General features: G+C 41.7%; 9 protein-coding genes across 14 annotated transcripts; 6 read left to right on the forward strand and 3 right to left on the reverse strand.

Moving 5' to 3' along the window:
* The first annotated feature begins 202 nt into the window (after positions 1 to 202).
* Positions 203 to 7063, forward strand: nipsnap1 (nipsnap homolog 1 (C. elegans)). The gene is made up of 10 exons (XM_029510485.1): positions 203 to 380; positions 1949 to 2076; positions 2718 to 2763; positions 3163 to 3257; positions 3561 to 3631; positions 3728 to 3868; positions 4690 to 4721; positions 4858 to 4952; positions 5364 to 5447; positions 6507 to 7063. Exons 1-10 carry the CDS (start codon positions 322 to 324, stop codon positions 6569 to 6571), a joined length of 816 nt encoding a protein of 271 aa, XP_029366345.1. The 5' UTR covers positions 203 to 321; the 3' UTR covers positions 6572 to 7063.
* Positions 7064 to 9106: 2043 nt separating this feature from the next.
* castor1 (cytosolic arginine sensor for mTORC1 subunit 1) lies at positions 9107 to 26683 on the forward strand. 3 transcript variants are annotated; one of them, XM_029510425.1, is made up of 9 exons: positions 9107 to 9377; positions 14171 to 14241; positions 17677 to 17870; positions 18739 to 18894; positions 20080 to 20195; positions 20711 to 20827; positions 22111 to 22193; positions 22360 to 22454; positions 25872 to 26683. In XM_029510425.1, exons 1-9 carry the CDS (start codon positions 9265 to 9267, stop codon positions 25941 to 25943), a joined length of 1017 nt encoding a protein of 338 aa, XP_029366285.1. In that variant the 5' UTR covers positions 9107 to 9264; the 3' UTR covers positions 25944 to 26683. The 3 variants fall into 3 exon arrangements, with proteins under 3 accessions (XP_029366285.1, XP_029366284.1, XP_029366286.1); XM_029510424.1 differs by having other exon boundaries at positions 18739 to 18874; positions 20072 to 20195; XM_029510426.1 differs by lacking the exon at positions 9107 to 9377 and adding an exon at positions 12285 to 12364 and having other exon boundaries at positions 18739 to 18874; positions 20072 to 20195.
* Positions 26684 to 28835: 2152 nt separating this feature from the next.
* Positions 28836 to 33762, forward strand: LOC115048479 (uncharacterized). Its single transcript, XM_029509944.1, has 3 exons — positions 28836 to 29158; positions 32429 to 32571; positions 33286 to 33762. The coding sequence occupies exons 2-3, from the start codon at positions 32440 to 32442 to the stop codon at positions 33760 to 33762; spliced, it is 609 nt and encodes a 202-aa protein (XP_029365804.1). The 5' UTR covers positions 28836 to 29158; positions 32429 to 32439.
* A 992-nt stretch (positions 33763 to 34754) lies between these two features.
* Positions 34755 to 38081, reverse strand: spring1 (SREBF pathway regulator in golgi 1). 2 transcript variants are annotated; one of them, XM_029511447.1, is made up of 5 exons: positions 37392 to 38081; positions 36300 to 36456; positions 36067 to 36218; positions 35664 to 35777; positions 34755 to 35289 (listed from the first exon to the last, which is right to left on the reverse strand). In XM_029511447.1, exons 1-5 carry the CDS (start codon positions 37485 to 37487, stop codon positions 35206 to 35208), a joined length of 603 nt encoding a protein of 200 aa, XP_029367307.1. In that variant the 5' UTR covers positions 37488 to 38081; the 3' UTR covers positions 34755 to 35205. The 2 variants fall into 2 exon arrangements, with proteins under 2 accessions (XP_029367307.1, XP_029367308.1); XM_029511448.1 differs by lacking the exons at positions 36067 to 36218; positions 36300 to 36456.
* Positions 38082 to 38144: 63 nt separating this feature from the next.
* Positions 38145 to 47517, forward strand: rnft2 (ring finger protein, transmembrane 2). The gene is made up of 10 exons (XM_029511446.1): positions 38145 to 38246; positions 38350 to 38427; positions 39317 to 39834; positions 39920 to 39996; positions 40294 to 40394; positions 40730 to 40883; positions 44272 to 44421; positions 45795 to 45860; positions 45944 to 46045; positions 46527 to 47517. The coding sequence occupies exons 2-10, from the start codon at positions 38381 to 38383 to the stop codon at positions 46659 to 46661; spliced, it is 1350 nt and encodes a 449-aa protein (XP_029367306.1). The 5' UTR covers positions 38145 to 38246; positions 38350 to 38380; the 3' UTR covers positions 46662 to 47517.
* A 2524-nt stretch (positions 47518 to 50041) lies between these two features.
* fbxw8 (F-box and WD repeat domain containing 8) lies at positions 50042 to 67318 on the forward strand. The gene is made up of 11 exons (XM_029510563.1): positions 50042 to 50618; positions 50712 to 50816; positions 51314 to 51478; positions 51618 to 51706; positions 53437 to 53594; positions 53711 to 53907; positions 54532 to 54750; positions 60889 to 61016; positions 64643 to 64816; positions 65007 to 65123; positions 65637 to 67318. The coding sequence occupies exons 1-11, from the start codon at positions 50157 to 50159 to the stop codon at positions 65800 to 65802; spliced, it is 1980 nt and encodes a 659-aa protein (XP_029366423.1). The 5' UTR covers positions 50042 to 50156; the 3' UTR covers positions 65803 to 67318.
* Positions 66101 to 72414, reverse strand: tesca (tescalcin a). Its single transcript, XM_029510564.1, has 8 exons — positions 72258 to 72414; positions 71137 to 71206; positions 70638 to 70718; positions 69348 to 69487; positions 68385 to 68446; positions 67041 to 67148; positions 66911 to 66958; positions 66101 to 66814 (listed from the first exon to the last, which is right to left on the reverse strand). Exons 1-8 carry the CDS (start codon positions 72316 to 72318, stop codon positions 66722 to 66724), a joined length of 663 nt encoding a protein of 220 aa, XP_029366424.1. The 5' UTR covers positions 72319 to 72414; the 3' UTR covers positions 66101 to 66721.
* A 271-nt stretch (positions 72415 to 72685) lies between these two features.
* Positions 72686 to 78584, reverse strand: fbxo21 (F-box protein 21). 2 transcript variants are annotated; one of them, XM_029510868.1, is made up of 12 exons: positions 78361 to 78584; positions 77626 to 77761; positions 77327 to 77421; positions 77030 to 77151; positions 76687 to 76833; positions 76298 to 76434; positions 76080 to 76216; positions 75308 to 75487; positions 74958 to 75090; positions 74537 to 74727; positions 74298 to 74455; positions 72686 to 73575 (listed from the first exon to the last, which is right to left on the reverse strand). In XM_029510868.1, exons 1-12 carry the CDS (start codon positions 78582 to 78584, stop codon positions 73334 to 73336), a joined length of 1902 nt encoding a protein of 633 aa, XP_029366728.1. In that variant the 3' UTR covers positions 72686 to 73333. The 2 variants fall into 2 exon arrangements, with proteins under 2 accessions (XP_029366728.1, XP_029366727.1); XM_029510867.1 differs by having other exon boundaries at positions 77327 to 77436.
* Positions 78585 to 79835: 1251 nt separating this feature from the next.
* On the forward strand, positions 79836 to 104547 carry nf2a (NF2, moesin-ezrin-radixin like (MERLIN) tumor suppressor a). 2 transcript variants are annotated; one of them, XM_029510539.1, is made up of 16 exons: positions 79836 to 79984; positions 81225 to 81350; positions 81437 to 81559; positions 83933 to 84016; positions 90891 to 90959; positions 91136 to 91218; positions 93525 to 93600; positions 94113 to 94247; positions 94346 to 94420; positions 94561 to 94674; positions 94813 to 94935; positions 95305 to 95522; positions 96681 to 96809; positions 98781 to 98876; positions 99870 to 100029; positions 104117 to 104547. In XM_029510539.1, exons 1-16 carry the CDS (start codon positions 79871 to 79873, stop codon positions 104165 to 104167), a joined length of 1776 nt encoding a protein of 591 aa, XP_029366399.1. In that variant the 5' UTR covers positions 79836 to 79870; the 3' UTR covers positions 104168 to 104547. The 2 variants fall into 2 exon arrangements, with proteins under 2 accessions (XP_029366399.1, XP_029366398.1); XM_029510538.1 differs by having other exon boundaries at positions 96681 to 96786; positions 98758 to 98876.
* Positions 104548 to 115518: the final 10971 nt, after the last annotated feature.

Below are 115518 nucleotides of genomic sequence, written 5' to 3' on the forward strand. Positions count from 1 at the left end.
ATAAAACAAAATTAAACTAAAATAAATCTTGTCTTTTCATCACTTTTACTGTTTGCAAATATCTCATGAATGTGCTCAACAACGCTCAGCTAATCGGGTCTGATCGATTGTGCGCATCGATTACGCGCATCGATTATGCGCACTGCGTCACTGAGTCACGCGCGTGTTCGTTTTTTTTTTTTTAAACATTTGGCGGACTAAAACGTTACACACTTTTGTCGGCCAATAATGACACAAAAACAACACCAGACAGAGAGGTAAACATTAACCAGGGCGGTGTGTTTACGTGTCAGGAGGACGTTTTCCACTCGGCAGTCCAACATGGCGACGACCAAAGGACAGATGTTGTACAGGTACACTCACCTGCAGCACGCGACCAGGTAATTCAATTATTATTATTATTCTTTAAAGCATTTATTAAAACGTTTGAATACCCGGAAGTGAGGGCTTAAAAACTAAATCCTATTCTAAACAATTTAGAAAACTATCTTCGGTTTAAAGTTATCGACAAAACCTAATAAAAATATATATATTTAAAAAGCAAAACGTTTTTTTTTTTACATTTGTATCACTATTTAAAGGTGACGTCACGCTAAGCAGATTTTGAACCGTCTTTTTTTTTTTTTTTTTTAGCATTTTGTGAGATAAACGCGACTCGTTTATTGATTTAATTAAGTATATTCATTTGCTGTAATTGTATCCTTTAGAGATGGAAGCACCATTGGTCATGGTGCACATAGTGGTACAATGGTACTCACTGTACCATTATGTGAGAAAACAAGATCATTGCTAACAGAAAAAAAAGGGGCCCTGCTGGAATCACTTGGCAGGGCCTCTGAACTTTGACCTGTAAGACTACACAAAATGCACTTTCACCATTGTTAAAGATTTATCTTTGTCTCTTCATTGTGTGCATTTCCTCAGAGACTGACATGTTCAAATACAACTTTAAAAATAACCTTTTTGCCGCCCCCCCCTTCCTTTTTAAACTTAGTTATTTTTGGGAGAGTGTCATGGGAAATTCATTTCTAATTATAGTTCCCAATTAAAGCCATTGGCCCATGGGGTTATTAAGAGAGACTTCCCACTGACCTTGAAAGTTTGTGGATTTTTAGAATAATAAAATGAAGGCTTAGAGGGTGTTTGTGAATTAACAGACGATCTTGAAAAGTCCTACACAGAAGTAAATACACGCGCCGTCCATCTCCCTAATCCATAAGTGGGCATAAACCAGCAGTTCTCCTTGGGCCGTTCTTGGTTCAACTCCTGAAACGGAGGACGATGTTGACAAAGATGCAGTTTAGAATTGATCAGTTGCGATAATAAAAGTCAGTGAAACGGCCTTTGGATTTCTTATAGTTCTTATAGTTGTTTTTTGTTTTTTTTTTTTCCCCCTTTCAATCTAAAGTTTCACTGACATTTTCAAAAGACTCTTTTTTTATGTTTATATGTGCATATATTTATATATATATATATATATATATATATATATAACCATAGTCCTCTTTATCTAAATGTGCAGTTTGGTTCAACCTGCTCTCCTTGAAATTGATTTCCACTACAAGATTTGAATAGATTATTAAATAAATAAGTTTGTTCATATTCGGATTGCCTGCTCAGATAGTTCATATGAGAGAGAGTTATTTCTGCCTCTTAGATTGTAACAATTGTTCATAAAGTGGAATGATGTTACCCTTTTTATTCACTCCAGAGTGGGTGAAAAGAAGTTGTATGCCAAAGACACAAGCTACAGCATTCAGCCCACTCGCTCATACAGTATGCATGTTTTTAATATCAAAGCATATTTGCATGATTATCTTTTAGCCCATAAGTCACGCACATCTTCATGTTCCTTTTAAATTCTTCTTTTTTATATAAACAACTCCTGTGTTCTATAATGTTGTTTGGAGCCTTTGTGAAACTTTTCTTTTATCTTCTCTCTGTGTAGGAGGTTTACAGAGAGCAGTGACAAAGGCTGGTTTCGTTCCTTGTTTGTGCACAAAGTCGATGCGAGGAAAGATGCACACTCCAACCTGCTGTCAAAGAAAGAGACCAGCAACCTGTACAAAATTCAGTGTACGCACAAGACCTTTCACACACTAAAAAATGCGCTGGTATTCCTCTACACATGGGATTGCACAAAGAAACCTGACGCGGTTACATCATATTGCATTGAAATGGATGCTGTTTTCGAACCTCTAGTGTTTGTTAAGAATCTGTCTCTGCAGAAAAGAGCTAAATAAATCATGTTAATTAAATTCAGTCCGCACCGGCCTCGGTGACCTCGGAGAAATCTGAAAGGACAGAACAGGACTGTGTACCAAGTTATTTCTTAGACATGCATCTCATTCCGGCTGCAGCAAATATATGGGGATAGTATGATGTCTCATCCAAACCTCTGTCTGTGGTGATAACTGTGACTGTCTCTTGTAAAGAAATCTCTCATGCTTCCTGGGCTTTGATCTTTTTTTGTGGAGGCCATCGCACCATGCAAGGTTTTCAATTTGACCACTCTTATCAGCCGTAGCCTACAACCTATTGAAAGGGAATCATCTTTAGATATATATATATATATATAAAAGTCTTTGCTGAATCAGAGTGTGAAATTACTTTGTAAAAAATTTGATTGTTGCTTGTATTTAAAGAAAAGAAAAAGAAAAAAATTACATCGATTTCTGAAAAGCTTTATTTTATTTTACTTTTTTTTTTTTTTTTAGTTCACAACGTCAAACCAGAGTGCCTGGAAGCTTACAACAGTCTAGAGTAAGTATGGTCCCCTCTACACAAGAGATTGCTTTCTGTCAATAGACCATGTCATCAGGTGGACTGATAAATTAAGATATTTTTGAGGATTAGCTAATTAGATTTACTTGATGATGCAGGTTCAGGGTTTCCTCCATTAAAAGGATCATTTTTATTCTGTTGCAATAATAATAATAATAATAATCCTTCAGAATCATAAAATTAATTTAGCGTAAAAATTAGGTAATAGGTATAATTCTTTGGGGCATAATAGCAATTTGGATAATTGTGGACTTTATGCTCTCTGACTGCCCTCTAGTTGGTCATTATGGTGAAGTGACAGCATATCGTAACTGCATGCACATTCAGGCAGTCTGTGCTTGATTTTTATTTATTTATTTTCTTTCTTTCTGACAACAGGGCTGAGGTACAAAAGCGACTCCACCAGGACCAGGACTACCCGTGTGAAGTGGTTGGAAGCTGGAATACCTGGTACGGGGAACAGGATCAGGCCGGTAAGCAGCAGTGCAGCAGTGAACAGAAAGCATGGCACAGCCCCCCCCCCCCCTTCTGTTGATCAGATTCACTGTGTGATATATGAGCGGCTACAGTTTGGCAGAGCATCACAGAAGAATGTACAGACACTACGAAATGACTCACCGCCAAAACACCTCTCTTCTACATATGATGGTTTACTGTGCATTATATACAGTAGAGTGCCTTCGAAGCCACAACAAAGTGACTGGATGAGTTGGATCTGTGGGTGGCCTCGGTCCTTACACGGTGCTACAGTGACATCTGCTGTTCTGTTTCCGCAGTCCATCTATGGCGATACAGAGGAGGATACCCAGCATTGACCGAGTGTTTGAAGAAGTTGAACGATAACCAGGTAGTTATGCAGCAAAAAAAAAAAAAAAAAAACTAACTAACTAAATTTCTTTGTGCAGTCCTTAGTTTCATTGAAAAAATTTTCATCTCTCTTTAGGAATATTTAGCTTTTCGGAGAGAGAGAGCAAAAATGTTGATTTCAAGGCGAAACCAGCTCCTTCTGGAGTTCAGTTTTTGGAATGAACCCTTGCCCAGACCAGGACCAAACCTTTATGAAATGCGCACCTACTGCCTCAAGGTATGAATCTTTCATAGACATTTAAAAATTCCTTTACTTCTGTGTGTGTGTGTGTGTGTGTGCACGTCTTATATTCATTTTATTTTCAATTGTTTATCCATCAGGGTCGTGGGCTGTGTGCTTATATAGCCATATACAATATAAATATAGGTGTGTATTTACTCCACTTAGCTGTGTAATGTGCCTTATAGCATTTTGTATTGCATGGCAGCTTCCAATCAGACTGTGGGAACGATACTCGATACTGCACATTCAGCAGCCAGTATTGTGAAGAGTGTGAGTGAGTTCCGGGCTCATCTTTGCTTTTACAGTAGCTCGGATTTCTGGACATCTATTTGGAGATTACGTGCAGAAAACAACTGTTTGTAGAGTTTCGATGTGTTTTGAATGAGTGCCAATACTGTTATCTCTGTTTACTGATTTTAGCCGGCCCCTTTGAAGACACCTAGTGTTATTTATAAACTCATATCTGCCTCGTTGGCTCTGACTAATGAGGTGACTGATACCATATTCATGAAAGTTACCATGAGTCATGATAAAATACCTGCGTTCCAGTTTACCCTGAATGTAAGCCACATGTTTACACATACTTGGCAGTGAAACTATTTCTGATTCTGATGTGAGACATAGACTTGCCTGGTTTGTTTTAAAATAGATTTGCCTAGAAATTTGTTGTCGGGCAAGTTTGACTGTCCTCGATTATATCTTTCACTGTTTAGGCTGCAAAGGGACTGTGATGTAGGAAGCTATGATGAGCCATGTCCCTGTTTTTAACTAGTTTTAAACCAGGTTAACGTTTTAACTCTTTGCATGTATTTCAGCCAGGAACCATGATCGAATGGGGAAACCACTGGTAAGGCTCAACGGGTTCAATTAAAACTTAAAAATTCAGCTACATCAGTTGTGTTAGCCTTTCCTGGTGTAGGCATTAGCTGCTAGAAGTGGTGGGATTGTTATTTCGCTCCTGAAAATAGGATGTCTTACGACAGGGCGAGGGCAATCAGATACAGGCAGAAGAACAACGAGGCCGTAGGCGGGTTCTTCTCCCAGATCGGTGACCTGTATGTGGTTCATCATTTGTGGGGTGAGTATATCCACGTGTGCTGAGTGCGTACTGATTTCGAAATAAAGTATGTTTAAAGCTTAATGTTGTCATCAAGCCAGGAGGAGTGTCCAACTAAACCAGTTGTGCTAATATTAGTGTGAACAGGAGAAATATGGAGGGTTGGCTATTTGCCGGATTGAATGCTGTGGGTACTAAATTTAAAAGGGAGAAGAAATGTGAGGTTCTTAGGTACAGAAAAGGTTTAAATATGAATAACCTTTAATTAGATAGTTCGATATTTAGAATTTGTGTCTTTGGCTCTGCCCTTTGAGATGAATTAAACCTATTAAACATAGTTTTACGTCTTCGGTGGTGGTAAGTAATTTACCAGCTAATGTGAAATCATCCACGCACAATGTGAGGGTGTTTGATGTCTTCTCTTGATTACAGCGTATGAAAGCCTCCAGTCACGGCAGGAGACGAGAAACGCTGCCTGGCTGAAGGAGGGATGGGATGTAAATGTGTATTATACAGGTAAGAGAGATTCACTGCACCTGGACAATTATTTCCAAGTAAAACTCAAAGCTATTATATGGCTCATTTAATTTGGCCATAAAATACAATACAAACCAGCAGACATACAGAGACAAAGAACAATGTTGGGCAGTCACATAGTTGGAGTAAAATTGTAGCTGGCAGTATGAAATTGTAAAGTCAGAAACAAACTTGCGTACTTTAATACAGTGAAGTACTTGTATATACTATTTTGCAATATTACAGTGGAGCACTTTCTGAGGTGCTGGATAGTATGATATATTTTTCAGAAAGCCGTAACCATTCAGAAGTTGAGACAGCAGCACGACAACATTCAGGGGATCGTAAAATGATTACCCCAAATTATTAAGAGTGACCAAAACCTTATAAAAAGTTGAAATGCCTGCAACTTTCATTTCACATTTTATCACATTTTTATCAAACCAACATTTGCTTCTGTGGAGAAGAGTCTTCACTTATTGTTGTGTAAGTGGACTGAAAGATGTGAAAGATGAAAATAGTTTCTAAAACATGACATAGGATCAAATTTAATCCAGAAATGTAAAGCAGGAGCAGCTTAGTATGACCCAACGAGGCGACCTGTATCCTTAAAAATAAAGTTTACTGACCTGCCATTCCTCGTGAAGCGCATTGAGAAACAGAGCAAACACAGCAAGAGAGTGAGCAGGTAAGAACAGGGATATGTATATTATACTTAGACAGGAAGGAGCCATCTTCTTACAATGTATATCCAGTGTGTGCTCATCATCAGATATAAGGTTAGTGAAATATATCTGCAGCACTAAAAAGATATAAGGATTGTAAAACGTGGTTCTTTTATTCTTATACTTTACTGTAAATGCACCGATCTATGTGAAACAATGAAATAAACCAGATACCTCGCTTGCATTGACAAAAGGCTTCACTGATCCCTTCTTAAAGAAGAACAGTTGGAAATTGGAGATCTTTTATGGAAATGTCCTGTCTGTCCATGTTTTTGTTTGTTTTTACAAAGTTGAACGTAAACTTTTGAATATGCTTCTCGTTTTGTGTCCTTAGTGCCGTTGATCAGAAGCATGGAGTCCAGGATAATGATTCCCACGTCAAGCTCACCATTACAATGAAACAACAGACAACTGAATGGTTAAACGGCTTCCATCTACCGCCAGAACAATACTGAACGAACCTTAGTCTTACTCTTTCTCTTTCTTTTTATCTTCTGAATAATCTGGGTGACTGCCAAGTATGAAGACAAAAACCCGATCTGAGTTTTATGTTTGTGCAGCAGCCAATCAGTCATAAGTGTTGGTGTGAATTTACTTTGAGGATCCTGAAATAGTTATGTTTTCAGAGGTCGAGGTCAAATATTTGGATGAAGGAATGACAAACTAAGCCAATCAAATATAAAATTGTACACAATATGCATAGCATGAATTTTGATAACAGACCCCGCCCTTGTTTTTCTCAGTGAAGTAATAACCTCCACCCAGTTTTTTATCCTTCCATTGTTATGATTGTATATGAATGAGATCACACTGAGCTTCACGTCTGTGACTGCCAAACACACGTCAATCAGCTTAAAAAAAAAAAAAAAAGAAGAAATAAAAATAACTCAATCATTAAAGTGCTTGACCCATTTCACTGATTAAAAAGTATACTAAGATGTGTGAAGGGCTAAACCAGCAGCATGTGTGTGTCCTCTGATATGAGGGAGTCAGCCATTTCAAAATAAGAGCAAAGAAATGAAAGAATACTTGATGCATTGGGCGTGTCTGTCATTTCAGAAGAAGAGAGAGCCTTTAAAAACATAGTGGGACATAAATGGATTGCAGTAACACTAAATAAACCTGGAATAATGACATTTAAAAACAAAAAGTAACAAGACCTCAGTTTGACTACGCCGACTTCTGAAAACTACATCTGCAATTTTAACACCCCCTTTCAAAAATATGGCTGATAATATTTTCTAAATGATCACACAAGACTGTTAGTAGTGAGGTGGGGCGCTCATGTTGGGTGATAAGGCCTGATCTGGCTCTTTATCCCCCCCACTCCCGCCTCGTGGTCTGTGCAGTCAAACTGTTCTACAACACACTTGTCAAACCATTGTTTGGTTTGTGGTCACCACATCCTGCCACACAGTTTGAACCACATTTGTTTGCATCAGTTTTCTGAGATTAGATGACTAAATAGGTGTTGTGTGCAGTAAAACAAACAATCCCACTAATACAGCTTGTGTGTTGTGTTGACTGTATTCCTGTCATGATATTGCTACTTTATTGCAATGTTTATATTTTATACTTCCATGCTGCTGTGAAAAAGGAAGGCTGACAAACAGAATTTCATTGTACAGGAATGTGAAATAAGATTAGACTGGACTAGATTCAACTTTCTTGTGCAGAAATGCAGTTAGTATCTAACCAGAGGTGCAAAGGCAGCAGTAGAATAATTTACATTAAATTCAGTTAAAGTGCTGAGTGGATTATGTTGTGCAGTAAACTGCTGGTGGCAATGCTGAAGGAAATGGTAATAATAATAATAATAAAAGAAATTTTGAGTGTCTCTCGGGGGGGTGGTCTGTGTGTCTGTCCACAGTAATATACAAACATAGTGAACAACAACAAATTTAACCCTGTGTGTGTACGTCTGATAAGGTACACACCACTGTAGCTGCAAACAGCCCAAAAAGTCCATGAAGTCTCTTTACAACTTAAAAAAATGTATTACAAAAGCAAATGAACAGAGAAGTATGTGGAAATTATTCCAAAACGAGGAGTAGATATTGAAAAGTAGATTTTTGCCTCATTTAATACAGCTCTACATGGGCACCATTAGTTGCACGAGGCACATCAAGACGGTGCTTGATGGGGTGCTTGATTTCTGGTCTCAATGGCATCAGTGATCTCCCGTTTTAGGTCAGTAATGTCCAGAGAAAAGTCCAGGGGAGTGATATCTGGTAAACGAGGAGAATCGGGCCATCCCTTTCAACGGTTAGGGCACTTACCACTACGTATTTCATCAACAGGGTACCTGAAATACACAAATGCAATGTGATGAAAAACTTTAATAATACCAATGAGTACATACACATCTGATTAAGATATCTCATCAATTGCCTTTTTTTTTTGTTGTTTTAAAGAGAATTTATGGACACCCTGTATAAAAGATATGAAGTAGCTAAAAACACTTCTGTCAACATTTGAAGGGAATCTGTAACTTTAAGTATGGGGAAGTAATACATTTTACACTGCCAGAAATTCCGTATTCCTTAGAGAAAAATACTTGAAACCATGTTTTCATTTTTAAGTATGACCATTTTTACTATATACTTTAAATACCAGCACAAGTGACAAATGGAAATAATTATAACAATGAAAAAGAAAGACTGTGCAGGGTCAAAATAAAAATAATAACGATAATAAATGGCTGCATTGAGGTTGCAGAGGAAAGACAGTAAATAATATTTTTTTAGTTCAGTTTAATTTAGTCTTATTTTGAAGGACCAAATCGGAAGTCACATTTCCTCTTCCGGCGAGCTGTCCGGAACTGCAGCTTTAAGACGGGTGGGGGGCGTGTCATGGGGGCGTGTCACGGGGGCGTGGGGGCTGGCCCTGTGGTTTGAATATACAGTAATTCAGCCGGAGTCGGATTGCTTCGGCTGCAGGACCTGGGGCTTTTATTTTGTCGGTAATGCTCACCATCCGGGGCCGCATTTAACATCTGAATGATATCACTGAGCTAAGAAGGCATCTGCACACACACACACACAGACACACACACAGACACACACACCGCACAGCTCTCAGCCGAGGAGAATATGGACTTGCACATATTGGACCACAGACTCCGGGTCATCAGCATATCCAAGAGCGGGCTGGTGAATTTCACACATCCCCTGATAAAGCTGATCTTCCTCCGGAACAGGACACGGTGAGGGAAAACAAAACACAACACAACACAACACAACACAAACAAACAAACAAACAAACCAACCTGATCTGTGTTTGTGTCATCGGTGTGAATCAGCCTTGGTAATCCAACACGGATGTTTGAGATAACCCACAGCGCCCCTTCATTCATCGGGTGGCCGAGCCTTTTATTTGTCTGTGCATGCCCTCTTCTGCCTCCATGAACGATTCGCTGCCTTGCATGCGACTTTCGGGAATTATATTCTTTCTTAAGATGAAGCTAAATATCATTTTCACAAAAAAAAAAAACAAAAACATACAGCATAATGAAGTTTTTAATTTTCTAATCGTCTTTGAATGCAGCTTCTGCTCACCACTGTCCAGACTTTTCAAACGGGATTGTGTTTTCTCCAGCCAGCCAGCCAGCCAGCCAGCCAGCACAGGCCTGACCCTTGACCTCCTCCGCCGGAGGGCCGACATCCAGTTTGCAAATTTTCCGGATCCCACGCTGGCACCGGTGCCAGTTTTCACTTAATCCCTGGATATCCTCTCATTGTTATGTAATTGTTTATCGCTCCGGCTGCCCCACATAAGCGTGGCTGGAGGGAGAAGAGCTGAATATCTGTCTTGAAGTTGGCCCCTGGCGGAGGCCAGCCAGCGGCTCAGCTACACCTCCAGGGTCAAGTTACCAAGACGGTGTAAACAAATGTCAGAGAAGATTTCCTTCCCCTGATCACATTAGCACCGTGTGATGTCTGAAATTCAGCTTTCATTCTCTCCCTGAAGGTGTTCCTCATAGCCCTTTCATGAGACGCCGGAATATCCCCCCCACCTGCATGGCAGGAGTGAAAAACTGTAAATCTGATTTATACCTCACGTTTTTCTGCCAAACGCTTTATTTCTTTCGTACCTAGCCGCTTCCAACATTTCTGTCAGAGTGTGTTAGGCAACACAAAAAGACCTGACATGTCCATTCTAGACGCACCGCGTCATGTTGACTTGCGCCTTCTTGTAAACTTGTGCGGTGAGTAAATCATTTGTCAGCGTGAATAATGCCCAGATGCACTGCAAAGCGTGGGCGTTTCTGAAGGTATAGGCCCCCGAAGCATGTCGAACATTTTCATTGACAAATAGAGTGAAGCGCAGAATTTAGCAGGAAAAAGCGTGCGGGCTGCACTTCCTTGACTGTTCTACAGCGAGTTGTTGTGAGTGCTTCTGAGCTATGTCATCATACTGTGGTGTGCATGTGCCTCGCTTCGTTTTTCCTGTTCTTTCTCTCTCTCTCTCTCTCTCTCTCTCTCTCTTTGGTCAAACTACTAGGAATGCAGAGTGGGGATCGGTGAAGAAAACTAAGCTCATGGCAACTCAAAACAATCCTGGAGCGGTTGGGCTTTTTTTTTTTTTTTTTTGGCCATCTCCCTTTTTCAGGCCTCTGCCATTCATTAGAGAACAACTCCCCATGCTAAGTGATTTAAAAGCAGTCCTGAGTGGCGTTCTAAGGAGGCAGTCGCCTCCAGGAGCCACAGTCAGACCTTAACTTGTTACTGGGCAGACTTTGCTTCAGCATCATCAAACGATGACACAAATCTGTGGTTCTGTAGATGGAAGTTTTACCAGGATCACCTTCGTCCTTTCCTAGAAATGAGAACCTCGATGACGCATCGCTGTTAATCTGTGAAAGTCAGCAGTGTTTGTGTCAAACGTCCTGATAGGTCAGGTCTTTTTTTATTATTATTATTAATATTATTATTATTATTAAGTTCAGCTCATGGCATAAGGCTCTGTGTTTATGAGTCTGAGAATTTATGTGTGTCTTTCAAAAAGTTTCTAAAGATTCTATTAAACAGCCGGCAACGTGAATGAAACAGCAGTTTGTTGTTGTTGTTGTTGATTGGAGTCTGTGGGTGTGGTAATAATTAAAGGCGGTATTAGCCCAGTGTGTGAGTGCTGCTGTACGATGGTTGCAGGCTACACACGGCCGTCCTTTCTTCTCTTTGGCGGCCTGCTAACGAGAGCCTGAGTTGAGCCAGAATCCCAGTAGGGAGTTTTCCACTTGTCTGCTTCAGTGATCTGACATGGTTGGGGCCCTCGCTCCCCCTTTTTATATACGCAACTACCACCCTCCCACCCTCCTCCCCCACCCTCTAATAACAAGCAAGGATTTGAAGAAAGAAAACTTCCCCATTGTTCTAATAAAAAAAAAGAAAGGGGGAGGGGGGGCATGACGAACAGTTTGTAGGAAGCTGTGAAGGTCTACTTGTCGATGGGCTCAAGGTTCGCCCCTCGTACTTCAACAACATGACTTTGCGCCGCTCTTATCATGTTTCCTCAGCTGGAGCATCAGTTGCACCCCACCACCACAAGCCCTCGCTGGCCTACCGCAGCTCTGCAGCCGCTTGTTGTTTTGTGCAGCTGGATCAAAGTCCAGCCTCTGGCCTGCTTCGTTTTCATCTTCCCCACTCGGCTGCTCCCTGGCTACCTGTTGCTTCCTCTGGTTATTTTCTACGTCCTGCTCTTCGTGTCCCTTCATGCTTCAATGGAAGGAGCCTGCTTTTCCAACTCATTTCCAGCCGGGATCGTCTTCAGCCTGTCACTAAACCGGTTTAGTTTTGTCTTCTGCAGCCTAATTAACTAACAATGATCAACAACAAGTTCCTACATTAGCAAAGCTGACGCTCAGAGATATTCACTGATTCTGATGAATTACACGATTGTATTGATTCTCCTGGCTGATGGAGACTTTTCACTCCTGCAGCAGGAGCTGCGAAGGCTCATCTTAAAAGACGGTTGTTCTGATTCCAGTTAAACGCTTCCTCAGACTGTGACAGCGACAAAGAGGATTTCGCTTAAAAGCAAAATGACATTTCCAGCATGCTCGTCACAAAATTGTGTTATCTGCACCTCACAAGCAGGAAGCCAAACAAGCGCGGCAGTGTCACAGATGGATTTCCATCAGGTCGCTTGGCGACACGCGACTAGCTGTGTAGTGGAGCTTTGGCCGACCTGCAGGTGCTGATGTAAGACTCGATCGTTTTCACTTACAGGATAGATGCTTGGCGTGCACTACCTGCAGGAAGCTGCGAGCTGAAGAAGGTGCAGGGTCAACAGGAAATGAGGGTGGGCGGTGGGGGGGTGTTTTAACACAATGGGCTTGCTAGCACAGCTGGTAGTTGGTGTTCCTCGCTCTCTTTGTCTCTCTGTGGCGTGATTGTCCCATCTCATGAGAGGGATTAGTTTTTGCTGAGTCAGGAGTTTAGCATTGGCACTACTGTAATAGCTTCAGCTGACAGATAAGCAGGGGAAGAGGAAGGTGCATCGCTGATGAGATATTTTAAGAAAACAGGAATATGTAGCACTTCCTTTTTTGGGTTAGGGTCAGGGCTATGTTGGCCATAGCATCCCCCTGACTTTCCTTTTGCTTCAGTTATGTTCAGTTATATTCATGTTGCTATATCTAAATAAAAAAAATTACCTTTTACATACGGAAGGTGTAAGTTTGGGTTTCATCAGAGAAGCAGAGATGTTTTCTGCTCTGAGACTTTGTTGGAAATAAGGAGAACTTCAAGGCCTAAAATAACTCCTCCCACCTTGAAGTCTTATATTTTTGCAAAGAGTCTTGACACTGGTAGGAAGTCCTGAGCTGGAGTGTATTGAATGTGGAGGGCGGTTACCTGACCCAGCCATCATGTTGTCCTTTTGACAGTTTTTTTTGTAATGTGCCCACATGTGTAATCAGGATAAACAGGCCAACCGTGACCATGGTAACAACGAAACAAACTCAGCGCTTCCTCTTGCAATTTATGCATCGGACTCGCATTGGTTTTTGGAATTTCTCCCACGTAGAAACCTGATTTCGAGTAGATTATCCTCAAAAACTCCAGTAATCCAAGAAATTGTGTGTTTTACTGCCCACTTCCTCCATCTACCAACTGTTTTTCCTCTTTCCCTCGTTGCACCCTGACAACATTTCACAAAGAAAACATTCAGTAGAACTGAACGCTGTGGCCAGAACCAAGCAACAGCCCTCTGAAAGCAAATGCTTTTGGCACCACACCTGATAAAGACACGTAATACCAAACTTGAGGAAAGAAGTGCCGTAAATTGTGTCAAAGAGTTCAAAGGTTCTGTTTTGTTGAGAGCAGTTTTAGGATTCCAAAACCAAAACTTTTATACTATCAAGTATTTTTTTTTTTTTTCTCAGTCGTAAATATTTAACCTCAGGGGGCTTTTAAAAATAGCAATCTTCTGTTTTCTTTTCAAATATCCATCCCATGTGGTTCCATTTGCAAAAGTATCATGCAAAGATAAGCTAATAGCAGAGCTTCCACCTCATACATCAGTGATTCTGGAGCACAGACGTTTCTGCAAGTTCTGAACTTGATTGTCACAGTAGATGCATAGAAAAGCAATCCCATTAATTCTGAACATCATCACATTTCGAATAATGAAGCTCAGACTTTTCTTAAATGCAGCAGATGGCAGCTGAAGAAGTGCAGGCATTTGGTGTGTTATCCACCATTTGCTGTAGACAAAGCGGTGATGCTGAGCTGCAGCCAGTGCTAATTGAGTCACAGCCAGTCCTGAACCATGTGCACTTTTTTTTTTCCCTTCTATATTTTGGAAAATCCCGTGCACTTAATTTAATTCCTGCTATCTGTCACTGTGAAGTTATGAACCTCCTTTTGTTGGCTGCAAATGAATAACGTTCTTCTGCTTGCTCACTCCCTCCCCGCTGCTCCTTACTGACCGCCTTCGTGTCTTTCTCAGCCTCTGACAGTACACCTCTCTTCATCTGTACGTCCTCTCCTCTTTCAGATGCAAGTTCTTCAGCCTGACAGAGACACCTGAGAACTACACAGTTGTCCTCGATGAGGAAGGATTCAAAGGTAAATTGCACTTTTGCACATCTTTGTCCTTCCACACTCAGACACCTCTATGAAGTAAGCATGATATCTAAATAACCACAGAACAAAGTTAAACAGGAACTAACAGTCAATGCTGCATTGATGACTCTGGCGGTATTGAACACCTTCTTCAGGGCGTCCTGGACTTAAATGGGGAAAAAAAAAATGGGCCAATTAGGCCACGGATAGCAGGTTAGCACGCTAACCTCATTGAGTTAACATTTCCATTTCCAAACCTGGATACTGCTCTCACAAGTACATTAAAAAGGTTTGATGCTGAAGTTGCTGTGAAAACACTTCCACTTGTGCTAGAAACACCTCTTCTGCGTTTCTGGAGGAGCTCTGTCTTATCTGAAAGTGATGTCATTGGATCTATCTCAGCACGGCATCACAGTCTTCATTTCCCAGCAAGAATGATCTAGAAGAGACACACTGGATTATGGGAACTATAGTGTCCAGCAGTTTGCATGCAGATAAAAAGGTGTATTGTGACGTACAATGCCAAACCGCTGGAGTGTTCTGTTTACTGTTTAACAAACACGTTTTTCTGGAATCTACGTGGAGATGAAAAGGGACACGGCATGTGGAGAGTCACACGGTTTGTTCGAACATTCAGCATCACATTTACTGTGAGTCGCTCCTCCAGGGCCCAACAACACACCGTGTGTAGTTCTGAATTAGGATACAACGTTCTGTTGTCTTATCACTCAAAGTTAACTTCCTTCCTTCCTTGTTCCTCCCGCAAACCTTACGTAGTAGGATGGGTGTCGACAACCATAAAATATAGGGAATAAACGAGGAAAAAAAAAAGTTAAATGGCGCGAGAGTAAAGAGCAGCTTTTCATGTTCTCTCAAATACAGGATGTAGGTTTGCTGTACTCCCAACTTTTATTTTCACCGGTGGGAAATTGTACATTTTGTCCTCTGAGGAAATGGAAATAAAGGATGGACGCGCTGCTGTCATCACACAGAGGGAGACGGTGGACAGTAAAACTGTCTGTGCTGCTTCTACGATTTATGACATACAGTCAGGTCGATTTCAGCTTCATCCATTCATTCCTCTTCTAAAGCTTATCCATTTCCAGGTTGCAGGGGGGGGGGGGGTCACGTTGAGTCACCCGGGACCAACAGACAGAGACAGACAGAGACCAACAACACTCAGACCTACAGACCTACGGACAGTTTAGAGTCACCAGAACATGCAGTCATGGCAAGATGCAAACTCTGCACAGAAAGGTCCCAGGCTGGGAAATGACCCCACTAACCAACAGCAACCAGCAGCGCTGACCGCTATGTCACCGTGCTGCATCCCAATTTCAGCTTTAATTCAAAAAAATATATATCGATTAAAAAGTTTGCATTGGAAATGAAGTTAAAGCAGCACCTATGGAGAAAAAATCTAGGTTACAGAATTTGTAGAGACTTGAGTGCATATTTACAGAAACATGGACAAACACACCTGAAGCTATTGTGCAAGCCAACACAGTTTTTTTTTTTTTTTTTTTTAGGTTGCCTGGGATGAGCTGGATTTGTGGGAAGAATTATTAAATTATCAGGGAATCGTTTCTCAGATGGGAACACTTGTTTCCATTTTTTTTCTGGATTTTGAATTTGGATAGATTATTAAAATATCTGTAAATCAAACCCTGTGTCAGCATTATGCCTCTAGACTGTGCTCTTGGGGAAAGACTGAGAAATATAACTTTCTGTGTACATCTTCTAGTCCCATCTAATCATCATCCAGCCGTTTTTGTCCTACACAGAGTGGTTGTTAAAGGCACAGATCGCCTCTGGCTGCTCTGTTTCTCTTTCTGTCCCCTCCGCTCTCCTTCTAACCGAGTGCCTATTTTAAGAGGTGAAAGCTGGTGTAGCAAAGCCACGAGAGGCTGTCTGAGATAAATTCTGCCAACCAGAGCAGCGGCCCTTTGAAGGGGAGTAAAGACAAAAAAGGAAATTTGGTTATGTTTGTGGTTAACTGAATGGTAATTGATGCCATCACTCATCTGAAGGAAAGTTTACCCTCCTGCTCCGTGCACAGAGGTTTGCTCCCTTTAAAAGTCTGATGTTCCATGAAGACCTAAATGTTAATTCAGAAGCTTTTATAAAAGGTTGGACTACACATCTAATGTCATTTTCCCAGAATCTCCTCTGTATCTGTCTATCGTCCAACTTCCTGTTTACTTCCTGCATGGACACCTGTTTCCCAGGTCGCTGCCTCAACGTAGGTCTTACTGGAGTATCCTGCCATTCCTTTTTTTTGGTGCTTCAGCCACATGGAAAGGGTTCACCCCTTTGAACTTTGACCTTACCACTTACCAGGAGCCGTGCTTCTGAGCACATCATTGCACTGGCGTGGGGGTCACGCCGAAGCCTCTCGTGGTGGTGGAGGTGGTGTTGGCCTCTCTTGAGCATAAATTGTGCTTTTTATTGCAGGGCGATATAAATAGCAGTTTTAGTTCTTCTGGGGAGGAAGGAGAGAGGAAGCGTGTGTACATTATGCTGAACAACAGGAAGCTGCCTTGCAGTGCGCACCTTCTGAATATAAAGATGCATCACAGACAATGTAAAGTGGCGATGAGTTGCAAATGAACGCTTCGTTGAAAAGGACACCCAGTCATGGATTTAAAAACAGTACATCTGCCACATCCCTGATGGTTTTTTTTTTGTTTTTTGTTTTTTTTATTGTAATGAATGACCATTTTACAGGATTTAATTTTCTAAAGTTACGGCACGTAGGAATTCACTTTCTTTATTTTTTTTTCAGAGCTCTGCCGGCTTGTTGGGTTTGGTAAATTTGCATATCATGTAAAGTTGAACCTGCTATCATGATTTCAGAGATTACGTCTCCTCAAGTATGCTGCTCTCTTCATGTTCTCACATGAGTTCGGTCCGGCCAAAAAAACAAACTCCTCCTCGTGGGAGTATTGTTTGTGGAGGCCTGGGTGGCTCCTACAGAGAAATATAGTATAAATATAATGAATATAAAGAAATAAAGTAAGTACTTTGGATGAGGTTCCAAAAAAACTATCTGAGTGATGTTTCATCAGACCAGTTAGATTTTCTGATTTTTTTTTTTTTTTTCAACCTCCAAGCCACCAATTTATTTTTGCACATATGCTGTCAAATGTAGGTCTTAGGATTAAAAAAGGTTTTCTCCGACTTCAGAAACGTCCCTGTAGAGCCACAAAAGACACGATGCTGCTATTTTTACAGGTCGCTCACAGATAAACTGTAAAGTGTGTAAAGAGTTGGGGTGCAGTGTGTCTCTTAAACAGCATCAATGAAAGTAGACAAATCCATTCTGTCGTGTTCTTCAGGCTGCAAATGTCCAACACTAACTGGGTATTAATATTCTACGTCTTTCTGCAGACTCACTGACCAACTCCCCCCCCCCCCACTCTCTCCTTTCCCACTCAGAGCTCCAGCCCTCTGAACACCTCCAGGTAGAAAACTCCATCTGGCTGCCGCTCAATGTGGTCTCCAACGGCAACGCCTCCAGCAGCTCACAGGCTGTCGGAGTCACCAAGATCGCCAAGTCGGTCATAGCCCCCCTGGCCCAGCAGCATGTCTCGGTCTTCATGCTCTCCACTTATCAGACTGACTTTATCCTGGTGAGACCCCTTTTTTACCTCGCTCTAAAGACATCTGCTGCGGTCAGAAGTTTACGTACAGCACACTCATCACAGGAATGAATGTCTTTTTATTTGTTTAGGATTTTCTCAAATTCACACAAGGTCAAAATTATACATACAGGCTCGAATATATACACGCATTCACCTAAATCTTTAAATAAGGTTGTAGCATTTCTTTTAGCTTGACAAGGCCAAGCCCTCTTTACATCTCCTTAGTGATCATGAGTGACTGCAGCTGGTAGGTTCTCTTTGCCAGCGTAAAAAGGATTTGTTTGACAGCACTGATTGGAATGACCAATAGTCAGAACAATGGGGAAAGTCCAAGGAACTCAGTGAAGATCTCGAAAGTCCAAAATAAATTCAAACTCTGTTTGTAAAAATCATCGAAGATGCACATTGCGTAATCATTCCACCCCGGAAAAAAACGGTTCTAATAAATCATTAAAAGCACAAATGAATATGACATTCATGCCCATGATGAGTGCGTGTAAAAACTCCTGAACTCTTATCTTGCAGAGCAGACGTTCACCCCCTGAGCTCAGTCTGACAAAAGACGCCACGCTGCCTGCGTTTTGTCCACTCACCAGTTTTGCAGTTAAGGAATTAATTCCAGACGGAGCTCAGCGCTATAAATAGTTGGTTGATGTATTACACGTGAAAGTGTCAAGTTGGCAAAAATGGATAACACCCAGACAGACGTCTTTGTCAGCAAGTATATTAATTGTCGATATGCTCAAACATTTGCTTAAAACGAGATGTCAACGGGCCCTGAAGTGACACAGTGCCATGTCCTAACTTTTTAAATATTTCCCTATCAGTGTTTACCTTTCACAATTATGTGATGTAGGTGAGGGAGAAAGACCTGTCTGTGGTCATCAGCAGTCTGGAGGAGGAGTTCAACATCTACAGGGAGGTGGGAGGAGAGTCTGTCCCCGTGCTCTGCCAGGATGTTTCCAGCTGCCTCCAGAAGAACGGCAAAGAAGGTAGAGGTCGCGGTCCTGTTGTCTCTAAATTCACTGACTGTCTGAGATCCTCCAGCACCACCCTCAGCTAAATCTACAGCGGAGTCATCACTAATCACACATATCCCACATAGCACGGAGTGAGGAACTGAAGGAAGAACTCCGGTAGAAGTATGGCGATATTATGTGTACAGTAAAAACATCGTTTCTGTTTCAAAGCTCAGCTCTGTAATATTAACAGATGCTTGGAGCTCAGCTAGATCTAAAACTCCTCAGGGAACCTTTAATGTTTCTAAAATCTACTCCCGTAAAATAGAATACTTTTTTTTTTTTTTTATGTTAGCTGGAATATTTAGTGTCAGGTCTTGATGTTACATTAACAAGTCTATAAAAATTGTGCTCATGAATGTGAGTGTGGCACAACAAAGGGATAAGTGATAAGTCAAGGACGCCCGTCCTATGGAACAGAGCCATGTTTGACTTAAACAAACATCCCAGTTTATGGTATTATATAACAAAACAATGCCAGCGCTCATGAGGTTTCAGCCACGAAGGAACCTTTGAACTTCACTGAATTACAGTATCCATTACAGGAAGCCTTCTTTTCATCACCACAAAGTACAGAACACGCTGCACAGCGTGTCCGCCCCGTCTCAGTCCTTCATATGTTTGGATCTGTGAGCTATCAGCTTGGGGTCGCAAATGTCAGGCCGGCTTAGAAACCTTTCACCCAGCCGTTATGTTTTCACGACGAAGCAGGCAGGTCATTGAGGGCAACACGGCGAAACATGACAAACTGGATGGATTTAACTGTACGACATACGTAATGAAGGCGCTGAAGAGAGGTGTCGAGAACGGGTTTGTTTGGGTGTGTGGCCGAATTCAATCAGTAATCAGTGAGCTAACGTGGCAGGAGATGCACTGATGTTTAAAACAAAAGAAAGATTGACTTGAAGGTGCGAGACGGGTGTTGTTCCAGTTTTGGGGTTTTGTTAACGCGTTTAAAGCAAAAACCAGACGTCTTCCATGAATTTGAGTACAGAATAGGCATTTTATTGTTTTTATTGCCTGTTTTTCTTATTTAGGGCGGAAATGCAGGAAATGTTAAAGGACTTCATCCAGGCAGTGGGCATTATAAAATATGAAAAAAAAAAAGTGTTTGATGGAAGAGAAAATTAGTTTTAAAGTTATAACCCAGCACTGTCCTTCTTCCTCCAGCCATCCAGCCCACTGTTCACCCGGTGCTGATCCCCCAAAACCAGTTCTGTGTCATGTCTCTGGACCCGGACACGCTGCCGTCCATCGCCACCACACTCATAGACGTGCTCTTCTATTCCAGCAGGTCAGACTACTGTGGTACCTGGGTGAAACACAAGGTGGCAGCACGTGATGCCCCTCAGCTCACCGGCTTGATGTTGCACATGAATCATTATCCATAAGATCATTCCTAATTACATCAGTTTAACTAGCTTCAAAGTGATTTTTGAGAATCATGCCAAACACAGATCTATAACAAAGAGGAGATTTGACCGCCGTCACGTAGACCTCAGGTGTGAAACTGAAATTCATTCAAGAATTTTCAATTGAAAATTGGAAAATGCTTGTGTGGGATTTTGACTTCACATCTTTATCACAACTATTTATAATATTATATGTACAGAAATATAGCGCACACAAGAGTGCAAAATATATAATAAAGAAATTTTATATTTTAATAATGTGAGTTTTGAAAAAAAAACATTGTGTCTTTATGCTATTGAAATAAATGACTGTTTAAATGTTATAATAATAAAAATGGCTTCATTCTCTATTAACTGAATGCTGCTGATCTGCTGAAACCTTTTTCCTCCTCCGCAGCCCTAAAGAGGATGCACAGTCGTCTCCTGGCCAGGACTTGGACTGCATCAAGTTCTTCTCCTTCTCCCTCATCGACGGCTACATCTCCCTGGTGATGGACACCGAGGCCCAGAGACAGTGAGCATTGAATTGTGTTTTATTGAAAACACTTTTCTCAGCGTTAGAACTGCTTTGATAAATGATCTCCAGGTTGACGGGCTGATGGAGGGAGAGCGGCCGTTGGCTCAAAAGAGCAGTGAAAGTCTCGTTCTGTGTCTGATTCACTGATGCATGTCAAGCACAGTTCAGCTCAGGGCTGATGCTGTTTCACAAGGAAAGTGCTCTGACTCTATTATGACGAAAGCCAATTTCAATGTCCCACCGTGAAAATATTAGATTATGACTAACAGTGAGATGGCAATTTTTTATTTTATTTTTTTTTTTAAACCAATAAGACTATCAAGCCATTAAGAAAGACGTAAACTGTCGTTGAAAATTGCACTTTCTCCACTCCAACACCTGAATTATACATTTAACAGTGTCTTCCTACATTTTATCAGTTTTATTTGGGTCTTTGGTTTGAGGCTGTTGTCTGTGTTGTCTGTATTTGTAAACTTTATCTGGCGGATGATATGTATTGATCCTGTAATCGCCTGGTCGCTTGACAAGACAAGTTTATTTATAGAAGACAATTCATACACAGAGTAATTCAATGTCCTTTACAGATACAGAATTACAAGAAGGCAGAGAGAATCATTACATTATATATAAAACATTAAATAATCGTGGAATGAATTAAAAGAAGCACAGATAAAATGCTGTCAGTTGTCATACGCACACCTAAATAGAGCTGCTTTCAGAGTTGAGGCCTGAAAGGCTGTTCCAGACTTTAGCAGCATAAAACTGGAATGCAGCCTCACCATGTTTAGTTCATGTCAGAGATGTACTTTGGTGCTCCACCATGAAGCAGAGCCGCTTTAAAGTCTATTTATTCTCTGAGCGACAGGAAGCCCGTGCAGAGACCTGAGCACTGGACTAATACGGTGGTCTTTCCTGGTTCTGGATGTACTGTTGGAGGTCTAACCTGCTGGAGATAAACGCATGGATTAGTCTCTCCAAGTCTGCTTTAGACACTCTTCCTTTGATTCCTGCAATGTATTTTAGATGATAAAACGCTGCTGATGTTACTGATTTAATGCGGCTGTCAAAGTTAATGTCTGAGTCTAAAATTAGGTTTCAGGGAGAGAGTCTCGAGGTGACTGATAACTCTTTTGTCAGACTTCAGTTTCGTCGGAGTTTAACTGGAGAAAATTGGTTTGCATCCACGCACTGATCTGTCGGCTCATGTTCACCTGCCGTCAGCGACGCGTAGATCTGAGTGTCATCAGGTCCACATCAATCCTCAATCTTTGTGTCTTTAGGTTTCCTGCTGACCTTCTCTTCACCAGCTCCTCCGGGGAGCTGTGGAGGATGGTGCGGATAGGGGGACACCCTCTGGGCTTTGGTAAGGCTTTTTAATAACACACTGTACAAACAGTTTAATTCCTCTGCACTGCCTGGCATTCGTTATCTTGCAGTGGGATTTTTTTCTGCTACAGTATGAAAGATGCTGGTGATCGTGAGACTGACTTTCAAATATTTAATTTCTTCTTTCACCTGTGTTTTTACAGACGAGTGTGGGATAGTTGCTCAGATATCTCAGCCTCTGGCCGAAAGTGACATCTCTGCCTATTATATAAGCACCTTCAGTTTTGATCACGCTCTGGTGAGTCCAGCATCTTTACAGCGCTGACACAAAAGTCTATGACACACTCAGCTGAGATATTTAAAGACTTAAGGCTGGGCTGCATTTCCTAATGTGGGAGATGGACACAGATAAATCATTATAAACAGAGTTCCTCGGAGGTTTACTCAGTGCCTTGAGGGAGGGGTTTACAAATCATTGTGAGGGCATTCTAATGTTGCGGCCCTGTCACCAAAACAGCAGAGCTGGTATAGATTTCAACTAGTGAGTCTTTGTGTGTCTGTGTGTCGTGGAAAAATGTAGTCATGGAGTCATCGAAAGCAGAGAAAACTGCTGAAGGGGCGATTTCGCGCACTTGAAAACGGGTGTGGGAAGAGGTTGTGTTACTATGATGGTGCCATTTTCTGTAAGACAAAAACTTTGTGTGTGTGCGTCCTGTGAGCACAGAGGAGCCAGCCAGTGGAAATTGTACGCACATTTGGAGAGACTGGCCCTGGTAAGCTGGATACCTCAAAATGTATTTGTACAAAAGCAACAATAGAATTGTGTCTAATACGTTAGGATCAGATAAAGCATTGCGTATATTTAAATAAATCACTCCTTGAATTTGATGTTCCAACAGAAAAACTAGTAAACTTAATGAGCTATTAATTTAAAGACTTCAGCATTTAAATATTTTTCTCAGGATCATTTTCAGTAATAAGACTTAAACCTTCGTAACCCTCTGCATAGCCACATGAAAGTGAGGCCAATAACCAATTTATTTGGGCGCCGAAACTCGACAGATCACAGTGGTGATTTTCTTTTCATATTCATTCTGTCAGCCTCGTCAGCATCCTTTGTTACCGCCATTATCTTGAAAATTACCAAGAAGAGTTTATCTTGGTCGATTGTTTCACTCTTACCCAGAAACTTATCTCAGCAACTGAACCAGAAATTTTCCACACATGTCACGATGAGCGATCGATGAATTCGTTTGAACCATCTTTGTGCCAATAGTCACCTCAAATGATCACTGATACTGTACCCAGGTTTCTTTAGAGATTGTTCTGCGGTCAGAGAGCGTTCTGTTCCTCACCTCCCCTGACATTCATGCTTTCACCTTTCACCTCGGTCCCATTTGAAGTTGCAGCCTCAGAGTCTGCACACTTTCAGTAGAAATTATTTTCCCATGACGCCATTTGAAAGGTGAAAGTATAAATCGCTGAAAAGGTCCTCTCCTTTTTGTTCAGACAGAATTGATAGACTCAAAACAGGAAGTGAAACTGTCAGTTTGACGTCGCAACATCGACGAACTACAGAATTTTACGTGCAATTTAAATTTATTTTTTTATTTTTTTTTTTTTAGTGACGTGCATTGTTGTCAGGGGTGGAACTTTTCACATAGACACGTGCGTATCTGTCCAAATCAGTTCCACACAGCTAAATTCTCCAAAGGCTGCTTCTAATTGTAAACATGAGAGACAGGAAACAGCTGAGCTGAATAAATCTGACATTTCAAGTTTCACTTTTTTTTTTTTTTTTTTTTTTTTTTTTTTTTTAGTAAATTCCCAAAATGCGTGCTGTTTATCATCATTATTTTAAGTACCGCAATGCAACTCTGTCGTGATTTGGCGCTATGTAAAGAAGTTAGATTTGATTTTAATTGGAATTGTTTTTATTTTAGCTGTTTTCAATATAGGGTAATGAGTGTCGATTGAGTAAGGGGAAATTTGCATTTAAATATTATCTGTTTATGTTGGGCTGCCACATGAGATTCCTGAATGCTCTGTATGCCTCTTTTTATTTAAAGACAGCTGTTCGGAATAAATACGTAGATAGATATTTAGATATACTTTCACTGACATTAGTCCCAAGCTGCTTCACAGTCAAAAGGGTTAGGACGTGTCTGTGTGAAGGCAGCTTGATGGAGGTAACTGATGTGTTTTGAGCCTGGATGTTCAGAGCTCTGAAGGAAAGAACCAAAGATGAACAGGAATGCGGTGCCAATGTGTTAAAATGGGTGTGATTTGTGACCATCTGCTGGATTTTGATTCAGAAATTTTGTTTAACACTTTAGTTAGTTAGCTAGCTAGTTAGTGTGAAGGGTTCCCCAAACAAATGGTGGTAAGAATGATGACTTATAAAAACAGTGAGTAGACGACTGATGATTTATTCTCCGAGCAGTCTCCAATAGCCATCATGAAATTCACATCTGTCTTTTCTGCCTCCTCTTGTCATGCAACCTTCCGGTCAGAGTCATTTTTACTTGTCTTATCTCACTGTTGGTCATGAGTTAAAATTGTCATTCTTTTCCGCCTGAAAGGATGTTTTTAATGCCATTAAAAGGAACCCTTCACTTTGGCCCTTGAACAAAAACAAAGATGAGCAAAAGTCACTTTCGTCACGGTTGTTGAATCTTTGGATGTTCCACCCGCCTTCAGCTTCCATCACTGAGCTTAATGAAACCACTCAGCGTTGCTAACAGCAGCGAATTCCATTGATGAATTTTAAAGCTGACGTCACAGTAAATTCCACACTTCTGGGAAAAGCTGTGTGGTCGATGCAGTCATCGAAGATTATCTCTGCCGTGCCAATTATTCAGGCCCAAGCGTGGAACTGCAGCTATGATATGCTACGACTACGTTATTTATTTTTTGGGCGTCAAAAATGGGATTTCATTCTGAACATCAAGTAGAAAGAGGAAGAATGAGAAGAGTGGGAATCATTCAGAAAGCTCACAGTGGTCACAATAACAGAAATAGTTGAGGACATTTCCCAGCAGCAGGACGGCGCTATGTCACTCGGACATGTGAACGGACACAAGATGATGGGAGTTCACTGTCTGCCTCATATCTCAGTGACTTCAACCATTTTGTCCTCGGTCATATCTTAGGCAAGTTCCTGCTGACACCAATGGATTTTAGGGAAACTTCTGAATGTGATGAAATGTATTCCATCAAACTGATTTGTTTCCTTTTATTTGAAGTTTTGTTCTAACCACTGATAAAATATAAATGTGGATGTAAGTGTGAAAAGAGAATGTATTCTGTATTTCGCTGGCCCCGGGGTTGGAGTTGGGGTTAGTTTTAAATGAGAATGGAGCTTTTTATTCAGTAGGCATTTTGGTGGCCTTCCTGATTGTACTCTGATCATTGAAATGTGCTTTCACGACCACAACAAGCTACCACAAATGAGGCTAACAGGTCCAAGTAAAGAAAAATTAAGAAGGACCCAAAATGTAATGTCCTCCTGAGGATGCAGAATCTGTTTAATGTGTTTTGAGTGTTTGGTGGGTTGCCGCTTCAGACAAAGATAACTTTTAAAGCCTTGATCGTGAATAAAAGTGTATTTGTGAGTTTTAGGCCAAAAACGCAAACATTCAGCTGGATGTGAGTGTTCCTCCATGTCTGCTGGGTCGTAGAAAACCTAATAACTGCTTTCATGTGTCTTTTTCAGGTCCCTGAGGAGGACATAGTGAGTGTGACAGACATGCTGCAGCATCAGAGAAAAGAACCGGCCACCAGCTAATGTCTGAAGCCCCCCTCCCCCTTGTTTCAGGACCAGCCGCTCCAGGTGCTTTGGTCCAGAGAGGCAGACCAGAAGGAAGGGAGGCTAACTCTGTGCCTAGACTAGCACTGCATTGCCAGCAGTATTAACTTCTCTGAAATGCCATGAACACCAGAAGCACTTCTTTGTGGTGTGCACATCCAGTTTGTCCGCGCGGCCTCCTGTCTTCACCTTTCCGAGGCAGGATGCACTGAGTCACAGGGGGCCCATGAAGCTTGCACATGCACATCAAAATCCACAACTACTCCTTAACACATACACAGTCAGACCAACAGACGTACACATTTGCACAAGTTCAAAAGCACAAAGCCAGACCTATAAACATGTATGATAGACTCTTTCTAAAAGAGGACCTGGGATCTCGTGGCGTGTGGCCAGACGTTGCGTCGTCAGATTATTTCGCTCCGTACAGCAGAGCATACTCGTGTGTTTCACCAATTTAGTCTTCCAGTGATGTTTGTATCATAACGACGTCTCTAAACAACTTTTAATCAAAGGCCATTTGCAAAAATTGCAATTTTTTATTTTGTTTTCTGCTTTTCCTTTTTCTTTTTCCTTCTTTTTTTTGTTGTGAAACTGAAAACGTGAAGCTTGAAATGTGAGGGAGTTCAGTTACTCTTGACCTTACTATTATTTTCCTTGCAAAAAAAAAAAAAACAACCTTAGAGTTCAAAATGGACAATAGCGGTCAGTTATTTTGTTTTAAGAAGAATGTGCAAGTAGTTCTAATACATCAAAACTACTACAAATTCAGCCAGTAGCGTAGATTTTGTGTTTCTTCTTCTTTTCATTATTATTATTTTTTTAATTGCTGACAGTTTTTTTTTTTTTTTTTTTGGTCAGCAATTCTTAACCAAGGTCAATAACACTACGTCTTACTTTTTTGTTATTTGCACATTAAACTTAGTTTAGCTAATATCACGTAGACATTTTCTTTGGTACAACTACATTTTGTACAATATGAAGTAAAAGTATTCAAATACATTTGTAATTTTTGTGCTGCTTCATTCAATAAAGAATATTGAAAATAACTATTTTTATGTTGACATCTTGCATGGAAAATTTTTTAAATTCTTCAAGCCTTAAAACACGGTCATATGTCTATGTCCGTGACTCAGATTATCATTAGCTGACAACTCCAATATGACATCAGGATGACAAGACAACGAGGAAGGAAGAAATGAGGCGACTGTTAAAAAGGCTTCTAGGGAACAGCCTGTGCTGTGGGCCTCTCGTACCTTTAAAGGAAAGACTTGGAGCCAGCACCTCCAAGGTGCGATGCCCTTTGTTGGTTTGAGTCTGTAGTTGGATGTAACAAACCTTTTTATAGGCCTAAAATATCCTCACTGCAGAAGCAACATAGTCCAGTTAAGTGGTTAAACTCAAAAACATTTTGATTTTTTAGCCCAATATGGCCGATAAGGTGAACGTCTGTACCGAAACTTTAGTGTTTTACTGCAGGATGGACATCCAGTCCTTGATGAAATTAGTTTTTTTTTTTTTTTACAAAATGTTGGGAAAAGAGAAATTTAGGTGAGATTGAAATGAGAAGTATATTGGAGTATCGTCGCAGTAAAATTAGATTTTTGTTTTCTAAGAAGGAGCACATGACGTTGAAGGAAAAGAGAACAGGACCCAGAACAGAACCGTGGGGTACCACAGTGGACCGAGCAGAAAGGTAAGAAAAGACCTGCAGTTTTGATTTTGACTTTGCAAATAAGAATGTATTTTTAAATTGAGCCTTTTATGTGTTTTTATAAATGCTATTTAAAAAAAAAAAAATCTAAATAAAAAAAAAAAGATTTTTTGAAATATTTTTTCCATCTAAAATTTTCGGAAATTTAAAAAAGCAATTACAACCCCTCGACAGGAGGTCTGCCACTTAATTTATTTCTTTATAAGGGAATTCTGTGCTGTGTTAAATTTTGCAAATATTTTGTCAGGTTTTTTTTTTCTTCTCATCTTTAATAGTGAGGTAAGTGCGTGAGAATCTTATCTGCGAGCGATAGAGAAGCTCATGAGAACCTACTGTCACGCCTCTCAGGATGAGAAAAGCAGCACAATGTCATAATATCAATGATGCACAAAAATGGCATCATGGAATTGTAATTCCTTTTATTTTGTGTGTGTGTTCATGTGTCAAAGTGGGTGTGTACAGATGACTGTGCACTTCAATATCTGTATAAATAGGACACTTAACAAGTGAGTAAGTATTAACGAGAGTTTTGCGAAGTTGCTGGGTTGTTTTTTTTGTTTTGTTGTTTATCAAAAAGTGCTGAACGCTTCTACTGCAGCTATGGTTTACAGACTCCGACTCCTGCACTGTGGTAAATATCTGTCAATATTTATTTTTAAAACGTAATAGCTAAGCTGTAATTTCATTAATTTAATAATACACCTAAGTATAAACCTGTTAGTTTCATTGTCAATTGCGCAGCACGCAATCAGCTTTTATTTTCAAGATACATTACGTTACTTGCAAACTTCTGTACAGATGCACATTACGATTTAATTAAATTTATTTTAATTTGAACTTGCCACCTTAAATATTTATATATTGGGATAGATGTTGACTTGGACTTACCTTATCAGAATAATTATTAATATCTTTGACAGTTTGAAAAAACAGAACATGTATTCTGATTTTGTGTTGTTTTTTTTGTTTTTTTTTTCAAATTACTTCTATTTTAATCATTTTCAGAGGTAAAAATATGTAGTAAGTCAGGGAAAATACAAAGTTGAGAGGAATATCTGAAAATTTGATGATCTGGTGTGGCAGAAATACAATTTTGGGTTTTCTATCTTGTCGTGAATTGCATAAGCAACCGCTCAGATTTGGTTTCTGGACCCCGTTGATCTGAAGTGCACTAAACTGTGTTTAAGCTACATTAATCGACTGGTATGCTGTCGAGGGCCTGCGACTGACAGTCACTGCAGTGAAGTCCCTCATCTTCTATTCAACCCAGATGTAAATAAAAATAGCTCACGGTTAATTTTGTCACTTGTGTCATCATATCCTCCTTCTTCTTTTCTCAGCGCTGGTCCTTGTGATTCTGGAAATCCATCAGAGCAAAGTGATTTCTGCTCCAATCCATGAAAACTGCGAAGTCTTACGCCGGACCGGGAATCTAACATTCTATCTGACAGGCCTAACAAGCTCCCTGTTGAATGAATATGTAAGTCCATCATACAATCATATCATATGTTGCATATTTTGCTGTAATAATGCCCAACACAGCGTTAAGGACATGTGACATGTTGCACATGTTATGAAGAATCCAGCAGTCGCAGTAACTATCACAGGAGGTAAAATGTGCATGGAGTGTGCACAGTGTGAATATGACACAGGAGGAGTGTTGTTTGATTCCCGTGTGAAATTAGACGTTTGTAATTGTAACTGTTTTCCCAAAGTGGTCAAATTATTTTAATCCAAATTCCGAACAGCTTCCGAAACCTAATCTAAAATCCCGCCTGTCATTATTAGTAACCATGGCAAAGGAACTGATTACGTCTGAGTCTCCATGTCCATTAGTGTGACCATGACAAGCAAGGTCCCAATAAAAAAAACCACAACAACAAACAAAACGCCTCTTTTTTTTTTTAGGTTAGAGGATTTGTTGTTTTATCTTGCCATATCTGGAATTTTTGCAGACAATTTCATTTTACAGATATCTCTGTTTAAACTCTGCTTCCTTTTGTTAACTGTAAATGTGAGATCATGCGGTTTCACTTCATCTATCAAGTAAAAAAAAAAAAAAAAAAACCAGAAAGACAGAAAGAAGGAAATTAGTTTAAAGCTGCACTAATCGTGAAAGTTTGAATTCTCTAGACTTCAGTCCTGGTTGATTTGGCAGTAATTGTGTTTACTGCAGAAACAGAAATGAAATACAACGGTAAACACTTGCCGAGCAGCTCCTTGATCAGAGATATAAGAGATACAGCAGAGCAGTTGGTGAATCTGTTCCCACTGCATGTTGTTTTATTGAAGGACTCGAGTCAATAACGGTTACGATCACAGTCCAATTTTCCTGCAGCACCCTGAGAGGTAGTTTTCCCAAAACCATCAAGCACAGAAGGAGTTGGCTCACCTGCTGCCTGAAATTCATTTCAAAGCTCATTTTGGTTTCAGGTTTTTCAAAAAAATGTCATGAGTTAGAAATGTAACTACATCAGATACAACATGCCGGCTGACGAACTTCAAACCTTTTTCTATGCTTAGTTAAATTTGCAGTTAAATTTCTCATCAGTTTACATTTATTTATTCCAAGAGTTCTTATAACTGATCATTTGCTGAAGCAAAATCTTTACCATCCCTTTCTTTCTTCCTTTCTTCCTTTCTCACAGATAAATTTTCACGGAAAAAGCCCAGAAAATATTCCAGACGATGTTCCTGGTTCCCAAATATCCGGAAATAATTTTTCTGAAAAGCTGCTGGACATTGTCACTAAAAACATGCTTTTTGATTTGCACATTTCAAAAGTAGAAAAATATCAGAAAAACGATTGGAAAGGCCCCGAAGTTATTCAGGAAATAATTTTGCAAGTGAAGGGAAGACTCTTACAACTTTCAAATCTCACTAAACTGATTCTCAAGAGCTCCTACCCTGAAATCCCTGACCAGCCGACGCCGGCTCCGCTGCAGCTCTCCCACGAACATTACTACAGCAAAAAGGTTTACGGCTGGGGGGTCATAAAGTCACTGAGCAGGTTTCTTCAAAACGTGGTGGAGGAACTTAAGAAGGCAGGATGTGATCAAAAGAGCTGAGCCAATTAAAGGGACATTTCACCAACTTACACATGAAGATCAGATTATATTTGCCTTGAGTTAATTTTATCCTGTAAAATTTTCTAAAAACAAGCAAACAAACAACATTTCTGATTCTTCGGATCAACTACATGTTGATTCAAAGGATCAGTGAGAAAACACAAAGGCTGCGTCCGTTTAGTTTCACATCTTTATCTTTATTTAACTATTTATTTATTCATCATCATTCTAAGTATTATTATTTCACTCAGGTATTAATCTTCTATTTATTCAATAATAATTTATTCCTTTGGAAAAAAAGAACAAAGTTGCCTCCTTTTATTTATTTCCTGTGAGTGTCTCAGTCGTCTGCTGTGTCAGTAGCAGTGAAAGCAGGTTTGCAACATTGACTGTTGTATAGTTGTGGGAGGAAACTTTTTCGTTGTAAATGATATTCAGTAAATGTTGGTGCACTCATGGGTGTGTATTTTTGCTCATGTTTAATTTTAATGTCACATTTATTAAGTAATATTAATATCAGTGTTTTGTATTAGACTTTTTTTTTTTAATATATGAATGTCGTTGTTGTCATTTTGCCTGTTTATACTGACATTTTGCATAGTTTTTAAATAGTTTAATCCCATAATGCCAATGCGCTTTATATGGGATGGTAGCAGTAAAATGTTTTTTGTATTGTAAATTCAAAGAGTTTTGTATTTACACATATTAAAGCAGAGGACCGACACCAACAACAAATGTGAAGACTGAAAAAGAAATGGAATATTTTTTATTTTCTAAAATGATAGGCACAAATGAACCTCAGTCTTTCTTTTATTTAACCTAAAATGTGCATTTTATACCTCATGAACCAATAAAGCAGTTCAAACTTAATATTCTGCATCATTTTGTTTTCAGTGCCTTTAAAAGTTAAAGTTTTTCATAAAAATCCTAAAAAAATAAAAAAAATAAATAAAGAAAGAAATCATAATGAAATCACATCACCAATGTAGAGTCAGAGAATGTAGGTTACTGGACTGAACTTGGCTGACATGACAGAGGATATTGTGGAGTTGGTTAATGTGGTTAGAGTTGCATCTACGCACAGGAAGTGTTGCGAGAGGGGGATCAGAGCTGTAATTAATCACACTAATGTCATTACAAAAGTGGGTGATGAACAGCTGACGTATATTTTAAGTTCATTTGTCAGAATTGAGACTTGGATGTGCATCAGTTGCAAGATTAGATGGCTGATTGTTGTGATGATTGGTTAAAGAGTGAAAGTCGACTTGCAAAAAGTGAATTAACAACTTGTTTTTAGGTCATGCAACGTAAATGAAAGTCTTCTCTGCAAAACAGAATCATCCCCCAAATCAAACATCTATAGGATCCTCTGCTCATTTCCTTTGCTGACTGAGCCTACCGTGCAGGGCGCTGACCTGTCAGAGAACCCAGCCTAGATTGGTTTGTTGGATATGGCAAAGTTAGCGATAGGGGAAGTTTATCTTGAGCAGTGAGTTGACACGCCCACCTCGAGATAAATAGGAATCATCTTCTGTGATGGAGGTGAGGTTACTTCAGTCACATTTGAAGTATCGCGCTGATTCAGGATGAAGACCACAGCAGGTACAGCGCGACGTGCGATTTCATGTCACAAGGTTTCCAAATTTTAATTCCAATTCATGATTGTGCACTTGGATTCGCAGGCTTTCTCAAAATGGTGTGTGCCTGGACGGTGATTCTGCTGCACAGCTTGGATACGAAGAAACAAGGAGCTGGAGCGTTGTGCAGGCCCAAAGAGCTCACGGCACTCACCAAAAGACTCGTGGAAAACTGCTTGACAAGTTTCGTAAGTGCTAACTCATCTTTAGTCAGGAGGTTTGCGTGTCATTAAAGTTTTCATTTTGAGCAGCGGGGCGAGGAGCCATATAAAGATTAGTTTCTATTCCAAAGAAAAGGGAAAGCATTATCTTTCATTTTTGTGTAAATATACAGAATGAGTCGCTGCTAATATGTCATATAAAATATTTTATTTATATTTAATGTAATGCAGTGCAAGCTGTTGTAGGTGCTGGGCCTGAAGTGAATTCGAAACACTTTGTGTTGTTGGATTAAGAGTTTAATTTGTTTCTTAAATCTATACAAATGTATCTCTAATAAAATCTATGTTGTGTTGATATGAATCTGACACATACAACTGAAGCGCCTCATATCTGTACATCAGTAAGTAATTACTCATATAATTGTGATTTATCATATAATTGGATGATTTGGTCTCACCTCTTATTTAAATATGAGACTAATATCAAAAGTGCTTCAGCATCATAGTCATGTATTTTATGCAACTGTTCTGTGCGTTCTGTTTTTCATTTCGTTGTATGTGACCAGCCTTGTCGTGTCTCCGTCCGTTCCTTTGTTGCGCTGAAACATTGACAAGCATAAATCTTTTTCTAAATCTGCAGAAACATTTATTGCGTGAGTGTAGAGTAGAGACAGGGACACGGTTGGAGGTTCATTTGTCAAACAAACTTTTCATTTTAAATTCACTGTTGTTGTCTTTCAGGATAAAGCCAATGGGAAGCACCTCGGGACCTGGTCCCCGGGTTTCCCAGAGATCCAGGTCCAACAGAACACCCCCCTCGTCCCCTCCAGGGTTCAGTGCAGCCTCCTCTTCATGGCTCAGGGCCTGCAGGAGGTCCTGGTAGACCAGAGGACCAACCTGAACCCCAATGACTTTTCACTGCATAAGGACCTGGAGAACACCATCACCCAAATCAACATGCTCTCAGAATGCCTGAGGCACATTCTAGGAGGGAAATGTTCCTCTAACCCCCCCCCTCCTGAAATGCCCACACTGCTGTTTGAGAGGAAGCAGTGGAGTCACACTCTGTTGCAAAAATCCAGGGAATATCTGAAATGGCTGCAGCACAACATTCAGGTCCAAAATCATACAAGGCCTCACACGACCAAAGTGACAAATAAGACAAAACACAAGGATATTGCGGTGAGATATTTCCAGGGGAGTGGACACCACCTGTAATTTGGCAAGTTATGATGCAGATTTTTCTGCCAGCCTGAGGTGGTTAACGCAGCTGAGCAAACCACTTTTAAAGTTTTAAAGTTGAATTTTTCGAAAAATAGATACAGTGACTTTTAGACATAACCAGCCTTGTTTCTGTGTTTCCCTGATTGGAAACTTTCATATTTGCTTTGTTGACATAAAAGTGGTATAAATCTTTTTCCGACTATAAATTGAAAATGTTTGTATCCCAAAATGTCCCACTGCTGTTAAAGGTATATAACCAAAAATGGCTTTTGTTCAATCAAGTGATATTTTGGAACAATGGATCCCGAGTGACGGTAATTAATCAACTTGCCAACCAGACAAATGAGAAGGGGCTCTAATATGTTTCCTAATTACGACAGTTTGTTTTCTCAGCCTTCACCATGATTAATTGTTTTGCTCCGGCCTTCTCTCCCTCGTGAGCGAGCGGCATTGCCTGAGGTAGGCTGAGAGACAGAGAGAGAGAGAGAGAGGCTGATAAGAGTCGCCTTCAGAGAGTTGGGAGATTGGACTCTGCAGCGAATTGTGAGGACAGATGGACAGTGCACAGAGAGGCAGATAAGTCCGTCAGTCGCCCATCAAAGCAGCGGCGCTGCAACGAAGATTAATGTGGGCCTCGTCCTCCTCAAATGAACTGATCAATTAACATTTTATTACATGTTTTAATGTGGCCATTGGTCTCCAGGGGCTCCAAATGAAACCTGGTATTTCACACTTTGACAATGAATGTCTATTTTCTGAGTGTTTTAAAAATACTTTTCTGTCAGCTACTCTGGTAAACAGCAATTGTTCCAAAATGTAATTCCTGTATTTTTTTTTTAGGACACACGAATGTTTTGAAAGTAATTTTCTCTTAATGTAATTTATTTCAGCTCATTTTGTCTTATGAAATAACACGGTTGTTTATTTTCTATACCAAGTCAAACTGTTTGTCTTGAGTAAAGTTCAAAACCGAAAACTCATTTATTTCACAGTCAACTTTATTAAATAGCTGTTACACATGCATGCAGTATACACAGATGTAATGACACATTCTCTGCCGTTTTCAAATATTCAACAAAACAGAAAAACAGCCGTTAACTTCTTTTAAAATGAAGCCGGGTTTATGATGTGAACTGATTTGAGGCGAATCCTGATGGAGGAGCTGCCTGCTAGGTAGACCTGATGATCATCACGGATGAATGAATGAAGCCTTCTATGCACTTATGAAGTGTAAATAATCAAATCACATATAACATTTGTACAATTTTTTTTTCGAGATCTGTCTTGGATATCGTCATTCTTTTCCCACTATAATGCAGAATTATCCAAGACAGAAGATCATATTTATTAGACAGCACCCTTAGGTGTCCAGCCGGGACGCTTTCTTGGCCCACTGGTGATCCAGTTCATCCTGAACCTGAGAGGAGATTAAAACTCTCATACAGGAAGTAGCTCTGGAGGACTCTCCCCGTAACAGTACTTTGCCTGAGGGTTTCGGTAGGTGTTCTCATGTTGAACACTCTGCGTGAGAGGGAGACCAAAAAAAAAAAAAAAAGTTAATACATTTTCTAATAACACAAATGTAGATTTTGCTGCAGGCGTATTGTAAAAACCTTTAACATTCAGGAAATTCATGAGATAACTGAATAATCAGTCATACTGATTTATCGAAGGTTGTAATTTCTCTTTGAACATCGTTCTGAAAAATACCCAGATGAATGTAGCACAAGCAAAATGGTGACTTTAAGTCAAAGGGTAAGGTTGGGTTTGTGGTTGTTTATCCATGAACTGAACATCAGTTCTCAGTTATGAAATAATGGTTAGCTCTTAGAGTCAGTCTGTATGACTAATCTTTCTGTGGATCATTTTTTAACTCTTCTCATATCAAAACGTACTTGTGAAGAAGTTCTACACTTGGCCAGGCACAACTCAAAGTGATCCTCCACAGCTGTGAAGAGATTCTGGAAACCTTCAGCTGCACGATTCAGGAAACGCTCGAGGAGAAGTTGCTGAGGAAGATAAGCGAGAGAGCACTGGTTAAACATTTGAGTGTAGATTTCAGTCTTTTCAATCAGTTTATTTTCCCCTCCCTGATGTGGTTGCTGCTATGTATAGACTGCAATATCAAGATTAAACTTTGGGCCCCATGGTATCTAGATCCTTGAGCTTTTCCATCTTTTATTAAAGCACATTCATTTTGCAGCCTTGCAAGTTGCAACGAGTTAACAAGGTTGGTCTTTTGTGACCGCAGCAATAACCCCAAACCCGTTAAAGTCCTTGATGTGACAGATCACATACCTTATCAGGCTGGAGGCAACAAGATACGCAATACTCATAGATGTTACAGCAGCCATTGGCCAGGCAGCTTTTACAAATATACTGTCTGGTGCTGGGAGCGTAGACGTTACAGCAGCCATTAACAAGCAAGTCCTTTCTCTCACAGACATAACCTGTAAAACATTAAGCACATACGTTCATTAAACTACATTTTTTTCTGTCACAGTTTGGTGACTAACAGTTGCGTTACTCACCTAGTTCATCTGTGAGCAGTGTCTTGCCCTGGATAGAGTTTCTGCACTGAGTAATCTGTCGACTGCTGTTGCCGAGGTTGAAACGGACTTTCCAGGGGATACGATGGTCTGAATCTTTAGCCTCTAAGAGTGTGCGGTCCCTTATGGTCCTTTCCTCCTGCAAATTCAAACAGGAGGCCATGATGAGTCATCTAACGTTGACTTAAAGTTCACAAAAGAGTCGTTCATTGAAAGTGAGAGCATCCAATAGGCCAAAAAGCTGTGTAAAAATATTTCTGATTACCAAAGTACCATTAAAATTCCCCAATATTTGTAGTACTAAAACTGTATTTCTCATGTTATTTTCAGATCTGCGAATGTTTCTCAAACTTTTTGTAATTTTTGGAGATCGTGCTGATTATGGTGAATGAGAGACAAACTGTAAAAATCTCCACATAAATTAGATCTGACTAAAACGTTTTCATTATATACGCTAATTATTTGGGGTTTCAATGGTTGTCTTAGTAAATGTATAAACATTAAAAAGACTGCAGACAATATTTCTATAAAAAAACAAAACAAACTTATTTCTATTGCACTTTTTTATATCTGTGTGAAGAAACTTCTTCATTTGTCAGGTGATTTCTTTAATGGGCCAAAGCAGACGTTCCTGCCTGGTTAGATGATCAAATGTTTCTTATTGCACTGACTGTGCAAAGGTTTTTAAGATGATTTAGATATTTATTCATCAGAGGGATGTCTAATAAGACATAGACCACACAGCTTTCTACACTGCGTAAGGAAAATGTGCTTTTAAGAGGCAAATGGGGGCCACACTTTATATTGACTCGCTTTGCTTTTATGAATACATTTAGTTTTAAACCGTGCTATTTTTGTTCACCACGCTAACTTTGACATCTTAAAACATTTGCAGAATAATCATCCATCTCGGTTTGCTTCTGCCTCTTAATGTAATCCCACAATGACCACATGACAAAACCTTTTGCAACACTGTGCTGAAGAGAGCTCTCTTTTGGTGCAAGCACTGCCAAAGATGTTATCCGGATAGCCCGGCCCTGGGTAGTGCAGAAGGCGTGGTGGGAGTCTGTGTACCTGTTTGAGTGTGCTGGTGAGAAAGTAGATGAGAGACAGTCCGAAGACAACACCCAGCACCCAGCGCCTTCTCAGTAGCCGCCGCAGCACCATCATAGCATGGCTTTCTTGCGAGGATGCCGGGGGTGACAGTGACAGTGACAGTCCGAACCATCAAACCTCCACAGGCAGGGGATCGACTGTCCTCTCAGGTTTTAATGCCTGCAGCTATGCCTGACTTCACTTAGAGCAAAAAACACTACAAACATCGAAGCAAGTCCGCCTTCGTAAACCGACACTAGCTAGCTTTACCGGGCAGCAAATACAATAAACAAGACGTTTTAACGCTAACTTTAGCTACTTAACTAACCCATGTTGCAGGCTGGGTAGGACACAAAATTAACAAAAGCTGCAAAAACAACCAAATGTCTCAAAACGGTGAAGTAACGGGAACACAAGCCGACATAATGAAAGCCTGCTTTGTTAGCCTGCTAGCTAGCTGTCGTTAGCATTAGCTCTATGTCTCCTGATATTCTAATAAAGACCTGCGGGAAATAAAAACACCAAACGGTGGAGTGTCCGTTTCCTTTTTCCTGGTATTACTCGTTTCTGACGGCGATTGAGTCAAAGAGGCGACAACTGTTGTGTTTATCCAGCAAAAATCTGACATCCACCATCATCAAAACATCTTCCCAACATGGAAGTTGGTCAACGGGAAGGCGGACGCTGATTGGTCGACAGGCGCCCCTCCCCACGGGTGACGTAACACCGGAAGTTTTGTGGAGCCGTCCGCAGGCAGCATCCTCAGCAGCTTGGCTAACCTTCCTGCTAACCATGAAAACAAGAGCTGGGGGGCAATCTGCTGAACTGATTCAGGTAAATATGTCCACATCTTATTTATTTATTTATTTTTTAAATATAAATAATAATGATAATGACGATGATGAACACAGCCGGTGATGCTGGTTTGCATTTGCAGGGCTGGATCATGTGGTGATGAGCGTTGTGCCATGCAGAGGAGACACAGCAGCAACACGGATGGCATGCCCTCTGAAAGGTGGGCTGCTTTTGCAAGCCCCCTTTAATTTGTGCAATGCCTTTCTTCATCATCAAGCCAAATCCACACGATCCACCTGTCCTCCTGCGTTCACTGTATGGGCCCCTTTTCAAAGGCCTGCTAGTTCATTTCAAAGCAAATTCAAATTATGAAGCTGGAAATTTCTTTCAGCCTTTTTACAGCGGTTGTTTGTATCGAAAAAAGTTCGTGATCCCACAGATGGTCCCAAGAAATGATCATAATAAATCATTTATTGCTAATCTGTGCCTGATAGGATTCCTGCTTGGGGAAACTCAAATTCTGTGGTTAGAAACTCCCTTTCTTAATGAAAAGTTAGAAATATATCAACATGCAAGAAGTTTCCTAGGTCACTCAGAGTTCATTATTAAAATGTGTGCAGTGCCGGTTTCAGGTTCACATCGTTCCTATTGCTATTCCTATTGCAAACTCATTTTGATGTCACAAACAATGCTCACACTTGCAGAGGTTCAGTTCTGAAACTCAGCTTTTCGGTGTGCAAAGAGAAACTTCAAAGAGGACACAAACAAGCACGTAGGCCAAACATCTAAGAGATGTTACAATGATGAAAGACATTTCTAAAAATTTTATCTTTTCATCATCTAGTTATTCTACCAATCTGCAATGTAAGTTTTGCAGGATCATGCATTTATTGATTAAATTGCATTGAACTTGACAGAAGACATTTTAGTGCCAGTTCTTAACAGAAGTCATTCCAAGACACTCCAACCAGAGTGAGTCGGATTGACCTTGCTGGTTTTCTTGCAGCTGAATGGGAGGAAATTCCTCCAATCATCTTCCAGGCTAATAATTTATTTATTTATTTATTCATTTGGTTTGTTTTGCGTCCACCATTTTATTCTCAACCCAGGAGCCGAAGCCAAACACTGGGATCAGAGAGCAGCCTGGATGAGGGTGGCGTGTTCGACTGCCTGAAGCCCGACTCACCTGCTTCACCCCAGCAAATCTTCTCCGGCCTGGTGGGTGTCCCGTCTGGCTCTGTCTCCTCTGCCCAATTCCAGGCAGCTGGTTTAGTTCTGGGCTCTCCCCCTGAGGTTTTTATCCAGATGACCACATCATCCAGGGAAGAAGGCGGCCCCCATCGCTCAGAGGGCAGCCCTTTTCTCCCTCGGCCGCCCCCGCACCACCATCACCACCACCATCACCACTTCCACCACCAGCCCCTACAGCACAGGACCTCCTCTCTGCTCCAGCAGGCCACCACGGCAGCTGGCTCAGAGCGGCATGGATCCAGGGAGGAGGCCCAGGAAGAACCGTCCACGCCGGCCCCAGCCCTGTCTGAGCTGAAGGCAGTTGTCACCTGGCTGCAGAGGGGTTTCCCCTTCATCCTCATCCTGCTGGCTAAAGTTTGCTTTCAGCACAAGCTAGGTACGCTGACATGTGGAATAATACTGCTGCCATCTGTAACCAGGACCACACACCTTAACAATGTAACACGTTCTCTCTTCGGCAGGGATCGCTGTGTGTGTGGGGATGGCCAGCACATTTGCCTACGCCAACTCCACTTTTAGGCACCAAGTGTCATTACGGGTAAAAAAAAAAAAAAAAAAAAAAGCAAAACTGCAGTGTCTTTTAAAAGAGAATAGCAACAGCTGGTATTTTAAAATGTTGACTTCAAACAGCCCTGAAACCAACACACTTAATCTCAGATGAAATTGGAATTTTCACACAGCCCAACATGAAAGTAGGAATGGGCGGTATGACAAATCAATTTGAGATTTTTGAGAAAAGTTTTATTTACAATAGCGCAGCACAGTGTAGCATTACATTGTAAAGCTGGATTTAATGAAAATTGTTGTCAAGTGCAAATGTCCTTTTTGTTGCCAGGAAGAACGCTCCGTTTTGGTTGCTCTTTGGATCTTAATGTTCCTCACAGGGAATATTGTCTATATCTACTACACATTTAGTCACGAGGAGCTGCACAACAGGTAGAGTACAAGCAGGTATTACTGCAGTAGCTTTGTGTTTGTTTGCCTGTCATCTTCAGTTTGGGACTCACTCTGGATTTAGATAGCTCCCATTCGTTTTGTGTTCTGTAAGCCATTTTGTTTTTTACTTCCATTTCCTTTTAGGGAGTGTTCCTGTTCATGTCTGATCTTGTCCTGTGAGTATTTTGTGTTTATCTCGTTATTTTTGTTGCCTGAGTTTTTCTTGCGTTACATTAAACATTTGCGTTCCGTATCATCCCACCACCCTGAGTGAAAACACCAATCATCCCTAAACTGAGTCATCCTCATCTTCCTTTTTCTTTTCCATCCTCTAGCCTCATCTTTGCCAAGCCCAACCTCAACAGCTTTGACTTCTTCGATCTGATCTGGGTGGTGGGCATCACTGACTTTGTCCTGAAATACTTCACCATCGGCCTGAAATGCTTTGTCCTCTTTTTGCCAAAAATTCTCCTGGCCTTCAAATCCAGGGTAAGAAATCTACATTCATCCTTCTGATCACTTGACAGAAACTGGGACATTTCCGTATTAGTTATGACTTATATTTATTTTAGAGCTCAGAATTTACTCTCCACCGCCTAAGTGCTCTGCTTTATGACCTTTGCACTGATGTCATCATACAGTTACAGTATAACAGGGTGGTTCTAGCAATATAAAGGAATGAATTTAGTCAATTAATTCTTTAACTTCCTCATAATAAATAGCACAAATCACAAAAGGTCCCTGTTTGGGGTTTTCACACAACTCTCTGTATTTTGAACAGTTTCTTCTGATTTTTGCCTTTGGATTTTGACTTTTTTTTTTTTTTTTTTTTTTTTTTAATTTATTTATTTATTTATGTATTTTTTTAGTGTCCATATGGTTATAGGCTGTAACCATATGGACATACTGAGCCCTGAGATGGAGGCTGCTGATTCGATCCTGACCAGGCAGACCAATTACTGTCAGCATCTAACCCCTACGCTCTTATATACAGTGTATATATACATATGTAAAGAAATATAATGCCCCCCTCCCACCCCCAAATGAAATGAAACTAACTTTCAATTTATTGCTAACTATTTGTACATGCCTGCAACTTTTTATTCTGTCAGTTAATGTAATTCTTAGACCAAATTTAAACCTTGGTTAAAAATATGTTCGTGGTATCTGTGCAGAGTTTGATGTTTTTCCTCTTAACTCACTATAAGAAGGGCCTTCTCCCTGGTTTTAAAATTGCACAAGTGTGTATCCTAACTTTTAGTCTCTAGAATGAATAACACGCCCACAGATCCTAAAGTTCCCATAATCCAGTTTTGCCTGATAAATGTTCATGCCTTTCGAAGTCCGGTTTTTACCAGCTGAGTATTTCTCATTGCCGGTAAGATGATTGTAATGAGGAACATACTACAGGGTTGTTTGTCCATAACATGAGACAGGCAGTGGCCGAGTCACAGGAAGTTCACAGACTAAGTTCTTAAATGTTTGTTCTTAAATTTAGAAGAAGAAAAAAAAGGAAAGAAAAGGGGAAATTTGCTAAACTATGATGAAATACTCCACTGAGTGAAGAAAGTGCTAAAGGGTCACAGTGTGAATCTGTTTTGTATTCATAAGGTTTTTAATGGTCCTCCTTAGGTGAGCCTGTGTGTGTGGGTGTCTGCGTTCATTGTTCTGGCCTGAGGCAACGGAATATGTCGGCAAACACACACACACACACACACACACACCCCTCCATTTCTCTCTCTCTCTCTCCCACACACACAGGCTTTGATTTCCATACAGGTGCAGCTCACACTCCTGACGTGTGTGTTTGTCCGTTGGATGGGTGGAGGAGGAGAGGGGTTGCAAAGTATTAGGATTAAATTTTCCACTGATAAACAGACTTACAGGCCTATCAGAACCACAGCAGCCAGCAACTGAGCTCATTTGCCCTCAAGGGGGTTGCCAGGGTGAGGTCATCCCTCCCTGGAGCTGGACCATTACCTGTAGCCTCCGCTCACACACACGCACACAGATATACTACAGATGGTACACATGTTGAGTTTTCGGGGATCAAACACTGTATCATCGCTGCCTTTGACTAGTTAATAGAAGAGAGGAGGGGTCGCAGTTGACCCTGAACTCCTCCTGTCTGTTTCCGTATTGCATCCAGTCACAGCAGCACTAATGATGCAGCACAGTGGCAGGAAGCACCGATGGCTCAGGTTCATATTTATCGTTTGTGTTTCAATCGCATGAATTATGCGTGTGTGAGTATTCATTGTTGAATTATTGACTTCCCTGCATATTTATTCTGTTGGCCTCTGGTTTTCTGGAGCTGAGGGAAAGGCTTCAAGGGGATCACACAAGTCAGAAAGTGCAATTAGCAATACTTTTCACTGATTTAATCTTCATCTTTTTGAATATTGACTGAATATTTTTAAAAGCTATATCCTAAAACAAAAACTGTCCAGATAATTGACTTTATCTTCAGATCTTCTTACTTTGTCCCAGCAAAGTCTGAAGTCAGACAGTAAGACTCAGTTTTGATAAGCATGAGGATGTGGATGTGCAACAGTTTGTCTGATAAGTTATTTGGAATTTACTCAGCTCTGTCTCGGTGCCATCTTAACCCCTTTGGGACTTTTCCTAAACATAAAAAAAGCCTAAAGCAGTCACCGTATTGCTCACAGCTTTAATGCCAACGCACTTTCAGTTCCTGATGATATCTCACAGCTGTTCATATAAACTTCTTCTGAATGCAATATAATATGATTGTTTAATCACTAAAGGGACATTTTCACATTTAAACAGATTCTTTGGAACAACATAAAAGAAAGGACGGGTATCAATGCAGCATATAAAAACTGAATTACATCATCCATTCAATCCCAAAGTAAATAAACTACAGGAATCTTACCGATAATAATGTAAAGTTGTGTTATTCCTATCTGTTTCACCGTGCAGCTGTGGATGGGATAAAGACATCAGATAAAGTAACAAAGGCAAATAAGGAGGAAACTACTAAAACAGCCCCCAGTCAAACCCCTTGGACTGGGTCCAAACTTTAGATTTGACAGTTTTTGCGTGGGCATGATGGGCACTGTGGGATACGGGGCTGAGGGGACAATAAGGAAGATGAATTAGCTGCTAGCAGAGGTCCTCCTCGCCTACCAACCTGTCTGCTTGTGGCTCTTTACCGGCAGTCATCAATCTTTGTCAGCCACCATTCAGGAAATCATTTTGCAGGGCAGGGATGCCACGGGGGCTGTCGGGGGAATCGAGTTTGCCTTCATTTTAGTCTCCTCTTGTTTTTTCACCGTCCCAAATCACTTAATTCACTTTGTGGCACTTTGACTTGGTGAGAAGTTCATTGCTTCTCTGGGACCGTGGATGGGAGAAGAGGTCCTTTTAAAAGTGGCGAGCAAGCCCCCGTAGGGCCGGGCTTAATGTGGGCACTGGGTAGCAGGTGGAGGGAGCTGCTGCCAGTTTCCCTTGCAGAGTGGGGAAATTGCCTGTACTGCTGTGAAACTGTAGAGCTCTGGACGACGGCCATGTTTAGGCTGGAGGCGTGCTGTTTTAAGCTTTTAATACCACACTGCTCTTGACTAGATAGAAGAGTGCCCTGAAGCTGTTCAGCTCTTTCTGCTGTTTGGACACTTCTGGACATTACAGTTTTGCACACAGCATATTGTCTCCATTTAGTATAATTTGTACTCAGTCAGTTGAAACTTGGGTTAACACATTTAAAGGTATCTTAATGGAAAAGACAGCAAAATACTAAGTTTGCACTTTTTGCAAAACTGCCATCCGCAGCACAGATGAAGTTTGATTAAAGTGTCAAAAGAGGCCTCAGTGGATGCTGTAGTTTTTAATGTTGTGTGTGTGTGTGTGTCTCCAGGGCAAGTTCTACCTGCTGATTGAGGACCTGAGTCAGCTGTTTAGGGCCCTGGTGCCCATCCAGCTGTGGTACAAGTACATAATGGGAGAAGACCCCTCGAACAGTTACTTCCTCGGAGCGACGCTCATCATCATCTACAGCCTCTGCAAGGTAATCACGGCATTGTTGCAAAAATATCAATATTTTTTTTTAAAGCTAACATTCTTATCCGCAGCAGTTTCCTGGTGACTCAGATCTATGCTGCGAGAGACGTTGCAGGAAACCATTAATGAGGTTTGCAAAGGTCAAAGACTGAATTCTGTAATGAAAGTAGGTGATCAAAAATTAAGTTTGTTTCCCAAACTTGCTGTTGCAAGTTTAAATACGTAACTCTTGTTATTCTTGTGTAGCCAGAAGGAGTTCAGCATCAAACTTTGTCCCTTTACTCGCCCAGAGCTGCATCAAGCAACACCTGAGTTAACTCTATCTCTCTCTCTCCATCAGTTTTTTTTCCCCCCACTGAAGTTAGCATGCTAACCCAGCTAGTCCGATCCCATCTCATCACTTTCTAACAGTGACTCAATACTGAACAGCTCAAAGGGCATTTTAAAACCTCCTGTATGCACAGCATTGGTCGGCGCAAGATTGAAGCCACGTTCCAGGCAGGAAAGAAATGCAGCCCAGATCCTAAACACAGCAGATCTCAGGCTGTCAGATGGGTGGCAATACAAAAAAATTTGGAAATGATAAATCACCAGGGATGGGGTCGGCTGGCCAGAAACCCCCTTAGATGACAGGAGAGTCAGATACTGAACAGTTACATTAACTTTAACTGGAAGATGTATTGGGAAAAAAAAAAAAAAAAACATCCTGAAAACAATGAGTCAGTTTCAGATGATCATAGCGGAAGCTGAAATAGTGAGACTCTGAGGAACTGAATGAATCCATGAGTTGACATACTTGTCATCCGTTCTGCAGCAGCGTGTTGACAACTGAAGAGTTTACTTCTAATAGACTGGTGATTCACTGGATGTTGTTGATGATGGACGTGTTCAGTTGAGTTGGCTGAACTGTTTCCTGGGTGTGCGTTCTGAGGTGTAGCACATCTGTTTTTTCCCCGATCAGGCCACATTAGTGGTGTGTCAATATTAGAGTACACCAGTCAGGGATTGACTCACTGTTATCTTTCTGTTGTGTCACAATGGGAAACAGTTGATAAAGTTCATGGATACATTTGTAGTTGCTTTAGCCCAAAAAAAAAAAAAAAAAATCAGTAAAGCTATTTGGATCTGCACTTTGGGTAAGGGTAGAATATCTTAGCAATCATTTTATGCAGTACAGAAGTTAAACTGGTAGCTGTAAAAATATATGTTGTTGCTGCAGCCTTTCATAATAATATATATATATATATATATATATATATGCAGTCAGAATCTATCACCAAATGTCTTCAACAAGGATTTAGAAGATCTATAAGCAGGGCTTCGCTTAGCTGCCAGCTCCACCCTCTTCTCCTAAAATCTTTATGCTTGCTTCTTTTGCAGTCCTTTGACCTCTGTGGACGTGTGTCAGCCATATGTAAGGCTTTCGCCGTGCTTTGCAGCTCCCAGGTCAGTTTCAGACTAATTTTACACGCACACAGTGACAAATTTTGCACCAAGAGAGCTGTTAAAGCTATCAACCGTCCCTCCAGAGTTACGGCGTGAGGGCCGGCAGTCAGCAGTGCAGCGAGGCGGGAGACATCTGTGCTATTTGTCAGGCTGACTTCAGAGATCCCGTAGCCCTTCTCTGTCAGGTAAGGACTCAGTAAACTTTTAGAAACTGGGCCAAAGACTCTCATTTTACTGTCCTCTTTGGTGAACCTCTGACCACTGAAGGGTGTGGCTGGGCTGGGTTGGGTTGGACAGAAGAATGATGTTTCAACCACTTTACGGTGATGTCAGGATGAACTGACACACCCTGAAAGACGTATCAGTGTCCCTGCGGCAAGGTGAGACGTTAATCCAGTGGAAAGGTGTTAAGTTACTCCTCAGGTATAAAAGCAAAAGAAACCACCATCAGTTTCCTTAAGTTCACTTGGTATACTCTCGTTGTTATCATTTTAGAAATACGACCCTTCAAGGAGGTCAGAGGTTTTAAAAAAATGCTCGTAGATTCTCTGTCGTGTTCCTATTCGCTAATTTCAGTGAATTCATAACGACAGATCTCTGGCCACGTTTTTCTGCTTCTGTGTGGAGCAAATGAAACATGTGAACAAACACCATGTTCTCCTGCAGCATGTGTTCTGCGAGGAGTGTCTGTGCTCGTGGTTCGACCGGGAGAGAACGTGCCCGCTGTGCCGCTCAACTGTCATCGAGACCCTGCGATGCTGGAAGGACGGCACCACCTCGGCTCACTTCCAGATCTATTAGCCAGCGACGCTGTATAGCGCGTGCACCTGCAGAGACACATCCGCCACGTAACGCAAGTTTAGGCAACGGTGTCTCATATTTTTCTGCTTATCTTAGTGCTGTCATTCTTCCATCAAGGTTTAAACATAATTACTGTAACACACAATGTGTACTGTAGGGGTTTTTAATTTTAGAGGCATTTGAGAGACCAGAATAATCATTATTTCCAGAGCAGACAAAGGGAGCATCACAAGAATGTGCTGCTAGGGGCCACAAATATAAACATCAAGCTGCTCTATTGTTTCATTTTTTGTGGCAACAATAATATTGATTTTGTTTTATTTTTGGCTAAATAGTGGAAGAACTTAACATTTTCTCTGTATTCTGTATGAATGTGTCATTTAATGTAAAGTGTCTCTATTACTTCTCTGCTGAATTTTAAAATTCACATTTAGTATCTTTTGTTTTTAATGGTCTTCAGTTTAAAATCAACCTTTTAACAAAAAGAAGTCCACAATGAGTGACAAGTAGGAAATTCGTACAAACATTTGTTCTGTCTAGGTAAAAAAAAACAAAAAAAGTCCTTGATTAGCAAGCAATTAAGTATTGTACATATGAATTTAAAATGTTGCACAAGTTTTTGTCATCTTGTCTGGGTGAAAGTTTATAGTGTCGTCTGGGCCCCATAATAAACACATTTTGCATAATAGTATCAAAGTGTAGCGCTGATGATGACATTATTTTCATGTACCTCAAATTTCCTAAGTTTGACATGTTGTTGATATGAATCATTTCCTTTTAGAGTGATTTGTTGTTGGGTTGCATAATGCGGAGTAATATTCAGCTTTTGAATTAAAGCACTTTATCACAGAATGAATTTTAGAAAGAACTTTTTATTATTATTATTGTTATTATTATTATTATTATTATTATTATTATTATTATTTTAACTGCTAAAAATCCATACGAAATATTTAGGAAGTATAAATAGCACACACTTTATAAAAGACAGTTTCAGTAATTCTCACAGTACAACATTATATCAGAGAAAGCTTATTTCCATAAATCACAGACAGCATTAACAGCTTAGCTCTCTATGCACAGGTCCTGTATCTTGTACATGATGAAAAGCCACGTAACACTGCCCCCAACAGATAATGCAAAAGCACAGGAGAATGTGTAAACATCTAAACACCGTAGAAAACATCGATTTTAAAAAAACACATTCATCCTCTCATTATTTACATGTTTGTTCTTACAGAATAGCTTATGTTTAAAAAAAAAAAAAAAAAAAGTACAGTGCATTATGAAGCTTGGGTCTATTTCAGTGCATTTTTTTTGTTTGTCTGTTTGTTCTTATTTTTATTTTTTGCATCGTTGCACCAATTGTGGTCTAGTTACATATGCAGGTCTAATCAGCTTGTCATTGATGCACTCACACTGCTGGAGGTGAACATTCAGAGCCGTCCTATTAGTTAGCTTTCCCCTCCACTCTCTACCAGGGGAGGATTACATCACTGTTTTGAAACTGGGATGACAGAATCGGAGAGTCACGCAGGGGGCAGGACGGGCTGCACTGCGGGGCTGCTGGGCTTCAGTGTCAGCTCCTTATCAGACTCCTGTAAGGCGCCCACCTTATGCCTGAGTTAACTCAGGGAATTTATTCAGACAGACCCTGAAAAACACATTTAAACCCCTATTCTTCTTCTTCCTCCTCCTGCACCGCATCCTCCGCCTCTCCTGCATCCCTTTAGTGCAAATGATGTGAGCCCGATCCTCATGCTGGGCCCTAAACGCACCATCTGTATATAACATATAAAACATGGGGCTTAATTGACATAAAAAGCAGCCGTAAGGCAAACATTTAGAGTCTTATTCCTAAATCTGTAAGCGAATGCACCGACTGATGTTCATGTGTTTACTGAGCATTTTGCATCGTAAACATAGTTACAAAAAAAAAAAATGCTTTCCACCGGGAAGAAACTTAACACAACAAACACACAAACAACAACTGACAAACTAGCCCAACGATATGAATATGGCACATATGAAGATATATGATGCTGAAACAAACGAGTGGAGGATGAAAAGTTCAACAAGCTTAAAATCGAATCAAAGTCCAGTTTGGCTGAGCTGTGTGTGCAGAATTAACACGTTTTTGTTTACACTTTATTTTATATTTTCAAGTTACCACATGTCACATGTTTTTCAAAGACCACATCAACACCTTTAGTTCAAGTTATTCAAAAGAAAAAGTGTAATATTATGGTGTTTTTTTTTTCTTTTAATGACTCCGAAGCTGAAACTTTTTTGAGGATAAAAATAACTTTTTATTTTTTGTTCTGAATTTACACACCAGCCTTTTGAGACAAAAACAAACTAACACTTCACAGATTCTGATTGAGTTTTATTTTAATTGGCGTCCGGAGGTGACGGTGTGATAAACACACACACACACACACACACACAAACAAACATCATGACGTCTCTCATTAACTCACCTGTTGCTCGTGTCGCCGCCTCGCGCCTTACAGATGTCGCCTCGCGCCGAACAGCACGAGCGCGGTGAGGTCGAAGGCGGCGCGCAGGAAGCTCTTCAGGTGGCCCAGGCCGGCCGGGCTGCCGCCGCCGCCTCCTCCTCCACCTCCTCTGCGGTCCGTCTCCCCGGCCGTCCAGCCCTTCTCCAGCTGGTCCCCGATCCTCCGCAGGCGCGACGCGAGCAGCTGAGCCACCGAGCAGGGCGACGGCCCCCGGGCGCCGCAGGTGGAGTCGCCCGGCCGGAGCAGAGGCTGGTCCACCGGCAGCCAGCACATCTTCTCTGACGGAACGAGCTCTCTGCTTTCTTTAAAGTCCTGGAAATAAACGACCCTCCTTCTCCGATCTCATCAAACCTCAACTGGGTTCGTATTCACCCCCACCTCCCCTTCTCCTTACTGTATTATTCATTACAGTGTCACATGATGTGGGGGTTTACATCATCTTTTTCCCAAAAGAGAGATGCAATGGTTAACTCTTGAATCTCTCCTGTCTGGTTTGATCTTTTGTTACTTGTTTTGTTCAGGGACATTGTGTTCTCATTTCTTACTTTTTCAAGGTGTGTTTTCAAAAATGTGTTTTTATTTTTTATTATTATTGTTATTAATACTACTATTATTGGTCGAATATACCCTTAACCTTCCCGCCTGCAGGAAATGTGAAATATTTATTTATATTTTTAATTATGCTCACAGCAGGTTGCCATCTGTGGCCACACAAACACCGCCCCCCCACCACCCATAATTATTACGTCTATAATAAAACTGCGGAATTCAAAACTGGCGGAACCTTTATACTGATGCTCATTGTTCCCAATCGGACTATTTATGCAGAGGCACACAGGCTTGTTTTGCTCCGGAGACGCGCCTCAGCTTCCCTTACACGGTCTCTGTTACCTACAAAGTCCGAAAACATCGTTGTTTGTCTGTCTGAAGTTGTTTATTATTAATTTTTCTTTTGCACCGACGATGTTTGTGAAATATGGCCGAGGATGACCTTGATGCGTTCAGGGAGCGTTGGAAACAAGAGTTAACGAGTAAAAAAGAGGAGAAGCCGCTTGTGCGCGCTCCCTCCACACCCTGCGGCGTCGCAGGTCTGTCAGGCCGGGCAGACTCCAAAAAGAGATATTTTTATAACTTAAAAAAGCCAATCAGTCCACCGAAACCAGAGGAGGCCGGTTGCACCGAGGAGGAAGGGCGTGCAGGTGGAGCAGGAGGAGAAGCTGCAGCAGAGTCAGAGGATCAGCCTCAGTATGTGTCCATTGCACGCAGCTTGCTGGATGGGAGGACCAGCCCCCTGCTGGACCGGATCCAGGAGGAGAGAACCAGGAGGAAGAGGCAATACCACAACAGGACCAATGTCTGCAGTGCATCCCTGCAGCAGCAGCCTGAAAGAAAGGTCAAGAGACACCAGGAGCTGGTGGATCAGCTCATTCAGGATCTGGTAATGGAGATGATTAAAAATAATGATGGATGATGGTTGACCGGAAGCAGCGCAGCGTGTGATGCCTGCTCTGATTTTGTATTTATTTTGCAGAATGAAGTCAACGACATTCCCTTCTTTGACATCGCGTTACCGTACGAGTTAGCCCTGAAGATCTTCCAGTACCTGGATCGTGCTGAGCTGGGTCGTTGTGCACAGGTAAGCTGCTATCGGAACAAGATTTAAGTATCTGCGGAGGGCAGGAACCATCCTCTCAGCCATGTTCCCCTTATTTTGTGTGTAAGTATTCGGACGAAAGGGTTGCGTCACCACAGATGTTCATATCAGTGCCCCTTTGCACCAGATTCAGTACAAATCTCAAGATAAATAAAGTCCACATTCTTTCTTCTGTCAGATTTATACTTTTTTTCCCTTCTGTGTTGTGCACAGTTATTCCATCATCTATAATTCAGAGAACAACAACATGCTGACACCTTATTTCGCTCTAAGGGGGTTACAAATCAAATAAGATTTTTCTGCAGATGAAATGACACCTCAGAACAGTAAACTTAGAATGCATATCATCTATTTTTGTTACTGCTAATATTTGTGGGGGCTCTTTGGTAGTCTTTTTTTGCACTAAATATGCAGAATGGTCCTGTGCAGCTCTATTATCAGATGTGATGCACTGTTACGCTGTGTAACGTCTCATCCAGGTGAGCCGGGCATGGAGGGTTCTTGCAGAAGACAGCGTTCTGTGGTTCAAGATGTGCACAAGGGAAGGTTATCATCGAGATGCCAGTGTGTCCGACTCCCCTTGCTGGAAGAGCACCCTGCGAGACTGCAGGAACTCGACCAAAACTGTGTGCTCCAACTGGAAGGTGGGGCTTCGGGGACCTGCCCAGATGTTTGTCTGCTTAAACTCGCCCTAATAACACGGAGACATCACTGAACGCTCAAATCACAATTGGGCCATGATGTTGTTACAGGATAAAAGACAAAGCAATATTTCTTTTTTAGAATCGAGTGGGAGCCATCAGCCAACTGCAGTTCGAGCTGGGGAAGGTGCTGTGCGACGTCAGCTCCTGTGACAACTTTGTCGTGGCCGGGTGAGTTTCAGGTCGCCTCTTACGTCACATGCATTCATCGTGTGTTTTAGTGAGTGAGTGTTTGATGAGCAGGATTTATCGCTTGACACAACCAAATGGGCGGTCTGAATTTCAACGTTATCATACAAAATTATGTCAGATTTAAGGAGCAGGTCTCGGATGGTGTTCAGGCAGTAAGTAAATGTTTTCAGGCAGCAGTTGACACAATCATGCATTTTACCATCAAAACTAAACTTCTGGTGTTGACGAGATTTAACACTTTGTGGGTACCAATGCTGATCAGGCCCCAGTTGTAAGATGTTACATTAAGGTTTCCTGTTCAAGCTTTAAAATGGATTCATTATGTAATGTTGTGACTATATTTTTAGAATCCCTTAAACTCGGTGGTTGGTGAGGGAAGAGCATGTTAACATCAGCTAAACCGAACTAAAGTGAACCTGCTCTGAAGTAACTAAAAGCTGGCACCGTGACAGATTGAGTCGGCCCCCAGGAGCTTGATAGACTGCCCACACGAGATGTGATGCATCTCCGGGGAGTGGTGTGATTAGATTCCCATCAGCCCCTGCTCCGTCTCATCGGAGATTGTTTGTATCACCTCACGTGTTTGCTCGTGTAGCAAACAGTCGACACAAAAGAAAAACTGCTTTGCAAAAATGTGACCATACTGCAAAATTCTTTCCTTGATATTCTAGCTATTAACAAACTCACAACATCAATACTTTTCCCATTATTGGTATTTAAAGGGCAATTTAGGTAATCGAAAGTATTTGAATTTATTAAACTAGGGGGAAAAACAAATCAATACCAATTAAGATTAATTGGGACTAACTGATTCAATTTCAGCCACAAAATCTTGTTAGAAAATCGGTGGAATCAGATTTGATACTTAAAAGGCAACGTTAGACATTGTCTCATTAACTAAACAACTTCTGAGTGAGTTCAAATCTTTAAAACTGATCCGTGCACAAAAGTTTTGACAAATCCCTTCATCTTGTAGATATTTGGCATTGAAGTGATGTACTAATTAAGAGAAAGATTGTGTATTTCTATTGTTAATTTCTTGCCAACCCCCCACCCCACACACACACACACACACACACACACAGACACTCACACCCTCTGTCACTGTGTCACACACGCTGGTTGTGAGGCGGATACTTGCTCAGACTTGATGTATTTGTTGGAGGTGGTAATGCTTGCAGTTTGTTGCCCCCCCCAGGAGTGAGAGCTCAGAGAAGGAGAGGTGGCGTGTCTGCTGAAGTCCACAGGGTGACTTTCTTGTTGATCAGAGACGAAGGTGGAGTTTTATCTCTGAACGTGGGATGAAGTGAGATGAGGAGAAGGTCACAGCCCGCCGTGTTTAAGAAATGTTGTTGTATAACTTTCTAATTATAAAATCAGATTAAAAGCTACTGCCTTCTAAATAAAGTCAATGTCCTCAGTTCAATGATTTCAACTTTTATAGATCAGGATCCTAACAAGACCTGTTTATCACGATTTTATGAAGCAAAATAACAAAGACGCAGTGAGCGCAGGAGGGAACAATGGGGGGGCGATGATTCAGTGATGACAGGATGACGTCAGATATTCCTGAAGAGATGAACTCCTCAGTCTGGGAAGGAAAATGGGTCACAACTTTCCTCTGACATTCATCAGCCTAAATATGGGAGCTGTGTGTGTGTGTGTTTGTTGGTCAAAGTCAGTTCTGTTGTTTGATTTTTTTTTTTCAGGTACACGTCTGGTGATGTGAGGCTGTGGGATACGCTGCACTGGGACTCCAAAGCCTCCTTCCTAAAGCCCAACAGTCTGTCAGCTAACACGGAGCCCAGACCGCACGTTAGTCACGTGCAGGTGAACAGCATCGTGGCTGCAGCTGCGTATGAAGATGGTAAGTGTGTGTGTGTGTGTGGCGGAATCACAACATATCCTGTATATGTTGTCTAACTTAAAAAAAAAGTGGGTAGCACCAGGCTCATCTGTCAGTCACTGAGCTGTTCTCTGCAGGCTCTGTGGACCTGTGGAGCACAGGCACAGGCGGGGAGCCCATCCACCACTACCAGAGCCCAGGGAGGATCCAGGCCTTGGCCCTGAGCCCCGACAGCCCCGTCCTGGGCACCGCCGTCGGGCCTGATGTTCGGCTCGACGGTGCAGATGATCGTGGCTACTGGAGGACAAGCTGCCAGGCCCGCATGCCCAAGACTGTAAGTCAGGCAGATTAATTCCTTGTATGTGTGAAGCGCTCCATATTGAGGTGTTGTTGCTTTAATTAATAGGTTACACTTCACACATTCTCCTCGTAAATCCTCTCAGTTCTTGTGGGAAATAATAATGAAGTGTTTGCTGTCTGCAGACTGGCTCTATAGCTGCTGCAGTTAAATACTTTTAATATTAAAATCATAATTTGATTGATTATTAACTTTAGCAGTACTGATAGCTGATTGGTCGGTTTATGCATCTGAAAAAATGCAGGAGATTCATGTTTTTTTCTGAATGAGGATTTTCTGCTTTTCCCACATCATTTTTATGCAGCTTTAAAATGAAAATTTTTGTACTGAAGTTCACAAAAGACAAGATATCAACATTTTCTTTACACTACAAATCAAACAAATATTCCCAAGTTTCAACTGTAAATGGCTTCATCAGAAACTAAAAAGATGTTTATTGAAATTCTTCAAGGAAAGAAAAAAAAAAACAAAAAAAACAACAACTCGACACGATTGATGTAATTTCCCTCCAAAACCAGCTCCTGCTGTATTTTTTGTGTGGGCGGATTAGTGACATGGATTGTACTGCTCGACGTACTGCTCAGTAAACTGTGTCGGCAGGTGGCGAGCCTGGTGTTGGTGCCGGGCAGGGGTCAGCTGGGCCCGCTGGCTGCCATGGCGGCCGGAGAGGATGTGCTCCTGCTAGACCCACAAGACGACGAGCCACGTACGCTCCACTCAGTCTACGGCCATCCCGTCACCTGCCTGGATGCCTCCATCTCCCACGTTGCCCTCGGAGTGAAACGCACAGGCTGGGCAATGAATGACGGAGGCAACAAGGTGGGCTCTGTGTGTGTGTGTGTGTGTGTGTGTGTGTGTGTGTGTGCGCAGTTTCTGTATTTTTTTTTCTATATATATATATATATATAATTTTTTTTGTGGTAGCAGTAAATGTCTTAACCACCATTATAGATTTCTCAAAGTTTCTAAGTAATTGAAAAACTTTTAACAATAGACCGTTTATAAGAGTGGACCGAAAAGTGAAGTTATGAGCCACTGACTGTGAAGGCGAGAAGGCACAAAACAAAACAAACAGTGTCATTATTATTATTATTATTATTTGCTAGAGTGTTGAGTGTGTGCTGGAAAAAAAGTTTATTTCTCTGGAAAAAAAGAAACAGTGTTATTGAAATGTTAATTGAACTACATGATGCCACCACCTCACATTGAGTGATGATGATTATCTAGTTCATTGTGAACAGCACTCTAGTGTGGAATGACAATCTGGTGTTTGTATGTTAATGGAATTGATGGAGCTGTATCAAGTCCTCTTTTGTGCTTTCTGGAACTGAAAGACTCAGGAAGACAAAATAAACCTCCATGAAAGCTGAAATGTCGACAGACTGGTTGCCAAAGCCTCGGAGATCTGCAGCTGGATTTTAGAGGTTTTGTACAAAAAAAAAAACAAAAAACAAAGAAAAAACAGGCCACCCAGATCCTACTAATTGAAATGAAAGGTTTCCAATAGAGTTAACAAGGTCAGTTGTGCTCTCAACAGGTGCATAATGAAAACATGGGAAATTGTACAAGGTAAATAATTTGTTTTTTTCTCAAATGGAAAGACGTGTGTATTCTTTTAGGAGGACATTGCGGCAAAAGCAGCGAAGACAGAGGTCGTTGGCATGAGGCCACTATTGGTGTAATCGCTGGCTCAGAGCTGGAATTCTTACTCCACGTGCATTAAACTCTTTTCTGCCTTTTTAAACACAGAGCACACTTCACTTTGTTCCAATCATTTTTCGCTTCATCGCAAACAAAGGGCTCTTCTCCAAATGCATCTTGTGCGGGTAAATGTTCGCTGGGTCTCTTGGCAGTGTGATCACTATTTACTCGGTGTCCCCTCAGACCCCCTTGTGTCCCCTCAGAAATGAATATGATGTACCTGTTGGGGATTTGTTTATAGTACAAATAGCCATCTTAAATAGCAATGAGCCCACCTTGGGCCCTGCTCCTAATTACTGCAGCCTCAAAGTGTACTCGTTCCCCGAGCTGCATCTGTTTGTTTCTAATAATGTTGGGTTTCTAAGGGCTGCATGCACCTAATTGACTCTTAAGCCTTTACTTAGTAAAGCACAAAGAGCCCCGAGACGACAGAGACGTGCTCTGTTGGGATCAGGAAGCAAATATGCAGCAGTCCTTGTCCTGTCAACCTCCCGTTGTCTCGATATTTTTGTTTTATTACTTTTCATTCAGAAAGCAAATATGAGTTTCTGCAGAGACCGGACAGGTGGTGGCTTTGGAGCCGCCACACGTCAGCTGTGTGTGCGTGTGTGTGCGCACAGCGATCCGTTTGTGATTGGCAGGTTATTGGCAAAGCTGCAACACTGATGTCACCGGCGCAAGACAAGTGCGGCTGATGTACTGTAAGTGGGTGCACACCAAGGCAGCGGCAGCACCAAAGCACCACACAGTGGACAGACAGTGCAGCAGCAGAGAGGTTCGGCCCAGCAGCCTGACCTCATCTCGAAGCAAAGCAGCTTCAGGTGAAAAACAGGTGTTGTCAACAACGCAACTAAGAGGAACAATGTAGTCCAGATGAAACTGGTTTTGAGATTCATTTATTATTATTTTTTTTAAGTATTTTCTCATGGTTGTGTCATTGGAGTAAATCCAAAGAATGTTGGATTCATCAGGGGGGAAAAAAACATTGTTAGAGTTTTGATAATTAGCTCATTGTTTAGTCACTTTTCAGGCAAAATTGGAGACAAATGTTTTTGACTCTCGGGCTCCATGTCCTGTGATGCTGTTGTTCTCTGTTTTATATTTAAATCTAAACTGATGATGTAACTTTAGACACTAGGAGGCCGGCATGGGCACTTATCACATTTTTATAGACAGCTGTTTATACAAGTATTAGAAAAAATACTCAACAGACTAGTCAGTGATAAAAGTTGTCATTTGTTCCTCGTGTTACGGATATTTTTCTGTCTTCGGAGAAAATTTAAGATACTTTGGATTGCTGTTGCTCTAGCCCCCAAAAAAACAAATTAACCATCCATCCATCCGTCAATGGGCAATAATTTTTGTCATCAAATATAAAAACATTCCAAAGTTTACTATCTGGTGTACAGAAGCCAGATAAGGTTTCATGGTGAGGTTAAGCCAAACTCACAAATAAATGACTAGCATACCTCTAGCTAATTAACATATTTTACAAATTTTAATCAACTTGTCTGTCACTCCTGTTACACTTCTAACAGTGATTTCATTTTGTGGAGTAGATGAGGAATGACTGGCTCGGTGAATACAGATACTCTTTTTTTTTTTACGCAGCCTCTTGTAAGAAAACATATGCTTCATTAAAATCTGTCAAAATGCATGGAGGTGGCATCCGAGGAAGTCGTCTCACACCTTTTTTTTTTTTTTTTTTTTTTCCCCCACAGAGTAGTGAAATGTTTTAATTTGCAGCATTTTGACTTAGCTGAACTCAACCACATTGAAGTGTTTTCTGTTAACTTGACTCAGATTTTTTTTTTTTTCTCTCCATATCTGACGGTTTAAAGTACAAAAGCAGCTTTGTCTCGACAGAAGAGCCTTTCTTGTATCTTGGCCTTCATTATCATAGCTCGGGGCTTTGTCTTCTAGCCTTGCTGGTCTTTGGTGGAGCTGTCAGTGGGTTTGCATACAGTATGTGTGTGTGGCTGAAGCTAGTCTCCAGATCCTCATTACTCCTCGCCTCCTTCTTGCCAGTGGACTGTGGGGGCACCCAGGCATCCACCCAGCTCGTGGCTGGGCATTTAACACAAGCTGGCGTCTCCACTGGCAAACCATCCATTCACTGCAGAGGAGCTACAACAGAGCACAAGTGCTGTCTGAATAATTGTCGCCTTCTCGTTGCTTCAGGTTGAGAAGGTTTGATGGATGGAAGAGTAGATGAATGGTTTTGGTATATGTGCATCTGTGATGCACACGGATGGCTAAACAACTGATAAATCTGAAGGTGTGAATAAATCATCAGGCTCATGGATTGATGCTGAACAAAGCTTACTAGCTCAGCAGATATCAGGAAGTGACCAAATTGGTTTTAGTTTCAACGGCAGAATTTCAGTAACCCAGTCACAAAGCAAACAGTCCTGTAGTAACATAAAATACGCCAGAGGAAACTTTGATGTCTGACCTTGTTGTTGTCCTCCAATATGCCCAGAGATCAGCGCAGACCAAAAAAGGGAAAGGAGGTTGCTGCAGTAGTGGGCCTACACTAAGACTGACCCCTTTATCTGTGGCACCGTTCGGAAAGTTGAAAAATGAGTATGAGCGTTTCAAACAGTTCCATTGTGGATGACACCAGTTTGATGACTTAACTTATTCATCTTTCCTGTTTTTAATTAGTTTTCCAACAGCCAAACCACTAATGAGCCAACCAAACCACTCTCACTCATTTGGCTTTTATTTTTATTTCTTCTAGTGTCTCGTTTGCCCGCAGAGAAATCAAACACAACCTCCTACAGCAGCACAAATACAATAACATCTGTATAGAAGAGGATGAAATCGGGGAGTGGAGTTGCCAGGTGTCTTCGGTGCTTCACTGTAAATAAATAAAGCCTGAGAATCTGCTCTGCCCTGTGGGATGAGCTGGAATTTACCAAATGACACGGAGCCACTAACCTGCTATTATTTGTGTCTGGTCCAGTATGGTAATCTCCACATGGTGTCTGAATCCATATCTGTGTGGATGTGGGTGTTTGTGTGTGATGGGGACGGTGAATCATGGGTCACGCAGAGCCAAACAGTCTGGAGGTTTTCATTCAAACCATTCATCCCAGCAGGTGATCTCACCGGTGAGCTCCTCCCCTCTGACTGAGGGAGGAATCGTCAGTGACATCAGCTGGAGAGAAAACCTGCAGAGTCGGCCCTCCTTGTCCACCATTTGGACATTTCAGATAGAGGACAAAAAATTTACCCTTCAGACATCAATACAGGCGACAGAACTGTGAGAAGTTCGCTCTTTGCTGCAAATGTTTCATCTTTGAAAATCAAAGGATTTACACAAGCATCTCATGAACAGACCAGTCCTGCCTCCATCCCAGACATTTCCTAATTTTAGTGGGTGAGGTAGGAAGATATAAAAAACAAAAAACGACTGCCGTTAATGATTCATTGACAGTAGCAGGCTGAACCCAATTTCTGCCCCCCTTCGTTCTCAGCTCGTCCCCCTCTCTTCCGCCGTCCAAATCCTATCAAGCTGTCATTTCAAAGTCCGGTGTGATTTTGGGCTTTGCCCCTGGGTGGTGCACAATTAAAGCTCTGCTTGGCCCAAATAAGGGATTCATAAAAACCACTGGCACTTCCTCAAGGCTTACATCATGTCTCTTCTTTGTCTCCCTTCCTTCAAATTTCTTTATCTCTCTTTCTCGCTCTTTTTCTCTCTCTCTCTCTCTTTCTCATTTTCCTACCTTCTGGCTCTCCCCCCTTTTCTCCCCCTCCCTCCTTGGGTTTAATTTCTTTATGGCTTTAATTATTCAAAGATAAATTTTTGCCTGGCGGTCATCCTGTTTGTTCTGTCTCGTTTGGATGAGAAAACACCAGCCGCTAATTGACCAATTTGGCCAGCTCCAGATGACATCATTTAAAACTTGCTGAGGAAAGTTAGCTGCAGCCATCGAGCCAGAGGCGATGGTGTGTGTCTCTGATTGTAATGAAGTTTGCCTCCAGGTTATTCCCACCCCCACATCCCTCCCCAAGCTTAAATACTTAAGTTCTGCTGTGCTTTTAATTAACTGGCAAGGCATCGCTGCAATAATTTATATTTGTCTGTTGTGCGATTTATCATTGCTGTATTATTGGCTGATATCCAGTTCTGTCTCAATGTACAGAGAATTAGGAAGCAGGGGTTCTTCTCAATCTGCTTCTGGTGTACTTTAAGAAGACCAAACTTTTTCTGAATGACCATCTGTCTAATTTAATCCAAGGTAATATTCAGCTCCGCTCAGCTGCATCTTTGTGTTCCAGCATTTAGCAAACATTAAAGTGGAACAAAAAGCCTTGAATGAATTGGGAAAGAAAAACTCAATGCCACTCAAATCTAGTATTTTAAAAAGGAGAGAGGTAGAGGGTGAGCTTTTTTTGTTGTTTGTGTTGGCTCTTTCCTACTTCAGGATATGAAATGGCACAATGTCTGTGAGGCTGAACTTCTGACTTTGTGATTGCGATGTTTCTAATTCAAAGTGGGAGAAAGTAGATGGAGTTATGAAACAATTCAGAGGAATATAAAAACAATTTTCTGATTCTTCTTCATCTGGTTTTAACTTTAACACTCTATGCTTTGGCTGCATATTTTGAGAAGTGTCCTGCTGTGTTGATTATATTACATTCTACAGAAACAGGGCTACAGCCAGTATTAGCCAAAACACGCTATACATTACCATACACAACCCTTGCAGCCCAAACTTTGCTTTTGTTGTCGACCTTCCAAAAATGCTGTGCATAGATCGTGTGGAAGTAACCATCAGTGTGCTCTAAGGTTCTTTTGGCTGCCTTTAGCCCATCGCTGAGTAGAAGATGAAATGGTTTGCGCAAAACAGACTTGGCAATTATAGCAGATCGAGTTAATGCCAGCTTCTTCCAAAAGTCGCAGACCTCTGGTTAAATGTTGCAGATACAATGAGGGAGCACAAGTAGCAGTTAGGGCTGTCTGTTTCACACAAAATCTAATGAGGGTTTATGGCATAAATTAAAGTGTCTCAACTGTTTTCTTAACAACCAACTCTTTTGTCTGGGCCTTGGTGAGCGATGGGCCCTTCTGTGTTTGGTGCTGAAGCTGCGGGTGTCTGGTGTCGGTGCGTCATACAACCGAAGCAGAGGGCAGATCAAACTGCAGTCTTTTGAGGATCATGCTTCTAGTTGAAGTGTCGCATTCCAGGACGTAATGAACGTTTTGTCTGCTATCATTGATGCTCATGTGCTTTCTCCCTTTTTCAGATCCACGTCTACAGCCTAGAGACAGGCAAACCTGACGTATGTGTCGGCAGCTCGCCGGGGGATTTCACCTGCATCAACCTGAGGGACGGCTCGCCTCACCTGCTGGTGTGCGGGAACAAAGACAGGAGGTAGGACGCGTCGAAACACACAGATGGAGATAAATGAATCGTGCTCGAGGATTAAATCTCCCAGTAATGATCATCAGCATTGCAAATGGTTGAAACGGAGCCACGAATATAGCAGAGAGTAGAGCTTGTTAATAGTTTTTCTCACAGTGACACTTGACGAAGGAGTCTCAGGCTACTTGTAGAGAGAAACAGGTGTTTAGGAAATTGTGTGAGAAGAAAAGGCCCCTTCCAGTTTGTTCCTTATTCACACCTCTGTGTTGCCTTGAAAAACAAAGCTTTCAAAAGCTCAGTGTAAAAAGGAAGGCAGAGGCATTGAAGTGAAGTACTTTGTTCTTGAATCTGAAATTTTCCCCCCGTCTGCCACCTTTGTTACCTGGAGGGAAAAAAAAAAAAAAAACTGGCACATCCAGAGCTCATCCAGCAGCAGCACACACAATCAATGCATGCACACAACTATTGCACACTCCGCTAACCTGGCTCTCCAGATGAGTGAAAGACACATAATAGAGCCGTTCTACATCCATTCTGCACTTGTTAGCGGGTGCTGCAGTGCATGAGCTGGCAGGAGGGGAAAAATCCCTGGCGCATCTTCGTACAAAGCTGCCCCCGCTGTGTCTATTCAGCACCAAATCCATCTGGCTCTCAAGTAGTTGGCTTTAAGCAAAGGACAGACCACATCGTATTGTTGAGGTGTTGTTTCTTTTTTTTTTTTTTTTTTACTAGCTATGATTCCTAGCAACTGTACAAAAGCAAAAAAAAAAAAAAAAAAAGATGCTCTCACTCGAGCCCGGAGAACACATTTCTGCATTGTTTTGTTTCCAGTAGCAGGAATTCAACAGCAGCATTTGAACGGAGAATTCACATGGTTGTTTTGTTGCCATAGGAGTCGGAGAGAGTACCCGTCCAACTCCTTTGTGTTTTACTTTTAGTCTTTTCCTTTTGAGAGATGTACAGTTTTGTTCAGACACACATGCACACCAGCTTGGCTCTTCCACTTTGGCCCCAGCTGATGTGGCACATAGTCGAGGACAAATGGAAAATTGGGGTGGCTGAGGGACAGTCAGCGATCTTGGCCCTCCGACAGGGTGGCTCAGGGCCAGAGCCTAATGCATCCCTTCTTTTTGTCCAAATGAGTTTTGTCCCTCTGTTATTTGTGAGATCCAGGGAGCAAATGAGGGTTCCTGATAAGGGCTGCCTGGAAAAGGGCCAGATTGCTGCTAATGGGAAAGATGTGGGCAAAGAGCACGATTAGATTAGTTAAGAGAGGGGCATACCTGTGGCTCTTGGAAACGTATCATTATGCACTTCTTGAGTCCAGCCTTGGGACAGCTTTACCAAACTTCATTTAGCTGACGCGATGCTGGCATTTCTTTTTTCAGTGCCGTCCTCGCTGAAACGTTTTAATTTGGCGAAACTTTCTTAATCATATTTTGTAGCTTTGTGTGTGTCGGTGTGTTTTTCAGCTGTTGTTCAAATTTTTTTATATACATCTGTATTTTATTATTTTTTTTTTTTTTTCATGAACTTTTGTTGGTTTTCCCAACAAACAGAGAAAACGTGATTCATGTAGCTCATTTTGATTTACTTGTATACAGAATTCAAGTAACTGAGGCAGAAAAGGAAAAAGGAAAAAATGTGTCAGGAACACAGTAACAGGGATCTTTTTGTATCTGATGGTCCAGTTCAAGTCACCTGTTAACAGAATGATGGATAAAGGAAGCGCTGGTCTGGGAAGGGGAGTTTGTCTCAAGAAAAGTTTGAGCCCCGTATTGTTCCTTCATTAGACAGTAAAGAAAGAGAGGAAATAAGAGGACAGGGGAACGTAGGAAAGAGTTTGGCTGGCTGGTCAAACTGGGGACTCTCCTCCCCCTCGTGATCGTACGCTCTCTTCCACGGGCCTGCCCGTTTGAGCTTCAGGAGGACAATACTCAGAGCAGAGTTTGCCTCGGCTCCCTTTGTGCCAATCAGAATGTTGAATTTTAATCTTGAATTAAAAGAAAATCACTTAAATTCACCAGATCATGGCTTTGCATCAAACATAATCCTCGCTGTGCAAATTCACGTCGTCTCATCCAGCTGCCGGGAGCGAAGTGTCCAGGAGTCAGCGCAGACTGTCTCACTCATCTCCTGTTAGGCCGAGAACCCCCTGATTAATGAAGAGGAGCCTGGCCACTGACAGATCACCGAAGACAGAGCCGGCTCCAGCTTTAGATTTATGGCTCCCTGTGGCCTGCCAATAATGTTCAGTCTTCATTGTGGAAACGTGTGCCTCCAACACGTAATGCCACTAAACACACACACACACACACACAAAAAAGCAGCAGACAGCGAGTCCGTTGAGCCCATTTAGCCGTTTAACTATGATGCTTTTAAAAATGTTTGGAAGTGGAAATGAAATATGTCTCAGTCCCCAAAGTGAATTGGATTATGGTAATGAAGACTTGGAAGAAGGTTGAGCCTGGATGGAGTCATGTCCTGGATGCTTTCAGCTGCAATAAAGCCACAATGACAACAGATGGAGCTGACGCTCCCCTGGGTTTGTGCTGCTCATGAAACCGGCAGCAAAAAAAAAAAAAAAACCTGCACTCATTGCCTCCTTTGGATAATAAATACTCACACACTTTAATTACTACAACGATCAGATGGATTGTGCTACAAAATGATAAAATAGGATATAACGTAACTCGCTGCAAAGATTTGAAATGCTTCTCGAAAATGAAACTATCTGAATTTTTATTGAAATTAATACTAACTGCTAATTCAGCACAAAATTTGTGGAAGAAAAAAGGGGCAGGCAATAATGACAGATGAATTAACATCAATGAACATAAATATAAAACAAAAGAAGGACGAACTGAAGTGTGCAAAACTGCATTTAAAACAGTTTCAAGAAGAACTTGTCTGCTTTTGTTGCAGTTGGCCTCAGTTACAAGTGTTCTTGTGTTTGTTGCATTAAAGATGTGATATGTATTCATCCTGAAAAATGTATCGAGTGCAACAGTTTCAGTCTTCCTTCCTTTTCTAATGCCCTCCTCTTTATTTACTCTTAATTCAGTTGTATAGTTTCTACACACTTGTCTATTATTCACAGTTATTATTATTATTTATTTTTTTTAAACTGTTGTCGGTCCTTGTCCACTTGGTGTTTTTGTACACTTTGCTTAGTGACTTGTGCCATTCTTGAGTAAAGACGTCAGAAATTAGGCCGGGATTCAAACCTGCAACGGTTCATCTGCTGTCGCCTTTCTTTGTCTTCGGCCTCTCAGCTGGTTGTTAAAAAGCTCCCTTGCTGTTTGTCCCCCAAAAGGGAGAATAGAGTCCTTTTGTCTGTATATGAATGCACTCTTTGACAAACTTTGCTCTCTCTTGTGTGATCTTGTGAGGAGATTGCGGTGTTTGTTAGCAGGAAGTGAAATCCAGAATGATCGTGCTTCACTGGAAATGACTGACGCTATTGTGCTCACTCCACCTATTATTCATCTGCAGTGTTGCTTTGACTTGGAATCATTTTAAAAACCTTAAAACGCTCTTTTAAAAACCCAAAAGTAAGAACATGTGAGCGGCTTCATCAGGATTATATAGCAGAAAAGAATAACTCATTGAATGAACTTGTTGTTGTCGTTCAGAGTGCGGGTCTTTGACCTACGAGCCGGCTCCTCCGTGGCGTCGCTGTACGCTCACCACCTGGGCGTGACGTCGGTGCAAGCGGACGACTGGAAGATCGTGAGCGGCGGCGGCGAAGGATTGGTGTGCGTGTGGGAGATGAGGATGGGCGCGAAGCTGTGGGAGATGCACAACAGGTAGGCTGATGCGCTGCACGCATCCCAGCTGAGCTTCAGGTGTTAATCCAAACCAGGAGATAGCTTTTGTCTGGATCCAGAAGGATTTGTGTAAAAAGACAGAGATGCACATACAAATGTTTTTACAAGAAGCAGTGTGATTTATATACTTGTATACTTTAATTTCATCAAATTGTTATGGGTCTTGCAGGCACCCTGTCAGGCACGTGCGCTTCAACACCAGCACCCTGGTAACAGCCAACATCCCTGATGACAAGTCGCCGCGGGGAGCCTGCATCACAGATGATGACCTTACAGCTCACCGCAGGTCACCCATCTCACGCCCACACCCTCCACTTTTTCTTTTTTAAGCCCGATCTTCTCTCTAAATTCCACCTCGCCCCTCCCATGAGCTTATACAAGTCTCTGAGTCACGAATGCTCACGAATTGATTTCTTCTCTGTACCTCGGCTTTTATAAGAGCAAATTCTTCTCGTGATCGTTGAGTGCCTTGAGAAATGTGCTTGTTTTCTTTCCTACCAAGAGGCGACAGATACTGCCTACATTTCTGCATCGTAAATATGCAGCTACAGCTTTGCTGAGCTTAGCATGAAGACGAGGAACAGCACCTCTAAAGCTCATTCATGTCTTATATCTTTGTCTCATTTGTACAAAAACTGAAATCGAGTTTCGAAGGGTTTATGCTAAAATGTGTTACAGATTGGAGTCAGAAAATTGGGACCACTTCTGTTCACATTCCATTGAAGCATGCAGTTTCCAAAAGGAAATAAATTGTTAATGTCGTTGCTGATGGGAATGTTTTTATTTTTTTGTCCTTCAGACATAGAGGCGTCATCTGCCATTACGACTTCTCTGAAGATGCACTATCGCAGGATCACATCCTGCCCATCTGCAGGTCTGACTACACCGAGTCTTACGGCTACAACTACAACATCAGCCTGGCGGTGCCGTACGACCGGCTGTCTGGCTCCCATCTGTCCCACTGATCCACCGTTTCCCCCGGACGGCAGCCCAGCTCTCTCGCCCTTCATCGGTTTGATTCTCCCAACTGTAGCTTTTTATTTTACAAATCTAATTTTATCATCCTCGTCCAGTCGAACTTTATGGTTACATTTGTAAGCAAACAATCTCTTTTGTTAATTTACGCATCTGAAAGTTGCACAAAGTTTTTTTTAACAGATTTTGGCTCCCTTTTAATTAATGCCTGGGAGAAAAAAATAATAATCATACTTTACTTCATTATTTATTTCTCAAAAAAAACAAACAAAACATCTCACACAGGGATTTGGTTCGTTATGTCTTCAATTTATTTTGTTCATTAATATGGTTCTGTGCAAAGTTTGTAATTAATCTCAGGGAAAGTAAAGTGTTTCATATATTTGTTAGCAGATAAAGAAAAATAACTAGTATATCCTTTTTAAAATGGTGGATTTGGATGGCAGAAGATGGCCTCAGAGGATAAAATAAACCTTTAACTTCTGGAGCTGCACAGGAATGGTATGTGCCTGCCACGAATGACTTCATCCATGTCGAGTTTCTGCAAAAAAACATTTTGTGCTGCTGGCAGAAAGTTTTATAGAGCAGCAGGAGAGGTAGTGTTTTAGTTTAAAATTTGATTAAAAAAATGATCAAAAGATAAATCAGTGTAGTGAATAAAATTAATTGAAAGCATGCGACACGTCATACTTTTAGAATCACAGTGACTGAGTTCAGCTCATGTTGTTCAGTTTTCAAACATCCTCATACTTTTTTTTTTTTTTTTTTAGAATTTGCATAAAAAAAAAAGATTATTTTTTGCTGTTCAAAAATATTTGTCCATATCAAAATTATTTGGCTTTTCATTCCATTTAAGGACTTGAGAGATTCTGCTAAAAACAGCAGTGATGTAAACACATCAGTCTGCTTTCAAGAGGTTGTCTTCCCACAGCGCATCGTAGTGGTGTCTACATCCAAGAAGCGAATGTGCATCCTGGTCTCCATTTCAAGCCCTTTTAAGATCTGTGGGTGGATTAGAAGAAGACTTCATCAGTAAATGATGAATAACGCGTCTCTCGTTTGGGATCAGGCGATCCGTAATGTCAGAAAAGTGCAAACCTGCTCAAAATGCTCAAATGTAATTCCTTCATAAAAGTCATCCGGGGCCTGAAACCATAAAGACACAAATGAATCTGTTACTTTTCCGCAGATACGTGATTGCAGGAATTGATTGTAAGCATTCCCTCACCATGTGGGGCACGTTTGTGCTCGCTACTTCCAACATGGCAGCATCTGCTATCGCCTTGGCAGCTTCCAGACCGAGAGCTCCGCTCTTTGACAGAAGCTCCTCTACTACCTGGGATGAGAATTTGGACAGTCTTTAAATACTGACGGGGTTTGAACAGCATCAGAACTGCACAGGATCGACATGACAGTAGGAGGTGGGGGGGAAAGAAAAAAAAAAAAACAACTATATTTACAGCATAAACATGGAGTTATAACTAAGAGGACTTGTAGAGTTCTCTAGACACACAGTTGATGATTTTTAGAAAACTATTTGGATTTAGTTGGAAAGAAAAACTCCTTTTTAAAGTTTTCATGGTTTAACCTGGTTTCTCTTTAAAGTGAGGATGTAAATCTTCACTTCAACAGTCAGGGACAAATCTAAATCTTGGTCCTTATCACTCTTCCGCCCCTTCAATGTAATAAAACTGCTTCTGAAATCAAAACTAAAATTTGTAAAGTAACTTCATTCGCAGTAACCCCTGTTTACACCTCCACTTGCTCCACTGCAAATTCACCCTTGATTTGTAAAAAAACAAAAAAAACAAAAAAACAAAAAACAAACAAAAACCCAACCTGACAAATGGGGCTGATGGTAATTTGCAGCTAATAACTTTGATAATGAATGAGTTTTTTTGACTTCCTGTCATTTCCAGCACAGCTCCATTATGCTTCACCCAGAGCATCGTAATTAGTTAAACTAGATTTACTGCCTCGCGTTTATGCCTCAGCCAAACAGCCAAGTGGCAGGAAACACGGACACAATATCTCCTTCCTGAGTTACAGCGCTGGATTATGGCCAGAAGTCCCCCCCGCTCCATCAGAACATCATAATGCTGCAGTGAAGTTGACCTTTAAGATTTTAAATGTCATCACCCCACCAGTTTAATCCTTTAAGACATTTGCGTTAAATGGTGTCACGTTTGTCTCATGAAGTTATCGTTACAGCTCTTTATCACTTAGTGTTTGTGTCCAAGTAGATGTTTCGGCCAAATCTGAAGAAATTTCCTTAAGGCGGTCTTGAAATTTCACATTCAAGAGGCCAAATGAAATGATTTGTTTAGTAGCGGTGGCTGTAGAGTCCCTCACTTTTATAAGGCTCTCCTATACCATGCGTTAAAAATAAAACAGGGTGATTAATGAGCATCAGAGTTTGTTTTTTTTTTACGGCTAAATTTTAAAGTTATGAATGAACTTTCTCACACATCTGTTTTAATTTAGTGCTGCAACAAACAGACAGTTCCTGAAATTAAACATCAACAAAACATCTGTAGCTGCCCAAACTTTGACCCAGTTCTCATCGTCTTACCTTCCTGTACTCCTCCAGAGTGATGGTGCCGTCGTTGTCGGTGTCGTGCATGTTGAAAAGGACTAGTAAAACAGAACAGAGCGGATGGAAGTGTTCTTCATCACATGGCAGGATGTTAGTTACAGACCAAGAGAGTCCATGATTCAGCGAACGTTCACAAAGATGCAGAGATTAGAGAGAAGAAAAGCAAAGTGGGCCAAAACAGAAGAGAGTGAAAAACCAAACGGAAGCCACGAAGCGCCCAAATCTCATCTGTGGTGACAATCAGCCGTGACACACTAACAGGGAAGAATGCCAATTTGTTTCAGGAACATTTAGACTGAGCTGCACATCTGAACAGTTGATAGATTGTTGGTTTTGGGGTGACATGAGGTGAAAATGCTTAACTATAAGATTCTAAATGGAACTTCTTCTGATATAAAAGTTTTACTTATACAATCATATCCACCTACCTATCTATATTATAGCTCATTTAGCAGAAAAAAAAAATCATCATAAATTAAAGTCCACACCCCCTGCTTTCCAAAATTAGCCAGCTCCCTATTAGAAATGACTGGAGTGACTCTCCAGAGCCAAGATGGCCTCATTTTTGTGATTAGTTTTCTTCAACCTGCTTCGCCCCCCTTCAACTACCCGATCAGCGTCATCTATCGTGGCGATTGTGTCTCACTCCACAACTAGAAAAACAGTTGGGAGTATTTTGGATAGTTTGGGTTCTGGCTCTGTGGCCGACTTGTTAATCCCCCCCAAGAGTCTTTCCAGTGTCATAGCTGACAGGAAGGAATCTCGTGCCCACACACTGCGGATCAGCACGCTCTTTGTGTGCAGCAGTGATTTATTATCTTGGGATGAGCAGTGTACTTTTCTCTTTTTTCCCCCCCTTCAGTGTTTTGTAACCGAGACACACGTGAGGGGCGGACACCGGAGAGACGACATGAATCAAGCAGTGCAAAAGTTACTTACAGCGAAGCTTTTCTTTTCTCATAACTTCCCTCTCTTCCTCCGACGTCTTCAGCGTCGGGGCGCGAAAGTGGGACATGACCATGACGAACTGCTCGAAGCCGATCTCCTCGAAGAAGCCCACCTGATTTTCATGCTGATTCCTGCATCATGTAGGGAATAAATACAAATTATTTGTGAATTCAATCCATCTGTGTGGTTTTCTGAACTCATGCCTTTTTTTTTAGGTTGTAAACATGCCAGTTTCTTTTATTCTCCATTATGTGGGAACTTTTTAATCTTTTAATCTTCTGCTCACACCCACAATCTGTTTTTCATGCAGTCACAGCCAAAAGAGAAGTTAACGCACTTATATTTTCATTTGGCCCCCACATGACTTGTGTGCTTGTGGCAAATCACATGTAATAACTTGTTTATTGGACCACTGGATCCATAGCGTGGTTTGCCTTGTAAGCTCAATCTTTTCAAGGAACGAGGAAGTGCGGGACCTAAAATGTGAACAAATGCTGTTTGTTCACAGCCGCGAAGCCTGATGTTGCTTCATTCAGTTAAAAGGAGAATTTACATGCCTTTATATGTTGTGTTTTCACAAATTGCACAACATTTCAATTGGATGAAGACTGAAAGCAACATTATGAGTCCCCGCTGCACATGCTTTTCGAATAGCATTGTTTTCTTCTCGGTACACAAACAGAAAGGAAGCATGAAACACTTTTTGAACATTTCCCAAACTCTTCATTAAAAATCTAACGCTAATCAAATCCCTCCATAGTGAGAGTGACTCTGCAAAGATGAAGGAACTGAAGCGGCAGTCAAGTTATTCCTTCAAACTGAATTTTATTTAGAGTGAAAGAATCACAAACTTAAATAGAATTTCCTCACTACTTTTAATTTTTTAAAGCTTGTGTTTATCCACTATAACGCCTACAGCAGATAAAGACTGGCTTCATAAAGAAACTGATAAAGAATGCTTGAAGACTGTTATTCAGGAGAGATCATGCCGATATGACCTCACAAGTTAATGATTTCAAGTCCTGGCCAAGATTTGATACGTTAAGAGCAACAGTGCAATAAGATTTAAATGATGGATCATATCTAGACGGATGGTTCGCAGCTGGAGTTGTATAGTTTCACTCTTTTGACAAAGAATTTAAAAAGAACAAAATTGATTTCGCCCAAACTTCTTGCAAACTGATGAATAATGGGACTTTGGTTTTTAAAATGCTTTCACATCACATCATAAATAATAATCATGAAGAGAACTACAGTGTGGTGTTATTTGACTGTACTCACCTTTTATCAAAAAACGCTGTAATTATTTGCTTCCTGAGCGGATTGTTGTCGAGGGCTGGTATGCTGGCCAAGTCTTCTTTACTGCAGTGTGGCAAGAGAAAGTCCATTATCATAAAACAGTTCGTACGGCTCGGTGCCAGCATGAAGTTACAGTTTTAATAATAGAGAACGTTATTTATGGGAAGCAACATCATCACTGTCTGTCTCTGGCAAAACTTGTTTCCCTGTTTTCTTTTTGTGAATGAACCTTTGCAGTGTTTTTTGTGTGTTTATACATAAATGCGTGTGTGTGTGTGTGTGTGTACAGTATGAGTCAACTGTGTGTTGGCCTTATGTGCCTGTATTTGCATTAACTCAACCTGCGTGTGGCTCCGTATGTTGTTTGTGTCACTGCCAGAGATAGAAGAAATCCATCAGGCATGACGATGGTGGCAGTACTAAGGCTGAATTTCTTCTTTTTGACACTGGCTCTTTTTATTTTGCATTTGAAACATTTTACCTGACGGTGTCTTTATTTCCGCTCAGCTGCTGGAATCGTTTTTGGAGGTTTTTGATCTGCTCAAGCGAAACTGAGAGGAAACAAAACCAATATGTGAGAATTGCACACCCATCAACCGACTTGTTCAACACAGACACATCTAAACTAATGGGTATTCTTTGATAGCCTTTCATATATCTGGTCAGAATCAGAACAGACTTAATGAACCTGGACTAACATCTCTCTGTACAGGGAGCCCTGTGGTGTAACATCTGCACATATTTATATTATGTATTCTTTTTTTTTTTTTTGTTTGCTCAGTGGTTGTTTGCAGTAGCAGCAGGTGGAAGGTGGAGACTACAACTTGAGGCACTGCACCCTCATGCAGGAGCCACTGTGAGGTGTGACTATGACCTGCAGCAGGTGCAACACACAATTAACTACAATGACGTGCAAGATTTAGCCAAACGCATCAAAACAGCAGCGACTGAACCTGCTCCACCCAGTCCAGTGACTCCCCTCATCCATGTTCGGGAGCCCAGACAGAAACAAGGTCAAGGCTCCACCTTAAGGAAACCAAGGCACTAAAAGCAGATAAAAAAAAGAAAAAAGAAAAAAGAAGAAAGCTCAAAGTCCGACAGGAGTATCGATAAAGTGGATCAAAGTCTGGGATGTGAACTTTTTCCTCCGCGCCACAATCTGCATGCAAAGTTTCACATCAAGTTCCTGCTCCCTTTTCTGAAAAACAGACCCACAAAGTCGTGTCGTTTCGATTTGCATGTTTAGTTTGTTGAACGTTTCCATCCAAAATTGTTCGGTCAGATCAGCTGTTCTAATAAATAAATCCAGCCACTCTCTGTGTGGAAACACCTGCAGATACAAACACGACTGACTGTCGAGTAAAGTCACAAATTACTCCATTTGAAGACAGAGCTGGGTTTGTTTGTTCAGTTACATAATGTGACTGTATCTTATTTACCAACCAGAAGCTGCGCTTGACTTGATCACCGCTTCGCCTGATGATGATGATGACGACTTTCGGTTTTTCCGCTCGTCTTTCTCTAACCACCTTTTCTGCGACCCAAACATGTCGCTCCTTTTTCCTAAACACAGATACTTTCTGCAGGACACTTCTTACTTACATCCAGTTTTATCCATAAGATCCTGGTACGGGTGCTCGGTGCGCGCCTGTGAAGCTCCCATGGTTCGCCCTCTCCAAAGCCGTGCGTCAGGACGCACGACCCGGTCCGACTGGCTCAGCTCTTCCTGCGCTGCCGCCGCTTTATTGAGACTCTACCGGCAGCTCGACGCAATTGAAGTCTGCTGAGGGAGAAAAGACCAACAAAAAAAAAAAAAAAAAAAACATCCGACATCCTCAAGGTCCTAAATCCACACGGCCACCTGCTTTCCTGCTTTCCATTTCAATATCAAAGAAATTCCTCATTCGTGTTCGGTTAAATACATCAGAGACACGTTCTTAAAACTTGAAACGCTTTATTGTTTTTCTCTCTTTTTGTGTGATTTCCTGTTTCAAGTCAGTGGTTGGTTCCTCTTTGTTTCCCCACGAACAAGGATGAGCTCTGACATGTTTCACTTGTAATTATACAGAAAAAAAAAAAGATACTCTAGAAATGTGAAAGTTAAACTTTCATAAGTGCATGAAGTTCGATTAAAAGATGGGCCAACAAAAGTAAAAGTTTACAAAGTTAGTTCTTTATATTACTTCTTGTGGCACTGTAACTTTGGGGGGGGGGGGGTGTATATGTAGGGGCTTGTTTGACTGGTGCTGGGTGCAGGGAGGTTGTGGTGGGGGGCTCTGAGTTAAAGGAGCATTCCTTGAATTTTTTTTTTTGGGGGGGGGGGGATTTACAGCAGCTGGAAACCCATCCTGAATTTACTCATCCATTGATCTGCTCACTCCACTCTGGATCTGGAGATTATCACGACTTCAGGTTGTGTGAAATGAATCCTGATAAAAACCGTTACCGCGGCTACAATCATCTAGTTTGATCTGTTCTTCATAACAGATGTTATCCAGATGTGGAAACGCTGAAATAAGACCTGCACAGGAACATAATGGAGGTGCAAGACCCCATTTGTGAATCATTTCTTGTTATGTCAGATCACATTAAACCGGCTGAGTGGATTATAAATTGAGAATGGGTGACCAGTCGTTGGTTAGTCAGGAGTTTGCAGGGTGTCGGACACGGCTGCTTTGCTACATGGCCGCTGCTTGGTGGTTGTTTTGGTCTGTGCCGGGAGCCTGCGCTTGGTTCCCAGAGCCGGGTGTCAGTCTATGATAGAGCTCCTGCACTGTGCCCAGGGTTTCGTTCAGGTCCTCAGGATATCGAGTCTGAAGTTCTTCGTTGGCAACGTAGTGGGTGTCGACGAACTCGGAGAAGTAGCGGCCCACCTCCGGGTGGCCGATCTCCAGGGGGGCCGAGTGGGGCTCCAGGTTTTCTGAAGAACAAGGGGAAAGGTGTGACATGCTGGTGTGAAACAATGCACAATTTAGAAACAATCCTCAATTTAGGAGCAAAGGGGAAGTCATACAAAGCAGCCTCCGCCATTCTAAACATACAGAGACAAGCTGACTAAGTTTAAATAAACTGAATTTATTTTGGCTGTGTCGGTTTCTGGGTGGAAAAGACAACACATACAAACAAGGAAAGCTGTGCAGCAGCAAAATCTGCAGAATGAGCAAGTAACCACAGAAGAATATATGGTATGAGTCAGCCTGTGTGTGTGTGTGTCTGTGTGGAGAGGGGGGGTTGTATTTGTATTTGTAAGTGACAAATAAGGAACGTACAGCACCACTAAAGAGCCCCCCCCCCCAGAAATAACGATTATCGGAGATAATAAATGGGAAGCACATATGTGACACCAGTAGTGTCTCAGATTTGTTTTGCATTTCCTGCTGCTGCCAAATCACAAACTAAAAAACAGGAACACCCAAATACACGTGGCACACATTATGTGAACAAGATTGTCTATATCCACAGCAACAAGAGAATGAAAATTTCCTTCCTTCATGCGATACTTATCTGTTTCCGGGTGCTGGGGGCTGCTGGAGCCAACCCCAGCTCACACTGGGCGGGGGCGGAGTCACTCTGGACAGGTCGTCCAGAGAGAGACGCAGCACAGAGATGCATTTTCTCTGCGCTGGTGTGTGCGGACCTTACCTTGCGCGGCATATCGGCATGTTCCATCCTGTACGAGGACGTTGTAGAACGGCTGGTTGGCCCCGTTGGACAGCTGGTGGACCCTCATGGTGGTGATCCACTCCTGACTCATGGTGCATTTGGGGTCCCAGCCGTAGATCACACAGTTATAACCTGACCTGGAGGAGGGGAGGAAGAGTCATCGATCGGGTGATCTAATATGACAGAAGGTTTCAGCTCTCTCTGCTGGGGAGACCCACCTCTTGTGTTTCATGATGAGACCGACTGAATACTGGACCTCCAGGTGTTCTGGAGCACTACGCTTCTTCACCTCAGGCGTAACAGGATGCTTTTTGTGCTGGATATGCTCCAGCGTGTGCTGCACCAGGTAACCCACTGCTCCGTGCTGAGAGGGATCCAATGCCTGAATGTGCTGCAGGATGTCCAGCACCTGGGACGACAACAGACAATGAGAATGGGTGAAATATATGACCCCACCCGACAGCACAGTCTGCTCTGCAACAGCAGAACCGTCAGTGCTTGGCTGCCGACGGGGTTTTAATACTTTATGAACACTGAAAACACCACCAAGGCAAGACACAGCATTACTGAACTCAAGCTCTGCGTGCTCTAACAAATGCCTGAAAAATCGGATTTCCTTAACAGACTACGATTTCTGACCTTCTCTGGCCATATGCCCAGATGAAAGTAGAGGCGTGCCTGCAGCAGCAGGTACTGCACATTGTCTGGGTTGATAGTGAGGTAGAGGTCCAGCGAGTCTCTCAGCAGCTGGTAGGATTTCTCATTGCCCTCCCTGAGAGAGACCATATGATGCAGGTAATGTAAATTTATTTATCCATTTAATCGCAACAAGCCAGGAATTGTGAAGAAAAAAAACCCCAAACATCTATCCTGTATTCCATGTTAGTCCGCCGCCATGACAGAAATATGGAACAGCAGTTAGCATCCGCCTGTAGATTAACCATCTATCAGTCCTCCATTCACCTCCCCCAGTGTTCAGGTTCTCTCACCCTCTCTTGCCGATGTTGAGCAGGTTTCCCACCATCCTGAGGAGCACCTCTGTCGTACTGATGGCACTGTAGTATTCTGCCGTCACCTGGTGGCCAATGAGGTACTCGCACTCCTTGGCTGTCAACTGCTTCCCTTTGCCAAAGGCATCAATGTAGACATAGTCATAGATGTCTTCACTCCTGTCAGAAATAAAGTTTAATTAGTCTAAGACACAAATATATTCACCGGGCAGCCACCAGGTCCAGCTGCTGGCTATGATGGCTTGATACATTGTGTTGTTCTATTCTCTCTAAACTTTAAACATTTGGTTTTCATTTCATTTTAATTTTATTTGAGGATCCAATTACTTTTCTTGTTTTGCTGTCGTTTTTTGCTTCCCTGTACTTTGAAACAATGCTGAGACAAGTACAGCAAAACAAAGTTTATTATTACTGTCATTACACACTAGAATGAAAACTGAAAAGTACAACTAGTTTTCATGAGGCTCAAATCAAACATCTCTCTCTCTCCACTCTTTAAACCCCAACCAGTTGAATGCCCCCCCACCCCCCCATCCGGTTCTGTTGGAGGAGTCTTCATGTTGTGTTGTGTTGGCTTGAGTTTCCCTCTTAAATAAACTCTAAAGTTCTTCACCTGAATTTGGTAGGTGCCCTGAGAAAATCTATATGGTCATTTTTCACTAAACAAATAAAAACTGACTTGAATTGAATTGAATTGAATAGATGGTTCAAAATACTGATGAATTTTTTACATAGTCATTCCACACAGTACCTTCTTGGTTTCTGGCACCAGCGCAGCAGGAAGTGATTTGGAAAGTTGACAGGTTCCAGCTCAACGCCCAGCTTCCGAGCCAATGTCATGTAGAGAACAGAGAGGCTGATGGGAATGCCTGTATGGCGTAGTAGCACCTAAATTAAAAACAACGTATAATCAGTTCAGTGAAATGTTCAAAAATTAAAGTGTTCATGGGCACATTTCATTAGAACTACCTGGTGGATGTAAGAGTTGAGGGGATTGTAGTAGTCAAATTCGTTGCCTTTGTATTGAAGTTGCTCATACAAGACGGAGTTTAGGGCACACACCACCTGCCTCTGGAGGTCAAAGTCCTCGACCACAAAGCAGCCACCTACATCACACCAGAGGAATTAACCCTCATAAGGACGATTCTGGTGAGGTACTACAGGTCTTGTGCAGCAAACATCAATTACATTAGCAATTACATTTTCTGATATTGACTTTTTTTAAATACATGTACTGGATGTGTATGCTGAAGCTTTAGGACTCCAGAGCTAGTACAAACAAAATTTGGAATAAGAAAACCTCAAAGTCCCAAAAAAGAAACATTTAATTTTACAACTTCCTACTCCGGAAAGTTCACCTTGAGCAATACGCAGGCTGGGGTGAGAGGGGTTCTTGATTCTCAGCATCTTCTTTACTTTTTCCGTGATCTCATCCACCTGGGCTGAGATGCTCTCCAGTGTTACATCAGCCAGTGGGTTACAGTACTGATCCACCAGTATTGCACCTAGATGAGAAGAAGAGAGGGGCTTCTTAATGCGTGTAGAAAAGGGTAGAACCTTACTCTTGTTACGCCGGATACTGTAATGATCAACGTTAAGGAGAAATAAAATACACGATCGAAGTGTGGGGACAGCTAATAAGATAATTGTTTCATAACATGGCAGTTTTTTAGTGAAGATGGAGTCTGCGTTATGCCCCACCTTCTAGAGCCGATTGCTGCTCTGCAGGCTGCTCCAGGAAGGTCTTCAGACTTCTTAGGATGTTCTGCTGTCTCAGGAAGTATAGGATTTTCTTTGCATAGTACTTCAATGTCAAGCTTTTCCTATTGATTGGGAGGAGAACAGAAGACACACATTAATGGTCAAAAGGAGGAGCGCGTGCAACACAACAAGCTTTCACAATCACGGTGGGCTTAACCAGATTAACACCAGAAGCCATTAATGACTGCAAATATGTAGAGTGTGGCAAGGACTGAGGTTTCGCTGTGTTGCTCTCACCTCTTGTCAGAGGTGAGTATGAAGAGGAGCTCGTCCTCACAAAAGTGCTCTGGCATCCCGAGTGACTCAATCTCTGCAAAGCTGTCCCCCAGAACCTGGCCAACGCAAGGCTGGGTTACAGATCTCGGGGTTAGTTTGGAACACATAAAGCTCACTTTTTGTCCTTGCATGCACGCACATGCGCCCACACTCGCAAAGCACCAGCCAAATCATGTTCAAGTGGGTGACTTTTACTTTATGGTGCATCCAAAACCAAGTCTGATGTAACACAATGGTCATAAAGATAATGCATTACTTACAACTTCAGTGAAGAATCTCTTGGAGATTGATTCCACCGTCCTCCTTATTTGTATGCCCACTCGATGGCGTGTTTTGTATTCTCTGAGCCAGTCGCAGCTCTCATTCTGACGGTAGAACCTCTGCAGTCTTGGCCACCTGGTGATGAAGACAGTCCAACTTTTAATAATCATCATTATAATCAATAATTCAATAGCACTTTGTCTTGCTCTGAATGGCTTGCCCTCAAGCAGTGAATAATAAGTCAGTACGGTTGCTGCAGGTTCGGTTTCCTCCTTTGCAAACAGAAATCTAGGAGCATAACGTGGAACTGAAGGCGAAATCTGGGTTAGGGTCAAAAAAAAAAAACAAACAAACAAGCTTTTGGAAAGACCCGCAGTCTCCCGCATGTCACGGGATAAACGCAACATTCAAGGTCACTCAGTTGAAGGCGGTTTAATTTTCGGTACGGTTCATTTTCACTGTGCACTCTGCATTTTTTCCTGAGATTTCACAATCTTCTCGGCTGTCTGCGGAGCAGAAGCTTGTTGCTGGTCCGGTGTGAAGATGAATTTGGTGCATCGGCAGGATGTCAACGGCAGCCTGGGAGCTCGCAGTAGCAAAACCGAGCGGACTGTTAATACACAGCGAGCGATGCAGGAACACAAATAAGAATAACAACAATAATAGCAGGAGTAGTGGTAGAAGGCAGTAGCACACAGAATAATAATAATGATTAAAATGAAAATTCACAGCACCTGAGTTTGTACTGGTGTCCCCAGACCTTCCCCCTTCCATGGCAGACGTCGTGTAGCCGCTTGCAGCAGCTGGAAACGTTGCAAATGTCGACATGTTTGAGGACGGGGAAGCACAGGATGTGTTCGAGCAACTCGCTCGGCAGGTCAGTCAGTTTTTTGGTCTGGGGGTCGGAAATGATCCCGTTTAGACTCGGCTGCACCTCTCCGACTACAGAGGTCGCCATCTTTTCTGTTTACCACGATTACCTCATTGCCCAGGCCACGCCCCTTTATGGCGCAGGGGGCAGGGCTAAGAGGGCGTGGTCCGGGATGGGGTAGCGCTCTGTGATTGGCCGTTCGGTTTTAAAGGAGGGAAGAACATGCGATGCCTTCAGGCTCCTCGGACATTTATATTTCTTTATTTCATTTTTTTGTCTTCATAAATAAAACTTATACATTTGGGTGAATAAATTTTAATTTGCGTTCTCTCATAAAAAGAGTGGCATTTTATAGTTGAATAATCGCTGATTGATTTTATTCCAAGAAACTAAACATCAAATCAACCTTTTTTAAAATATAGTTTCGTTGTTGTATCGACAATGATTGAATGTTGAAAGATTTTTACATTTATTTGAGCATTCATGAAATTTAAAAAGTTGTTTTTGTACGTGTTTGCATACAACGAACTGAGACAAAGTATATCCAAATAACATTTTAAGATAATAAAGCGCAAGCTGTCAAAACAAGAGGACTTTTTTTATATTATCAGCGTTTTATCTCTATCCAAATATTTATTTTTTATTAAACCCACTTTCAATCCTTTCTGTTGTTTTTATTAATATCTTGATGTGCGTTACTGCGTTATTACAACTTTTTGGATGTACGTGAATGCAACGTCGCCTTTTTCCGATACATTAGCAGTTAGCTAACATTTGGTTTCCAGCTCGTTGCCAACACTTTACGAGGGATACGATGGATTAATGCCGCCCTGGAGGCTTAGCTGTAAACTCTAAAGGACTTTATGGTGGCGAAATTTCTAATTTAAGCCACCAAACCCCCCCGTTTATGTCGGATACGTCGCGTGTATTTCACTAACTTAGTTTCTGTGTAACGTTAGCATCAAGCGTTGGATCCATCAGCTCGTGTAGGTATGTTTGTAAACATTTTCTTTTTAGTTAGCAAACGGAAAGTCACATAAAAGTAACGCAAAGTACGCAAAGTGTATGAGATATCCACACAGCAACAATACATCAGTGGAAGTATTATACATATACTTTGTTTTTTTTGACTATAAGCATCAATCAATCAGTCGGTCATCAGCTGTAAAGTCAGAGCTGGACAGTCAGATAAGTAACTTTATAATCTGACCACCATGCAGGATGACTCATCTGAAGCCTCCACTGAAATATCGGCTACCAAAGATGTAATGTCTTTATAGTCGACTTGGTTTTTGGGAGGGGGTGGGGGTGGGGGGGGAGTGGGGGGTGTGTGCTTTGCTGACTTGCAGAGTGAAGTTGATGAGCCGTTCGCCATGGCCAGTGCTTTAGCAGCCAAGATCGGATTAAACTCACTGAAGAGAAGACAAGCAAAGAACTTCAGCGTCCGCATCTGCACAATGGAGTCAGACATGGAGTTCAGCTGCGAGGTGTGTGAGAAGTTTCATCTGTGATTCCAAAGCCCTTCAGTCATTTTATTACAGAATAATGAACGTGCAGCACCAGCTCCACCTCTGTTTCTGCTAATGACTGACTTGTTCCTCTGCCGTAATCTGATCATAACCTCAGTCTGCAAATACAGCTGAATTTGGGTGCAGGTACAGTACAGTGAGCATTGCAATCATATCTGTGATTGTTCGACTGTATGACATGGTTGCGTTTCATTTTTCAACACTTGATGGCAGCAAGTAGCTGTGATCACACGTCTAACAGCTCTGCAGAAGATCCTATCTGCTCATTCAGCTTTATTTAGCTGTGGAATCAAATATTTGTTGAACCGGTGGTGGAGCTCGATGCAGAATATGGCTTAATGAGTCGCTTAAAATGATTTTGCATGGTGCAGTTTTGTCATAGAAATCATGTCATAGTTTTGTCACACTGTGTTTTCTGCTTTCATTATCTTTGGAATAGTATGCGACGTGGTTGATGATGATATACCAGAGCTGAAAGCCCTCAAAATGATACCATCTCTGTACTTAAAAGGGAGGAACCCCACAAAAGTTTGCAGTGGGTAATTACAAAGCACAGCAGGTTGCTATTTTCTGTCCTGGAGTGATAATTCAATCAATTATGGCTTTTTGTAAATAGCATTTAAAAAGGGATTGGTCACATAGACAAGCTGTTCGTTCAGACTTGCGCCAGGATTTCTCATTGCCCCTAGCTTCCACCCCTGCTGCAAAATAATAAAAAAAACAAAAAACAAAAAACATTTTTTTTAGCCCACCAAAAATACTCTTGACAGCAGCTTGCACCCCGAGTTAGCTCAGGGGCTGGGGATGAAAGCTATCTAAATTGGATATGTGTGCTTCATGTACCTCCCTCCTAGGTCTCAGCTGCATGGGGCGACGTGTGTGGCTCACAGCTTTGAATGATTGAGTGTGTGATTGAAATGCCAGTATGTCACGATTTGGACAGCATGGTAGCTTCTGAATTGCTTTCAGTATTTAACCTTATAAGAAATTAAGTGTTTCTCTGCTCCTGGTTATTCATAGAAATTAGGGGAAACTAGTGAATGATGTGAACTGTACTGTCAAAATGTAAGCTGTGACAGACTTCATTTCAGACTTGTTTCAGTATCAATTCAAGGATTCATGGAAATTAAACATTTTCTGTTTTCCTCCTGTAAGACAAATGCAAAACACCTACAACATGAATCCAAACACATTTCAGGTCAAGTGGAAAGGAAAAGACCTTTTCGACTTGGTATGCAGAGCTCTGGGACTGAGGGAGACCTGGTTCTTTGGGCTCCAATACAACGTGAAAGACACCGTTGCTTGGCTTAAAATGGAAAAGAGGGTAAGTGGTTTGAATGTTGAACTGGTCTTGTTAAAAGCCATTAGACATGTTAGCATGGTACTGATGTCTGGGGCTCATTGTTGCAGGTTTTGGATCAGGAGGTACCAAAGGAGGAACCAATCACCCTTCACTTCTTGGCCAAGTTCTACCCTGAAAATGCTGAGGAAGAGCTAGTACAAGACATAACGCAGCATCTCTACTTCCTACAAGTAACTATACACAATATAAACCTCCTGTATTCCCACTGTGTACATATTAGGATTTGTTTTCTTCATTTCAAGGTAAACTAAACTGAAATGATCCAGGATATACTTGAGTTTGTCTTTTATTTTAACTGTAAAGGCAAGCAGGCTCTTTTTGCACCTATACCAACAGACACATTTTCTTCTTTCTCTGCTGCTCTCTGACTTGAATATGCCGCAGGCTGACAGGCGAACCTAAAATCCAAGATGCCTCTCAGAAGGAACCCTGGATTATTGTCTGGCTAGTGGGCAGACAACCTCTCTTTCCTTGATTGTAGTCCTCCCAAAGGGGTGCTTTGTTATAAGGCTTTAACAGGAAACATTCTTAAACGTGAGCATCTTTTTCAGAGGAACTAAACTAGTTAAAATCATCTGAATGCAAAATCAGCCTATGATAGCACAAACCTTTGGGAACACCCTGCAAATTTCAGATTATCCATTTTACCTTTCTGCGCCAGGCGTTTGGCTGGCTGTTCTGTACCTGTGCTCATGCAGCCTCCTTATTCTGATCCAGCACCGACAGGGGGCACACGTCCACAGTCTTTCTGACAAGCTGTCGAGCACAGCGCTCTGTAATTTTTGATTTATTTATTTTTTTTCTTTCTCACTTTTTGTCCCTGTCTGATTGTGTGCAGCCATGTGGAATCAATGCGCAACATATTACCGCTGCCCTTTTTTTCTCCACTTAATGCTCTCCGGGGAATTCCCGTGGAGCCTGCCACACCGTTTTGCTCACAAGAGATGAGATTTGTAACTGTGCCTCCCATCATCCAATACTATCAGCCACATTTATCAATTACCAATTAGGCTCTAAGGACTCTGCTATTGGCCCAGTTAATGACATATTCTCCATGGGATGCTCATACCTCATAGCACGTATCCAGCCCATTGTGCTGGTTTAGTTATGTGGCTTTAGACGGCACAAGCTTGTGTTCCTCAACATTCGGATAGAGGCACAAAAAAAGTCTATCTGTGCCATAAATCCATTTAGAGGTAGTTGAAGCAGCTTATTCATTTCCGAGGGAAACCATGCCAAAAAAAAAAAGAAAAAAAAAAAGAGTACAGCTGATAAATTACTCAGCAGTTAAAAAGAAACATAGCTACAAGGTGAGAAAAACACAAGTGTGTTGCACCTTGCATTGCCTGTCTCCTTGTAACTTTGCTCTCATTAATTCCCATAATGTCGGGAGCAGGCTTCTGTTCTGATAGCGTCACAGCCATGACAGCTGGATTAGTGCTTATCAGAAATGATCACAGATTCGGATACATACACACACACATTCCTAACACACTTGAGAGCACTTACACAAACAGACTCAATGCACACCTTCGTTACTTCAGCCTGCAGTCTCTGCAGCAGCATGGTCTCATTTGTAAACCAGATAGGAGCGTCGGCCTCTTAGCGTTTGCCACGATTATGGGGCTGTCACCTCTGGCTCCACACCTTTGTCAGTTCAAAACACAAGAAGACAGCATGACAGCTTTGCAAATGATAAGGTGTGAAGCATTAAATTGCCCACTTACATAACTACATCTGAGGCATATTTTTCCCCGTCTAATCTCACAAACCGGCTTGTGCTCTATATGTAGCTTTGCAAGTTTGTGATTCAATTAGTTTGACAGGCAACAGAGCTTGGGAAGTGACACCTGGTGTGAATTGGAGCTTTAATCTGGAAGGAGCTTGTTAAAGCGAATTGCCACTCATTTTATGAATTCATATTATTACTCTGATTCCTAGCAGTTAAGGCAAAACTTGTAAACATGAACCAGTCTCTCATGAAGACATAACTTGGAGACCGTACTCAATAGTTTGCCACGCTTGCTGATTGGAGTGAATTCACAAACATGCAATCAGATATCCTGGACGCCAAGAAATAGCACAAACTGGGTGGAGTTCTCCGTTAATTGCCATTTTCCGTTTGTCTAGTTTCTGTCATGTCATTATGCTCTGCTGACTAGCAAGCTGATATTCTTGGAGCAGTTTAATGATCATATGAAATACCGTTGGCTGAACTACATAGTTCCTGGCTCTGTGTCTAATAGGTCCCTGTGTGGTTATGACACTTAAATCTTACAGTGTTTTTTTGGGCATAGTTTGTATTCCTTCCAGACCTCTCTGAAAATGAAAGAGTACTAGTGTGCTGCAGCGGTGGTAGCTGGGAGTTTATTTACCCAGTGAGGAGCATGCATTAACTTGATGAAAAATTGGAAATGATCAGTACCTCACAGTGTATGGCTCTCACTAAGTGGAATTAAGGAAAGAAAGTTCTGTCGAAAGCACAGTTGTCTAGTAGCTTGTGTCACTATCCTCTTATCCACTTTTTTTTTTTAACTCCTCAGGTGAAGAAGAAGATCCTCGAGGAAGAAATACACTGTCCACCTGAGGCCTCTGTGCTGCTGGCCTCCTACGCCGTCCACGCCAAGGTTAGTGCACTTTCTGGATAAGGTGCACCACATTATAAGGCACAATATCAATGAACAGGTCTACTTTCATACATGAAGCCCACCGGGTCATAAGGCGCATGATAAAACATATAAAGCGAAGCACAGTACGTACCGGTTTTACAGAAAGTGGTGGAGGTGTTCTCTGATTGGTTTATCGTTGCCAGCGATAGCAAACAGCTGAAGTTAGTGTGACGTTGGAACAACACGTATCCCAACATTTGATTATAATTGGATTATGATACGGATTAGAAAATTGGGTTTACGTTAAAAACCTAATGTTGGCTGGATGGCTTAACAAAGTCGTACTAAAACATTTTGACTAGATTTTTTGAGCGCAGTGTACCACATTAAATTGGTTCGAGGTCAGTAAGCAGAATTCATACATAAGGCGCACTGCTGATTTCTGAGAAAATTTAAGGATTTTAAGTGAGCCTTAGTGTGCTAAAAATACGGTAGGTCTTTGTCTCATTTATTTTCAAACAAGATCTCTTCGTGGCTATTCTGCAAGACCAGCCCACCTTTATATGTTCTTGTAGATAGCAGCAATTTTGGCTTTGTCAAGAATTGTGAACATATTGTGGGCCCCAGGGATTAATTTTTTTCATTGTGTTGTTCTAAATCCAAAAACTTTCATTATTTCATTATTGTAGCATTTTTGTCTTTCTATTAAAACTGCAGAGAGACTGCAGGCTTTTTTTTCACCCAGGGGTTTGACAAATGTAATTTTTCATTATCTGACCTCTACCCAAAAGGCCATAAATCAGGTGCAATTGATCCAGAATTCTGCTGTCTGAGTCCTGATAAGGACAAAAAAGCCCACATTACACCTACGCTGACTACATTTGGTATTGATTTTTAAATTCCTTTAGTATTTCATAAAGTGCTACAGGGTTGCTGCATGAAATGTTTTAAATGTGCACACCAGCAGGTTGGCTAACCTTCTAACTTACTGTTCTAAAAATGCAGATCAGACAACTCTGCCAAAGCAGCACCTACCTACTGAAGCAACCACCCAGCAGATCAGGTGCAGGAAGTAGAAACTCACAACATTAATCCCCTTTAATTAAAAAAAGAACACAGTCGCTGCCGAAGAGGTGCAGCCAAAACATGATGTGTTCACTTTTGCTGGCATCAATGCTTTTTGCCACTGATAAAAAGGAACTATTTTCAGCTGAGTCTAATGCAGTATGCATGACGCTTAGCATGTTCAAGCTCCTCTGTATATTTAATTTTTGGCTGGGTAACAAGTGGCTGCCCCAAGTGGAGGGGCTTTGAAGGAGTCTGTAAACAGAACAGACAGATTCTTGCAGTGTCTGCAGTTGTGTGTGTGCTGAACCAGATGGTTTTGGTAAAATAATAAATATTAGCAATGCTTTGTTTTTAAATCAGGAGCTCCTGGAACACGAAGGGTCTTCTGTTCTGATGAGTCAGGGGAGCGAAAACGTGCCCAGCGTGCATTAGATAACACCTACATGCTTGCTGTTGAAACCTAAGCAAACAATTACTTCTGTTTAATGATCAGCAGAGGGAGGCTTGTAGAAACAGCTGTTTGCCTCTCTCCCTGTCTCACTGACTGTCCCTTTACTTTTCTCCTTTCTGTCTGTGATTTTCCAGGGGAAAATGGAAAGTTATGTTGACAACCATGAATAACAAGCAGACCAAAAAGCCAAACTAAGTGATGTGTTCACTTGCAACTACCTATCGATCGATCTTTAAGTGGAATCACAGCACAGCAGCCACACTATCCACGGTCCTGAAATGACTGCGGCGTAAATAAACATCATTTGTATCTCTCTGAATTTGCTATTGTTTGATAGATTTGTGTAGCTTGATGAGAAGGGGCTAAAATTAAAACATCTAATGTGACAGTTGAGCACTAGAGTAGACTACACAATTGCAGATCAAGGTCGCAAATGCTCCATTCTGGCATAATGCATCCAGAATGAGCAAACAAATGACTTAAGAGAAATTTGAATATGAAATGGCCAAACAGAGCATCGAATGTTTGGATCTAGATTTTTATAGTGGCAGAGGAGGTGCCATTCACAATCAAAAAGGTGCTGTTCCCGATCTGGTCTGTCCCAAAGTCTGGCACAGATGAAAATTGGCATATCCCATGTGTGCCAGCTGAGGAACTAAGACGAGGGTGCTCGAAGCCAAACCTCTGCTCTCCTGCACTTAGAGGAGCCAGTTAAGTTATTTCAGGCGTCTGATCAGAATGACCTACTTGGACAAACGTTCACAGAAGTCATTAAGACCTGCGGATAGGTCTAAGGTGTGTATGTTGATGCGAACAAAGCAGAAGCTGAGAAGTGCGAATGAGCTCTGTTGCAGCTCACCACAGCCTCTAAACTAAATGTAACAGTTTATTTTGATTTAGACTTTATGTCATATTGACCCGCCCTGATCAAAACCGACCTTTTCCAGACTGACGGGTGTTCATGACTGTCATTTATACTTTAATGGTATCATTTAATTACTTATATGCCATTTTAATCCAGGTTATTTTTGTAACACTTATTTTCTCTACTTCTCTGAATGTTGATATGAATTTTTGGTTTGCTTGCATACATGCTTTATCAATATTGTTTCACCTGTATCAAAATTTTCATAGATGTATTGGTTGAGGATCAGAAAAGTTACCTGATGTGTATGGAAATCACTCCACTGGATAAAAAAAGCTCTCCTAATAAATCTCAAGCGATCTCAGACGTTTCGGTTGAAGGAACCCATCTCTCTGAAATCCCCAAGAAAATGATACGAGGAGTGAGGTGCGGCTGTTTGACAGGCAGACAGGGTCCAGTGAGACCTGAGCTCTACCTCAAAGATTTGACCAACAGCTCTCAGGGACTTGCCTCTCCCATGCCAATTTACAGGCCCAGGAATAAAGTGGGGACTGCATGTATCAGGAAAAATCTGAAAATGAGCTTGAGATCTGTGTATTCTGCTGCCAGCCTCCCTCAATCTGGAAACAGCCAAAAAAAATACAGGGCCACAATTTGTTTTCATTTAAGCAGCAGTCTACTTTGATTAGAACCAGTATGAGTAAATTGGTATTACAAAAGAGAGAAAGGTACTTGATTGGCTGTGCAGCTGCTGAGAGGTTTTTGGCAGGCTTTGCTCTTTCTCTCCTCATGAGTTGTTGTTTTGCAGAGCCAGTCTGTAGCCTGTGAAGTGGAGTATATCACGGACTGGGATTTACTTTGCTAACCTGGCTCATCTTTAATCATTATAATGCCAACCTGAAGATAACAGTAAGGAAAGAGTTAAAGCGTATTCCAAGACAGCTTTAAAATTTAAAAGAGATTTTTTTTTTCCCCACTCAATGTGAATCACAGCCTGTTCAGGTACGGACAGTCGTGCATAGGCAGAATCTGTGTGATCAGTTTCCAGTCGGAGCAGAGATTGCAGTATAATTCACAGCAGACTCTGTAGGAAGCCATAAAAGCCACCATTACCTTGTTTGAGTTACAGAAAGTACGTGAAAAGAGGGGGATAATAGAAATGAGAAATATTTGGTGCATGTACAAATGCTCTGCAGTGTTGTGGAGTTAGCTCCATCACAGCAGGAAGGCCCAGGATTAGTTTCCCAGGATCCTCAGCCCTTTCTGTGTGGAGTTTCCATGTTCTCCCTGTGCCTTCAGCTTCCTCCCTCACTCCAACAACTTTCCCCTATATGTTGATTGGTGACTAAATTGCCCTTAGGTCTGAGTACAAGCATGAATCCCTGTTTTTCTCTGTTTGTGGGCCTTCCAGGGTGTCCTCAAACCTCACCCAATGTCAACGATAGATGGACAGACAGACAAGGGCTCTGTCTGACTGAACAGCAGGAGCTCAGACACACACATTCATGCACACAGAGCAGGCCTCCAAGGCATCAGTCCACCGCAAACAGTGAAATAGTTTCATCACTCATTTGAGAAAAAACATACAGTTCTCATATTTTTTTCCCCCAGAATATTGTTTTGATAATCTATGACACATTTTAAAGCCTCAGACTTTATAACTCCCTTCTCTCTACTCACTTCTCAGTGTGTATGCGTATATGAGCCAGCAGTGCAGCCTCTGTAGGTCTGCAGAGGTTTCACTCCCTCCTGCTTTGTATTCTGAGTCTGTGCGGTGCTACAAGGAGGTGTTGACAAGGAACTGCAATAAACAGCCGCTGTGGAAAGATGCAGAGGGAGTCTCTCTGGTATAGAAGTTGAGTAGGGAGAGAGGTCCAGTCCCCCCCCGGCCTCAACACATCTGGGGGTGTTGAGATCTATGTCTAGCCAAGTGGGACGGGATATAACAAACCAACAGGCACGAATGGCACTGTGTTTTACGTGTGGCTTCAGGAATACGTAAGGCTGAGGCTGACTCTAGGCTACAACATGTTTACAAACTATCTGAATTTCAATTTCTTTTCTTCCCACCTCACATTCTACGACACAAAGTTGATGATTTCCAATCTGTGTTAACAGCAAAAGAGGGTTAATTTCAGTTTTCACATTGGCTGGAATTCGTGCAGATACTGCTGCACTTCACCCGACTCAACTGATGCTCAGCACAACTTTGGCGAGGTAGCATTAGTATGAGTTGTGTAGGAGTGACTGGGAAAACACTCTTAATTGCTAATTTATGAGTCAGTAAATATTTTGCGATTGAGTCTCTGGTCTCAATCTGTCATGTCAAGTCATCTTCAATGCAACATTGTGAATATTTTGTAAATGATGGTCCCATTAAGAGGAAAATAGACTATAAAGCAGGTTATGCATGCATTAAATGGCTCCCGTGTGATTGATGGACCTTATCGCACACGGTGACCTGCCTGACAATTAGAATGCAGACCAGAGCAGGGTTTTCACTTGGTCGTGACAATTCATTTAGTAGCTGTTGAGACATTTCCACAAAAATCACCAGTGAGAGTCATGTGACTAAAAAATATATTTCCAAAGCATTGAAGGGTTAAAGGATTATTTTTGTCATCTATTGTCATAACCTACCTAACACCAGCAAGAAAAACTCCCATTTTGCAATAATGCTGCTGGTTGATATCATGCTATTGTACGGTAAATGGATTTTCTTTAAAGCACCTGGAGTGTGTGAGAAATGCTGTACGTTTCTTAGATTTCAAAAAAGGGGAGTGCATGTCCCATCTGGCTTTGGTCACTGTTGTGCTGCTGGTGATAATTGTTAAGTGAAAACACCATCACGTAGGTTTCTTCAGAGAATCGATTGTTGCTGTTTGTTTGGGGTTTATCGAAAATAATTGGAAGAAAGGTGTGAAATCAGAAAGCGTGTGAGAGCACTGTCGCTGTCAAAATACCATCCTCTTTCTCCCTTAGCCGAGGCCCAGTTAAAAGTCGATATGTTATCAATTATGTAGCAGTTACAAACAAACAGGAGAGAAACTGAGGGAGTGCAAGCTGTAAGGGTGAGAAGTGGAAGAGAAAGAATCTAATTAAATGGCCCTCGGCTTCTCCACTCTGTTAGCCACTGCACCGGTGTTCCTGGCTTTCTGGTCTGAGTGCCGAGCTTATTAAATTCAGGTCTGTTAAGTACTGTTTTCAGACTGCTGTGCGCAAGAAAAATCCAATTAAAGCTCATAACAAGAGCAACAATAAAAACACAACAAAACAGCACAACATATACAATTAGTTAGCTGATTAGAGCCGCACAAGTGGTCTGAACCTTTTAGTTTATTCTTCTCAAATGAAGCTATTGTTAAAGTCCATCATGCCAACGACAACATTTGAGGCTTTTGAGATCATTGTTTAAGGGGAGCTATTTCTAAACGTTGCGATTACTACACAGCTAACATAAATAGCTGTTTACATGCAGGCTGATGAAAAAAAAAAAGACCTTATAAATGAAGTAATTCACCACTGATTGTGTCAGTCATATTTACAACATCAGACAAATAGACTTCAACAAGGAGAGATCAAATTGAAGTGAATAAATGGCAATTAGACTTGATTGATGGAAAACATAGGCCCATATAAAAATGGGAGACAGGACAGATCCGTCAAAGTCTAGACGTTTGTGGTTGTGATGAAATAAAGCCAGCAGGAGGTTGATGGAAACCTTTGTGTGAATGTGCCTGGACATCATGCAGGTGATGATGGGGAAAGAGGTGGGTTGTAATTACTGAAAACATGGGGACAATTCAGAGCTATGCTTTCAGTCGTAAAGTTCTATAACGTTAATTGCTTTTATTAAAAAGTGCTTCTGTATTCAGATTTTTTTGCTTTCGCTCAGCTCTTGTAATCTTGGCATTATTAAAAATTCAGGTCCCTCAAATATGGGTCGCCAACTAAACAAATCCCAATGGAAAGACACAACTAGATTTAATAGAGATGTCTGTAAGACACAGGACAGAAATGCACAGGTAAATGTTGATGCTAACCTACTTCCATAAATCAACACTGCTAGCCCACTTTTTAGACAGTGGGGTCATGTATAATTCATATCCATCCACCAGGTATCAGCAGCCCAGAGGAAATGTCCCATTCCCACTCAGTCATGTCTAATCCATTCATAATTATATTCAAACATACATAATATCATTTGTAGCTCAGCTCTATGATTACAAGTTATCAGTTTCAGTTCTCTCAGAGATATTTTTAATAGTATCATTTATACAGTGTCCCGACAACCGGGCCACTGGGTGTGTGTTGTACGTTAATGACCTGTTGGCTGACCGGCCTCCATTTATTCTCAGAGAGGTCCTTTTATTACAGATACTGTAGTTTCATTTTATGGGGAGCTCCCAGGAGAGACATGCAGTCTGGGCTGTTATTGGAAGAGAAGGTGAATGGTTTGGAGTTTGGAGTGATTTTAATCATTCTTGCGCTTTTCTTCTGTGTTGCAGTATGGAGAATATGACCCCATTGTTCACAAACCTGGCTTCTTGGCGCAGGAGGAATTGCTGCCAAAGAGGGTGAGTGACAAAAAAAGTTTGCTTATTGTCATTCATGAAATAAGTTTTTTTTTTTTTGTTTGCTTGTTTTACATTTTCGTCTTACACCCAAGACCCAGTCCTGCATCGTGACACGGTGTGTGGCACCACAGCGTGTGCTGCATTTGGATATTTATGTCTGTCTCTTTCCATTTCAGGTGATTAACTTGTACCAGATGACTGCAGAAATGTGGGAGGAGAGGATCACAGCGTGTTATGCAGAGCACAGGGGCAGGACGAGGTAAAAAAAATTGCTTCATCGAACTGCCACTAAAAATTCCACCGTCATCAGCACAATTTCAATTTAGAGTTCACATTGCATCTGCTTAAAAGTTTGTTCCACAAGCTATCGTCCATTTTGGAAGTGAGGGGCAATGAGAGGTTGTTTTTTTTTTTTTTACTTTGGGAAACTTTTTTGAGAATTAGAAAAAGTTTCAGCTTACCACAGTCCTTGAATTACCTGGGCAGCAATTTTGGAAAACAGATGCATCTAATGAAGCAAATGTATCACGGAATGGACTATGTAAATGATACTACTGTAATGGCTTTCATGAACACCACTTGTTCTTTTGTTCACTTTGCTCCACCACTAAACAGCCAAGTTTAAAAAAAAAAAAAAAAAAAAAGGGGGCCAGAGAGCAAGTGTGAGGGATGTGGAGTGTCTTCAAACCCCCGTGGGTCGCGACTGTTTTGTTGGAAATTGAGTTCCAAAGCAGAGTAACTTCTGTACTTTGAAAAGTAATAACCAAATCTCTGGGGTTCATCAATAACCTCTGCAACCAAGCAGAATGCACCCAGTTGGTGGTGCGGACCCTTTTAACATTTGAAGTCTTTTGTAAGCGATGTAGTGCATTGAAAGCACCTGCAATTTGGTGTCAATTCCAAAACAATCTGTTCAGATAAGCTTACTTTGAGTAATATAACTTTTTTTTTTTTTATCCATGCCGACAGCCTAGCTTGAAAGATGGCAATATCCATCCCTTGATCCGTGACTATAAAGCAGGTCTAGGTTTTAAATTATACTCTAAAATAATTTTTGAAAAGTTTGTGATGTCACAACAAAGCAATCACTGCCTTTTAAATATGCCCCAAGCCGTGCTCATCCAACCACCATTTCTATTTTATCACTCAGAAAACAGCCAATCAATCCTCTCCCCTAAATGACCATTACACTGTTGCTACTTGAGAGAAGGCTGAGAGAGGACATGTAAACAGAGAGAGTGACTTTGGTTCCTAAAACCACAAGTATGTTCTCTGATGGATATCAACACTTTATATCAACACTCTCAACAGCTGTTAAATGGTCGCCATGGCCTTATATCTCCTTCAAAAGGAACTGTAAACTGGTCGTTACATAACTTTTTATTTTCAACAACACCAACTCCAAAATGTTGGCCAAATAACCCGCAAAACCAATAAAGCCAGCAGTGCTTTAGGTTAAGTACTTCTCAGGAAGTGCTTAACATGATAAATTAAGATGTGGCGTATGATAAATATTGCTGCCAGCACTGTGATTTGCAGCAGGTTCATAGGCTGATGCAAGCATTCTGCTCAAAGGCTCAAGTGTGCTCAAGTCCACATCAAAAAGCCTGTAGCATGGCTACACATGGCAGCTGCAAGTACGTTCTGGGTTCAAAACCAGGGCTTATACATTTGGAAATTCTATGGTCTTATGCTGTTTCATTTAACATATAATGTAAACTTAGATGTTGCTTGAACCCGAAGTGACTTCATAAATTGGCATTGTCTAAAACTAGCAACGCTTTTGACCCAAATTTTTAATTTTTGCTACCAAAAAAGAAAAAATAAAATAAAACGTTCAGGTGTTACTAGCCAGCTCCAGGTAACACCACGCAGTCAATAAAAGGAAAAAATTTATGTGCACAGTATCTGAGTTATCTGTCAGACGGCAGTGGTTGTTTATTTTATGGAGTGCTCTAATGCTTTCTCCGCATTGCCCAAGAATTAACATTTAAATTCCCTCTGAGCATCTCTGAAGTCAGAATTTTTTGTGTCCAACCTAGTTAGGATTTGTTCACTTTGCATAATAGACAGTTATTAGAAGATTGGGTGCCAGACTGCGCCGATTTTACCTCAGCCATCAAAGTATGCAAATGATCTTCTTCTTTTTTTTTTTTTTTTTTGCGGAGTTGACCTCGAGATCACAACAGATCTGGCTGCAGAGAGGAAGAGAAAAAGAATTTTATGCGTTTGTTTTATCTAACGCAGTATTTAGAGGCTCTGGGGCATTAGAGTAAGACTTCCTTTCCATCAAGCATAACCTCTAAAGCCTGTTAGCGAATTATAGTTGTGTTTTGTGTCAGTGATGTGCTCGTGTTTTTGCCCTCGCAAGAGCTATGTGGCAGTTTTTATAGATCACACAACGTGACAGATGCTACACACAAAAGCAGAGGAAACAAGGTCTGATCTCCTTTTTCTCTCCACTTCTGCACCTCCTCTTCTCCCTTCCTTCCCTCTCTTCTGTCTTCTCCCTTGGATCCCTCTCAATCTTTTCCCCTCCCTCTCTCTTGTCTGTCTGTGAACCAGGGATGAAGCTGAGATGGAGTATTTAAAAATAGCTCAGGACCTGGACATGTATGGTGTCAATTACTTTCCAATCAGGGTGAGCCAATGCTGCTTTGCTATATCTTCACAAAATTAGCCAATACAAAAGATGAGGAGGCATGCCCATTTCATGATGCTATAATGAGGTGGAGGAATAGTCGTCTGACTCTTCTGTCTTAATTCGCCCTTCAGTCTTAAAGCTTGAGCATTTTATAAACAAATTTGTATGTTTTTGGGGTAAATAACAAATGCTGTTTCACACCGTCAAGAATAATCACAGGTTTGTTTTTTTCTAATGACTCACCTGGAAAGTATCCCAACCGAAAATTACTTGAGGTGACTCTGGCCTTGATTAAGTGAACAAGTAAACAAGACCATGCTGCACATGCACCCAGCATCTCTCATTGTTCTGTTCAGCTCTAATAGTTTTGACAAGCAGAATCACAGCAGTGCCACCACAGGTAGAAATGAATGTTGGCTGGGCATTAAGTCTAACAACTGCTCAGCTAGCGTCCTTTAACAAGATGGATAGCAAGAAAACCTTTTGTTTATCCTGTCGCTGTGGTCTAGAATAAAAAGGGAACAGATCTTCTTCTGGGAGTGGACGCCCTGGGTCTGCACATCTATGAGCCAGACAACAGGCTGACGCCCAAGTGCTCCTTCCCCTGGAATGAGATCCGCAACATCTCCTACAGTGACAAAGAAGTGGGAGAATCTGCTATCGTACTTTCATAAACATTTAAGACAACGTGCTTGCATGTGATGAGATTATAGTTTGGGATTCTTGTCTCCCCATTGTTTAGTTTACAATCAAACCTCTGGACAAAAAAACCAATGTCTTCAAGTTCAACTCTTCACGTCTCAGGGTCAACAAGCTGGTGAGACATGCTAATGTTTATTTTGACAGCGGCTGCAAAATATGACTTATAAATGCATTCAGTATGATTTGAATTGTGGAACATTTAGATTTATCATTGAAAATGGTGCCCAATCCCAGTCTTGTGCTATTCTTGAACAGATCCTTCAGCTGTGCATCGGGAACCACGACCTGTTTATGCGCCGTCGACGGGTGGACTCGCTTGAAGTGCAGCAGATGAAGGCCCAGGCAAGAGAGGAGAGGGCAAGAAAGCAGGTACTGAGACCAGGGAATTGGGTCAATGACTCCATCCAAATTCACTGAAGAGTTTGATCAAATTTCAAGAGGTCTGTTAATTTTTTCCACCGTTTCCTCTTCTTTTCCTTCCATGCTCCACGTATCTGTGCGGCTCAGGTTGAGAGGCAGCGTCTGCAGAGGGAGAAGCAGCTGCGAGAGGAGGCAGAGCGAGCCAGGGATGAACTAGAGAGGAGGCTGATTCAGCTGCAGGATGAGGCTCACATGGCCAATGAGGCCCTGGTAGGACTGATACCAAAATGCATTGCTTTGTTGGAAGTGCCACATGTCCACCGATTATCAGGAAGAAGCTCAGACCACCGTCGAGCTTCTTCAGTTACTCTCTTCTGGGTCTCCTCATTTTCTTCTTATTTACTAATTCTCCCCCTTAAATATCTCTTGCTGTTACACTCTGCCTTTCCTCTCTCCCTCTTATTTGAATCACTTCTCCTATGACCTAACCTATGTCTTTCATTCCAACTCTGCCTTTAATGTCTGCTCCCTTGTTTAATTTATCCAGCTCCTCTTCCATTTCAAACTTTATTTTCGTCCTCTGTTCCCCTTCCCATGTGCGCCCTTTCTTTCCCCCTCCCTCTTTCTGCTCCTCTCCAGCTGCGTTCGGAGCAGACGGCGGACTTGCTGGCTGAGAAGGCCCAGATCGCGGAGGAGGAGGCCAAGCTGCTGGCCCAGAAAGCTGCCGAGGCTGAGACAGAGATGCAGCGTATCAAAGTGACTGCCATCCGTGGCCAGGAGGAGCGGCGGCTCATGGAGCAGAAGATGCTGGAGGCAGAGATGCTTGCTCTCAAGATGGCTGAGGAATCAGAAAGGAGGTGGGAAGTCGAGGAAAGACTGCAGTGAACAAATGTGCAGCCATGAAAGCTGCAGGGAATGTGTGTCTGCTTTATCAACATCTCCTTCATTCCCAGTTCACAGTTTTTATATAGTTTAGATCTTTAAATAACTTAATGCCATGTCTTACATTCCAAGACTTTTCTTTTTTCTTTATTTGACATGTGAATCCTTCAAACTGAGAACGCTGTCTTTAACTCACAAGCCCGTCAAATTTCTTTGTACTACTTAACTGCTCAATGTCAAGGTGCACAAACATGCTGCCGCACGTCAGTGGAACAGAACAGAGCCAGGGTAAAGCTGCAGAATCCATATTGCTCGATCAAAAAAATGAGGACTTCTAACTTGTCTAAAATAATTTAATTTCAAAGGTTTTGTTCTCGCGCTGCAGCTGAGAAGCAGGTAATCATGCCGTTACAGCTACACTGGTGGAAAGGGAGAGTTCATCAGCCCTCCCCATACATCTGACACACAGCAGTTAATTTGTGCCAGTTAATTGTTATCATGATTACAAATTTATTGTTGGAGCCCCTTTCACTACACGCTCAAGCTCCACAGTCCTGAAACCAACTGTGATATATATTTTTTTTTCTGTGCCTTTTCTTTTGTGGAGGATGGAGGAGAATTGATGAGTGATCCTTAATCAGCACCCTGGAAAACTTAGATGTCAATCACCGTAACAAAAGAACTTTAGTCATTTTCATAGCAAAAATAGTATATATAGATACTAAGTATGTCTCTTCAAAGCCTCTACTTCACAATTTATTAGGCAGTCATTTCAAATGGGTACCATTAACCACTTGGCAGTAACTGCAATTTCTGGTTGAGCACTTTTCTATGCCAGAGAAATTTAAACCCATGGTACTCAACGTGTAAATGATTCCGTCCACTCAAACCCTCGAGGTACAAAACTCCCTGCACATCAACGAGGAACTGCTCAGGAACACAATCAAAAGAAATACAATCATCCCCATATAATATGTCTTACATTGCTGTATGGAAACTCAGTCAGAAATGTACGTAATGCTGGTGGTAATACCTGGGTAATAACACAGTGACACATAAATGCATTTGCTTTTGAAGCCACATGGGGGTGAATTAAAGCATTAGCTGCATTTGTCTGTCTGTTTGTCCCTCAGGGCCAAAGAGGCTGAGCAGCTAAAACTGGACCTGCAGGAAGCCAGGGAGTCGGAGCGCAGGGCGAAGCACAAGCTGCTGGAGATCACCAGCAAGGCTGTCTATACGGTAACACACACACACACACACACGTCATACCATACATAATGCAACTGACAGTCAGATGTTCAAGAGCAAACAAGCTGAAACTATTAATGATAACTGATAATGGTCACTTATCAAGTAAAATTACCAACTACTTGATGCGTTCTGGTTCTTAGCTTTACTGATTTTTTTTTTTTTATTAACTGGTCTATTGACTAGACAAATAGCCCATTAACGGGGCCGCAACTAGCAATTATCTTCCCTTATTGGTTAATAGAATCAATAATGTTGATTATTTTCTCAATTAATTGTTTGGACTGCACACAAGAAAACACACCAAAAGGAAAAACTGTTCAGATTATCCTACAGCACAAAATGATGCCTGTATAGGTCTTATATTATCCAACCAACAGAAAAACAAGAAATTCTAACATTTAAAAAACCTTACATGAGCAAAAATTTGGAATTTAGCTTGAAGAGTGAGTTGAATTTACACATTTTCACACCTAACACTCTGAATCGAGGTTAAATTTGTGTTCCCTCTGTGTGTTCACCTACAGTACCCGTACTGTGACTCACTGCAGTTGATATTGATTTCTAGATGTCAGTGTGTTATCACTTTGATGATTAGCCTTTTCCTTTTTAATAAAGAGAAATTAGTGAACGAATTAATTTCACTGCCACTATACTATTATTATTATTGCATCACCACCAGCATGATGATATCATGCATCTTTATCTTCAGGTGCCATTGTTGTCCCGGCTTCTTCTGATTGATTTTTGACTTCATTGTCGACTAAATTGCAATCATTCATCTTCCCCTCTCCACATTAGCTGCTGTGGCTCAATTGTCCTACAAATTATCCTTAGTTTTCTCCTATTTTTCCTCTGCCTCAACTTCCCATAAATGCTCTGAAAGTCCAAACCATCACAGAAAAAAATAAAATTACACCTTAAACAAATTGAGTTCTGGTGCAGGTTGATCAACACTGCTACCAATAGTCAGACCAAATTTTGTAAAGTAGGTGTGAAATCACCAGAATGGTTTACAACGGTTCACACACTGATACACCTGATTCTGCCGTTTCATTTTAGATTTCACTTGTAATGTCTCAAAAATCAAAGAGAGATTTTAAGCAAACTAACCAAATTGTGCTTTAGGTGCTCCGAGTTAATACACATGCAAGACAAATAGGCATGATACTCACATTGAGCCGTTCATGGATAAACTACCAGAAGGAAAATAGTGGAGATACAGTTGCGCTTCACAGACAAATATTCTAATAATAAGACAGAGACAAATAATAATATTCAGCCAACAGGCAAGCACTCATGCAGTTGTAGTCACACTGAACAAAGGATGCTTGCAGAAGAAAAAGGCAGCATGTAAGGCAGTCTACACAAGAGCTGCCAACATGCTAAAACCCAGACACTTCATGTTCATCTGCTGACACACGCACACCGATACACATTGAGATGCCAGCCAGTGATAAAGCTCCACTCACTTGAGGCTTATATATGAGGAGTTTATACACACACACATACACAAAATATAACAAAACATACTCTGCCAGGTCTCTGCTCTGCCAGAGCGATTTACATCAAACATATCCACCCCGTAGTTTAGATTCACAAATCAACCATTGGATTAACATTTATATTGTGCATTAGATCTACCTCTCATCCAAGTGGTGTGGGGCCAATGCATTTGAGATATTCAGTCAGGATCTGAATGCATATATCTGTGTGTCCAGGCTGTGACCATTAAAGCGTGCATCCCTTCTCCTTTTAACAGTCCCCTCTGTCAGCTTTGAGTCGTACAAGTGCACATTTTAACCATATATTCTGCCTTTCCTTTCCTAAATTATTCTCTTCAATATCCCTTTGCATCACCTCCCGTTCTTCATTCTGTTCTGTTTTCCTTTTTTATTTTTGCAAGTTCATCTATATCTCTTCCTTCCTGCTAATTTCTCCCTCTGCTTCAACCCCCCCTAGTCCCCAGGACTGCCGCCTGACAGCTTGGACTCTGACCTGAGCTTCAGCAGGGAGAACCTCAGCTTTGACTTTAAAGATACAGATATGAAACGCCTCTCCATGGAGATTGAAAAAGAGAAGTGAGTAGCTTGCTGATAGCTGCCTGATATATTTTTCGGTGGCTCTAATTTTGATTTTGTTGAGCTGTGTAACCGCTTTCCAGGGGGTCTATGATGTAGTTGTTTAGCATCAGATGGCATTGAGTAACTGAAAAACATCTTTTCCTGGCCCCATCAACTAATTTCTGAATGTATTTTGGAAAAGTTCACCTTAATTCAGTGTTGAACAAAAAGTAAATCAGCACTTTTAAATATGCGCATTTTAACTCTGGAGTTCAGGTGAGCAGCTGACCTCAAGTATTAGCTGTCACTGATGTCGCTTACAGCTATGAAGCCTTTTATTCCCCACAGCTCATGGTGTCAGTGATCGCAGACAGGAAAAACTATGTTTAGCTGAGTGTGACCCGGGCTTTGGAGTCGCATATATTACCAGGGTCGTCATTGTCATCTACTTTGGTAATTAGGTTAGCAAGTTACTGGAGAGACTACAGGTCCAGCACTGGCGGTTCAGTGGTCATGAAACATTTAGCATCTTCTGCAACCATTAGTTGATTACACAAAACTCTGAAATTCTCATTTACATTTGTAGGAACATTATAAATAAAATCAAAGTTCCTTAAATCTTGGATTACAGTATAATATGCTCCAGGATTATAAATGATGAATATACAGTATTTCTAAGTCTGTGCTCCAATGTGGCAGTCTCATGGAAGTATGCATGAATTCTTTTTTATGTTTGCACACATTACCCTTATAGAGTTGCCGGAGGATTAGTGTTTAGTTAAACTGACATAGGGTGAAGGAGGGGTACACCCTGGATAGGTCATCCGTCTACCAGAGAGCTGACACATAGAGACAGACAACCGATCAACCTATGGGCAATTTAGAATTGTTAGTTAAGCTAATTTGTTCCATGGTGCTGCCCACTTTCTGCGTATGTCTTAAAAAAAGAAAAGTGCCAAAAGATAACGCTCCTGAATTTGTGTCCCAAACCTGCAATCTGTCGGCATTCAGGGTGGAGTACATGGAGAAAAGCAAGCACCTGCAGGAGCAGCTGAATGAGCTGAAGACAGAAATCGAGAGTCTAAAGCTGAAGGAAAGAGAAACTCCTCTGGACATAATACACAACCAGAACACGGAGCAAGGGACCAGCAAGCACAGCAACTTTAAAAAGGTATTGGTCAGCACAGATTATTCCTCCAAAATGCACTGTACACATGTGATTCTCCCCCATCGCTCCTTATCTGTCCACACACAGGCAGTCACACATTCCTGGTTAGTAAAAAAGTCTACATGCACAGCAGTTGTCAATATTTTTTTCTGATTACATCTACCCTTTAATGTCATACTGGATAATGATACATCCACGCGCAACCACCGATCAAACTCAAACTGATAACAAAAACACCTCATCTTTAAAACGTAACCCTTCTGTTCTTCGAGTCCACATGAGACCTGCTCGCTACGTAATTTTTTTTATTATTTTTCACAAGACATTCCCGTCACACTGTCAGTTACATCTTCACCTTCATTCAACTAATCAAGCCCCCTCCCTCTTCCAATTTCAACTCTCCCAACCAGCAACAAAACAGTAAAGGCACGGATGTCTCCTCCCTCTCCCAGCAAACGAGCTGGGAGAGGGAGCTGTCAGATATCAGCTCTTTCCAGATTAAGATTGTACTTTGTCAGGCATAATTAATTCTTGCCGATGACAGTTCTTCAAGTATGCAATGTCCAAGAAGCTCCTCAGCCAGTGAATTTCTGAAATGTCGTTAGGAGGTTTCCAGCACTGAGCCCGATTTTCTTGGCTGCAGTTATACCTGCCAGCCAGACTTTAGCCAGTGTCTTTTCAGTGAGCGAAAGGTGAGATTCATTATTTAAAAAGGTGTACAGCAGGAGCCATAGGTAAATGTTTCCCGGTCAAATCTGTAATGATGCCCATCACTTTCTTCCACAAACCGAAATCCCCTGGACATTCCCGTGTACAAAGGCATGTACAAAAGGGGACAACAGTTCCATGGAGGTTAAATGCCAAACTCTGAGGTATAACACTGAGGTCAACAGCATTTTTCATTCATCCTCCAATGGGAAGTGTTAAGCCAGAGGAATCTCTGCCAACATTTACCACCGCTGGCGTGGCTTCTTTTCTATCGGTTCGGTATTTGAAATAGAAACTGAGAAAACATTAGATTCCAATCTCACATTTGTTCTTCAAAGAGTAAATTTATCAAACTTTGAATAGAACGAATCACATATTGTATTGTGCATCTGCAAACATGTCAAGGCTGTCGTCTCTCTGCAAATAGAGATGTCAAAAACATGAAAGAGGGAGTTATACAAACCCGAACCTGATCCCTGGCGTGCAGCTATTCAACAGCTCAAGGTGTCTTAATACCGATCACACATCATCTGCCTGGGATAACTGCCAATCAAAATGTTGATTGTTCTCTCTCATACAACACTCACGCCTCTCCATCATATTATTTTAAGGCACCATATTGATTCTCCGAGCATCACTTAATAGCAGCATTGGCTTCATTTTCCAGCCTTGAGTTTTGTCTTTGATGGAGGCCACTAGGGGAGAGCAAGCAATCGCATTCATTTTCTACTGTGACCTCCACAAGTGCAGAGTGACTGCTGGTGTTGTGTTTTTACATGAGTTGGAATGGAGCAAACTCGTTTACTACGCGTTCCTGAATGTGCCGTTTCCTTTCTTTTCATTGCATCTGATGTGAACTGACACCAAAAAGAGTGTTTCAGCTTCAGGGATATTTCCAAATTGATTGGTCAAAGGCAGAGGAATTGTTATAAAAGTGGATTCTATTTCTTCAGTCCTCTGATGAACTGGCAGATTAGGCTCATTTCTCCTTTATCTCTCCTCAGCAGTATCTCTGCTAAGTCCAATAAAAAGCACCAGAAAAGAACATTTGAGCTATATTCTTAGCATATTTCATAACAAAGAGCCCAGCTCTCCTTCGTTTTCGTGTCCTGGTGTAAAATACTTGTTAAAGGAGCACTAATTGATTTTTGCTTGGTGATTAGTCATTTGGATGGATGGGGACACCTCTGGCACACAGGGGGGAGAAGGAACTAAGTTGAAAGTGTTGGTTTAATTGAACCAGAGGCATGTGGCATTCATCTTGTTAGCAGTGGGCTCACATGGCATTGCAGAGAAAAGGTGGGGGAGACGGGGGGGCTCACGTCAGCTTTGCAAAAGAGTTAAGAAGTTTTGGAGAGGGCAAGATCGAGTGGAAACACTCAAGAGGATGAGGCCTTGGAGGGACTGGCGGAGTAGCACTGAGATTGCAGAGGACGAGAGGAGGAGAAGGGGACTCGGTGGGTAAAGAAGGACATTTGGGAACGTGGAATGAATCTCTGAGCCCCAAAGCATCAGGGCTGGCTGCGACCCAGGGCGAGGTTTTCTACATCTCTCTCCCTCCTCTGGATGATTAATGACTGGCCCCTTAACACGGGCCAGTGCCTTTGCATCTCTACCAGGCCACGAGATCTGCTCTGCTCACACCGGGCCGCCCAGGAGAGCGCCTTCCCTGCAACAGAATCACAACACAAGTGCTGCAGCTGATTCTGTGAGAAGTTTCCCTGAGAGGAAATGTTTTGAGGTTTTTTTTTTTTTTTTTGGGAGGGGGGGCGTCCATCCAGACTGTGAGAAGTGGCACACAAAGGAGGTCAACCATCGAGGCCACTCTCATGCTGCGAAACAACACCGAAGTATTTATATACCTCTTTATTGTGCCATTCATTATATCACGATCCAGCACACCGTTTGCTCTTTTCCAACAGGGAGACTGTGGAATATAAAAGAGTTACACACATAAACATAAACACACACAAACACACACAGGCTTTCGAATTCTCAAGTGTAGTACAGACTGCATGTCAACAGGCACAATAGAAGGCCTGGTCCGGTATTTACTTTGGCAGCTGCTTTAGTTCCCCTTCTCCTACAGCTGTTTTAGGAGGCGCGGGGGGGAGTTTTCAATTTGTTTTGGATTTTGATTGATTTGAGGAGGTGCTCCTTTGCTGTGTTACGCGAGCTCATGGTTAGCTTTGCTGAAGGAGTGAAAGGACAACCGGAGCCCTGAAGGAATCCATCACCAGCTCATTTATGCCAGGAGGGAAATAAATTAACAGTGTTTTCTCTGACTGGTATTGATCTTGTAGCTTTCAGCTCTGCCAGTCTGTTTGATTGACTCTGCGGCGGCGGTGGAGAGTCTGTTTTTTTATTTGTCCAGCAGGGCCCGTTGTAAACCGTCAGCGAGGCCGATATGTCAGTTAAGATCAGTGGATGATCCATCTGCAACGCAGTGCACCTTCAGACAGACAGACAGACAGACATACAGAGTAATCCTGGTGTTGTTTTTAGTAAACACACCAAAGCGCACAAATACACTGAAAGTGCCTTCTCCTCGTGGTTACATAGTCCTTTGATTAGCTAAGAGAAACAAGTCAAATCACGTTTTAGAGACTCGTTAAATTGATGCCCCTGTTCAGAGGAACGACTAATGATTAATTATTAATATATATGTGCATTTCAGGACTGAGCACAAAATTAAAAATGATGCATCAGCCAACCAACCAGCTATATGAAGCTTGATTCAGCACGACTGATGCTTCATAAAGTAGTTCTTACATGATAACGTGTCAGTGTTAATTATCCAATAATATAATAATTTAATGCTGACAAGGAGCTGTATAATTAGTGCTGGTTTGATTTGCATGAATACTGAAAATAATAAAGACCAAACAGTGAGGTAGCCATATGGATATATAACACTTCTCACATGGTACACCCATAAAGCCGAGCTCATATATGTAAGGAACAGTTGGAGGAATTTTATGTTGTTATGCAGTGTTGCGTTTATATTTTGCTGATAAAACAAGGCAGGACCTAACATTGAAATTTGTTGTGTGCAGTCAGATTATTGCTTTAAGTGAGTAACTTTGAAACTTTGATATATAATTCTTCAATCAGTGCCAAAATGCTGGCGATACACTCTTGACACTCTGTACATCGTTTTCAGGGTCTCCCAGCTGAGACTCAGAGGTTTACAGTATTTAGCAGTACACAAACGGACTGGAGCGAGGAATGAGCCAGGTGATGATTTCATCGACGTCCGTCTCCAACGAGGACTTCCTGTTGACTTGTTCTGCCTCATTGCCCCACTGAGATATATCCTGTTCTTGCTTACGTTCGACACTGATATAAACTCTTATCTTCGCTGGTCCTATCTCATCCACAGCTAACACTACAGAGCACCAAATCCAGGGTGGCCTTCTTTGAGGAACTTTAAGTCGCACACCAGTAAAAGCAGGAAGGATGACCGACATGATTCTCATGTTTCTACATTCCTGGTCAGCATGAGACTCTCAGCATGAGACCTCACAGCCGGCTTCCAGGGAACCAACGCAGACTACGGAAAGACCACTGCCTCGGTCTGCACCAAATCCTGGAGCGTCTGGGAACGCTCCTGCATAATATTTCTTCACTAAATCTGGGATTCATGAAAAATTGAGTGTGTGTTTACAGTGAGTGTGTGAAATAGCACATTCCGCTTGAATATTTTGAAGTGAACTTGGGTGTGAGGAGTTATTAGTGTCAGAAAAAAAAAAAGGTAGAAAACAAAAAAAGCTAATGACAATAATAATAAGAAAAAAAGTTCAGTAATAAGATTTGACTGCTCCCGTTCCACCGTGGGTTTAATGAGACAGTATTTGTGGAGTTTAGAAATGGTTATTATATCACGTCCAAATGGGGTGACCCACATGGGCTGATTAGCTGAAGTGTTTTGAAATTCAAACGGAAACAAACCACTAAGGGAAAAAAACTGGGGACAAAAAAACAAAAAAGAATCAGCGATTACACGGCTGATATGTCGATTGTAAACCGACCCAAAATGTTTGCTGTTTTTTTGTTTTAATCCACAGCAGAGAATCAGACTCACTTCTGCTTAAACACTAATGATTTTTTTTTATATTATGGTTTATTCGTAATATAATATAATATATTCTCTCTTTGTTCAGTAACTTCATGCTGCTTTAGCTGTCTGTCAGCGTTCAACGGTTAAATGAAAAATGGAACGCTCACTATTCAAGAGCCATTTAATGCTAATATTAGGAGTTGATAGGCTGTAATGTTACACCACACTGGGTCTCCGTTTGGGCCTTTATTCTTTCTGGTTTCATGGGGTTTTTTTGTGATTAATGTAGAAGACATCTTAGAGCTTAGGTTTGCATCCTGTGTACAGAGAAGTCATGTTACACGTCTGGCTGCACTCTTGAAGGCGAGAAGATAATTTGTACCAGATGGGTCTTATAATCTAAACTTGATGAAGGAACTGTGATTTTTAGATGTGTGCTTGTGTCACATCCGTCTTTTATCTTATCTTTCTTTCTTTTTTTTTTTTTTTGTGAAGACAACCAGGTTTTCAAAACATTTGCATTTATTTTGAATTGATGCGTCTTTTTGAATTACTTACTCTTTCTCTCTGAAAGCATTTTATCTTGGGGAATTACAATGTGAAGAAAATGTTTAGGATTAGGAAGCAGTATTTAAGCAGAAACTTGTGGAGAAGTTACAGTATCGATAGTTCTGGATATACATTGCAACAAATACAGTATGTTTTGTCAGTAAAATAAATTTATATCAGTTCTGATCTTTCTTTTTTTGTGTGTGTGTGTTTGATTATATTTCCATACAAAAATAACCTTCGTTATTTTGGCAGACTTTGATGAACGTCAGCTTTGATACTGCAAGTGCCAAGAGTCAAACAGGCACCCAATTACACCTTTGAAATGAATTGTGTTACATAAGCACCCTCCATCTTGTGTCAGATCACACACACACACACACACACACACCCCGGTTGCTGGCGTGACAACGACAACGTCTTTGTGCGTGTGCACCTATGGATGCGTTAACCCGTTAATGTGAATTCCTAACCGCGTCTTTGGGTGTCTGCCAAAGTGAGTGGCACCGAGGTCAGAGGTCAGGGGGCAGGAAGCCTCCCCCCTCAGCGCTGTCACCTCTGGGCTCGGCCTGTCAGTGTTGTGACAGAGAGGGCGACGTCTTCGGGGAGCTAAGCGACCCCCGGAGACGGAGGGAAAGGGAAGGCGACACGAGACGGGAAGAACAACATCTTTTGTCGTTTCTCCGTTCTCTGGGGACCACAGCTGACGTCACAGCTGCTCGCACAGTCACAGCCGTCTCGCGGCAGATCGTTAAAGGTTCTCGCTTTACTGCGGGGACGAGGGGAGACGACGGGGGCAGCCCATCACCTGCCGAGGGGCTTGAATACTCAGGGAGCACACACACGATAGGAAAGAAAAACCCCTCGTGTTGCAATGCAGGGCGAGCCTCCCTTCAGCAGGCCAACTCAAAAGAATGATGAAATAACAGTTTTATTGGTGACGTACGGCCACAAATGAAATCCTCATGAAACTGTATTTCATGTTTTGACTGCGCAGTCCCGAATGACCTCAAAATAAAATGCCCTACAGTTTTATGACAGCCGCCTGATAAATTATAAATTGAAATACATCAATCATTGTTTTATGGAGCGAGCTGGGATTGTTTTATTTGTTACTTATTTAGAGAATTTCATGTTACCCCATGATGCAAGTTTTCACACAAACAACAACAACGTCCATCTCAAAATACCTGCTACACACACACACACGCACACATGTCACTCATAGGTTTATACTCTGTTGGCAGCCATTGTTTTAGTTTTTTTAGTCCTGCTGATGTTAAACTCTGCCGATAACTGTTAGGTTTAGTTAAGTCTTTGCTCGTGTAATTTAAAGGTAAAGTTCTGATTTTCTGCAAACCTTCTACTTATCAGACCCCAAACATTCCCTTTCAAATGTTCATCTGCTGTGTCCCCCCGTGACATTGTGAGCTCTACAGACTAAACCGTCCATTGTGTGCGTTATCTGTACCAGCTTTGGCGGAGCTGAATATTTCCTGTAGGGTTTTACCAACCGCCTTCTCTAATACACTCCTGTGAGCTAATCTCTTCCCACCCATACCGGTCCTCAGAATATGCCAGCTCTGAAATCCTTTTTGTTACACTCTGGGCAAAAGCAACAATATTTTTTTCCACATCAGATGACAAATTAATTTCTATCCACTTGTTCACGATTCTTGCAGCTGGGTGATTTATGTCAGCTGGCTTATCGTGACTCGACCAACGGTACGTAAAGGATAGGAAGAGACGTATTGGTTGGGTGATTTTGTCGGGGGATTGGACTGTTTGGCTCGAAGGACAATGCTCATCCAGCTCCGGCGGATGCATTTCCTCCAATGACCAGCCCACATCTACCGCCCCGAGGGAGTTTTCTCTATAAAGGTTGCCCTTTATTCAACCATGTCCCTCCCTCATGTTGCACCTGCTCTGCAGCCCCTTGGATAAAGGAAACTGAGCACTTCTACTTTGAATAAAGACACTTTGAACTGCATCTTAACGTTGACCTACGTTGATTTAGGATAGATATGTAGATAGTTTCCAAAATCCCTCTGCAACTTCCTCTTGATGTGCGGTCGTTGTGTCAGGAGCTATGCTGGCCTTAGAAATTCAATCATGAGCACCAGCAACTTTAACTGCCTCGTAAACATGACCTCTCAGTATCCTCACTCCTTGCCTTAAACTCCTCCTCCGGAGACTGAGTTCGCCTTAAGCAGCCATTTGTTCACTTAAAATGACCCATGCTTAAATTTTTGCTTGTTCATCGGAGTAATGGCTGCCGTCTTTACGTTGCCTCAGCAGGAGATGCGGTTGGCATCTCTTTGTTCACCAATACTCGACATTGGTTTGCATTAAACGTGTGAAGGTAATAGTATCTTTTCAGTAAAAGGTAAAATTCAAGTTGCAATGAAAAATGATTTCATTGAACGCTGGTTAACAACTTATTTTCCTCCCTCAACCCTTCAGTCTGCCTGACGACTGCCCAACTAAAGCTTCAGACAGACTTCAGCCCCGCATGGAAAAACACATCCCTCTCATTCATTTTAATGAAGCCAGTCTGCCGGCCCAGCGGGAGCACCAATGCACAGAGGCCGGGCTGCAGCAAAAATGACACAGGACCATCCGCAAAGCCCAAACAAAACAACAAAAACGTTTTTTCGCCATGCAAGATAAAGTCGTCCAGCACAAAAGGACGGAGGTGCTGCTGGCTGCAATAACCTCCCAGAGTTGTCTTATCTGTGAGTATTATAGACTGCTGTGCCTCTCTTGGGGGCTTTTAATGCACCAACTGGACTCCATAGATTGTATTGGACAGTCTTAAACAGCTCTTCCCCTCTGTGGCAGCCAGCGGCATTGTTTCAAAAGAACCGTTTTTCATCTCAAGGTTCACTGACTGCTTCTCTTTGGGTACCTTCCTTCACCGATGAGCTCATTACTTGAACTCACAGTAGTAGCGGCGTGACCCCGGGCATCTTTTGAGAAAAGCCTGTTGCTTTGATTGTCGAAGTCCGTGTCAGCCCTGATTCAATGACTTAGACCAAACACCCTTCAGTGTTTTAACTCAGTTAAAGTTGGCTAAAGTATATTTCTTGTTATATGTATATATATCAGACAAACGGCTGTTTTTGTCCACGGACCATCCAACGTCCAAAAAAACGACCGCAAGCAGACTAATCGCTGAATCCCGATGAAATACTGATAGCCCTGGCCATATTCTGGCAAATCAAAAACCTTTCTTTGGTTGATGTTGTCCACACCACAAGGCGCGAGGAGGGTTGTTAATTTCAGTCTAGGTTTGTCCACTTTGGTGTATGAAGTGAGGAATTTAATGCTCCCCACTATCAGGAAAAAAAATGGGGGGATAAATCCAAGAATGGATTTTTTTTACTTTTTTCCATTCATCAAATATTCTGTACTCCCTCACTGTGATATGAGAGTTACACAGTTTCTTTTTATGCTTCCACATGAATCTCAATAAAGCCTCAACAAAAGAGACATTAAGACTTTTGGCTTGTGAACAGAAAACAGCAAGTCGAAACATAATCTGAAAGTGCACGTGCGTGCTGTGCCATCATGCTCGAGAGTAATAAGTGCAATTACCCACATCTCCAAGAGAAGCATCCCACCAGTAAGATTATGAAACACTTCTTCATGATGGTGGAAACACCCCCCACCTCAGCCCGTCACTCGTGAAGGGATTGTGTGTATGTGGGGGGGGGGTGATGTGCAGCAGGGAATATGTTTTATTCACTGGATATTCAGCACGAATCCTCTCAGCGTCACTCCTCTGTATCCTGACATTGTGTTGTTTCACCTTACACATGTGTTCAGTGTGATTACATTTTTTTTACGGCCCCACGAGGATTAAAAAAATAAAAAAATAAAAATTAGGAAGCTTTGCCGTGCTGCTTCAGGTTACCAGCCTCGTGCCCCGACACACACACACACACACATTCGCATGCCCAGAATCACAAAATCCCTCTTGGTCCTTCCAGCCAAATTAGTATCTTCTTTCATTTCATGATGCAGATGTCTGTGTGTAAAATACCTGCGGAAAATGGCCATGACTGGGTTCATTATGTCCCCTGCAGTCAGAGAGGATGGAAATGAGTCTGGTATATTAGGTTTAAAAAAAAAAAAAAATCTGCTTGCTAGACCGAAGGAAGCTGTGTGCTGCGTTGCCTGTTATGGTACGTTTCAATACATTTTCTTATGGCCCCGAGTTAATAATGAGTTTTGTCATAATTACCTCAGTTCATGATCAATTACAACATGAATATCTGCTCGTGTCTCATCCAGATTTCATACAGACTTCCCTGTAGCAAAAGTCCGGCAAAGAGCGCTGTCAGTGCTGAGAGACTATTAATAAGACAATGGCCGACGTGAGCAGAAGTCAGAAAACCATTGGGTTTTGGTTTTTTTTTTGTGAATATTAAAGGCTGATGGGATCATGAATTAAACCATTTGCTTCCGGCTCAATTGCAGAAAGTGGTGTGCGTACCCTGGGGGGCTGCTCAGTGCACCTTTACCCGGCAATTTCTCTCTTGTTATTTCAAAATTAGTTTCTCTTTACTTACCCTCCGTTCAAATCGCCTCATCTGGCGGCGTGACAGATGGTGCTCTGCTCGGCCTCACGCCCCGACCGTTGGCGCCAGTCTGGTTTTAAAACTGAAATACAGGCAGAGAAAGTGAGAAATAGCTCAGGGAAAGTCTTGGAGGTATTAATTAGACCGTAGGAAGAATGCGCCCCCCCCCCCACTCATTCATCTCGACCTGCTTAAACTGACCCACTTCCTCGGCTACCTGCCTTCCCGCTGTCTTGTCATACATCTAAGCACTCTCAGAGAGGAGAGATTTGCATGATTTATTTATTTTGTTTGTCGTTTGTACGGCTGTCTTCGGCCACCTCTCCTTGCGCTCAGTTGTTTAAGGCGCCTGGCCTCACCCGGCAGTTTGTTTCAATCAGAGGCCCGCCTTTGGGGAGAAACAGCTCACTTCGGCTCCTCCTGGTTTGCATGGTATTTCCAGCAACGAGGAAAGAAGATGGCAGTAAGCTGAAAAATCACTAGGTCAGTAAGACGTGTGGGCACCCTGGGGGCTGTTCCAACTCTCCGTACCTTCTCTTCGGCCTTTATTTTTTAACAAAGCACAAAGCTGTATGTGATCAGAGCGTCTGCTGGTCTAAACATGCACGGCCAATCAAAAAAAAAAAAAAAAACAGCTGAACATTGGAGAGTTGGCCAAGCAGCAGCCCAGTGGCGGCTCTGTAATTGGCTGCTCTATTTATGATTTCTACACCAATGTAACAGCAGGAACACACAAGCGTCTGGGGGACGATGCAGCTACATACTCCTCTCCACTTGGTACTTCAGTATTGATTAACTCTCTTGAGACGAGACAGTACTCGTAGTAATGGCGGCCAGAGAATTTGAAGCCAAGCTCCGAGAGATTACTAGTAGAGATCCCAGAGACCTGAAAATCGTTCTGCCTGTCAGGACTCAAAAATATCTCCACATGAAGGTCCCAAGTGTTCTTAATAAAGCGAGTACAAGTGATCGGCACTGAGCTTTGGTTTGGCCAGAATCATCATTCAGACTTTGTGATGTGCGGTGACATTTAAATATCTCATAACTGGTTGCTTTAAGCACAGACAGCAGGTAGCTGTTAAAGTTGTCATTGCCAATAAATCCCAGGAAAATACCAAAATCAAATACTGATGAAGACAGGCTGTTTGCCAGTCCAAAGCCAAAATGGTACTTACAAGAAAAAGCTGAAAATGGTTGACTTAAAGCAAAAACAGGTTTCGGGCAGAAGACAGAGAAGGATCAGCTCAGTCACACACTCACACTGCTCACGGGCCGTAACATCATCATGTGGCCACAAATAAATGATGAGTGTGCCGATATGAGAATAATAATAATAATAATAAAAAACTCCCTGAAATGACTACATGCCCATCTTCAGAAAGAATTCATGGACTTTGACTACAGAAGTTAAGAAAAATACAGACACATACTAACAATGACAAAAAACAAACAAACCCAAAAACAATTCACCAGTCTTTTCTTTTCTTGTGTTAAGTTCTATTTTATAACGTGGGAAACTAAAATAAGGAAGAGTTAGTGAATCCAAGTGTGCCAGCTTTGGTTTATTTGTACTCCGGGGAGTTGGGATGTAAAACGGTGTTATGTAACAGGCAGCGATCGGGGCAGAACGCAGCAAAGAAGGCTGTCTTGCTGCGGAGTGATGTCAGCTGCATTGTTCATTCATTCGCCTCTATTTCTCTCCAAGCTGCTCTCCTTCTAACATCCTGGTGGCAGACGTCCTAAAATCCCTGGTTGAGCGTACGGGATTCATAAGCACACTTGGCAGAAGCTTCTACTCTCTCACTGTCCCTCTTTCTCTGTTTCTTAACAGCTAAAGAACCAGCTCAGAAAATCCCAAAAAACAAAACAAAACAAAAAAAAAAAACACTGCCAGCTCTGGAAGTGCTCCTGCCTGGTCCCTATTTTTAGTCTGGCAGTGAAACGGCACATTTCAGTTCTGCTTAATGCATTTTAACTCCTGCCTAAAACCCGTATTCATGCAGTGAACCGTTTTTTTTTTGTTGTTTGTTTACCCGTCTGTTTGTGATTTCGTGTTTCTCCTCTCCTCTATTCTGCTTCCTCAGCCTCATTTTCAGCAACAACCCGAAAGAGAAAATTAGACCAAATCTGAAAAGAGAAGAAACTCCCACAGCTGTTCATACAACTTCCTCAGACACAACAAATGTACATGTGAACTCGCCATACTGTGAAGGGCCGTGAATCCGTCTCAGGCAGCATAATGAGAATATTCTGGGAACACTTTCTCGGCGTCGTCAGTCACTATGTCCTATATTTCCGGCCTTATTTTTCTCTCTTTGTCTGCCCCGTGAATCACATCACTCCACTTCCTCTCCTCCTCATTGTAGGTTGGTGGTTCGGTGACCTATTTGTTGGCATTCGGGGAGTGTAACATTTTCTGGCTTGTCACCTCTTTGCTTCTCACAGACGTCATTGATTTGCATAGATGTCTATTTGCTGCCACCACTGACTCAGTACAAAGGACACCTTATTATTCCGTCTGTGAGGTTTCTATATAAAACCACATCAGTTATGATTCGTCTACGGTGTTGCTGTTGGGAGCTGCAGGAACACTGACATTTGGTGAGAATATATATCCTGTTGCTGATACACAGACAATATTTCTGGCCTGCCTGAGCATATCTGGTACAAATGTTACTTTAATATTTGTCAGACTTAATGTTTACTGCAACACACGACGCGCAGTTTACAATAACACTGCCATATTTAACAATTAAGGGAGCAATTTGTTTTGCCAACTACATGACCGATATTGAAACTGACAAAAACAAAAATCCTAATTCATCAGGCGTTGTTGCATTTACATGGAGAAAAGGTTCTGGCTTGTCTTATGAGACGCGGCCGTCTGGAGTCTGCAGTGGCTCGGTATCGGAAAATGGCGAAAAGGGGTCGACAGAAATACTTCAGCAACCAAACATATTGGTATCCAGCATTATAAGTAAGCAAGGAAAGAGATGTGATTTTGTAGTTTTATAGTTTATCTCAGAAACCAAGTTCACTTCGCAGAAGTCCGATAATCAAATGATTGTGGGCTTTTCGGGGCAGGAGGCCATAAAGAGCTCAACTGAGGTGCAGTATCAGATAAATTAGTCAGAATTTTGAATTATGAATCATGCAAAGCTGCTCTAGTTGAGTCCTGGGGAAAAAAAAAAAATTATAAATGCATAATAGATCCTCCTTCCTGCACTGAGTATCATTGTGTGGATAAAATCCAAAAATTAGCGGCTGCTGAGAAGCCTTTTATGGTGGCTAAGCTTTGGACAACTTTGGGAGGGGAGGAGGTGGTCCAGTTAAACGGCGGTGATGCCTCTTTTGTTTCCATGCCTGGGGAGACTGCAATCACGGACACGGCAGTAGGTGCAAGCTGCAGTAAAACACCACAGAGCTGAAGTGTGACTGCATTATAAGAACGAGATTGTGAATAACAGCGATAGGAATGAAATCAAGAAACTGATTCAGAAAGTGTTCTGAGGAAAAAAAAAAAAAAAAATCATTAATCCCACGGCTCACATTCTTTCAAGGAAGCTAAAGAGCGAGAAAGTGAGTCACTTCAGCTCTGAGCTCTCGACTAGCAGCTTCTCATTATTAATAAGAGGTCATTTATCCAGGAGTCCTCCGGCTTTTAATTCTGGATAGAAATAAAAGGAGACAAACAATTTAAATGCAAAAAGGAGATTGACATTAAAGATTGCCTGAATTTACATTTCTCAGCGAGGTCTGATTTTAGGTGTTGTTTTTTTTTTTTTTTTTTTTAGATATTTAAGACTGACGCTTAAAAGAATGACTTCAAATGTGATGAGCAGCTGAAGGTCGGTTGCGCTGAAGGATTTTAATATCATCTGTTTGGGAAGAAAATCTCAAATGAGGTAAAATAAATGATGAACATCTCATTTTTTGACTTCAGCATAAGGCTCATTAGGCTTCGTAGCTGGATACTGCTCTGACACCTGCTGCTGAGCTGCTCGTTCCTGAGCGGTGAGCAGGTGGAGGAGACTAGGAGTGCTTTGAAATGCCAGGAGATGAGGAGTATTTGTTCCAAAACAGTAGAGGCCACAAAACGAGATTTAAAACTCAGATGCCTTCAGCACCTGGTGAAGTCATGTGTTGAATCGTTTGTATTTATCGCCAACCCGATCAGAGCTCTGGGCTGGTTATCAAAGTGGGACAGTTTGGTTTTTTTTTTTTTCGTGTGCATTTTGTGCAGAGCACCAGGCTGCACGGGCAACGCTGCCAACGTGGAACTCGTTCACACTCTTTTGAGATCGTGGAAGAGCCCCCAAACAACACTTTGGATTGCGTCACCGCCGCTGCTGTTCAATCTCACGCACGTTGAGGCGCTCACACAGCCGCAGACCAAACTCCAGGAGTCACTTTACCTCTTGGCTTGTCTGTGACTGTCTGGCGACCCTGTTGGAGACCTCAGTCGCCCCCAGTAGACACACAAACACAACCCCCCGGGGCGAAGAGCTGTCTGCTGATATACCGTCAGCTCCACTGCCTTTTAAAGTTTCCTTCGCCTCTTTCCTTTTTTTGGATGAATTCTTAGTGACTGAGTTTGTGTGTTTGTGTTCTAGCCGAATTGCCTGGGGGCTAATTGTGTCAACAACAACAACAACAACAACAACAAAATTTAAGGCTGGAGATCAGTACAACAATAAGAAATATTGGCTTTTTTGTTCATGCACTTGTCAGACTTTGATTAGATCTTGCCAGCATGACTCGACATTTCAGTTTCTGATAGCTACAAGATTTTCTGATTCTTGGGGAAAAAAAAAAAAAAAAAAAAAAAATCTATTTCATTATTCCTTCCAGTCACATTGTAGATGAGACACTTTCCATGCCTGTACAAACTCAATTTGCAATTTGCAAAATGAAATATGTTGTGTTTGCGTTGATCTTGGCAGATAACCGGTCTGATAGGGGAAATGAGACTTCCTGTATACACCCTGCCTTTCCAGCACAGTCCGGCCCACACGCCTGCCTGACACATTTTCTGTGTGTGCCAGCTGGGTGCAAATGCGCCTGAACTATGACAATTGCTCCACATAGGGCTGCGGTCCTGCGGTTTTTCTGGCCCAGTATCTCACACAGGCCTGAGACTGGGCCGCTTGTAGCTGACTATCTGGGGAGATACGTGACCCCACAACATGTGAACACTCAGAATACAAAATACAAGTACGAGACTTTCCCCTCAATCATTCACGAGCAAAACTGGCTGCAAAAATAAAAACGCATTTTAAAACAACATTTCGAAAAAAAAAAAAAAAAAAGGTGGATTTCACACAATCATCTCTGCTTTAATTGCATCATTAATACACATTATACATTGTGTTTAAGGCGCCTGTCCCCTGGAAATTGCTTCTCACAGTCATGCTTACTGTTCACCACAGCTGCCAAAAACCCAATTACGTGCCAATTATTTCACAGAGCCTCTCAGTGAAGCCAGGCAAGAAAAGACGAAGAAGTGCTTCAGGTGAAATTGCCATTTGTCTCCCTCTGGCCTGTATTAGTTTTTTTTGTTTTAACCGTCTTTTTTTGTTATCACATGAGTGA

This window comes from Echeneis naucrates, chromosome 9 (genome assembly GCF_900963305.1).
Source record: "Echeneis naucrates chromosome 9, fEcheNa1.1, whole genome shotgun sequence".
NCBI classification, from domain to species: Eukaryota; Metazoa; Chordata; class Actinopteri; order Carangiformes; family Echeneidae; genus Echeneis; species Echeneis naucrates.

Coding starts and splice junctions, on each gene's coding strand:
- spring1 (XM_029511447.1), bottom strand. CDS start 37,487: ATGATGGTGCTGCGGCGGCTACTGAGAAGGCGCTGGGTGCTGGGTGTT. Junction 36,457..37,391: donor TCACCAGCACACTCAAACAG/GTACACAGACTC, acceptor TTGAATTTGCAG/GAGGAAAGGACCATAAGGGA. Junction 36,219..36,299: donor ACTGCTCACAGATGAACTAG/GTGAGTAACGCA, acceptor AATGTTTTACAG/GTTATGTCTGTGAGAGAAAG.
- LOC115048479 (XM_029509944.1), top strand. CDS start 32,440: ATGGTGTGTGCCTGGACGGTGATTCTGCTGCACAGCTTGGATACGAAG. Junction 32,572..33,285: donor AAAACTGCTTGACAAGTTTC/GTAAGTGCTAAC, acceptor GTTGTCTTTCAG/GATAAAGCCAATGGGAAGCA.
- castor1 (XM_029510425.1), top strand. CDS start 9,265: ATGGACTTGCACATATTGGACCACAGACTCCGGGTCATCAGCATATCC. Junction 14,242..17,676: donor CGATGAGGAAGGATTCAAAG/GTAAATTGCACT, acceptor TTTCCCACTCAG/AGCTCCAGCCCTCTGAACAC. Junction 17,871..18,738: donor ATCAGACTGACTTTATCCTG/GTGAGACCCCTT, acceptor TATGTGATGTAG/GTGAGGGAGAAAGACCTGTC.
- rnft2 (XM_029511446.1), top strand. CDS start 38,381: ATGCAGAGGAGACACAGCAGCAACACGGATGGCATGCCCTCTGAAAG. Junction 39,835..39,919: donor TTGCTTTCAGCACAAGCTAG/GTACGCTGACAT, acceptor TCTCTTCGGCAG/GGATCGCTGTGTGTGTGGGG. Junction 46,046..46,526: donor CCGTAGCCCTTCTCTGTCAG/GTAAGGACTCAG, acceptor GTTCTCCTGCAG/CATGTGTTCTGCGAGGAGTG.
- fbxw8 (XM_029510563.1), top strand. CDS start 50,157: ATGGCCGAGGATGACCTTGATGCGTTCAGGGAGCGTTGGAAACAAGAG. Junction 53,595..53,710: donor TGCAGCTGCGTATGAAGATG/GTAAGTGTGTGT, acceptor TGTTCTCTGCAG/GCTCTGTGGACCTGTGGAGC. Junction 64,817..65,006: donor CTGTGGGAGATGCACAACAG/GTAGGCTGATGC, acceptor TGGGTCTTGCAG/GCACCCTGTCAGGCACGTGC.
- nf2a (XM_029510539.1), top strand. CDS start 79,871: ATGGCCAGTGCTTTAGCAGCCAAGATCGGATTAAACTCACTGAAGAGA. Junction 79,985..81,224: donor ACATGGAGTTCAGCTGCGAG/GTGTGTGAGAAG, acceptor AACACATTTCAG/GTCAAGTGGAAAGGAAAAGA. Junction 90,960..91,135: donor AGGAATTGCTGCCAAAGAGG/GTGAGTGACAAA, acceptor TTTCCATTTCAG/GTGATTAACTTGTACCAGAT.
- fbxo21 (XM_029510867.1), bottom strand. CDS start 78,584: ATGGCGACCTCTGTAGTCGGAGAGGTGCAGCCGAGTCTAAACGGGATC. Junction 77,762..78,360: donor GGACACCAGTACAAACTCAG/GTGCTGTGAATT, acceptor CTTCATCACCAG/GTGGCCAAGACTGCAGAGGT. Junction 75,488..76,079: donor TGGTGCCAGAAACCAAGAAG/GTACTGTGTGGA, acceptor TATTTCTGACAG/GAGTGAAGACATCTATGACT.
- nipsnap1 (XM_029510485.1), top strand. CDS start 322: ATGGCGACGACCAAAGGACAGATGTTGTACAGGTACACTCACCTGCAG. Junction 4,722..4,857: donor ATCGAATGGGGAAACCACTG/GTAAGGCTCAAC, acceptor GTCTTACGACAG/GGCGAGGGCAATCAGATACA. Junction 5,448..6,506: donor TGTAAATGTGTATTATACAG/GTAAGAGAGATT, acceptor TTGTGTCCTTAG/TGCCGTTGATCAGAAGCATG.
- tesca (XM_029510564.1), bottom strand. CDS start 72,318: ATGGGAGCTTCACAGGCGCGCACCGAGCACCCGTACCAGGATCTTATG. Junction 69,488..70,637: donor ACAGCGTTTTTTGATAAAAG/GTGAGTACAGTC, acceptor TACATGATGCAG/GAATCAGCATGAAAATCAGG. Junction 66,815..66,910: donor CATTTGAGCATTTTGAGCAG/GTTTGCACTTTT, acceptor ATCCACCCACAG/ATCTTAAAAGGGCTTGAAAT.